Genomic DNA, 144,179 nt, shown 5'->3' with positions numbered 1-144,179 from the left:
CATTTCTATCCGACAGTTACCATAGCAACAGTAAGACACCTTTTCTCAACCAATCAAAGCAAAGGAGATATCGGATCGATCTTACAACCTGTCAGAATATAATATATGTTTTTGAACCACTCACTAAGCATGCTAAGTCCCTTGCAAGAAATATGTTTCCCATGTCAGTTATTATAACATTTTAAAGCCCCACATTTCTTGTGAGATCATATTTCGCGCCGGTATACATGTTCTCCCATTCAATCCAGGGGGACCGTGGGGAGCTTTTCATGAAGAGTTTTTGTCAGTGATTTTCAGCGGCTTATGTAATAAGCTACTGAAATCCGTGCATCTGATTGGCTGAGAGCAAGTTGGTCGGTGAAAAATCAATAACGAATCTCTTCATGAAAAGCTCCACAGATTGCAGGCAAGTCATGTTTGTTGATACGTTCATTGAAAGTATGTGACCCTTTCTCGCCCAACAACGGTGATGCGGGACATGCGGGAGGGATCGAGGTTATAATGACGTCATAGAACTTGGAACATACATTATGTCGTGAAATTTAGATTTCGGACTGAATTCTCTCTGTCATTGTGTCGAAATTATATTTCGAAATGAGCATCAAAATTGATGTGACTAGTGCAACGAGTGAAAGCTATGTTGTGCGCTACGTGGGGTTAGTGGGATTAACGGCACTATAAAATCATAATGTAAACAACAAACTTTTATCAGTTGAATATTATAACATTTTTATTATGCACGCACTGATGGACAAATACGACAAAATTCTTCTTAATATTTCATTTTATCATAAACACCTCAGATATACGAACCTATGCAATCTCCACAAATGCATTCTTGGCGATTCCAAGTTTCTTTTCTGTTTGATTTATTTCTGAAAATTGTAAAAATAAACGATAAAACAGTGTAACTATCAATGATACTGGACGAAAAACGTTTTGACCATGCAGAACCCGACATGAGTTAGAAGACAGTGTTTCCACAGATCCAAAACAAATTTCCCGAAACTGATTCCCAAATTTCCCGAAATTCATATACATTTCCTGAAATTTTCAAGTTTTGATTTTTAACAAAGATCGGACAATAATACAATGACCAAAAATCAAGAAATTTAAACTTTTTTTCTTCACGCATTGAAAAGAAAAAAAAAAATTGCGAAATGCGACTCGCACGGAGCGCGAGCAGAAATTTTAGAGCTACCTATGAAGCAAACATTTCTTGAAATTGATATAACATGAATATTGAAAGTTGTTACACCTTAATTGTAATTTTCGGATTTCCCGAAATTTCCTGGAATTTTTTCCATTTCTCGAAAATTTTGAAAATGATCCGGATTTCCTGGAATTCGGAAAATTTCCTTCAAAGTGGAAACACTGAATAGGAAATCATTTAAGAGAAGAGGTAATTGAGCATGTTGAGTGCGAGGGATGGGACGATGAGAAAAATTATCTCAGTAAAATATATATTTTTTTAAAACCATCAGTGCAGTGTAGGTTAATATAAATGTAGGCATTTCATGGGATGGGGAAATTTAATACGAGGGAGCGTTTAACTACCAAGTGAGAAAATTGTTACAGTTTTTACATTTTGGAGCGTCTATATCAAAACCATTGCTTCCAATAATGGGAAATGGACCCAACTATCCCACCTCTCTCTTCTTCCCCCAAGAAGAAGTACTCTCGATCCCATTTCAAGTCTGAAGCTAGACTTGTAATAATTATTTTTAATTATTATATTTAATTATTTATTAATAATTATATTTTACCGCAGCAACCTAGATTTACTCCGAGGTTGAATGAAAAAAAAATAGCTAGGGTATTTTTCTAGTCCCTTTTAGAATTGAGGCCGGGTACTGTTTAGTCATTGCTGGGGATTGGTCGCATCCACTCCTGTCATAGTGGTTGCATCTTCGACTAATTTGATATAAAAGACTATAAATCTAAAATCAATAGATGGCGCTCGATCAGTACCGTCATGCGAACCTCGGTGTCCAACTATACAGTGCGTATAAAAAAAAAGTTTACACTTTGAAAAAGCCCTGGGAATTAAAAAATATACAACATGTGGGTAATTGTTCACATGTAATCTTGGGTTTGGGTCTCATCTATCTAATGAAAGTTAAAGTTTTGACAGAATGTTACACTTGAGTGAGCACTGTCCATTTTTGTAAAGCTCGCAGAAATCTGTTTGTGCAGAAATGCTCGTTTTCACGCGGTGTCAAGGGGAAAGGGCGAAATCAAACTTACCTTGCGAAACATTTCTCATACATTTCCCCTGCTCTTTTAGTCAATTGAAATAAAACGGATACATTCAAGCATTTTGTAACCATTTTGCCACCCAAATTGAAATTTCAACTCTTAGTATGCACAACCTTTACCCTTTTTGTGCCAGCTGGATCTGAGGAAATAACTGAATCTAAACAAAAGTTTGTATCAGACATCTCCAGCATTTTTTCACTAAGTTTTTATCATTTAAAGTGGGTTTACATTTCATTTTCATTTAATACTTGTTTCTCCACACTTTTTCCAAGCTTGACAATGATTAACAAAATGAAAGTCAAGCCTAAGCCATTTCATGTAAATCACAGCTTAGTGTGAAGCAAAAATCATCACGATGGCTTCGAAGTGTGGAGGAGTGGGGTGGGGCGTAATGCACTCTTCGAAGTGTTTTGGGCAAGGAAAGAAGTTAAAAAAGGTAAAATATATCTTCAAATCAAATTTTCCACGTGCTCTTCATGATTAAGGTCTACATTTATTCGCATAACTATTTCAAAATTCTGCGCAAATCATTTTTCACTAACTTTTTAAAAGTAAGTGGTGCTCACTCAAGCGGAAATATTTTTCGACAGTTATAATATCGTCATTTGCTTAAATGGATCTGTACCAATGTTAAAATGTGGAAAAATCTTCAGGATATTACAAATGTATAATTTTACAGGATTTTTTCTAAGTGTAAACTTTTTTTTTGATACGCACTGTATATCGTTCCGGACTGTTTCCCTTTTAGTATTGAAAAAATAAATAAATAGGCCTAAACAAAAAATACACGGATTAGTATGAAAGAAATTGCACTGAATCAGGTCTGTATAAAATCAAATCGAATAAATAAAATACAAAATATGCCCCAGTAATACTAACGAAACCTAATTTTGATCATATGAATTTCATGACTGGAGGAGGCTAAATGATTGTTATTAAAAAAAAATTTATGGGCAACATTGCTTATATGGAGTTCAACCTTGAACTTTAACCCTAATAACGATGCTATTCTCATCTCCTTAATTCATCGAGACAAGACGGAGAGCAAAAGGCAAAATGGAAATTTGACTATAACTGTACGCAATATACCCCAGTCGAAACCATTCCTCCCTCAACCGAATCGGATCGGTTCATGTTGATAATCTGATTTTATCTAATAATAATTCGAATTTTCTGCAAATATTTTCATGCTGCGATGATAATTGCGACGTCGGATCATGGGAACTATATCAAATATTTTAATCTTTATTTATTATGCCCATTTACCATGGAAAATTTCTATGATAGCAAAAATTAGATGTTGAATGAATAAAAAAGAACGAAGATACCCGGCAGTAAATTCAATTTAAGAATTCCGTCATTGTACTTTTGTTCATTTCATAATACTCCCACTATATAGCTGACTACCAATATTATGGGGGTGTCGTGGTCTAGTGGTTAAGACTCTCGTCTCAGTTCAATCTGAAGGACGTCGGTTCGACTCCAAGTCATGGCGTGCTTTCCTTCAGCAAGAAATTTACCCACATTGCGCTGCACTCAACCCAGGTGAGGTAAATGGGTACCCGGCAGGAAGTAATTCCTCAAAAAGCTGTGCGCACCGGAATCGATAGACTAGCTTAGCTGGGGTAATATAGGGGCGCCTCGAGCACCTAGCAAGGTGGATACGTGCGCAATACAAATCCTATATTATTATTTATTTTTATTAATTTTTCTTTGTTTGACTGAATAACTCTTTTGATTGATGGAAAAATAATTCAGTGGTATGAGCTAGGGGGACTGTCTTCAAAGAGGAACTTGACTCAGTGGCGGGTTAGAGATTGAGCGGAAGGGGGGGGGGGCAGGGGCCGATAATAAGGCTCTAAATCTTATTCAAAAATTCTGCGAAAAACAAAACCAAAATAGTCGAGTTCATTATCTTCTATAACAGTAATAATTTTTGACCTTTTTAGTGCAAACATGTAGGCCTAATTTTGTAATAGATTTTGAGAGAAATTTGCACCATTTTCCATTAGTGCCCCCCCTCAAAATTCTTAACTCGTTCAACCACTGTTGGTAATCTACAATTCAATTATGAAATTATAACACGCGAGAGCAACACATCTTGGGCGTGTAAAGGGTGTGTTGTGGGATGGGCGAGGGAGGGTAGCGCATGCGCAAACTGACCTCTCCCTAAAAAGCAGCGATTTGCATCGATCGATCGCGCCACACGCATAACCGCGAAAATCAGTCTGCAAATGCAGTGCAAAACGTGCACATCCCAAGTATAATTTCACAGTAAAAGCAATTTACATTTATAAATCTACGTAATCGGTTCATAACATTATTCTCAAGTTGATGTGTTTTCCTGTTCAATCTTAACTAGCGTTCAAAATATGTAAATCCATTTGCATGATTGTTTCATGTCGAAAAGTGTTTGAATGACAAAACTATGGCCCATTCACAGCTTTCACTGAACTAGTCTACCAAAACAAGTCTTAATTGTGAGTAGGCGTAATTTTCATCCCTTCATTTCTTGTAATTTCAAAGAACGAAAGAAATCTAAAATCAAATTTGAAGATACGAGTGATTTATTTGATAAAATGGAGTCCATAGCTTCTGCTCCAAGCCTCAAAATACTTAGTACATGCGACGGCCCTCAGCTCGAGCGTTTAAAAAGAGACTGGTACCAAGACTAGCATTCATATACTCGTAGTAATTCTGCAGGGTTGGATCTGAGGAAAATTGTCATATATCTGCGAATTTTCAGAAGAGAAAACCACCTGAAGTTTTGCATCAAATATTATATTATAAAATCGACGTGATTTTAGCTTTGATACATCTGCGGTTGGTTGTATTTTCAATTCAGAGATAAAACAAGAAGGCGTTCCTCGTGTTTGTTGACTACACACCGGTATACCGGTACTACGACGACACACGCGCACATGTTGGGGTTGTTTGCATGCAGTGTGCCAGCGACGATCAATTATTGTTCTCAATTCACGCGAGGTGCTCAATTTGATTTGGAACTTGAACGAATCGACACCAACATCACTCGCTCTGACTTTTAACTATACCATTTGTGAAGTGCTTCTAGGATATCTTTATTACTTCGTATTTAGAATTAGCTCTAAGTTAAACTTGAACTATCAAACAAAATGCCTAGCGGTGGTTACACTTTTCCTTCGCAGGGAAAACCGACTGTATGGCTGGTAATTTCTGTCATCGCCGTGACTTTCGGGAGCTCGGCCCAGTACGGGTATGGTATTGGAGTTCTCACTGGTCCATCTTTGGTAAGTCATTGTTTATCTTTTTAATCTTTATAATGTTTGATTTGGAATAGATGGGTTTATTATTTGCACTGCTCCACGCACTCGTATCATGCTTTAATATGTTTTATCACTATGATTAAGTAAAAAGTTTTTTAATCCTTTTTTTTTCTAAGCCTTAATCTAGGCCAAACTTAAAGTTAATTGAATTAAATAACCTTGGTTTGCCTGGACGGGTTTGATAATAAATTTAGACTCTCCAGCGTTCAAAGTCATTATAGATCTACTAAATGTATAGACCCGTTCGAACATTTGTAAGAAGTTTTAGCTTAATGTGTTCATTGTATTAAATTCAAGTTTCTCAAATAAAGTTCTAGGCCCCCTATCCCTAAAATGATCTTGAATGTTGATGAGTGATGTTGACGTCTTGAAGTGGTGTGTCGGATTGATCGGACGAACATGACTGATACATTTGTTGATATTGATATGGAAAACGTCTTTGAAATCTTGATTTTCTTTGTGAAAACTGTCCTTAAGGTTAATGATTTTAGATAAAAAAATTCATGATTTCTGTGATTGAAAATGTAGTTAAACTGTTCACGATATCACCGAAATTCATACTTAATTTCTTAGTTTATTACTGGAGTAGAGGTATGATAAGGCATGATGCATTTTCGTAACTTTGAGATGAGCATCTGAAAAAAATATGGGAAGAAATTTACAAATTCAGTTCCCATTTCCGATGAATAAAGTTAATCTCTAAGAAGAAGAAGAAAAGATATAGGCCGTACTCAACCCGTCAATCGTGTTTCTTGGTTCTCAAAATCTAACAAACGGCAAATCAAATAAAATTTGAAATTTACAATTGCAACTCATGTTCCCTGGTGACATTCTCCCCTTTCACCCTTTTACTAATCAGAGAATTGCACCTCTTTCAAAGCACGCGATCAAAAGGGGTGATCAATTCGTTGATAAAAGAAATATTTCGAATAAAACACCTTGACAATAAAGCGTGCGTTGGATAGCTGCCAATTCGGAAGTTTCATGGTCACTACTGGTCAGTGACCAAACGAGCTGAATGGACCCTGGATTTTGGACGATTTTCGGAACCACTGACGCCTAAACAGTTAAGGAGACTACTATTCATTTCCAAATATCCCTGTCATATTTAATACTGACCCTTCAATATGATTGACATCATTTGATTAGTGTGAACAGTTGTGAACTAGTAATTTTGTCGCAGGGTGAGATGCGTTCGATCGTGTAATATTCAGAAATCAAACACAACCCCTAAATATATACGGCTTTTAACGGTTTTATAATATACAAATATTTATAACATATTATAACATTTTGATTTCCGTTATGTGACTGACGTTCATGATCTTTGGCTTACGCAAGAAGTTTAGTGCAATTTCCAACCCAAGCATCGTGACAAACGTGCCCCGAATTACAATTTCCTGATCGTAATCCCTCTTTCTTTGTCACAGTTTGATTTTACTGAATAAATCTGTGCTGTCTTCTCTCCAAGAAGCTTTAGATGTCAGTTAGAGGAGAAGGAGAAAAGAAAGAGCTCGACAGTTTTTCCCAAATATTAAAAAGAATAATATAAAAAGAAGTAGTTTGGCTTACGTTACCACCTCCCGGCCACCTCCCCTCTGCAAACACTAGTACAGTCTTGACATAACGTCGTAAGCAAATAATTAGATAAAGTTGTCCATATTTCACTGCAACGTTCCACCGGATTTACAGACAGATATTAGAAGTAACTGTTTTCTGAAGTGGAAAAAGTGTAGCTCAGTAGCTACAACCATTTTAGTTTCAGTGAAACTTTTTAGCAAACGATAAGCTATCATTTATCATATACATGGCATATTAAATAATAACAAAGAGGTAAGATTGATTTTCAGGTGGGTCGAATTTTGGCGGAGCGCAGGAAGAAGGACACTCAGATCTTGGGAAAGATATTTCGAAAGATATTCGATTTCCAGGGGAATTTTGTTTGTCGATAGTAACATTGCCAGACAGCTTAACTTAAAAAAACATTGCCGCATGATCAATATTAAATTGCTTATAGGCCGATTGATAATTCAAATTTAGTAAAATGACTCTATTTATTAAAAGGCATTAAGGGGGAAATAACAAATAAACGGAATATAAGTAATTTTTTCCATTATGTAGGCCTATATGTGATGTCAAATTATGACATAAATAAAATCACAGAGAAATTATACATGTATTGTGGTGAAATTTCTTGAACATTTCAAGATGCTGAAACAAAACCGACAGGGGAATCAATATAGTCCTATACATGTATGTATGCACTAAATAGCCCTCCCACATTTAGGGACTATCTACTTTTTAACGATTCATATTTAGTGTGTGACCTTTTCGAGGGTTTAGTGAATTCAATGTCAGATTAAACAATTGTTCTGAAGTGTTGAGTGGTTATTATGTGACTTCAAAATGTGATTCTGTTTGTTTTGGTTATGACTCAAACTTGAATTTGCACTCATACACGCATACTGATGTGCGTAGCATGGGGGCCACTCCTACAGTGCCCCGCCCCCGTCCCGCCCATACCCATCCCCTATTAACCCCTTCCATCCGTCGTTTCACCTGCGCCATCTTCTAATTCCATCATCACGTTTTTTCTCATATCCGTCCGCAAGGATTACCTGTACCTCTCCCTGATACAGGTAACCTTAATATGTTTTATCCAGTCGAATCTATTTAGGACCACGGAAAATATTACTGGTAGAAATTTTACTTCTGGAGACATGGCGTACAGATTATGTTTTAGTTTTACATAATCTGGTACATGCAGGGAGAGATCTAGCTTTTTCCAAGGAGGGAATTCGATTTTGACAGAGAAATTTGACAAGCAAAAATGAATAAATAAATAAAAGGGGGAGGGGGCTTCACTACAAAATGCAGGTCATTTTGGTACCGATGATATTTTTTACAAGCCCCCCGTAAAGGGTTCATAATGAAGGGAATTTGAGGTTTGCTCCAAAATGTAGGTCATTACTTTTTTTCATTTACTTGGCAGCGGCCCAAGGGGGGGGGGGGGGTTAAAAACCCCTAACCCCCGTAGACCCGTCACTGACACGTACAAAATAACTTTGACTTGGGCGAATAAGTTTATTTTAGGTCGACTTAAAATAAAAGTTGAGCTGTATACCCTCTCCTTTCCCTCCCTTCATATCTGCAAACCTTCCAATCTTACCCCCCCCCTCCTAACCAAATGAGATGACACATGCATGTGTAACCGACATGAGATAGATGCAGAGACTATTATCCTGAGATAATCGGCATAGTGTAGGAGTTGGCGAGGTTTCAGATCGTTCCTTCTGATGGACGAGGAGCCTTTTTTATGAATGAGTCAGGATCCTGTCTAACATCTCTTCAAGTTCACCAAGGGTCATACAGAGTTCTCATACAGTCTCATCATCATTGCATTAATGATATGAGATGAAAATTGCAAACATTTATTATTAAAAGAATCCGCTCAAAGTTGGGCGGCGCCACAATAATGAAAAGTGAATACTGAAAAAAAAACTTAAAAAGCGAAAGGGGGAGCTTACTTTACAGGTACATGTAGGCATATTGGTAGTGATTGCCGAATGACTCTTCGAGAGGAATGATGGTGAATGATGGTGATAATGGCAATACAAGAGATGATGGTAATGATTACAGCATTTCAAAAGTACCATGAAGGTCTATTGGGCTATCAATACTATACATATGCCTACATGTAGGCCTACATGTACATTTGATATTAAGCATATAGGCCTATATTGTATAATCATTACAATTTATTTTGTAATTTACGAAATAAATTGTAGATGAAGGCATACACGCACATTGTATAGGCTACTACTAATAGTCATTAAAAAAGTGAAGCATTTCAACTTGATGCGTGAACGACTTCAGTTGTACCGTGGGACGTCCCTGGTTGTACGATATCCTCTACTGACTGAACAGAATAGAATAAATTCCTTATCCCTTTGTACCGTGTGCTGGTTGGTTTCCTCGCAGGGGAAACAATAGGCCTACATCCTCACGGTTTTGTTATCAGCAAATAGTGAATTACGTAACGACTACGTTATAATAGAAAGAAGAGAAAAGAAATACTCAAACCATGGACACTGAACTTTTAAAGCTTGTCCATCATCCGACGCTGACCTGTAGTAGTATACTATTCACAACAATATCATCATCTTTGACCAAGTTTTCTATCCCCCCCTTTTCCTTGGCATGTAACCCTATATTTGAATGTGTAGGCCCATTATATTGACATTTAAAAGATTATAAAGATAATATGAATACAATAAAGTAAAGTGAGCATCATTAATGGAGAGAGAAAAAATACTATTATTAAATTGTAATTATTAAATTTGTATGATTATTATTATCATGGACCATGTTATCAACATTGATCCAAAAAACAAAAATACCAATTGATCATTAAAATATATTTACGTTTTAAACTATTGGTCAGATTCAAACTGCAAACTGCGTTATTGTTTACATGTAATTCTGGTTATTACATGTATGTAGGCCTACCGGTACCAGCTTTACCATGAAGATGGGGGTGTCTTCAATCTCGCTTGTTATACAACCGATTACAATTACTGCTTAAATAAGTCCAGAGGAATCAATAATCGTGTATTGGTTCGTTCTTGTCAGTATTGTTGCCGGTAGTCTACACTCTACAGGCACAGACTCACATTGGAACCTCAATCAATAAGTGGGTCTTGAAACATTGGAACTACAGGTGTGCTCGTTTCAAGCCTACCTTTTAGTAGTTCCATCTTGCTGTGCTCGGACGTTTATCATGTTTATAGCATGGAGCATGGAGTAATAGCTCTATGCTTGGAGCTATCAAGATAAGATAAGATAAGATAAGATAAGATAAGATAAGATATTTATTCGTCTTTCTTTCTGCACGTACATTTTCTCTTACAAGTGTGATTTCACATTCTACAAATGAAAATCAATAAACCATAAATCATTGTTACAGTAGAAAAAAAACACAGCAAATAGCTAATTACGTATTGAGAGAAAGACAAGGAGAACCCCTGAAAAAGCAAGGCTTGTAAGGCTAGGATTAACAGAGGAATTGGAAGAAGGACCTCCTTCTGTGTTTAATACTATAGCTCCATGATCAGATGGTCTAATGTCATTCCGTCCATCAACATTTCGTCTAACAACCATTTGGTCCAATTACCATTTGGTCCAATCATCACTTCGTCTAATCACCAGTTCGTCTAATCATTCATTTCGGCCAGTTACTTATCAAGTTAGACCAAATGGTTTATGGGACTAAATGGCCATTGGACCAACTGGTTATTAGATAAATTGGTGAGTGGGCGAATTGGCAATTAGTGGACGAACTGACGGTAGACTAAATACTATTAGACGAGTTGGAAATTGGACGACTTAGCATTAGACGAATTGGAAATAAACCCCTCCACCGCCACATCTCCATGTACAGATGTGGTCTGCAACGTAATAATATATGCATGGACCATGATATATGTGTACGATTGGACATAAGCTATTACGTAATCGCTTTGGTCAGTGGCTTACTATATATTATATCGCCGCGAACACATGGAAATAACGGTAAAAATACCCCAGTGTACAAATCAATGCAACATAACGGTCAACCGTTAATACAACAGATCAACAAAACACTAACCCAATTCCTTCCTCTTTGTTTTTTTCGAAACGGGGGAGGGGCGGGGTGGTGACCGCCACTTTGTCCCCTGTCCCTTCGTCCCTGAATAAAACTCAAATATCCCACTTATACTGTGGGGATATTGGGGGTTTGGTTAATAGGTGTTTTTATACGAATAGATATGATGTATTCCAATAGTTAATAATATTGTAAAATTTACCAGGGACGTGAGAGACGTGGTGTCAGTTAGTAATGATTTTATCCAAGGTTTCTGTAAAATTTGACACAACTGCAGCGTCTCTACCCTCGTTTAAAGGTGTAGGACTATGTACTGATCTCCTTTGATCTCCCTTTTCTCAGTAATGATTTCCGCTCAATTAATTTTGTGCTGGTACCAATGCAGATCTATGGCATCAAACCACACAGGTTTACTGCATTAATCAACAAATTAATATGATTTCCTAGAATCTAAAGAATCTGTACTTAAAATGTGGAACGATTAAAAATAAAACATACCAATTAATGTTATATGACCACAAAACAGCAAAATGTAATGGTATTTTGCTTAGATAATGAACATAAAGAAAAGCCGTAAATATGTAATTAAGATTAAAATGTCATGGTTGTGGTATATTTACCCGTCGTGTTCGGCAAATCCCAGCAATAATATACAAATAATTGCACAAAACAAATGTGGGTCCCTATAGTATAGGAAAGGAAGATCTATTTTCTTTGATGCATCATGATCTGGGTGGGGGGGGGGGGGAGAAGAAGTGGGCGTGGTGGTCCCCAATGGTATGTTGCCGGCTTCCATCATGGACCATGTTTCCACACGATGTACACATCAATTTATATCTAGGCTCATGCAGGTCAACTTCTGTATCTGTACACGATTCTCCCTTTATGTCACTTTAAGACGGAATTAAACAATGGTATTAGAACAGGCTTGAGACTTTGAAGTTTGAAGTCTCGTGAGCAAAAAGAAAAAGAAAGAAAAAAAAGTGCATATGTTTGAGTCTGACACTATGTCAACACTTAACTCCATCTTGGTTACACCAATATTCAGTTCTTTTTCCGGGGGGGGGGGGATGCTAGACTGATATTCAAAATAATATATCTAGAAGAGATATATTTCTTTCAGAATGCAACGGCTTTATGATGAGGTTCAATGTTTGTTGGCAACATCAGAATCTGTTTTTATCTCACTTTATTTCGAGAGGGAATGAGAGAGCTAGAAAGTGACATGGAGAGAGAGAGAGAGTGAGTATGAGAGAAAAAAAAAACCCCGGGAGGACATCGTTTTAGAAATGAAGATGTATCATGCATACTGCTCGTGTCCAATTCAGACTTTTACACCCTTGAACACGAACGGACCTTTGTTCGATTAAAATCTACATACTTGTAGCAAACAAAATTTACCTGCCTTGAGAAAACATCCAACTCAAATGCAACATGCTTCCAGTACATGTAGTATGTAAATATGCAGACACACGCCACAAGACTGCATTTGGAAGCTTCCGTCCAGATTCTATTCAAAGAGATTTTTATATAAAAAATGAATATTTTAAGTACTCTTTATGCCTACTGTACATTTTCTGTTAGTCCCCCATTATTGTTGGTCACTATTTCACTTTGATGACCTGTGAAGTATTTGTTCTGACCTTAGGAATAGACAAATAAATTCGATATTCGAATAGTCACCAGCCGATCATGATTTTTATTTTAAGATCTTTTAATTTGAGTGTAGATAGCTTGTGTCGGATATTTCATCCGACTCAACCTGTTTTATCCGACATTTTCTATAATAACAGATTATACCCGCGTTTGTCAGCCAATAAAAATAAGGGAAACTTTCCAGTTGTCAGATCTGACAACTTTTAAGATAATCTCCAGGGGAGCGTTTCATGAAAAATATTTGGCAGACGTTTTATCCGACAAGTACTGTTTTATCCGACAGTTACTATTGTAACAGTGCCTCTCAGCCAATCATAATCAAGGAAAGATGTCAGACCTGACAACTTACCGGACGAAAATGTTAATGAAACGCTCCCCATGTCTCTTGTCTTGGAAGATTTCAGTCCAACCATTTTTAGGTCGTTAACTAAGAACTATAAAAGGACAAGTCCACCCCAACCAAAAGTGGATTTGAATAAAAAGAGAAAAATCCAACAAGCACAACACTGAAAATTTCATCAAAATCGGATGGAAAATAAGACAGTTATGACTATTTTAAGTTTCGCTTAATTTCACAAAATAGTTATATTCACATCCTGGTCAGTATGCAAATTAGCGAACTGATGACATCCCATACTCACTATTTCTTCTGTATTTTATTATATCTTATATGAAATATGAAATATTCTAATTTTCTCCTCATTGTCCTGTGAAACAAAGTTTTATTTTGCCCTGAACATGTGGAATTACCATTGTGTAACATTTTATGTTTTTAATAGTCAAGTTGGTCTTTATTTTCAAATCTGTAAAAATTGAAATATTGTATAATGCAAACAATAAAAAACAAAAGAAATAGTGAGTGAGGGACATCATCGATTCTCTCATTTGCATGTGACTAAATTGTGCATATAACTATTTTGTGAAAAATAAGTAAAACTTTAAAATGTCATAACTCTTATTTTACATCCGATTTTGATGAAATTTTCAGCATTATGCTTGTCTGATTTTCTCTATTGATTCAAATTAACATTTTTCTGAGGTGGACTTGACCTCTAATTATGTTCATGTTTACATTAAACATAGTAAGGAAAAAAAGAAGATATATTGGAAGTTCAGAACTTTAGGTGCATCAGAAATTCAGAATGATTAACCACATCTGCAAACTTGGGAACCGCTTTTGAACTTTGAGATTGATTAGGAAATTCACATGCACATTGTTGCATCTTAATTTGTGCCGAATGGATGCACACATTGTTAGTATGGAATTTGGATGGTTTACTTTTCAGTCATGTGTAAAAATGTTCTGCTTCCCCAAATCACAATTCCCAATGACAGATCGGTCCTATATAGGACACATGCATGGTCCCAAGTTGGTTAATTCTCAATTTTTTTTCTTCTGGGATTGAAGAAGTCAAGGACACGATCATCATACATTTACAGTTACAGGAGATTGCAGGAAGGGTGCGACTTGGTTCCGAAGTTTTTCAGTAATAGATGACAGGGAATTCACTATAGACTGGATAGGCTGGAGCCCGAATTTCATAATACGTGTTTTAAAAGTTATAGGTGTATGGCACCTGGTCCATTTACAATTGCTCCGTGGTCTGTTGCTTGCACTCATGAACTTCCTGCATTTATCCAGGTCTGCGGTTCATCCCTGGAGCCAATTAGGCAAGACGTCCTCTTTCGCAATGACCATGAACAGAACAGAGTTATGACATGCCCATCCCTTCTTCACCAGTCTCTGCGCCTTGAAGAAACGGTGAGGTCTGGAGTATAGATGTCGGCAATTGCACTCAATTTCACGAACCGAAAAAAAAAGAAAATGAGAAATAAATTGCCCTGAGAAACTTTTCAATCGTCTTTGGCAATGGACCAGGTTGCATTGATATCCTGCTTCATGATTTCACAAGGACATTGTCATTTCGATGATTTCAGTGCGCCTATAACACAATATAGATCGTCTTTATTATAACTCCGAGTACCTAAGAATGATACCACTCATAAGAGTGATTTCATTTTACGAGGCGCTGGGATATTATAATTCCTGATCATTTAATTGTTTCGCTTCCCACCACTTCATTAAGGGATACATTGCCATGAGTTTGTTCTTTCTTGAACCTGAAGAAGATTTCACAAAAATTAACAGGAACAATGATGGTGAATAATGTCAAATAATTTCATCGATACATCAACTGCTCGATAATTGATAAAAAGTAAAAGAGCCTGACAGAGAAAGGAAAATCAGGGGTGCCCGGGTATCAGTAACTGTCAAAGTGGGGAGCAAGTTCATAATGTTGACTGAAGGAGTCTTTGCGTGAATTAACACCAAACGGGATCAACTGACGGCTGACGCCGGATTGTTTAATAAAGATGATTTTATATGACAAGCCCCCGGGACAAACCAAGCATTAGAGAACCGCGAATTGGATGATTAGTGGTTCAGTTGAAGTTTTGGCAGTGTCTTGTGAAGAGATTGACTCAGCTTTATGAGGGTACCGGAGCCTTGCAACTTCCGCTTTCAACATTTTGTTGGAAATATTCGACAAAACCAGCACACTGTGGCCTCCGATAAAATGCTTATAAACCGGTTGATAGTGAAGTTTAATCACTCCTTATCGTGTCGTACCACACGACAACGAGCTTCGAATATAGATGACTCCAGTCGGCTCCATCATGGACCTACAACTACAAGAAGGCACATCACGTATGCCCTTCAGAATTTATTATTCCAAGAAATACGGATTCATGTTTTATGCTTCGAACAGGGGTTTCCCAATAAGGTGACACGACATTTTCTCCTGCGACAATTGCTCCAGTCTTAACATCTCAGTGGGCATAGGGATAGAGTTAGGATAGTAATAGAGTTTATGGTTCATAAGGTAAAGATAAAGATTAGGGTTTATTTTAAGTTTTGGAAATTAGGTGTTATGTTTGGTTTAAAGTGCAGATTTTCCCTCGGAGCAATTGTCGCCGGAGCAAATGTCACGGGACCCGTGATATACTCGATTGATCATTGAGTTGATTTTTATAAACTCTTGATTGCATATTATGATGAATGTGTAGTCAAGCGTAGAAATCAACCATACGAGAAAGCGCTAAGCTTTTTGTTCGAAAGTTACATGGTCCAGGTCATATGCTGATGAAAGTTTCTTCAAGAACATTGAGTGCTAAATTATTGGCTGTATATTTCAACTCTAATTTATTTGTCACCCGTCGAGATGATCACTGAACATTCCATGACAAAAAAAGTAAGACAGACCACATTGAGGCATTGAATAATATTGTTAACGACTACGGCAGGGCGTACATGTAAGTCTTTTACTCACCATCATATCTGATGTCTTCAAGGGAACTTGAAGGAAACGTGGTCATTACGAAATCAAATCTTCAGGGAATTGCCGTGCACTTTGTTGAAGCTAGGGCAAAGTGCGCAACTCGGTTAGCATCATACAGTAGGTCAAGTTCAGTGCGATGCTTTGGCTCATGCGTTCAGCACGTGTGTGTTACGTCCGGTTTGCTCAAGTATGTGAATGGAAAAAATGTAGGCCCACTGAGTTGGCCATTTTTTGCAAGACGCACGTATTATCGTATTCTACCAATCTTTCATGTAACGAGTCGCTTGCTTCTTTGCTAATGATTTTTTTTTTACATAATGACAATAAATTTGTTGGTCCATGTTTATGTATTTACTTACAACATACCTTCAACAAAATCTCAATATTTTACCCTCAATGGCAATTGTCATTTGTGATTTCTGAACCAGTAATTCGCAACCCTCTTGTGTACTTCAAACCACGTCCCTGGTCCAACCAGGGACCGTGTACACGTGCTTGTATGCAGTATGGTCCAATATTCCTGTAAGGATATTGGCATGGTCATGGACCTTGGCTACAGTTCATAACATGATAAACCTCATCCATGTGGCATGTGCCAATGTTTTGCTTTTTTATTTTGTTTGTTTACAGCAGTTACTAAACTCCCGTTATTTCAATGTTATTCCAAACTCTAATGTTTATGTTGTTTTCACATTTTAACGGAAAGTCTCCTCTTCCTTAATTGCCAAGGTTAAAGTGTTTGAACAAATGTTAAGTGCATCGATTTCAAGTATGAAATGTAAAAAGGAACGAGGACCAGGAGAAGTCAGAGATCGTCATTATGTCTACATTGTTTTGGTGGACCCTGGATGCGAATATTTCATACTAGCATCCTTTAATTCAACCCATGAATGGGGATTTTCCAGGGGTCTTTTGAATATTTCGGGGGCAAAATAAAGTAGCCCCCGAAAAAAATGCATTATTAAATCGCTTTCCAGGACAGAGTAGGGATATTAAAAATGTGTAGGCCTATTCTTATAAATCTAAGATGTAGGCCTACTGCCACAATGATATGCTCCTCAAGGCCAAAGTCGGTCCCAAGGTCAATCACTGGATATGACCTTGACCATGTCCTTGAGCTCCGACGTCTTTTTCTTGGCCTGGCCTCGGGCAGTGGGGCACTGGCATCGTCCTTTGCCTGGGATGTCTAGTCCTTGGCCTCGTGTAGCTGTTCTTGGCCTTGAACAGACTGACCTGGACCTTCTGAACATAAACCCTGAATCACCTTTGGAGCATTCTGTGTTACGTGGGAATATTCTATATTCGTTATCCGTTCCTCCGGTCGCTTACAGGCATATCCATTACTTGTAGGCCTTCATGATTATCCTTTTTTGGGAAAAATATTAACATAACCCTTTTACACATCCTGCTACCAGTTTTTCAGGTTCTTACTCCATATCTACTCAAGCAAAGATGATTTGAGTGTAACAACCTATAAACTAATCAAGAAAGCAGAAGAAAATGATCCAGAAAGGCCCCGTGAATGGTAGGACATGGAAGACCAGTTGTTCCTACCATGGTGGATACCTCCTCCATGCAGGGAAATAGGGCTAGACCAGACGGTGATCCACCCTGTCCATCCATGTTCTTAAGCTTTAGCCCGATGACTCCATTCGTCTTTGGATCGTATTTTCATCAGTCTTTGGTCATTTGTCCCCAGGTCTTGTGTTAAACCAAGGAATGAGGGCAATTGCGATGGGTGCCCACCTCAACTGTTTTATTATTGCCCTTGTTTATTTTCCAATTACCGACAGTGGTTCTAATGCGATTTCTCCACAGACATGACAGAATTTACTTGTCCTGTTGGCTCGCTGTGAGGGCTGATTGTCCTACCTCTCTCTGCAAAATAATATCCATATTACATTGACTCTGAACTGTTCAGACACAGAGACGGGACTTGTGGGGTTCTAACTTGCCAGTTGTCGAAAAAAAATTGCAGGCTCATTTAACGGGGTACGCAATGAATAGCCTGCATGCACAGACCCTTGGTTTTCGCAATTCGCATAGTGCATAATGCAGAGTCTGAAGTAGTGAGACTAGATTTACTACGTAGCCTACTGTGGCTCGCTCTACCAATGACAGACATAATTATAGCCTTTGGCGTCTAGTCTTTACTCAAGATCTGTTATTGGTTAAAGTGTCAAATATGAGTCTTAGTTTGCAGACTACGCAATTGAGGCATTGTACATGTATTGAGTGCACCGTTATTGTAATAGCTCCATGGTTATATTTTCAAATTTTACGGGATGTGCCCTTCCGCCACCCCCTACTGGTCATGCCTACGATCAGGCGATTTCCGATAAAGCCATGAAGGCAAATCACGAAGAGGCAAACCTCCATCAGCTATGTCCACGTCAAGAATCAAAGACGAATCAGAATCATCAGAACAAGATCGGCGGATTAAATGCAGAATGAAAGACCATATAATGTTTGTAAACATATACATGGAACAAAACAATGTATTTTTTTATTTAGATAATCTATTTATTTTTTTAAGTTCATGTGAAAAGGAATAACATGGAAATAATATTGTCGGGCTACTCTTTCATGAGCGAAATTGTGCTATCAACATTTTCAATCGATGCGATATTGTGACATGTGAATACTGTTTACCTTTTGAAAGATAACTGTAAGCAACGCTTTTGTTATCATTAAATTTTCTCCCTATTCTCAGGGGAAATGTCTACTCTATTGACGCATTGAAAAATCGCCATTTATACGATTGACTTTTCCAGACATTTTATTGACGGCGCAAGAGAACTGGCAACCTGCCAACCTGGTTGCTTGGAGACAGAGAAAGATGATTCTTCTCTTCCTAGCGGATGAAGCAATGGGGAAGCATTTGAATTGGTGCCTTTGTGGAAGATAAAGGTTCATATTCTCCACTTGACGTGCTCCAGTATATGCAGGCGTCCCTGCCCATCAGATATAAAGTAGTAGGCCTATGCTATTATATCCATTTACGTTGGTGAATGGTGATAGCTGTAAGAAACTGGTAGGGAGGGGGAGGGGGGGGGGGGGTTGAGGTGGGCAGTTGGATGGTAGGGTGGGCGAAGATTGTTCAGGGCTCCGTAACACAAAGGTTTGCGATGAATTGCAAATATGAAAGAACCGCACTGATTGGTTCCCGGTCAGTAGTTTAAACAGAGTGAACGTATAACCATGGACCTACTAACGTAGGTCCATGATATAACGATGGTTGTGATTGGTCATTGGTATTTAGCGATTGATTGCAACATTTGTGTGACGGAGCCCTGATCCCATGTACATTGTACATACATGTAGATGTACTGTTTGTCTGTCCTTTTCCCTATTTACCATTCTAGGTATTGGGTTGTGCATGAAAAGGGATAGACTATAGACCTACTACTCGTCAAAGGCAACACTCTAGCTTGTATTAATAACAAAATAATATGCTCTCCAATCCCGTCTCCAATCAAATAAGAAAATATTTCTCTTCATGTTAAAAATTGCTTGAAGACAAGCAAGGAATGAAATGTAATCTTCAGTTTCTTCCCCAAAATAATGACTTCAGTGAAGAAAATGACTTGGCCAGTAGTGATGAATGTGAAAACGTCCGTGTGTGTGTTTGCGGGAGGGGGGGGGGGGGGTTACAAGACGGTTAGCTTTTCCCGGTCATTGATACCACAAGGCTTGCTTTGGTCACGTTCCGTCCAGATTCAACTCAGTAAATATATTAAATCTTAAATGTCTAGACAGCATCAAAAGTGCAATCTCGACGGGTTGTTTGGATGCGAGCGAGGAGGTCTGGCTGGTATGCTTTGCGTTGAAATAAAGAAGACTGATCGGCACAAGTGCCCTCACGACATCCTAGTATGCTGATGAGGTCACGTGACAAACACACCCTCGGTATGCCTCTCAAAATAATGAATTCTATGACGTCATACCCAAACACTGGCGCCATGTTGAGTGTGTGGGGCTAGCTACGCATGGATTTCAGAACGAAAATCTCAATGGGGGAGATGCATGATATCGAAATTTTTTCCATGTCGCCCATTGCGTATATCAGCTCCCTCTATCTGGCAAAATAGTTTATGTAGATATACATGTAACCCCTCTGCCAACATATACAGCACAGATGTTATAGGAATAAAGTTAAGCTAACCTCAATCAGGTCCGGGAAGCGGTATTTTAAGCATGCATATTCGGTGGAGTCGGGAATGGTTAGGATTTTCAATTACTCTATTGGCCAGCTGATGCAAAAGCCCAGACAATGTTTCATTTAAAGGTAAATTCCAGTTCTGGTAACGATCTCAAAATGACTTTTTACAGAATCTAATATAATGACCACCCAAGTGTATGTTTGTATGAATAAAAATATGTGCCAAAGGATTCTGGAAGAAATTGTGTAATTGCTGAGAAAAAAGCAAAATAAGCGCGGATTCGGTCACTTCCGTCGGGTCTTTATTCCAGCAATAATAATACACTGTCCCACGTGTGCCTATCTGTGTTGGCGATCTTCAGTGTGATCGTATTTCAGCTTAGATTTTATGATTTCACAAAGTTCAGTTTATGTAACTGTACCAGATCTAGATTCACGATGATATAGTCATACTTAACCTTGGTTTTACAGACTTTCTCACGAAATTAGTGTTTTACTGCAACTACTGTAATTTAGCTTTAATAGCTACAAATATCGTACGTAGAGCTCATGATCGCACGAAGCCGATGTAACTGTAAACGCACAAATCTGAGCTTTATTAAGTATGATTTGGACTTGATATCTCTGGAGTTAATGAACATGTCAATAAAATCCTTAAAGTGTATTTATGTATCATTTCGAGTTTGAAGGAATTTTGAGCTTATTGCAACGATGGAAAGTGGTCTGTGAATGAGACTATTTTACGCTAAAGTTCACTAAGAGGACAGTTATGAAAGAAAGAGTCCCGCCGTACATGTGTACGAGGGCAACCTGGGAAATCGTATCCTCTTCCGTAATGATATGAACAGCTTCGCTATCGGTTAGGCCTATAAGTTTCGCATGTGGAGTTGTACCTGCATGTATATCTGGCAGATTTCCCGAATTACATGAACGAAAATGGCATTTACTTACATGATACTTACACTCCTGTTAAGTTTTGTAACAAACGTTCCTTTTATCACGAGTAGCTTTGAGCTCCCCATCTTCTAAGAAAGTCATTGATTTACAGTATTATGTATTGTGTTTTAGTTATCCAGGGAGTTATCCATACTCCTAGCTTGTACCATAAGATTCATATTCATATTCGTATCGTGTGAATTGGAAATATTAATATTACAGGATTGATACGGAAATGGAAAATGATACTACACATCGGATGTTGCGTAGAAAAACTAAATAAAGATTGTGGAGGTGTGTCGGAGGCTCGTCTCATACTACGCGACCTTTTCGCGTGTTTACTATTCAGCCTACGTGCGGTTTTACACTTTCATTTCCCGCCTCGTCTGTCGCTAATCAAGTTAATATTAATTATTGATCGTAGCGGTATATCTGCGCAATCCGTGCAGATGTTGTAATTTGCATGTGTCGGCATTGGCGTAAATCCGTCAGTGGAATAGGATCATGTTTGTTGAAATTACTTACAGGATATACTTTAAATAGTACTAGCTTTGTGTACACGCGCTCTTTCTATTTTGTAAGGGTGTACTAGCTGCGTGTGTGTGTGTGTGTGCAAGTGTAACGTGTTTCACAGAGAGTTTTTCCGCATCTTCTTCATAAAGAACTACATGTAATACAAATTCCCCCAAACCCAGATCCTTGAACTTTATATTCCTCTTTCGAGGCATAAAATATATTATGTTATTATCACACACTTGCGCACAGATGGGCGGGGGGGGGGGGGGGTAGGAGACATGGATGGTATACCCCTAAAAAAATGACGATAATGAAAAAAAGGAAAAAAAGTGAAATTTACAATTTTGGAACTAAAAAGGACAAAATCTTTGCTAGCTCAATTCGTTCGCTCGCAGATTTTTAAAGATTATTTACTATAATTTTCCCACACGCTATGACCTCTCAAAAATTCTTATTACGCTAAGTGTAGGTCATATTATGTTTCATGAAATTACCGAAATTGCAGCTTCGATAGGCCTGTGACAAGTGACAACTATGTTTTTTTTTTTGTTTTTTGTTTTTTTTTGTTTTGACTTTTATCGGTATATGGGAACACAGGGAATGTTACATTTCCATGATTGCAAGAAGCGGATATTAGTGTTGTCAAAACTTAGTCTTTGGAATGTTTGAAGAAAAAAGTACCGACTTCCTACGGTAATCAAATTCGAATCGGTAATTTATTTAATGAATTTCGAATTCCGTCGCAAGATATTGATCAAACTAGATTCATCAGATTAGAATAGAAATGGTATCTTTCTCGTATTAAAGTCAGAGACCTTTGATGACGTCACACCAGGAGCGTATTTCTGGCACGTGCCGACTTTATATGCCTCCAAGCTCTTGCTTACATTCTCGGAGGTATCTGGCCTAATTGCGCACATATACTTCATGTCGTATAGTTCTCCGTATTGCACATGACTTTATAGAGCCTAGGTTTAGGGGAGACTTTCGCCTTTTTTTTGGGGGGGGGGTGAACTCGGGTGGAATTTATACCTTGAAAGATAGGCCTGTATTAATCCTTACATTGAATAAAACAAGAAATAATTCATGTATCTTTTGACCACATGCTTTGTTGCGGAATGATGTTTTGTCTTGTCAGCTTATCTTTATCCATAAACAGAGGAGTGTAGATGACTCTGTTCACGATCTACGTGCAACCCTTCATGTCTTGTACATTAATGTTATAATCGTGGTTTTTAATACTCGGAAACCACTTGTACGGCCCCAGTCAATAATGCCTGTAATCTGTATTCAGTTAGCGATTTAAAGTACTTTACAAACATGACAAACTAGCATTTCGATAAAAGGAACCGTAATAGAAATGTTTTGATCTTGTGGTTGCCAAGGAAACCGCATTGGTAATGAACGGGTTGATGCGACTCACGCCACGGCAGCGGATTTTTCATTCCAAGAAATACATTTTTAATATTTTGATGTAATACCGAAAAGCTCAAATCTCTCACGTACTTCATGTCTGTCACAGATTAGTGTTTACGTGCTATCGTTGGATTAGATGCATTTATGACCCCTTTCCATCGTGTTCATAACGATGATAGCCATATTGTCATATTGGTATAGATCATCGAAACTAGTAGAGAAGGAAAAAGAGAGTAATTATTTAAATCTTCAATGCAGACATTTTTGAGATTATTGTATGGTCGTCTTGTCTTTACAATGATCTGAAGAAGCAATCGCCCAGCAGATTTAGCCGAGACGATAATTGACCAAGATTTATTCTCATATTTCTTGGGATTAATAGCTCTAGTCTACGCCATTAAACCAAGTTTCGTTCATACGTCAGCTGGTTCGTCTTCTGTTTTGACGGCATATATCCAGGAAGTAGGGGCGACTGCTCCCTTTAACTTTTCCAGACGTGAAGGGGGGGGGGGGGTTAAAGAGTTGGAGAACAGAAGGAAGAAATAAAGAAGAACATTACAGTATATATGTAAGGAGAAATCAAGAACAACTCTACAAAACCTCTTATTTGAGAAAATGCATGGTCATATTTAGGTGATCTCACACCCCCACCCCCGCCCCGATCAAAAAGTCCTGGAGTCGACCCTGTTTATAGACGCATGTTCACATTCTCGTCCCCACATTATTATACAGATGTACACCCCAACATCGATTACTATGGACATAGATATGATCAATCATATTTTATGGAAAATAATCTCAAGCATTAAAACTAAATTGCGACTGGCGTCAAAGGATTCCAATTGACAGACTCGAAATGCTCATAAGTTTGCAGTAATTGGTTTTGATTTTACGAATTTATTTTAAAATATTGTATCACCAAGATCTTCGGAACCCCAATCGGCTTTCCAATACATTGACAACTATAACGATACGGTAGTTACGTGAAAATTCATGTGTTTTTTAGCTCTATCTCTCGTGTTGATCGACGTTTTTCTTTGTACCCGACTAAAATATGACGTAATAAATCGACTATTTTGTTCTTTACAGTATTTCAGACAGGCTCTGTTTCAATTTTGCGCCAACTTACTATACTAGTACGGTAGTACCCATGAGTAAATAGGGGTTAGTGGAAATAGAGTCATACTTTCCTAACACACCATGTAAAACCTTACAAAAAGCTTTTGGTTTTGAAATCACATGGCAGTTCTAGTTCTTATTATGGGGATGGTCGGTCAGTTGAACTTTCACATTTTGGTATCCATCCGCTCGCTTGGACGTGGTATATTATGAATGGTTGTTAGATTTTCAGCATGCATAGCATACCTACTAATTTATTTTGAACTCTTGCTATCATCATGAACATGCTTGCTGTCAACGCAAATGAAAACGCGATTACATTATATAGTTATCGGGGTCTTTTTTCTGCTGCATGTGATAACAGCTACAGCAAAATAGCTATCTCAGTTCTCCTTCCTCAGTATTTACATGAAGATCCATAATGTTGGCTTATTTATGCTGATTATTCTAGCGCACGTTAGCTTTGATTTAACAAATAAAATACATCACCATGACCACTTGACAAACTCCATGAACTTAGAGTGAGTTTTATGCTTTTGGCGCTGCGTTAAAGATATTCGTTAATTCTCGCACATTAACACACAAACGCACACACCTCTTAAAACAGTCTGATATGGTTAACATAAACGCCATTCACATGTATAGATCTTCGTGAAAACAATATCAAGCTTGATTTAAAAACTTAAACTTCCAGAAGTGACAAATCTTCACCTTTAACCGCGTCTCACATGTATAATATCATAATCATGATAATACATTTTTTGTCTCGCTTGCATAGCAGAGCGAGACTATATAGGCGCCGCTTTTCCGACGGCGGCAACGGCCGCGTCGTCAACATAGAAATCTTAACCAAGGTTAAGTTTTTGAAATGTCACCGTAACTTAGGAAGTAAATGGACTTGGACATAAGAGAAATCAATATTACTGAACATCATGCCTAAGTTTCAGGTCACATGACCAAGGTCAAAGGTCATTTAGGGTCAATGAACTTAGACCATGTTGGGGGAATCAGTATCAAAATGTTAACCTAGGTTAAGTTTTTGAAATGTCATAACTTAGAAAGTATATGGACCTTGTTCATGATATTTAGACATAAGGGTAATGGTGTATATCACTGAAGATCCTGCCTGAGTTCAGGTCATATGACCAAGGTCAAAAGCCACCGAACAGGGTCAACGAACTTCGGCCATGTTGGGGGGTATTTGTGGAATCGTCATCATAACTTACAAATTTTATGGATTTAGTACATGGAACTTGGACATAGGGCAATCAAGTATCCCTGAACATCTTGTGCGAGAGTCAGGTCACATGACCAAGTTTAAAGGTCATTAAGGGTCAACAAACTTTGGTAATGTTGGGGGTATTTGTGAAATTGTCATAACTTTTAAAGTGTGACGCCACGATGCCATGACAGGCTGGTTCTTAACTGAGTCACAGCTGTACGATCGTCTATACATACACATTTGCATTTGCAAAAATGGTGATGTGTTTAACATGGCGCCGTTTCATAAAGCTGTTCGTAAGTTAAGAGCGATTTTAAGAACTACTGGTGACCATTTTTTGTGGTAAATGGTATATTGCGATGGTTTAGCGTGAAAGAAAGGATCGCCAGTCATTCTTAAAGTCTTTATGAAACGGCCCCGGAATCATTTTGTTTAGAACCAGGCCGCCATGACACCATGGCAACTGACGTCATCGCTTCGGTAAACTTGGACATACGAGCATTCATGTATCCCTGAATATCCTGAGCGTGTTTCAGGTCACATGGCAAAGATCAAAGGTCATTTAAGGTCAATGAACTTTGGCCGTGTTGGGGGTAATTGTTGTATTGGCATAACTGGAAGTTTATGGATCTAGTTCATGAAACATAGGCACAATCGTAATCAAGCATGTTTTGCACATGGCTTAGGTCACATGACCATGGTCGAAAGTCATTTTGGGTCAATGGACAAAGTATTTTATGAATGTTTTATTTTTGTGAATGATTATTCGATAGCTGTAATGCAGGCGTAATGCAGTCGAGACTGTCAGAGGCGTTCCTCTTGTTTTAATGAAGGTATGCCTACACTGTGGATGTGGGTGTTTATGTGTAGGGAACTAGGGGTGTGTATGTGTTTGTATCGGATGAAATAAAGTTATATATTATATCCAGCTTATACCACAAGAATGAAGTAGCCGTGAAAGAACCTTTTCCCCCTTCCCTTCTGCGATCTTTAGTAGATTGTACTGTACTCTGTAAAAAAATGTCGGGCAAAATTTTTACCAACACGAGGGTAATTATGATTGTGTCCAAACAATTTTTGGCAGTCTTTTACCCAATGCGGGAAGCATATTGTCCAGGGGCCCGTTTTATAAAGCTGTTCGTAAGTTACGAATGACTTTACGCACGACTGGTGACCATTTATTGTGCTATGTGATATCCCTATGTAACTGATTTTGCGCCTAAGAACAGGTTTCAGTCGTGCGTAATGTTGTGCGTAACTTTACGAACAGCTTTATGAAACACCACCCGGTAAGGTTTAAAAAACAATCAGCAATTACTTTAGAATGGGCAAAATTTTCATCACACTGGATTCATAAAAATGCACAAAAGAATTGCCCAATATTGGTTGGACACATAACCCCTCATGGAGCACTTTTACCCAACATTTTGTGTAGATTCTAATCGCTCTGTTACATTGGGCTATAAATAAAGGAACATTCAATGATCACAATGTTTTAAAGTGTAAAGGCCAGATTGCCTTGGTACAGTTAATAACCATTATCATATATTTATAAATTAAAAATAACAAAATATTAATACCCGATATGACTAGCTGTTTGGATTGATGAATATGTTTTCGTCGGTTGATGAAGTTGAGCTATGATTTCATTTTGTACCCTGTGGTTTTTGGAAAATTTTCATTGTTGATTTAGGCTTCGGGAAGTTTTATATCTTCTAGTGTACACATATTAATTCATTGGTGTTTGAAATACACCGCCCATTTTGCTCCGCCGTTCTACATTACAGTTAGTATTTGCAAGCAACTTTGAAATTATAGGTTCATCACAATAATAAAACAATTTGATGGCTTTTCCCATCACTCACAATGTTTACACGGTATTCCATGACTCGTCGATTTTATCACTGAAAACATAAAATATTTAGTAAATATTTGCGTTATTGCAATATTTGAGCCACACGATTAACTTCCTTTCCTTGCAATCATGTGGAGATTAACTTGAATGACTTTCACATTTTACGCCAGACATGGCCTTATTATGAACATTCCACAGATTATTAACGATTTGTAGATGTTTGGGAATACAAATAATACTGCGAACTTAGCGAAAAATTTATATAAAAGTGAACGCTCCAGAAATCTTAAAAAAAAATCATCGGCTTTTATTGTAATTCTGATACGTCAACAATCTAAAAATAGCTGCATAAATTATTGAATTATCGGGTGAATAATGTTAGGGCGATTAAATCGGAGAACTTTGTGCATTTGCGGGCGGACTTTTCTCCTTTTTTTGGGGGGGGGGGGTATACAATGCACATACAATCATGTGTACATGTCTATGGGTAAAAAAGGATACGTTTTGCATTTTTGTGTGGATGATTTACCGTGAATTGAAGAGTCTGCCTCAGATTTACTAAAACCTCTTAAATTTAAATCATATTTCTTATTGTGTTTTAATAGCAGATATTTGTTTTTGGCTTCTCTCGCACATTTTTTTAATCTAATAACTCGATATGAACAAAGCTAAAATATTGTAGTCAGCATAAATTGGGGCCGCTGTTGGAATTTCGGCATGTTTGGGAGAGAGATAAGGGTCTACACCAATCAGCTGATATCAGCAAGAATCCACTTCACCATTGTAGTAAACCCTGCATAATGCGTGGATTGTTAGTATTGTCATGCATAATAAATAATCACAATGGATTCTAAATACGAACACGACCTATATCACAATGATTATGATAGATGAATGTCGTCTGGCGACCTTCTTTTCATCTATCGCTCACATCTGCATGGGGCCTGTGATAGTACTTTTCCGTAAATTTCAAATATGTTTTGAGGAAAATCTCTATATATCATGAATGAATTGATAGTCATTGACGGAATAATTTGGAGGCTATTGATCGAGGAATTGATAATATACAAGCATGTTTAAAAATTATTTTAAATATTTTGCCTAGAGATGAAAAATAACGCCTTTTCATTATCAGTTTGTACATTTTCACTTCTTAATGGAACCAGTTGCATTTGATATTCTAGTCATCGTTCAAACTCTGATAGATCTTGGAATTGGAACAAAAAAAAATGCGAGTACATATTGTACGACATGTGTCCGTCTGTTCTATATAGTTGCATCAATAAATTGCGCAATTGATTTGAAGGTTCGAATCCCAAACAGGTCGAAATGTGCTTTTCAATCTCCATTGATCTACCGTATCCCCGAACGATTTATCAAAATCATTTTATCTGCAAATTTAAATATGGATCAGATCGCCTCTTTTTAGGCACCATTTCGTCAATGTGACGAGGATCTTTAAGAGGCCTCCTATGTGGCTGCAATCTTGAATGTAACAACTTGTGCGGTCTTTTCAAACCCTTGCCATACACATCCCTCATCTGGACACGTGGTGTGATATTAAAATGAAGACGAAGATAATGACAATAATATTCAAATATGATTAAGATCATCTCCGCATTTTTGGAAGGTGGTTTGATTCCCTTTTAATCAATGGTGGGTTAACTAAAAACTACAAATCGGAGCTTAGACTATGTTTTTAAAAATAATTTAAAAACATTTTGTTTAAATTATACAATAAAGGATTGACCGTATAAAATAGATATGATTATTTTAATTCCCTGTCGGAGAGCCCACCAGGATGTGTGTGGAGTTTGACCTCATAGACTGCACACATCATCACCATCCAAGAGGTGTTACAGATGAGAATGGAGGCTGGGTAAGATTAATGAAACCTAAGATGTAGGTGCCGATGCATGATTGGCATTCTCCTGGTGGATTACCATGCAATGTGAAAGATCACAAGGTAACAAGCAAGAAATATCGAGAGAACGTGTCTTAGCTTTCCGCTTAGACACCAAGTAATATTCTGAAGTGATAATGATTGATGAAGAAGAAGCTGCCATGGTACTAGATGAGATTTTTTGGACTGCACAGGATTGGAGGTTTGAATGAGCAGAATAGTGCCTCAATACAGCCCCATTCTAATTCGAGTGTTCCATGTCGACCCAACTTCCCCACCCATAGTGTAGTCTTGCCCCGTTGAACAACAATTTATTTTCCTATTGTAAAAATTACAACATTCGTACGACAGGAGATTTGCCCAATACAATAAACTTGACTTCCAAATATTCATTTTGTCCAAGATATCAATATCCAGACATTAACACTTTATTTTCAAAAGATAAATGATTCATGACTCATGCTCCAGGACTGGGTCCCATGGAGGAATGTTTCTCTTTTCCACTTCAAAAGGTACACGTCGAATGTGCTAAGGCGTCGGGGTAACCTCTAAATTCTTTGAGGAGCAAAATGACGCCATACACCGTTGACCTGCAATGCCTACAACATGGACTTAATTCTCTGACTCGTCATGTCAGAAGAAAATAATCTGAATTCTTGGCAAGACCGGGGAATTGTTTTCGTACATCCATGAAAAGACTCGATGTCTGCATCATTATGATGTTTCTCTGATATCTCCATCATGTCCATGGACGTACATGTGCGATCTGAGACTCTCTGCAGCACTTGCATACGCTGTACGTCGTATGCTACGCTTAAAGCCAGGGTGATGTAGCCTGATGCGGAACGGTAGTCTTAAAGTTCATTTTGATATAATATCCGGATGATTGACTCGAGTGCATGTAGGTTGAGTTATAGAAACGTACAGATATAACATATATTGTCTTTGATAATGTCATACAATCCTCTAGGTAGTGGAGGAGACCGATCATCTTGCCAGGTTTCCCTATTGCATCACTTACGGATGGATATCTTGATCTGTATTGATGATATCATCAGAAGTTCTCCTCCGTCGGGAGCGCTACACCAAGACCAATGTAGAGATATAGGCCTAGGTCAATGCATGTATGCCATGTTTTCATAACCTTGTTATCCAACGGATTCAGTTATGACAAGGGCGTACAGAAGGTCAAGTACAGGCTTTTCTAAGGTATCACCTAAGCAGAAACATCCGACTCTGATCACGTCTGTAACATGCACTATGTTAAGAAGACATTCATGATGTGATCATGATGATAGTCGTTTCTTATTCTGTTTAAACGGCTTGACTTGGGAGGTATGGATGCTTCCATGTGTTAGGTGAAATGCCATGCTGATATCTCCCCCTCCGCCCTCTTGAAAAATCACCAATTGCCAAAGACGAGGGTATTCACCTTCAGATATTTGGGGTTTAAGATTGTTTTGATGGATGGCGTAAAAGTCGAATGTGTGATCCTTAATGCATTAACGATATTACATAGGTTGGTCTCAACATGAACATATTGGTCATAGATCGGCCTGGCGTCGGTCCGTGATTACGACCCCGCCCCCCCCAAAAAAAAAGGGGGGGGGGGGAGAAACGAAAATGGCCCAAACGCTCTGGTATTTGAGTGCCACAATCTTATGCATTTTGATGCGTGTGAAACCTGTGAAATAAAATTGTGAGTGTATAGCCTACAGTGTTACTGTTGAGTTGACTGATTCAGTCAGCCGAACGATAGAAAAAAGATAAATGGATTCATCAAATACAAACGTCAAATAGTACCGATTAAACTACTATTTCACGCGACATTATCAGTCTTCATTAGATCATTACATGCATTTCGCTTAAATTCTGTCAAGCACTTTCTATTCGAAAATCACCATCATTCACATCTCGGGGAATTGTCCTGAGGGATATTTCTTCCAACAAAGTAGACCCCGCCAGAAAAAAAGGAATGTTAAAGTGGTTTTGCCTACGGATGCCATTTCTGTGAACCCTTGAAAGCTATAGGTGAGAATGTTTGGCCACCATGTTTTAAATGGAGTATCATATTTATAATCTTCTGACGTGCAGACAATTAAGCAATGAGTCGCATGTCCCTCAAGTTCACTTTACGTGCATGTTTACCTGTCCACGTTTGTTTGCCGACGGGTGCTCCTTTTTAAAGTTTGTAAAGTTTAAGCACTTCGGCAATTTACATTTTATTATGGTATTTTATGAATCGATAATTCACATTTAGTCTTTTCATAAAACGATAGAATGCGAGCAATGACATTGCGTTTAGAGTTCACCATCTCGGTGTGCAGGAAGTCGGATACATATTTTTTCACAAGTTTTATAAAGTAAACTGGTTTTTACTACATATAAGCGAATGATGGAATCATTGAAAGTTGCTCGAGACTCGAGTATGAGAGAGTTGTAGATAAAAATTCTACAAGACTTCATAATGAAAGTAAAAATTTGTAAGGGGAATTTGAACTTGTATAGATACAATTTGGCAATTTGCGTTGATCGTGCCTGTTCATAATAAGTAATGTTAGCCCAGGCCTCATTTTGTGCATTGACGAATTAAAAAAAAATCGACATATTAAAAAGTTCTTCAAAGTTCTGAGATATTGAAATGACTTCATTTCGAAATTCCATTTTTTTTTCTCGAATAAAAAATGACTTGCACATCATTATCAGACCGCTTTGAAGCGTTGAAAGGACTCGTAACCATGTCTTGAAAGTTGCCTCAATGACATGCATGCTAGTGAAGCATTCCCAATCCCATGTCGTAGAAAATTCCTTTGGCGCCTCTTGCGCGGTGTTAGCTTTCATTCTGGCAATGTTTACCTCGCGTATTTATAGCATCTCATTGGCAAGACAAGTGTCTCTCCGAGAAACGCGTAAATACGTGGGTAGCTCGCCGGGTGAGAGTTCCACAGACACGCTGTCCCATTTAAAGACACGGCGAAAATTTGACGTCTTGTCTTCTGTAGACGTAACAGTCGTGACGTCACAGAATATGTAGAGTATGCGTTATAGATATTTGCTGACCAGACCAGCGGCCTTTTTTGCTGTGAGGTGGACGATGTATGAAAACACGTCTGGTCCGAGCGTGATCAAATTGGAACTCATGTCGAACTATTGTACGTGTGCATTACTTTGATTGTAGGTTTCCACATTTGACATATGTTTTTTTTGTTCACTTATATTCACTGACATTTTCAAAGAATAATTCATAACGAAGTGTATCATTGGCTTACATTTGTTAACATTATATCCCCCCAGATTCTATTTAGTAAGAGGCATTGTAGTATATTTTCAAACTTTCCGAGATAAAATGGTTCTCACTTTGGAGAGATTTTACAGATATATATTTTGTCTTCAATTTTGCGTGTAGGCACTGTAGCTGAGATAAAACGTTTTATTTTGTCTGTTATAAAATGGATCTAAAAATATTTCCTCTTTATCCTTGCCCTCAACAAATTGGAATCACTGCAACTATGTGAACTTTAGGGTAATTCAATAAATCAGTTTTAAGAGATGATATCAATCTTATAACATTTGATTTAAGCTGTTATCTAGTGTGATCAGTTGATTTGTCTTTTTAATATAAAGTTTACTCATCTGTGCATTTTTTTTTTGGGGGGGGGTGGGTGGTGGGTGGGGGAGGGTGGTGAGATTGAAGGCAGCATCCAGTCATGGTGCCATCTCTTACATAGGGATACATATTTGAAAGGATATTGATGACGATGGTTTTTAAGTTGATAGTAAACTAGACCTTTAGTCTGGGTAAACAACTGAAAAAATTGCAAATTTGAAATCCAATGGTTGAAAAGCATTCCATGACCTCCTCTCTATTGTAATATTGAAATCTAAGATGATAGTCAAGTATGGCACCTACCCTGACCCTTTTCCTAAATTTTTAGATGGGCTTTAACATTAATTACTCTCAATAGATGGCATTTGAATTTGACAATGGGGGAAGCATGTTCAGTTGTCATTGTGCTTGCTGAGGCGTCATGAGATAAAATTTTGAGGGGGAGAAACTGGTATTCTGGGCAAAATGTCTCAAGTCACAAGCAAGGGAAGCGAACGAATGGAAAACAATGCTTTTTAAGTAGAAAATATAATTTTTTGATGATAATGTTCAGATAAGAATCTCATTTGTCATCTTTTTTTCTTAAATCCTTTTTTTTTTTATGATTTACGTCGATGAATGCTTGTTTTGAAGCACTCAAGGTTGTAACAGATTATCTTTACATTCATTTCATGTCCAGATGATGCAAGATTTCTACAACCAGTCCAACTATGACAGGAATGGTGAACCGTTGAGTGATACCGGTGTCCTTTGGCTTTGGTCTACTACGGTGTCAGTATGGTGTATTGGCGGTGCTCTCGGTGCCTTGGTTGGTGGATACCTTAGTGACGGACTTGGAAGGTACAATTTGCACGTAGAATTTGATTTGATTTAATTCACCTCTATTTGCTTTAAGATAATTATATTATGGAATAGTTGATAAAAGGTGAACTGGCTGTAAGCAAACTATGATTAGACCATGTGGCGTCATGGTCTCTTGGTTATGACTCGTCTTTCAATCTGAGGGACGCGGGTTAAAATTCCAGCCATGGCGTGTTTTCCTTCAGCAAGAAATTAACCCACATTGTGCTGCACTCATTATCACTCAACCCAGGTGAGGTGAATGGGTAGCCAGTAAGAAGAACTTTGAATGCAAGAGCGCCTATAGGTAGCACGGCTACAGCCAGGGGAATGATAGCAGCGCTTTGTATCCTCAGGCAAAAGGCGCTTTAAACATCCAATTATTATTATTATTGTCATTATTATTATTATGATTATTATTATTGTTATGAAAGTAGACAAAATGTGTGTCGACCAAGGGGTAATTGACCTTTAATAACTTCCTTAATGACATAACATATAATCGTCTGTTCTGAATGTCCATGAACCGGAAGATAGTATTCACAAGGATCACTGGTTACTTAAGTTCTAACTTGTGAGAACTGGGACATATTATTCAATCATGCTCGAGAGATATCGATAAAGGGATAATAATGTTTACTCAGGCTGTTTTACAAAGACTTTAAAATCATTCTTAAATGGGTACTCTGGGCTGAAAAATAAAAATAATGGAGTAAATTCCATTAAGCAAAATGCTGAACACTTGTTTTATGAATCTCAATTCCAGTGCTGTACAGCAAGCACCAGCTTTTTAGCAGCAATGTTATTGTAAACAGCACTAACATTGCTAACAGTGTCCTCCATTCAAATTCATTTCACAAAAGTATTACATTTATCTTTGTGAAACACCCCCTTGTTTATTTCTGATGGGATTAAGTGGGCATCCACCTCACAAGCTTTTAAGCAAACCAGATAAGTCATAGGGATTTGCATTTAGATAGGTTTATCTCCCAGTCCCATCAATCATTTGACTAATTGTCGTTTATTTTATTGGGTTCTTTTATTTCAATGTAGGGGACAACACGTTATGTTATACTAGCTAAATAAATTATCAAATGGCCTCCAAAGGTGTACAGTAACAAGGAAATGAAACAACATGGATCTTTACAACTTGGTTTTCTTAATGAATTTAGGGGTGTACTACTTTTATGATTTACAGATAGTTAAACACATGTTTTTTTTTTTAATTGTAACAACAATATTAAACTTTTAAGCAGTAATTGTACATTGCTGTTTAATTTTCAAACATTTTGTTCCAAATTTAAAGTGTTTTTACTTTGTTCTGAGTGAGCTGGGGGGGGGGGTTGACAGGTGAATGACCCAGCTAAATTTCCAATTTGGGCAGAACAATTTGAAGCCTTTATTATAAATAAGTTTGCATTTTCCTTAAAATTGGAATAATGGCAAGTTGGCAACAGTAATATTTACAGATAAACTCTGGTACCGCTAACAACAGAAAATGGCGTGTTTACAGAATTGAACGAAACTTACACAAAATTATATCAGCTATAAAAAATGATATCTATCAAACAATTTTTCCTGAAAATGTATACATGTAATTGGAGAGTATTGAGCTTTATGAAAATCAGGAGAATAACAGATAAGGCCCATCCATCTGTATTGTGTCCCTTATGCTGTTTCCTGTGTTAGCTACTGTACACCAGGAAAAGCTTGTGGAAGTGAAATTAATGTAATTTCAGGCAAGCCTGAATTATTAAACTATGTTGAGCATTCTTAAGGATAGCCGCGTATGATAAACAATTTAAGATTGCTTCCAACCATTTCATATGGAAATTAGATTTCTATTCCAGGGGGGGATGTTTCATGAATGGAGGAGCTGTGGTGTAGTGGTTCTGACTCTCGCCTTGTAAACAGAGGGTTGTGTGTTCCAATCCCACCAAGACCTAGCGTCCTTTGGCAAGGCGTTAATTCACACTCTGCCACTCTCGACCCAGGTGCCAAATGTGTACCTGGTAGGATGTGAAAGTCATTGTAGCTTGTCCCCAGTACTGTGTGCACCTCACCGGCGACAGACTCGAATACTCCCCAAGGAGTGGAGGATGTGCATTCATTGTGTGCGGGAATGACTGATTGAATCCAATGACCGGGTTAATGATATATCTGTAAAGCGCTTTAATAGACACGTCATTCCGATGTATTAAACGCTATATAAAAGTGGAATATTAGTATTAATGGATAATTTATCTGGAAAATTCTGTTTTATCCAACAGTTTCCATAGTCAGAGATACTCGGCCAGTCAAAATCGAGGAAAGTTGTGAAGATCTGACAAATTGTCGGATAGAAAATGATGATGAAATGCTCCCCAGAACGTGAACTTGGCTTTAACCAGGACAGTAATACACTGACTTCAATGGGGCTAATTATGTATTCATGAGGTCATATCTCAGGCCCCCATGTACTGATTCTCACCAAAGTTTGGAAGTGGAGGGTTTTTCATCATGCTCTACCAGAATATATCAAAAATACTGAAATGCAAAAAAAAGTGTTTTTTTTTTGTGATGTCATCACTTCGGTACTCTGGAGTAGGATTTGTTCAGTGTCTGTAGCAGAACTTTGCCCTTATCACTTTCAGTGCCCTCCAAAAGATGATATTGATTTTTTTTATTTACTTCTTTTATATTCCAGGAAAGGTGCATTGCTGATGATCAATGTCTTCTCCCTAGTAGCAGCGGTTCTCTTTGGTTTTGCTGAGATAGCTAACTCGTATGAAATGGTCATTATTGGCAGGCTTATTCATGGCTTTTATGTTGGTAAGGAATGGTGTATAGTAAATATTATAAAATGGTGATTTGAATCCTAATCAAATGATTGGCTGAAATATGTCATGTGACCAGATATAGCTCCCTCATTACAGCAGTTCTCTTTGCTGATCCTCATTCAGAGGAGTAAAATTGCCCTTGAGATTGAAGTTCAAGTACACATACCTAGTCATTGAACTCTATTCTGAATGAAATAGATACATGTATGCTAATTGCTTCAACACAATAATACTACCGTAATCACGAATTTCCTTGTTGACCATAGTAGATTGCAAGACAAATGAATACCCTCTAGCGATTACAATAGACAATGTTTACCAAATCAGAACCATTATATTCCATCCATAGAGATAAGCATGTTCCATTCCTGAGATTAGATCAACAAACAATTAAAGAAATATGACACCTTTAGACTCGGGGATAATGAAATACTCTTCTTCTAATTTGAGTTTCATCAGTAGGCCTATGATATTCAATTGAGATTTGGAGTCAGAATTGTCTTTATCCTCTTGATTGTTCATGTATATTGGTGTACGAATGAACAGAATTTAGTTTTAAATGACTTTCATTTTTGGTCTTTTTTTTGGCCTTTTGGGGGGGATGCTTTTGAATGTGTTGGTTAAATTCTTTAACGGTTGTTGATTTTTTAGTAAGTGCAAGATATTTTTAGAGTAAAATTTCTAACCAACTATAATTACTTCTGATTTAGCTCAACTTACAGCACAGCATAAAAGAGAGCGTTCTATGTGCAAGCAATATGGCACTGATCGTGGGGGCGGGTCACCAAAAAATCTTACTTTACAATTGAACGTATTGACTTAGAGCCAGGATCCTAGACTCTTCTAAATATAACCAAGTGGTCTGCAAATACCAGCGATAGATGTCATAGGTTAAAGAATGAAATAGAACAAGAAGTTGTAATACCATAGGGAGTTTATTGAACCTCTGTTGTACCTTAAATGTCAACCCTTATGATGTATGTGTAGTACTGATAGACGTCTTCCTTTTCAAAACACTTGTAGGTTTGTCGATTTAATTTTTTCTCAAAATGGCTTCAGTTTCCAGCATCTATGATTTGCCCCAATAAGTTCATGTTAGACTTTGTTTCTTGCAGATACAGTACTAGTATTCATATCCAAATTCTGTTTGGTTATCTCCCCCCCCCCCAGATTGGCAGCATTAACCTACACAGGCACACTACATTTACACAAGTTTTAAATCAGTCTGCTCTAAATCCTCAATTTGGCAACAGTTCTAAATAAAATCCTCTTCTAATAAAGTCTGGAAAAAAAAATTCAGTGTAAATATAAGATGAGTAAAAATTTTAGATGCATCAATATACAAGAGTTTGCATTTGAATAGTGATATCAAAGTTTTCACTACATTGCCTATTTAGGAAGGTGAATAATTAGCTTGAGTTGAATAGAGTTATGGAATCGCAAAACACAGCTATGGAAACAATTTTTTTTTCCCAGTAAATTTATTCTTTTATAATAATATTCCATACTATCTTCTGTTCTTGGACCAATTAAATTTTGAATATGAAAGCTGAAAATTTTGAATATGATAAATTATCACCTCCCACTACCATAAATTAAAGCCAAACGTTGTATCACTTTGAGGGGAACGATAGAACTACAAACAATGGAAAAGACTGACTTCCCTAAAGTTGGCAGAATGACTTTGCTAATATCACTTTCTGTTTTTTAGTAGCAAGTAAGGAAGCTTGGTCATCTATGAACCAGTGATGAAAAGTAAAACCAAAATAGTGTATCATCTCCTAAAAATATGCCTTATGCTTTCCTGTTGATTATCTTGTAGTATATGCAATTGGATGTGTAAATTCTTTAAATAACTTGTGCAACATAACTTGTTTTAACAGTATAGATTATAGAATAGAATGTAGAGTAGGAGAGATTAGAATAAAATTTAAAAGAACTTTTAAATATTAAACAACAACCACTTGTGTCCAAATTGCTGAATTACAGATTTTGTACACTGAAAAAAATTAGCATACATCAAAATAACAATAGAATACAACATATTGATGAGGTTAAATAATTTCAAAATACATAAAAAAAGATAAAGGGATTGTGTTATGAATATCAATTATCATCAATTTGAAGCCATTTTAGAACATTTTTGTTCTTATCATTTTATTACCATTTATTGTTTAATGCATTATCATTATGTGCATTATTATCATCCTCATCAATCATCATTATTTATTAGTATTATTATTATTGTATATGTAGTTTCAGTCATGGACTCAAAGAGATAATCTTAAGATGGAGTGGGTGTAGATGACAACTTTGTTAGTTGTAGCTATATTAATATTTTTATCAAATGAGGGATTCCCATAAAAAGGGGAAGATGTCTCTTTGTGTCTTCCACGTAGTTGATGAGATTTAATATACAAACAAATCTTTCAGAATGTGCATTCTACGTAAAGCAATTGCCTGACTTGTAGTTTATTCAATAAGGAAATTCATGGTATGGATACAATAAAACCGTGCATTGATTATTGTATACAGTCTGTGTACAGGCAATAGTTTTATCTCACCTTTCCATTACAATTTATGACTATTGTCCAAATAGATTATAATCATTGATAAATTGCAGCATATGAGAGTTTGAAATGGACTTTTAACTCTTTAACTTTATGATTTAAGCTCCATTGATGATCATGCTCTAGAAAACAGGCCCAGCGATTAAATATTGAATTAGTTGCTAGTCAATTCAAGGTGAAGGATTGGGTTTATGTATCAATTGAATCTTGACCTCATGCTTGTCTGGAGATAAGAAAGAATGGAATCTGCTGTTTGAAACCAAACTCCTAAATTATGCCCCTGAAGAACAATGCATGTATGTCAATACTTTCGTATTCAAAGATGGAAAAAAGTCCCTTATTGATAACCTTTTGGTCCAAAGTACATTGTGTACATGTGCATAGTTTTGTATTGATTTACCATATGCAGCTTGAAGAAGCACCGATACAAAGCATGTGAAGTGCTAAGTCACTTTCAAATGTTATTTTTTTTGGGGGAAATTGATTTTCCAGGGTGCATTCTTGGATGTAACATTGTTATATAGACTGAGAGTACAAAGTACAGTATTATGTTGAACATTATAGATTATAATCAACTCATTAAGCATCTGCTCATGTGCTGGAAAATTATAGAATAGAGCCGAGGCAATGCAACAGTTAAAGGGGAATCCAACCCAAATAAAATCAGACAAGTTGATAGGTGAAAGTTCGAACAATATCGGTCAAACAATAAGAAAGTAAAAATTAATAATTACTAAACCTCTGGAGATGCAATGATTTAGTAGCTACATGTAAAAACAGTAAAATCAAGATGCATTACAAATGCCTCACTACACAAAATGGTTTCAATTCACCGCAAGTCTTTCACTGCATTGCTGTGTGGGTATCTCAACACAATTTATCAAAATCCTGTAAAGTTTGATGATGAATAAAGTACATTGAAATCTGTTTTTAAAGACCACCCAGGGGAGACAAGGAAAGTGGTCTTTACGAGCAGTTCTGTGGTCTTTATGGACAAGACCCTGTGATACATGTTTTAATGGGGAAACTGTTTGGGGAAACCAAACTTGTGGTTCTTCTTTAATCTTTACAGATCATTTTTAGAGCTAAACAAACTGAAAAACACATCTTCCTCAACCAAAATGTTGTCTAGTATTGTTTTTACAAACTGGGCCCCATGTCATAAAAAGTTGATATGATAGCAACTCTTGCCGGAATATCAAATGGCCAGTCAAAAAGCAAATTGTCACTGTGGTCATGGTAGTTGACATTTCAGCAAGACTTGCTATCTTAGCAACGTTTTATGAAATGGGGTCCAGGTAATTTGGTAACAGTAATCTTTCTAGCTGTGAAATTCAGTGTAATGGAACAAATATCCCTTTTGATTGTATTTTGCAGGAACTGCCATCACGATAGTCCCGTTGTACCTAGCTGAAGTATCTCCAATCAATTTAAGAGGAGCTATTGGAGTCATCCATCAGTTGATGATTACCATTGGTATCTTGATTGCTCAGGTTAGTCTCTTCATCACTGGAACCAGATGGTCACTGTACAAAGCCTATGGGAATGACAGAATTCATTAGTCAACAGGTTAACCCTTTGCCTTCTGGAACCGGGTGATCCCTGTACAAAGCCTATGGGAATCACAAAAATCATTAGTCATCAGGTTAAAGATTGGGCACTAAACTGAGAGGTCTTGGGGGATAAGAGGCCTATTTCAGAACAAAGTTCCTGCATAATCTCTATATTTTTGTAGATGCTTCATGAATGTCCTACACAACTTAAAGAATCCGAATGACTCACTACTAGAGTGATTCTCCAATAATGAAGGTGCAAGAAGAAAGTAGAGGAGGAAAATTGAAGAGTAGGGGTGGACATAGCCCGTTTATTTCCAATTTGTCTAATGCCAATTTGTCCAATTGCCAACTTGTCTACTATCATTTGATCTACATGTACCATCAGTTTGTCCACTATCCACATGGTCTAATTGCCATTTTATCGACTCACCATTTCGCCTAATAACGAGTTGGTCCTATTGCCATTTAGTCCATATACATGTACCATTTGGTCTAATTGGACTATGTGTTAATCATGCAAAATGAATGAAAATGAATTGGATATTAGACCAACTGGTTATGACTCGAAATGGCCGTAGACGAACTGGTGATGAGACGAAGTGATGATTGGACCTAATGATTGTTAGACAAAATGTCGTTGATGAACGGAATGGCATTAGACTAAATGAAAGTAGACCATGTGGTGAGTGGACGAGTTGGTAGTGGACGATTTGGCAATCAAGGCAGAGGCTGTAGCTAATGTCTTTACTTCAATGAGTCTGAATGTCAGGTGGCATTTTTTCATTCTATAAAACCTGCACTGAATCCTAGTCAGAAAATGAAAACAATGATTAATGCATGTCGGGAGTGTGTAGGTGGTGGCTGCAAAGTTTTACACATCAGACATTTTGCTTACGTGAAACATAACAAAGATAAAGCTGCGGCCTTCGTCTGGATTATACATAAATTCTAGGGTGGACGATGTTACCAACTTTTATTCTTGTGTATCCACAGTCTCTAGGATTGTATGCCTTCACAGCTTCAGACAGCTGGCCCATCCTTCTTGGATTGATCGGTGTAATGAGTGCATTCCAGCTGATCTTACTGCCGTTCTGTCCTGAGAGTCCAAGATGGCTCCTCCTCAACAAGAATAGGGTGGAGAAATGCAGACAAGGTATTAAGATAAAAACAAAACAAATATTAAATAATGGTTACCTGGTGAGTGTTTCATAAAGCTGCTCGTAAGATAAGAGCAACTTTAAGAACGACTGGTGATCCTTTCTTTTGGCAAATGATATACACCATAGGCGATGGTTTAGCGCATAAGAAAGGATCACCAGTCGTTCTTAAAGTCGCTCTTAACTTACGAACAGCTTTATGAAACGGCCCCCTGGTCAGAAGATCCCCAGGGAGTGGGAATGGTGCACATGTGCAAAGTGCTTAGAAACACAAAGTATGAAGTGCTATATGAGTGTAACTACTGTTATTATTATTGTATGATAGTAAAAGCAAAAGAAAGTTTTTCATGAAAGTGAGAGAATTATAAAAATCTGAAAAAATAGTAACATAGAAGATGTTGGGATGTTGTGGCTCAGTTGATACTTTACTTTTAAACCACAAGGTCTAGGGTTCAAATCCCACTGAAGCACTCGCATCCTTTAGCGAGGCATATATCTACATTGCCACTCTCCACCCAGGTGTACTAAATGGGTAACCAGGAGGTAGGAATGTGGATAAAGCCTGATCAAGGTGGCCATGCCAAACCTGGCATAATAGCTATATGCAGTGCTGAGAGAAGTTGTGTAATTGTTGCATATTATTGTTTCAACAGAAAATTCAAAATGAAGCCGTGGAATTATTCACAGATATTTGATCTGACAAGTTTTACGTAAAAAAGAAATATGAAATTAATGTAAATCAGTCAAAAATCTTTGACATGAATGATGGTTGTGGTAATGACCTCGTAATGAGTTCCAAATGAATTCAATGAAATGACTACCAAATTGTTTGTGTGTAATTGCTGAGAATGAATTGTCTTTATAAACTACATCAGTATTAGGTGTCCCCATGAATAAATATTGAATTATCAATGCCCTTTATCCTTAGCCCTGATGAGACTAAGGGGTTCCGATGACGTTGAAGAAGAGATCCGGGAGATCCGAGATGAGGGACAGAAAGAGGCCAATGTTGAAGAGGAGAAGGTTGGAATCGTTGATGTGATCACCCTTAAGGATTCTGATTGGAAGATGCCTTTACTTATCTGTATGGTCCTACAAGGAGGACAACAGCTGTCTGGTATCAATGCTGTAAGTAGGAGATGGTGGTGGTGATGGCTGGTGATGGTGGTAGTGATCGTGATGATCACCCTTAATAGTGAAAGATGCGTCAACATTTGTGTATAGTCCTATTAAAGGAGGACAAAGGTTGTCTGGTATCAATGTTGTAAGTAGGAGATGGTGGTGGTGATGGTGGTTGATGATGGTGTTAGTGATGGTAGTAGTGATGACCCTGAATGCAAGATGCCTCTACTTGTCTTGAGGGTCGGCGGAACGTATACCAAAATAGGGCACTTATATGTAAAATTTTGCATTTTGGTGCAAACTGATATCTTCACCATGAGATTATCATCTGCGTGAAGTAGCTGTGTGTTTTGTTGTAATTAACATGAACAAAGCCTTTTTAAAGTGATTTCTGATTGACAAAATACACATTTAGGCTTATATTTGGAAAATTTTCAAATGTGATGTGAAATTTGCTTTTTGGTCAAAAATGGCGCTAATTACTGTTAAAAGGGCATCCTTGCGAGATATTGCGAGCGCGAATCGCTAGCTCAATCTTTTGGACATTTTATGTAATAAGACATGAAAATTAGACATTCTGAGCAGTTTTTGTTTTCATTGAAAAGATGAGTATCTAACTAAAGAATTGACGCGAAAAAGGATATTTCATTTAAAAAAAGGGCATATTTCGTTTTGAAAAAAGGCACTTTTCCTTTTGAAAAAAGGTCATTTTTTCCTAAACCCCCTCCTTCGCCTGTTCCGCCTCCCCTGCTTATCTGTAAAGTCTTTCAAGGAGGACAAAAGCTCTCTGTTATCAATGCTTAGTACAGTATGATATTGTAGTGATTGTTATAGTGGTGATTGTGGGGGTAGGGTGTTGGTGGTACTGGTATTGGTGGTAATGATGGAAGTGAAGATCACCCTGAATGCAAGATGCATCAGCTCATCTACAAGGTCAAACAAGGTTTCTGGTATAACTGCTGCAAGTGTGAGATCATAGTGGTAGTGATGATGGTGGTAGAATGGCCTTCTGATAAAACCACCTTCCAATTTTGTTTGTGTTTTGAAAGGCATTCTTTTATAGAACCGATTACAATCGCTCGAACATTAAGAGTGGATTGCGTCTTTGAAAACTGTGTCTATAATGCTGATTGAAACCATGGACCTATGAAGAGATGGACATTCATCGCTTAGATAATGAATTCACTAACAGGTGACGGTAACTGTCATCTGAATAACATTCTCTTCATACTAGTCTTCTTTGGTCCTATGATCGTCACCGTGAGAAGGGACTGAATTAGTTCGTTATTGGACATTTATATTTCACAAATTATATGCGCAGTTGATAGAAAATCAATGAAATAATGGATAATCGATGTGCAGTTTTTGTTTACCTTTGTTAATCTTAGTTCCATGTGTTTTATTTGGGGAAATGTCTGCATATTTTGATATAGAGGCAATATTGTGATTGATTGTTTACCATTTAAAATTCAATTTTCCCAAGTTTCTCCATAATATTCCAGATATACGTGGCACATAACATGTGTAGATCGTGTATCTTTCAATGTTATTGAGGTCCTTATGTGTGAGCGGTAGTTAGCGGATCGAATAATATCATATTTTATATCATAAAAATCGTCTGCTTGTCAAGTTTGCTGATCCATATATGAAGCAAATTGACTGAAAGGCACATACTGAAACAGGGGATCAGCCAACAAAAGTCAAGACCGGGAAACTGTTCCGTCTTTGAGTGATCAGATACTCTTGGTAGTCATGGTAATTGCTATTGTTACAACACCTGTATGTTCTCATTAAGATGCACATAACCAGGTGACGGTGACTATCATTGGGTCAAAGAAATGCTCGCGTTAATCGTCCATCTCTTCATAGGTCCATGTTGAAACCAACCCATGTCAACAGCTGTGATGTTGACATTGTAGGCAAGTTTGCTAAGGTCTGGTTAAACACCTTTTACTTGGCGGCATGCCAAGGAATAAACCACTCAACCATCAAACGCAGATATACTCATTGTTTACCTTAAAATAGATTGTGAGGCTGTGAATGTGTGTCTCTGTTACCTTTTGAAATAATATATATGGATCTTTTCAGCGAATTTCGTTCAAATGTAATGACTTGTAATTTCTTACAATTTGTTCTTATCTTTAGTCCTTTAGAGGCCTGAGGGGACTACAGAGTCTAAATTAATCCAAATTAAGGCCATGGATTTGAATGATATCCATTTCATAGGCCATGGATGATTTTTGTGCCCTTTTAATTTATCACAGTTGTGCTGTGAAATTTAAGGCCTGCAAATAGAATTAATTTTTATATACAGGTCTCTAGACTATCAGTATAGAATTATAAAATATTATACTAATTTAGCAAAAGCAGATTCCATGTTTTTTCTGTATATAGAGTTGTAAAGATGAAGTCTTTGTGAACTGAAATACATGTGTATCATTTATAGGGTGTAATTCTCAGCAAGTAATCTTTAATAAAAAAAGAAATATAGCGGTCTGTACATTGCTGTATTCAAGCAAGGAAGAGGTGCTTTACCAGGTTGACTTTGGTTTGGATTGCATTTTTCCCTTGTAGTGTGTTAAAAAGCTCATTAGTTTTTTATTATCATTAAACATGAAGTCTGCTAAATGTACCACTGATTTCCTGCTGCAAGGCCCAACGTAGGTAACAGGTGTTGCTCTTCTCAAGGGGTTTCATGCTTGATCAATATGTTAGATGATAGTCGGTAAACACCCCTCCCTTTCACTCGTAAAAAGTAAATATAAACCAAGAGCAAATTTCAAGTACAGGAAACCATTATGATAAAGCATTGCTTGAGTTATTGCAATGGTTCAGATACAGAACAACAATGTTAAAGCCTTGCTTGAGTTATTGCAATGGTTCAGATACAGAACAACAATGTTAAAGCCTTGCTTGTGTTATTGTAATGGTTCAGATACAGATGTTAAAGCCTTGCTTGTGTTATTGTAATGGTTCAGATACAGATGTTAAAGCCTTGCTTGTGTTATTGTAATGGTTCAGAAATAATCACAAATGGAGCTAGCTGGAAAGTGCCAGAGATGAATAGATAATAGCATATTCTGCCATGTTACCTTGATTGGAGCCCCAGATACTGTAGATGTAATTGAAATGTAGATTTGGAGAATGAGGGAAATTGGAGGCTTTAATTGCGTCATCTTGCTTGATCATAGAGATAGAAATAGAGGGGGGGGGGGTGGGCTGTGATTGGAAAAAGGCGAGAGAGTGAGAGAGAGAGAGAGAGAGAGAGTGGGAAGGGAAAATTATAGAGAGTTGTTCAATTTATTCAGCTGTTGTATATCTATTTGTGTGTATGTACCCTAAACTCTGCCGGCATACCTGACGTCATATATTTGCAAACCAAGGCCTTATGTCGTATATAATTCATATCTTTTTCCAAATTTTCACATATTTGCGAGATTTAATGGTCTGATGATTATGGTTACAAGGTTAAACTTCAATATTTATGGCAGTTTAGGTAATGTAAATATAGTAAAAGCAGGGAGCTCCCTACTCCCTTTAAAAGAAATGAGAAAGCTCAGAGTATATGTGACACAGCAAAATCCATTTGTCTTCTCAAAATGCCCCCCCCCCCAAGGTTTCAAGATGAAAACTGCTGGAAGCAGGAAGAAAAGCACCGGAAGCAGTATGCCATTCTCATCCTTTAGCTTGATGAACTCAATTGTTAGTTGCATTTTTTAAATATCCCATCCCTGATTTGATAAAAAAAAAACTTATGCAAGAGCAAAGGTCTATTACATGTAGGTAGTGGTATTTACATAATAATGCATGTTCATACTTTTTAGGTCACTGCAGTTACATCATCGGCTCGTATTCTTCCATGCAGGCAACCAAATTCATGGGTCATTTGTTGTGTGATGAAGCACAGACTCCATATGATCTGTAATATCCCATTATGGTGATAGACATACATGTACAATTTTATGCTGGCACCCGTAAAAAGGAAAGGGGGAATAGGTGAAGCTATGTATGAACCTAGATAATTTCTTATCCCCCTCTTTCTCTCTTTCTCTCTTTCTCTGAAGTTGCTAATGAGTTTGGAGTAAAGCTGTGACATCGCTTTAGAAAATATATATTTTTTTTAAAATTGAGACTGAGTCTGTGGAAAGTGTTTAGAGCAAAGATAGATGGTGACAGAAAGGTGATTGCAGTGATGAGAAAGGGGATGAAGAGCATGATGATTGTGATGATGATGGTGATGATGATGATTGTGATGATGATTATGATGATGGTGATGATGATTATGATGATGGTGATGATTATGATAATGATGGTGATGATGATGATGACGATGATGGTGATGATGATGATGACGATGATGATGATGACGATGTTGATGGTGATGATGATGATGGTGGTGGTGGTGATGGTGATGATAATGATGATGATGATGTAGTATATGATAATGATGGTGATGGTGATGATGATGATATTGATGATGTTGATGATGAGGATGATGATGATGATGGCGATGTAATGATGATGGTGGTGTTGATGATGATGATGATGATGGTGATAATGATGATAGTATTACTAGGTTAGTGATGATCTTGATGAAGCAACAATGGCCTTTGGAGATCAGGATGACTACAGGAAAAACTGTATCATGATAAAGTTATTCATGCTGAAATTGATATAGAAATGATCCATATTACTTGCTTATTATACAAGATAATCCCTCTCACCGATCTTTCCCTTTTCTTTCTCTTTTTCTCTTTCTATAGGTCCTCTTCTATGCCACAGAAATCTATTACCAGACAGGTATGGGAGAAGAGGAGGTTGCCTACGCAACCATCGGAACCGGTGCCATCAATGTTGTCATGACGATTATATCAGTAAGTCTGAAATCCCCTATCAACTCTTATCATACTAACTGCCCTACTTGAAAAGAATGGTGATCACATATCCTCTGGAAATAAAATAACTTCATGTTGAAATAATTATTTCAATAATGATATCTACCTCTGTGAGGTGAAATATGAATGTAACTTATTCAATTGACCCTTAGTTAGTAAAACGTTTCCAGTTTACTCGGCCATGACAAACTTTGAAGCATTAAATGCCATCTTGTAACCAAAGATTTCACAAAGTGAATCTGGATTTTCCAAATTTTATTACCATTGTCTTATTTAAATTGAATTATTTTAATGTGCTATTCTATCATTAATGTTTTATTCTTTCTAGTTGGATGTTACATCGTATTATATTTTGTGAGATATGAAAATAAACAAAACTGAAACTAAGACTGTCTCTCCCATTTTTGTTTAGGTATACATGGTTGAACGTGCTGGACGTCGTATATTGACCGTGATCCCCTTCGGTCTAATGGCTATATGCTTAGCCTTGTTGACTGTCAGTTTAAATCTCCAGGTAAGAATGAAAACTTTACATTAGCCGCCCAACAACTGAACTGGTAATGTAAATATTTTGATAGTATTATGTTGAAATGCAAGAAATAAACTACAGTACCCATAACAATTCTAAAACTCACTTGCACTCTATAAATGCGCAGAAGAATAACATTTGCTTTCCTAAACCTTTTGGTCTATGAGTGTGTAATATTGAATGGTAAATTGTAAAGGGCTAGTGAAATTCAACGTTTTCTTTGTTTTTCGTATATTATCATTGTCATTATTATTTAATTGTATCATAATTATTAATTCTATTCTTACTTTTACTATATATTCATTATTTCATGTGAAAAAACTATGCATAAGAATCAACAAATAACACAATTTATCAAAATTATACTATTTTCTGCCTGGATTATCCCCCTAACCTTGCAAATAATGATAATATAAGTAATATTGAAGTTTATTAAACACTTAAGACTAAGATTCAAAGTGCTATTTATACAAAATGAAAGCAAAACAAAATTACATGAGAATTGTAAATACACAATAAATGATGATAATTATATTAATGCAATTCTTGTATAGTGCGTACAGATCACATTACAACATAACGTCCCTATGCGCTTACAAATGACTTGGATATTAATTGATTACACCGATATCATTTAAAGTGTTTATTTTCTCTTTTTTTTTCATTATAGCCCACCCTTGATTGGATGAAATGGCTCTCTCTTGTCTTCATCTACGCCTACATTGTATCATTCGCTGTTGGTCCAGGTGAGAGATGTATTCTTGTTTTAAAGCCTATAGAGTACTTTTATGACGTCATAATTTTTTTTTTTGCATTTCCTAATTTTTGATACCATATTTTGATAGAGCGTGATGAAATACCTCCATTACCAAATTTTGGTGGGCATTGGTTCATGGGGGCCCGAGATATGACCTCATGAATATATAATTAGCTCCATTGAAGTCAATGTATTATTGGCCTGGTTGGGCTAATTATGTATTCATGAGGTCATATCTCAGGCCCCCATGGACCGATTCCCACAAAAATTTGGTAGTGGAGGTATTTCATCATGCTCTATCAAAATATGGTATAAAAAATGCTGAAATGCAAAATTTGAAAATTGATGACGTCACACTTCGGTACTCTATTATATGTATTGACAATTCCTGGGCCCCATCTTACAAAGAGTTTCGATTGATCTGATCAATCTTATAAAACTATATGGATATCCAACAATGTCATTTTTTTTTCCAGGAAATTTGCATGATGTCCTTTGTAAACAAAGAGAAGCACACTGAACTTTCCAGAAAACAATGAATATATGAATGATTATACATCACATCTAGAATATATTTGAACAAACATGCATTGTAGATGTTGACGTTGCTGGCTTTCTATAGTTGAAGTTGATCGGATGAATCATAACTCTTTGTAAGACGGGGCCCTGAAGAGCACATATATTCCAATCTACAAGAAATGTGTATGCGTGAAAACAGATATGATGTGGAGCATGGATATGAGATTATAGTGTGTGACATTTGATAAATGTTGCAATTTTACATAAGAATTTGTTTTGATTAGGATATGATACATCTTTCAAGGATGGAAAGTAAAACATTTCAGGATATAATCTTTGTGTTTATCTGTCCAATTATTACATTTGCAAAATAAGTACTCAAACTGCTCCAAGAGAACCTGTAATTCTTAATAAAAACAATGATAAAGATATAGGTACAGGTAACTCTGTCGAATCTTTTTAGACCACAGAAATCTATTAGACTTGGTAAAAATTTGATTTAGAAGAGATATATAACACGTTTTGAAGAGGTATATAACACATTTTGAAGAGGTATATAACGCGTTTTGAAGAGGTATATAATACGCTTTGAAGATGTACTGTAAACGCTGTTATTTTCGCGGGATTAATTTTTTGCGCTTGGCAGCTTCAAAACATATTCGCAGGTTTTTGAATTCGCGCTGCACACTCCATAATCACAAATTCACTTCTTTCTTCCCCATCTGTGAATGGTTTTAATTAATTTTTCAGCGACAAAATTGTATTTTCTGATCATAATTCTAGCTCTAAAGCGGCGTAATTCAGCATTGTTATGACCCAATCATGAGCTTTTGTGACATTTAGCGCAACTTTTCTTCTTTGCGGGGCGGACATCGTCATCGGGGAAGGCAAAACGGAGGAGCTGCTGGCCTGGTATGGACGGCTGAGCACCGGGTAAGGACCGGATGGATTACTGCTAAATTCAAAGTGCATGGGATCAATCAAACCTGAGCGATCAACCCAACGTCTTCTTAAAAACTAAACAGATATAAACACTCACCAATCAAAGTCAAACAGCAAAAACAATTTATTTTTCAACCAAAATCATATTTCAAATACCGATCTGCGACTGTTAAAAAATAATCGCATCGCTTTGGAACAAATTCTTGCGATGCATGTGATTTTGGAGCTCAAGCTTGCTTGCTAATTAAAACTATACACGCAATTGAACCGCGGTTCGAAAATTGCATTAAAATAGATGCTCATAATTTTGTGTGTTTTTAAATTCGCGCTTGCTGATCTTTCCGCGAAATCCGTGAAAATTTCCACACCGCGAAAATTTCCACTTTTACAGTATATAACACATTTTGAAGAGGTATATAACACACGTTTTGAAGAAATATCTAACATGTTTTGAAGAGGTATGTAACACATGTTTTGAAGAGGTATATAAGACATTTTGCAGAGGTATATAACACGTTTTGAAGAGGTATAAAACACGTTTTGAAGAGGTATATAACACGTTTTGAAGAGGTATATAACACGTTTTGAAAAGGTACGTTTTGAAGAGGTATATAACACGTTTTGAAGAGGTATATAACACGTTTTGAAGAGGTATACAACACATTTTGAAGAGGTATATAACACGTTTTGAAGAGGTATATATCACGTTTTAAAGAGGTATATAACACATTTTGAAGAGGTATACAACACATTTTGAAGAGGTATACAACACATTTTGAAGAGGTATATAACACGTTTTGAATAATCCGCTCTAAAACATTGCTTCGACTTAAAAGATTATTCAACTCATGGAAGGTCAACTTAGGCAGAGTTACCTATGAAATGAGCGACATTAAAAAAAAAAAAAATCAATGTAATATATTCTTTCCCATCTAGGACCCGTACCGTTTGTGATTGTTCCTGAGCTGTGGACCCAAGGACCCCGCCCGGCTGCCATGAGTATCGCTATCCAGACAAACTGGTGGTGCAACTTCCTTGTCGGTCTTACTTTCCCATTCATTCAGGTGAGTTCTCCTTTGGTAGAGGTACATTTATGTTGCACTCAACCCAGGTGAGGTAAATGGGTACCGGCAGGAAGTAATTCCTCAAAAAGCTGTGTGCACCTGAATAGGTAGCCTAGCTTAGCCGGGTAATAATAATAGCAGGGCCCGCTAGGAGAACAGTTTTCGGAACTGAAGTGGCTACCCTAGGTAAATATACTGTTATTACTATTATTATAGAGAGAGAAAAGTGGGAGGGGGTGGGAAGGTTCATGTCATGCACAGGTAAACTGGTCTTTCCCATTTGTTCAGGTGAATTCTCTGTTCTTGTAACCATCGGTATGGGTAAATTGTCACACCAGGGTATACCGGAACACAAAGGTTAGCGATTAATCATGCGCTTGATTTTCACGATAGATTGTACAGGCTTGACTTTCACGATTGATTGTACATTGTATTCAGTGCAATCAATTGTTAAAAAAAGTTCTACGATCATTGCTAAGCTTTGTGTGATGGGCCCCTGGTTTGTCAATTTTCCATTCGGTCTTACCCCTCGTCGTCTAATCATACTATGTCTACAACCAGATGACAACTAACCATCTGGTCTAAATCCATTCACCATTTTGTCTGATAATCATTTCCAAACCTACTGAATGTGTATGGTATCTTGTCAGTCGTCCTTCCATTTTGAAACCAATGTGATGTTGTGGGAAGGGTGAGGGAATACGGTAAAACAGCAAGTGTTGAGCTGTTTCCTCTGCTAGTGCATCATGGCAACTTGGACAGTATTCACTGAAATCAGCAAGAATTTAACCAAAATCCATCTCTGTTTTCTATTTGTGACCCACAGGAAACCATCAAGGCATATTCCTTCCTGGTCTTCATGTTCTTTGTGATACTAACCACCATCTTCTCCTACTTCTACGTTCCTGAGACGAAGAACAGGACGTTCGATGACATCATAAGCGGCTTCAGAAAGGGGAAGTCAAAGAAGGGCGGCGGTGATTACGAGCTCCAAGACAATGCCAACAAGGCATGATGATGCTCTTCTAGACCGTATCATATGTAGTGTGAAGTCCAAAACCCTAGGGTACAGCCTATCTTGTCTATCTATACATACGTCTGTCGTAGTCTGTAGTGGTCACTTGTCTTGTGGTCCAGGGATGCCACTTTTCAGACTAAAGTCCAGATTCAGACCTTTTGCAACATACTTTCGGCCTTAGAAAACATCTTTTCATGTAGGAAAAGGGGTTATTGTACATGTAGATGATTTTCAATCTTTGTTTGTCAAGCCTCAGTGGTATTCCTGTGTGATCGCCTGTATGTAGTCTCATCTGTATGGAGCGGTCACCTGTATGGAGTGGTCACCGGTATGCAGCGGTCATCTGTATGGAGTGGTCACATGTATGCCGCGGTCACCTGTATGCAGCAGTCACCTGTATGCAGTGGTCACCTGTATGCAGCGGTCAGCTGTATGGAGTGGTCACCGGTATGCAGCGGTCACCTGTATGCAGCGGTCACCTGTATGCAGTGGTCATCTGTATGGAGTGGTCACCTGTATGGAGCGGTCGCCTGTATAGAGTGGTCACCTGTATGGATTGGTCCTCTGTATGCAGTGGTCACTTTAGGTGTTTCCTCCCTGAGAGCTTGCATGCAAGGGGGAAGCTGAAATTACTCAGTCATCGCTTTTCCTGGTGGTCCCCATTCATTCTCTTACATTGGTGGCTAAGTCAATAAAAAAGTTACATGTTTGTGCATCGGAAAGAGTGTATCTTGAAATAAATGTTTGATTAGTAATACCTGAATAGTGTTTACTTTGCATAAAAACTTGATATTCTTGGTTCTGTGATGACAAAAACAATAAAAATGATATGAAATATCTGTGGAAAGACATTTATGAAAATGTCGCCAATTTCAGAAATATTTTCAAAAGGTGGGTTGATATGTCATATCAGATTTACTTGTTGACATTGAATCGATCAAATGTTGCCTTAACCACATGCATTGGTAAGGCTTCAAAAGCATATTACATAAAAAAAAAGATAAAAGAATAGATTCATTGTTACCTCCCAATACTTGCACGGTTTGGAGTAGGCCCTTTTAAATCAGTCTTTGACATAACATAATATAGAGAGTGTATAGAGGGATGCCACACTACATATAAACCTACGGCTGAATTCTAGTTGTAGAAAAGAATGTATATATATACATATAGACATATATATGTATGTATGTATGTTTATGTATATACATACCTGTATCCATGTTTATCGGGTGAGAAAAATGATGATGTCTAAGAGAATTGCTTTGATAACTCCCCTTTGTTTCTTACCCGTCGGTCATATGCTGAGAGGCATAAAGGCACTAATTAATTTTCTTTTCAATAAAAAATTATGCCCTTATGTCATTCAGCAGATGTCCATGTATAAAGCTGGAGCAAGAAGGATGTTGTGTCATATTGACTTTCTTCCTCTTAATATGATATGTACAAAAAATCTTGTAGAATTTGATTGGCTTGTCATTACCATTGTCAACCTAAACTTCAATAAACTAGTTAGAATTATGAGAAAAAACATTTAAAAAGAAAATAAGCTATAAAAAAAAAAAAAAAAAAAAAAATCTGAAAACAGATTGGGTATATAGGGAGCAATACATGTGATGTGTATTTTGAGGACTTTCATGAGTTGACTTTAAAATTGTTTCTTGTTTGTTCATTGTGTAGCAGATATTTGGACAGTTTGAGGAGGTGTATTTGATGTTAATGGATCACTTGTAAACCGGACTAGAAATGAAATATATTGTTCTGAAATGAAAATCTATTCTTCTTTTATGAATCTTTGAAACTATTGACCTATATGATGTAGTTTTCTGGTGATATTCTGCCTGGACAAAATTAGCATTTGACTTTGTTCATTTGGTCTGATATCATTTTGACTATTCTCAGATAATCTGGTACTGCTTGCCTAGTCTCAACTCATAGACCTATTGGGAAATCTACACCAACGAAACCTACTCCAGATCGATCTATGCTCTTACGTTATTTTGGATTGGTTAGGAGTCTGTTTCATTCGTTGGCATGACTGTAATCCTAATACATTCTTGAGGAAATGTTATGAAACGAAATCAGGGTTCTGTAACCCAAAGTTTAGCGATTGATCGTATGCTTGATTTGTATGACTGATTGTGCATTGTAGTCAATGCAATCAGTGGTAAAGATATTCTTATACGATGATTGCTTAGCTTTTTGTTACTTGCCCCCAGTAGGTGTTTCATAAAGATGTTCATAAATTACAAATGACTTAATGTAAGACTGGTGACACTATCTTTTGCTCAATGATCTGTTGTGGATGTGTCCCTAACCGACTTACCTCCCAAGAACACGTTCCAGTCGTTTGTAAAGTTGTGCGAAACGTTACGAACAGCTTTATGAAACGTTCACTTTATTAGCACAATTTGGATGAGACCAAACAGGCATTTTGACAAAGTGGTATCAGACTAAATAAAGTGAAAATTTACAAGACTCGGTCAGTATTAATCACAGGCAGCATCTGTAAAGTGAGTGTCTCCAAGGGAGCGTTTCATGAAACGTTCAGTTAGTGATTTTCTCCGATCGTCGTTATAAGCTACTGTAGATCTTTGCATCTGATTGGTGGAGAGAAAAGTAGTCAGTGAAAATCACTGCTTCTCACTGTTGATGAGTGATCGCGAAAGATAATAAGTTTTGATAGTCACACAGGGTACTACTGTTATATGTAAAATATTTTGATTCAACAAATTGTGCAAATAATTTCTATCTTTGTACGTTGTAGTATATATGTAGTCCATCTGTGTGTCGTATCATATTTTTCTGGGCATGCGCATGGAAATCAAGTGTATATATATTTGTTGAGAGAATCAACAATTTGGATTGTTTCTTTTTAGTTTTGCAATGTAGAGTCAATGCATGTTCATATTTTCTTTTGTTAGTCCCATGTATACTAAATAATGGGAGGAAAGTATACGAGTTAGTTAATCGAATGCTCCGTAGGGAGAATAGATATGATGATTACTCTATAACAAGGAGTTAGGAATCGACTTGGAATAATGATAATGGTGTTTTGTAGAGTGGACACACCGCCCAAACATGTCATTGCATTAGGCCAACAACAGTTCTGTATATATCTTAACAAGCTACAAATATAAACAAAATATGTCTGATAACTACAAAACAGGGCTTTATGAATGTATCTTTCCCCCGTTTAAAAAAATCAGCTTCGAAGTAGAACTACCTCATAGCAAAATATGTTGTACACGGTAGTTCAATATCATTAGGGAGGTTTGAATCAAGAATCTTTATATGTATCTGTCCACTTTGTAGAGAAAAAAATGGGAAAAATATGCATAAATATTATGAGCTTCCTGTGAATATTTAATTAAAAAAAATTATATAAAAGATTATCCAAAAGCATTCCATAGACATTACTGCACACAGGGTAGTAAAAAATGTCGGCTCTTATCCTGCCACTCCAACCAATAGGAAATATTACATGAAGTGCCTTTTGGTCGATATTTTCTTATAGTGCACTGTAGGGAGTGAGTAGCAACTAGAGTTGTGGTGAAGAAGAGTGGTATATTATGTACCATTCTATTATTTCAAAACAGTGATATAAAATAGAGTTAGTTATGAGCTGTGTATTCTATAACATACAGGGAGTGTAGTCGTGTGGGAAAAGCTGTTGTATATCGTAGGTCAATGGTCAAACTGGATGAGCACAGGTTGACTTTTTTGTATCATCTAATTGGCCTTTTAGACATTAAAGAGAACACTTTTCTGTTTATACGAAGAGCGCAACATTCTAAAGTTAACATTTACGGAGGAGATTAAGATGTATTTTGTTATTAGGAGGTGCACTTTAATGAACTAAATTGACCAAATACTTTGATGAAATGAATTTTTCCCAAGCAGTCAAGAAAAATAAATTCATCTGATGTATTTTGTTGGATTAAGATTGATAAGATCATCCATCTTGTGAAAAAATATCTCCATCGCATTTTAGATCTTTTCATTTTACTTGAAAATAAAACCTCTGGAATTTTCACTCTTTGCCAATACATTTGGAGTATTATTAAACAATGTATTTTATCATGGGAATGTGGACATTGTGGCATTAAAATCAGTATTATATTCTTAGATTCCTCTAGCTCTTAGACATTTTGGGTGCCAAATTATTTCAAGTTACTTAGTATTTTTATAACGGGAATCTTAAGCCAAAGATAATTTTTTTGACAACATTGCAGCTTAATAACCAAACCAGCCGATGAGACAAGGTGCAGTATTGATGAATGGACATTTCTTTTAAACTTAATGAAAATAACTGCAACAAGCACCGCACCAAAAGCCTGTTCTGCATCTTTTCAGCAGGAATCTTATTAGCATAACTTTTATGACTTTCATTCCTGCATTCCCCATTGTGCATTGTATATTGAAATGTGAGAATTACAGCCGAAAGAAGCCGAGCACGTTTCTTGCTGAAAGACGCATCGCAGACCGGGTTAAGGCACCGGATTGGAAACTTTTAAAATCTGACTACTTTGTATAATGGACAGCATCCTTCCTTATTTGACAGCTGATTTTCTAAAGTATCTTCTTCTTTTTTTAATAATACATAAATTTTGTCTGATTTAATTGTTTGAACTTTGCTTTGATCATGGACATTGTTTCCCATTTGCATATGAAATTAAAAGTCATCAATAATTATTTGGAAATTATAATTTCATATTCTTGGTTGTAAATGTTTAATTTCGGATTTATATTCATCAATGCACTTATTTGCATTGCTGAATTAGATATGTATAAGAGATTAAGATTGTGATTGAGAAGTTGGATTAGTGTATTTGAAAGCTGTTTTAACGATGTAGCCTCTTGTAGTTGTGTTGTAAATTTGTTGAATTTACTCTTGTTCATTGTTTGAGAATTCTAATTATTTTTTTCTGGTGTTGATTTATTTTGTAAATGAGAAAAGATAAATTATTAGACATTTTGTGGTGAAATTCAGGTACAGTAAACAAAGTGTTTTATCTTGTTGGGAGAATGAAGGATTGAAGTATAATACATGTTTTTTTTATAGACTCCTGAACCGCATATATGCAGGCCCAGTCTCTATTGGGTTAACTGTACTAATTCAGGAGACTTGGTGGATGTTTCATAAAACTGTTCATATGTTACGAGCGACTTTACAAAAGACTGGTGATCATTCATTAGGATTTAATCAACACCAATGATATTCAGGTGCACATAACTTACCATAGATAGATAGGATCACCAGTCGTTCGTAAAATTGCTCATAACTTCATGAAACGCCCACCTGGTATATTGAAAAAAAATATATGATACCAGATAATACAATATTGTTGATTTATAGCCAAATTTATGCATGAAATAATTACCAGAACCTTGACATCATTTCCTGTGCATGGGGCTGTATATCAAGCTGATTCTTGTCATTTTTGCTGCATTTAATTTTTACAAAAGCCAAAATCAGAGTTGATTCTTTAATGCTGCATATTGAGTTATTGTGCCATCAGGGTGAGACATCTCAATGAATTCATCACAGATGTGATTAGACATCACATGCTTGAATAATATAATAGAATTTTCAGGTTTTGGATAAAACCTTGTTTTTCTTTCACAAATTTATTCATTGTAAGCAATTTAAGGATTGGATGAATTTATTTAAAGAAAAACCAATAAATGCAACTGATAACATGTGATAAGAACAACATGATGTACTATACATGTTTTCTTATAATTTGGTTTTAACTCGGAGGGGGTGTGAGGCATTTTTTTTTCTTAGAATGCAGTGCTGTTTATTGGAGTATTTGGGTTGAGTTATCATCAATGCATTCCATGTGTAGTCTGTAGCCATGCTTGTTGTTTAACTAACATTCTTATCATCATATGGACTTCTTCATTTTATTTGAAGTGAAATTTGTCTGTGGGATGGATCTCTCTGTGGCGCCCCCAATTATTTTCCCTTCACAGTTTCATCGTAGAGGGAATTTTACTCCCAGGCCTAGTGGTATGCTGAACTCTGATTTAACTTAAACTATGATATAAAGTACATGTAAGGGTTTAAAGATAAATACCAGTTCTGGTAACGATCTCAAAATGAGTTTGAACAGAATAAAAAAGAAAAAAATGTGTGTCAAATGGCTCTGGGGAAAAAATGTGTAATAGCACAAGAGGCATACAGTGTAGACAAAACATTTGACACTTATCTTTTGCATACTACTTTAGCCTAGACTTAGACCAATGGGAAGGTTTAACTTAATTACATATACAGGACCATCAGGCAGCTTACCAGAGACAGTCGGATATGCATATGAATAACAAGTATTTTTAACACCTTTAATCAATGAATATATATATAATATACTTCATTGCCACAAAGTTATATATTACATGATAGAGATGTTATTTTGTAAAGAAGGGTGTATATGTGTATTGAGATTGAGCCTTCAAATTCTATTTATCTTTTGATATCCACACTTTTAAAAATAGACTTAGGAACCGTTTTGCAATGAGTGGAGTAGCAATGAATGTGTGTTACTTATGTTGAGTTGCATGAGGTATACCACACATGTATTTGCATTGGTCATATTCTGCTATGTGGACCCTTACTGCTTTATTAGATCCTATTTTCAAATTTCATATTTTTTTTTGGTAATTACGTCTGACTTTATGTGACATTTTACCCCTTTTAGTTTTTTGAAAGGCCAATATGTGAATTTGATTTGAAGGTGAAATTGATTTCATAGTACCATATGAAGCATTGAAATTGAAGTATTTCCCTATTGCAATGTGCTGTTTTGTTGATTTAATATTGTAACCTACATCATGACTCTGAATAAGCTGTAACCATGACAATGCATATTTATATTCCTTTGTATAATAGACCCTGTAAATGATGAAATATCTCAAGATGTCCATAATCATTAAAGAATACCTCATAACTGCCATATCCAGAGCCCTGTCTCATATTAAGGAATATGATTATGGTAACTTTACAGTCATGGTTAGTACCATGGTAACATGGCTCCGCAGCCAATCAAAATGAATGTTTCCATGGTAGGGAGAAACCATGGAGGTAAAGATGGCGTAGTCTTGAAGCTGTACCCTGGTGTATAAAGATCTTGGATAGAAATTATGGCCTTTATGATACCAGTGATTTTTCTGTGAATACTTATGGAGCACCTTTGTATTATAATCACACACTTGTAGGCAGTGCACTGAGGTTTTTTTTCTCTCTCCATTTTTTCTGACCTATTTGTTGTAAAAGAGAGTGAATTTATTGTGTGTTGTGCAGTGCGGAATGTCTGTTCATGCACGATATATACACAGTTATACTATAACGTCCGGTCTGGAAATTTCATTCTATCTTTATTCATGTGCATGTAAAACTAGAGATTTTTTGTTGTCGTTTCTTTTGGAACTTGAAAATAAATGGTAAAGAATTAAACGTTGGCTTGGAGTGACATTTCTGTTTTGTAAGACATTGAAAGTAGAGGGGGGGGGGGAGAGAAAAGGGAATTAATAGAGAATGTGGATTGCGAGGATGGGGGGGGGGGTACAAGTCATATAGTGAATGAGGAAAAGTGTGAGGATAGGTTGAGATAGGGATAATGAGAAGAGGAGGGGGAGGGGGTGCGGATGACTGACACAAATGTTCTCTGTGAAGGATATATTTGTTGTTGTCTTTAGTGGAGGAGGGGGTGGGGATGGTGGCTTTACGAGTCTAAACTTTTGGGGGCAGAAATGGCGTATAGTGCAAATTTTATAAAAAGCTGCCATTACCACATTCCTCCCACCACCACTATAATCTTCACCACCATCATCACAACCATCATCATCGTCATCATCACCATCATCAACATCATCACCATCATCATCATCACCATCATCACCATCATTCATCATCATAATCACCATCACCATCATCATAATCACCATCATCATCATCATAATCACCATCATCGTCATCATCACCATCATCGTCATCATCACCATCATCGTCATCATAATCACCATCATTACAACTGTCATTTACATCATCATCACCATCATCATCATCACCATCATCGTCATCATCATCATCACCATCATCATCATAATCACCATCATTACAACCGTCATCATCATCATCACAACCATCATCATAATTAACATCATCATCACCATCACTATCATAATCCTCCTCCTCATCATCACCACCATCGATCATCATAATCATCATCATTGGAATCTTTGCTCCACCAAATTTTCCCTCTCAAACGTTTGGGGTCATTATGCCGCTGTTGTCGCGGGAGGGGACACAGCTACCCCCTCGCTTGATTCGCGATCTCGGACACTTCGTTTTATCGCCCATATAATGCTCCCCACCCTTTTCAGAACCGGTTGTCGCCCTTGGCCTTGACAATTCCATAGTCAATATTATCAGCATGGACCCTACTAAGGTGCCACGAGCCTATTTACATCAGGAAGGCTAAAGATATTCGTTCGACCCAACGCATTCGAATTTTTTCAATTTGATATTGCTGATTGACAAAAGTGTATGAATATGATTCAAAATCTAACACTGATTCTAGAAATGGTAACTACTGAACTTCCTTTGCCCAAATTGGGAAGATATATCAATGATTTGGAACTATTTTTTGACTGGCGGAAGAATTGGGGCTATTTTACTGTTTCAGTTGATAAATTTGATCCCATCATAGATATCTTCATAAATGGCGATTTATTTTGAAAATGAGCTGGCTACGATACCCTTCTCTGGTCAGATATGGAATGTCAGATATATATCCTATCCAAAAGTAGTAAACATTCGACCCTCTAATTTCACATTTATTTTTTATGAATTTTTCTTAAGTGCCATTTTAACACACAAGTCTATGGGGAATGTTTTACGCGCGTGACGCCCTAAGAAGGTCCATGTTATCAGTAAGTAAAATAGCAATACTGCCCGCACACGGCACAAACTAGTTACCCTAATTCAGAAATGATCCAGTTCTCATCAAATGTTACAATAAATTGCGAACGTTTTATTTTTACCTTTTTAATTTTCAAAGATATGATAGCTTTAAAGCTAATTTCTGATCATAAGCATATATATAAATGTTTTGTCATATTGATGTCATACTGTCAATATTTAATACGCTATTTTACTTTAGATTTTCCCCCCCATTAATAGGAAATCTTTAAAAATCGTATTATGTGATAAACATCGTTTTAAATATTATCAAATATTAGTTTTGTATGTAAGATATCATGATTATTTAAGTTATTATTGTATGCGGTATAAAACAAAAAAGTCATGTCAAGTGAATGAAATCTATCAAAAAATTCAAATTCAAATGAAGGTTGTTCATTACACCTAATCCTACATCAGTGTTATAAAGATGGGGGCTTTGGTGCATGACCCCCCCCCCCAAAAAAAAAAGGGTCTACGACAAAGGAAAAATCCTCTGTTGCTCTTCTCCTTTGGAAGAAAAAAAACTTCGAAGTAAACTAAGACTATGAACAAAACTTGCACCATGCATACTTCAACTGCCTAGCCAATAGTCAAATCGCCACTTTCAAGACAATAAACCCTGTAGGAACACCCTCACAAAACATAAAACAATAAAGGAAGATGAGGAAGAGGAAGAAGAAGAAGAAGAAATAGAAGAAGTATAAGAAGAAGAAGAAGAAGGAGGAGGAGAAGAAGATAAAAAAAGAGGAGAAAAAGAAGGAGGATGAGAAGACTTGGCTACTGCATCATTGGATAGAGCATCTTTCATTCACCTCAAGCAAAATCTCGTATCACAACGCTCGTGCCTTTTCACCGTTTACGTATACATGATATATACACATGTGAATGGCACCGAGTCATAACCAGGAAGTAATTTGACACTAAGAACACAGACTGACCATTGGAAATAAATACAGAAAGGTAAATGATAATAGATTTCTGCTTGTTTTAATCACTATTTCTACACATGAGACGATTGAATCATAATTATGATAAAACCCCCCAACATAATGCAAAATTATACATAGAAAATACAAAATCAATGTAAATCAAAATTTACAAAACCTTTTTGTTCAAATGAAAAAAAAAACAGTAAAATATTAGAAGCCATCGATAAATGGAAAAGTCACTGGGGCTAGTGTAAACGACACACTTCATTCAGCTCTGCATTCATTTTTTATTGCTATTCTAAATGAGAGAAAAATGACTTTCAGCTACATTTTGTTGATTTTAATTTAAGAAATCCCGAAGGCTTATACAGGTATAAGAAAGTTCACCAATTTGAATTAATATGACATTAACCATCTATTGAGCAATATAAAATTTCTAATACATGAAATAGTTGTCTACGTACCACTTATAATAAGCCAGTTCGTAGTTCCACTCTGCGCATGATCAGAATATTCTGCGCATGATCAGGGGAAGGTCATTTGTACTATAAGTGACATGGTGATTTAAAATCTAATGAGATAAGCACCAACTTTGATGTCTTGAATATTCATATATTCTTTTGAATTGTGTTTTTCATTCACATCCACAAAAAAACAATGCGTCCACGAATGACTGGTATATTTCACAGTTTGCCAAGTACATTGTACAACATCCTCTAATATGCATTCAAAGTAGAAATGCAACAAATCCTTCATAGAGTGTTCATTGATGTGCTATTCTAGTCAATTTCTTCATCCTGCTATGTAAGGCAAGCTTACGTAATATCTTGCTTTGAAATCTGCCTATCTTAATGAAAGAAATGAACGGTCATTTGAACAAAATTGTCCATAAAGTAACTACGAACTGGTCTATTAGACTGACATCCTGCACAATCATTGATAAATAATTCAAACTCTCAGTCAATAGAATGTTTGCGATAGCTTGACATCGAATTATACAATTATACAAATAAACAATTTCATCAATTTCCGTTACAGAGGAACAGTTTCAAAATCGCTAATGATTTATTTCAACAAAACTTAGGGCCTTTTCACACGTGAATCTTGAATCATCATTGTAATGATGATTGCAGGCGTTCGTGATTCTAATCATGTTCTAGTTTCGTTTCACACGTGCTAAAATTCGTCATTAGCTTTATTTTTCACTGGAATCATCATTCAAATCACGATTTTTTAACCGTTTGAAAGGGCGGTAAATCTAATTCACATTTAAGTTGCAAGAAAATGAGTCGATAACTCCAGTTTAATAACAGAAAATAAAACAATGATTCGTGAAAGTTGGTTGGTCTTCCATTAAAGGATGAAAGGAGAGAGGTTTCAGGTCAGACAGTCCAAGTAAGGGATTCTTTGGTGCTCGACAAATCTAGGTCATGAACTTGAACTTTATTCTGTATACAGGTTACGAAAAAGGGAGAAAACAAAGCATGAAATAAAATAATGAGTCGTACATAGCAACACATATCGAAGTCCAGCAGGCTATTGGACCCAAATAGACATCACTGGACAATTCTTTTGGCACACAAAAATATATATATTGGCCTATATAGTCTATTGGAAATCCAACAGAAGTTTTACTGAAGGTCTAATATAAATTTAATGCAATCTATTGGTCCAATAGAGATTATGTCAATATTTTGCCAGTTCCATCCAAACAGTTTAAATGTAAATTTAAAGAGTCTGATGTTTTGTTATTATTTTGACCAAAAAGGAGATTTAATGCATGTATTTTTCTTTTGTGATTCAGTTAAACCATTTTGGAATACTGTAGAAATAGTTATACATAACATCTGTTGTATTGTGTTTTCACCTCACTTTGCCATATTTAACTTAGTTACAAAGACAGAAAATATCAATGATATAAGATAATTTATTAACTGCGCACTTTTTTTCTATTTATAGAATTATACATATAAGAAATAACGATGCGACACATAATATTTTTAAAAAGTTTATTGTCTTTATTGTTGTATAGAGGTAGAAATAAATAAAAGCAAAACAAATAAAGAGATAGATATTGAGTTGCACGGTCACGGAAAAGGGTCCACGGAGCATTGTTCTTCCTTTTTAATTCATCGTTGTCACCGAATTTAAACAATCTGTATTTTTCCCCTTGTCTGTACCTGAAATTATTGTATACGGTGTGTATACAGTATTGTATACAGTTTTTTTTTCATTTGAAAAAAAGAGATATTGTAATAGCTTACGGATTTTTATGTGGATTCGATATGTAATAAATCAGACCAGATATGGTATAAAGAGGAGAAAAATGATCATGATCGTCTTTTACTCACTCCTTATCATCATTATCATTATGATTCATTATAAATATTATGTTGTTTGACAGTCAATTATTATTTGTAAGGGGGGGGGGGGTTGATAACATAGGCCACCCCCAATCCTCTATGGTCGACACCCATGTTCATCCGGGTTATACATTTATCATAAAAAATGATTGCTGTTTTGGGCATGAATCACGAAAAAATGTACCTAACATTCCAAAATCTTCATTCAAAACAAAAATGATCAAAACCAAATTCCAGCTTTCAAGATTAAGGGAAGAAAAAATATAATCACAAGCAGATTGCTTGAAACCACAGATTCAAGCTCATTAAATCTATTAATACATAAAGCAGAATGTATAGTTATTTGCTATTGAATGAAAAACTTAATTGTTTCACTATAAAAATCACTGATTCAGATAAATTTTGTTATCGGATCATTAGAGTCTGAATCCGTGTCTGCACACGAACGTAGAGGGCGTTAACACTGCAATGTTGCTCTAGGTTTCACGCCAGTAAAACATTTCCCATTCACAACTGGCACTGTTAAAAAAACAACAACTAAGGATGCATAGGTGGAGGGTCGAATGTTTACTACGAGCGGCTAGGATATATATCTGACATTCCATACCTGACCAGAAAATGGTACCTGGACCGTTTTCTTTTTAAAATAAATCTGCATTTTTGAAGACATAATTCTCCTGAGGGATCAAATTCATCACCTGAAACAATAAATAGCCCGATATCTTCTGGCAGTCAATAGTTCCAATAGGTGAAAGGCCTATTTCTTTCTAATTTATGAAAAAGAACTCTGTCCTTCCTAGTATCATTGTTAGATGGCTAATCAATTCGCATACACTTATGTCAGTTGTATCAGATTACGAATTATGGTAATGAGTTGGGTTGAATCAATATCTTTGCCTTGCTGTTGCAATTAGGCGCGTGAAACTTATAATACTGCTGGTGTTGCTGCCCTCTACGCCCGTTCCTACTAACTTTTGGCCTATTGGGACACACACAGACTGATCTGTATACAGATACGTGTATTCAGATAAGTAAAACTATATAATACATGATATGAATTTACCTGGGTTGGCGCACACTTTACCGCATCCGGTGCCACAACATCTCTTGGCATCCGGGCAATCGAAATCCTCCTCACAGTCTTGGACACATATCCCGAAGTCACCAAATTGAGGACAACTGCCCGGTTTTACTGAGAAAAAGAAAATGTATTTAAAGGTCAAGCCCACCCCAGAAAAATATTGATTAGAATCGATTAGGAAAAATCTAACAAGCATAACGCTGAAGACTTCATCAAAATCGGTTGCAATAAGAAAGTTATGACATTAAAAATTTTCGCTTACTTTTCACAAAACATTTATATCCACAGCTCGTACAAGAGACACAAAGTTCGCCATTCTATCAGTGTTTGAATTTTAAAAGCAGAGCAAGAATGGCCGGAGCAACCCGGAGGAACCCACTCGCACGAAGGTGCACGGCGGGTAATGACCAGCTAGCTTGGGGTTTTCGAAAACTTTCGTTTATTCGCCCAATTAGTTTGGTACAGTCCGTAGTAGACTTCTAAATGTAAAAAAAAACTGAGAAAGGGCTCAATTCTAGGGCAATTTTTGACCGAATACAGGAAAGTCACTGAAAAGAGGCGCGACTGCAAGAGATGGACAGATATGGCTGAATGGCTGAAGTTGATTTACCTGGCGCCCTGCACACATCCCCGCATCCATTGGAACAGCATTTCTTATTACCATCACACCCTGCATCGCCATCACAATCATGGATACAGATCCCAACACCACCTTCCTCATTTGCTGGGCAACTTCCCGGCTTCTCATCTGCAAATAAAAGGAATATTATGCATAGATAAGATTTTCTTTCTGTAATTAATCAGTTCATCTATTGAATTCGCTTTTCCATACCATTTAATGACGCCCACTCTTCTCCTATTAAGTTTGCATGCGTTCAGGTAAACGACTTCGGTCACTGAACTGTCGCACTCAACGTTTCCTAAATATTATGTTTATGGGGAATTTTCCTTGTATTTGTCGCTTTTTCATTTAATTTTGTGCAATTGTATATGTGATATGTAATGCTTTATGACAAAATGTTTATAATGTGAGTAAAACGAATTTCCAATTGGTCAAAAAAAAAATTTAGCCACATTTATTTTCAAAGTTTTTCTACTGCGGGTCAGTGGCGTAATGAGCCAAATATTTTTAGGGGGGCAAAGAGGGTTAATTCTAAAAAGTCACGAGCGAGTCAAAGTTGTGATGTCTTTTTTTACGAAAGCTAATTATGGATTTTTATAATATGAATCACTTTCCTGTAACTTTCGCTTATTTTCTCTTTCTGATTTTTTAAAATACGAAAGCTAATGTTGTGATAGATTTTTACAATGATGTTTCATTTTCATTTACTTTTCATTCATTTTCTCTCGCTCTTGTTTTAGCGGGGGGGGGGGGGGGGGGGGGTCATGCCCCCAAACCTCAAATCTGTTAGACTACGCCTTAGCTTTCTTTAAGCATTTTTCACTCCCTTTCATTCAGGTCCCAAATCCAGTTCATTTTTTTACTTTCTCTTGTGCTGTAGCACAATGTAACAGAAGAGAGGTACTGAAAAGAAATCTTAATTGCAATCAAAACTAAAATAAAAGGAAGCAAAAACGGAAAAACGGGGTAAAGGAAAAAAATTGAAAAAGAAGAAAAAAGGAAAGACAAAAAGAAAAAAAATATATAAAAAGAGAAAATAGGGAAAAAAAGAATAAGATAAGACAAGAACAAGAAAAAAGAAAAGAAAAGAAAACAGAAAAAAAAAGAAATCAAAAGAGGAAAAGAAAAAGAAAAGAAAAAGAAGAAAAAAAAAGAAAGAACAGAAAAGAAAAGAAAAAGAGGGGGGGGGGGAGGAAAGAAAAATAAAATAGAACAGAAAAAATGGTGGAGAAAATAGCAATTCATCCTTTCAAAGGAAAAAGCTCAGAGATAATAATTCCTTGCCTGGTCGCCAGCCAAACGAAACAACGAGAAGAAGAAGAAGTCTTACCTGTGGAGTTTGCGCACACATTATTAGTTCCATTGTCGCAACACTTCTGGTTGGTCGCACAATCACCATCGCTGCTACAATTAACGGTGGAGTTTGAAACCTCCGCGGGACAGAATACATCGTGAACTTCAAAACAAAAAAAATAAATGAGATGAACAACATGTTGGTTACTTGATTTTGACATCAAAGTTTGTTTTAAATTACTAGGATCTAGGATTTTCCAAAGGGGTGGGGAATTTTCCCCGATGAAAATCTGAAAAGCAAGAAAACAAGGTCCTCCATTTCAAGGGGGGGGGGGGGGGGGGTGGCACACTTTTGTAAAACGGCACATTTACATTAACAATTTCGAGAGTGGCTCTCAAAACGGGGCACGGATCGGATCCGCCATTGCATTACAGACGCAATGACAGATTTCGAAGGGGGGGGGGGGGGGAGGGGCGATCATTAAAAATAATCATAAGATCACGTTCCTGTACCTGTTTACTGGAAAAGTAGGGGTGGGGGATATCCTCTCCCAATATTTAAGGGGGAGGGATGGTCTATGTTATTATCCCCAAGTAATTTACGGTTGAACATCATAATGTCTAATCGCAGATGTGGTATACGGTACACCATGTGGAGTGTTATAGAAACAATGGATAGAAGAAGAAAAGAAATGGATAGGGGAGAAAGTGGAAATTTGAGAGTAGAGTAATCTTTCTTGAATGTAGTCCTGAAAAGGACTGTAAACCAGAAGAGATTGATGAGTTGAAAACAGCTTGAGTAGTAGCAGTAGCGGACCGTGACCCGGAGGAGACAAAGCATTGGAGGGGCACTGTATTGTTTGTGAACAATGCTGTGCCCCCCCCCCCCAATGCTTTGTCTCCTCCGGGTCACGGTCCGCCACTGAGTAGTAGGATGGATGAGGAGATGCTGGCTTGAGTCGGCGAGTAGAGATGATGAGTAGAAGCAGTAGAGAGACTCGACGTTTCGGGCAGGTTGACTGTCCGTCTTCATCCATCCTACTACTCAAGCTGTTTTCAACTCATCAATCTCTTCTGGTTTACAGTCTTTTTCAGGACTACATTCAAGTAAGATTACTCTACTCTCAAATTTCCACTTTCTCGCCTATCCATTTCTTTTCTTCTTCTATCCATTGTTTCTATAACACTCCACATGGTGTACCGTATACTACATCTGCGATTGTACATGCCACCATGCAAACCTTCAAACAACATAATGTCTGATGAATCATTTGATAAGTATGATCATGATGAGAAAGGAGGGAAAACAAGGTGATCATGATAATGGTAATATGGACTAATCATTGTCTTTATAATCATGCATGATGAACATCATTTTCTTTCTCTCGGAATTTTCTTACTTTTTTTTTGTTATTGAATAAAAGCGTGCCTTTCAGAAATTGATCGAAACAGATGTTACGAGAAAGAAAAAACAAACCAGCGATTAGATAGATTGACGTGTTCTTGTTCATGTCTATGTTTTTAGTTTTTTTTCTTCTTATAAGTGACATTGTCGTTTTAAATTTTCCCCTCACCACAAACACGCGCATGTGCTGTGACCCATTATTTTACAATCATTTTGAGTGTCATTAATTTTGACTAGATAATTATTTATCCCAGATTATGATATAATATATTCTGTTCATGAAAAATCATGCTGCGTAGTCTGACTCAATACACCATATATGATACAATTTATGTTATATAGCCCTTATCGTAAGTGGGAAAAAATACGTCTCCCCGACCTTCAACCTCTACAAAAATATTGGTGACCGCAATTTTTCTTCAGTAGCCCCCTCTTTTTTGGAGTAAGCTACACTCTCACTTGCATAATCCCTAATCCGTCAGTCAGTTCAAGACCCTTCTCAAAACTAGTTGTGGATCGGTCAATCGGATGAGCACATCAGTTTTTGACTATGTTTCTTAACCCCCCATCTCATTTCGAAGTATAATCCATAAACATAAGATAATGCGCCTCTAGAAACGCCAGTAGTAAACGCCTAACGCCTTTTGAAATTAATGTTCTGAATATTGTTATTATTACTTATTTTGTATAAAACCTGAATTGATTATTACGTGATCTGTGAGTGTGACATTTTTTTGCGATACTCTCTATATACATGAATTTAAACATGTTAAAGTTACATTCAAATATACTCCAAACATTACTTTTCCAGAGATATGAAGGTAATAGAGTGAGGATCATGAAATAAATTACCTTGAATTGCAGTCATACACTGGTGACCACATCCGTTCGAGCAACACTTTTGAGTAGTGGAGGCACAGTCCGCATCACTGGAGCAATCTTCAGAGCATGTACCAAAGCCACCACTTGAAGCGGGACAAGTCCCTGGATTAGAAGCTAAAATAAAGAAAAAAAAATCAGGCCTGAATATACACATGAACTATAACTGAAATAAATTAATATAAGAATAGAATTGAAATTTAGCGTTCTCTTAAATACAATTAGAAAGGAGCTAAGTATGATTATAATTATTTATTATTATTAACATTATTACCATTATCATGGTTATTACTATTATTATCACTATTATTCATTACTTGTCTTATTATTATCAATATGCAGCACAATGATTTTTAAAGTGGGTGGGGGGGGGGGGGCCAAGGGCAGATAATATACACTTCACTCCTATTCTATATGCACCCTCCTGTATGATGACATCCCCACTCCGATCCCGTAACGGGTCTGAGTAACACAAAGCTAACTTTTGTGTCATACGTATAGCTCCCATGATTTGTTCCATGATTCAAACGGCGGTCTTAATCAATCATGAAGTAATCGCAGTGATCGTATCAGATCGTATCCGATCAGATCAGTCGTGGTCATCGAATTGGCCGTTGAAAAAAATTCATTTGTTCAAAATTTGTCGCGATCAGTTACGAAAGGCCAATGGTAGCTTTCGTGAAGGATCACACGACGGTGGTGATCGAGGTCATAGGCGGATCCAGCTTTTGGCGAAGGGGGGGGGGGGGGGGCGCACTGCCGAGCGGCGCACATATTTTTGCACTTCACCGGCGCCATAAAAGAAAATGTTGAAAAATTGTTAAAGTCTGACCTTGTCAAATGCTCTTTTCAAAATGTAGGATTTCCAGTCATGCCATTTTGCATGACCACACGCAGAAAAAAAAATGTTTTTCACAACAGCAGATCGCGAATGTGCCCCCCTTCCCCCTTGCTGCGTACGACCATTCCCTGAAGTCCACTTAAACATATCTCATTATAACAGAAATATACATCAATTTAAACATATAATCTTTCTAAAACATATATATAGAGAGATTGAAAAACCTATTAAAGAAAGAAACAAGCAAAAGTAACTAATTATGCATGTTATGTGCGATTTCAAAGTCTCGTGTATTAACCCTTTTATTGCGATGAGGCCAATACTTTTGTATATTAATAGAGATACAAGTTTTTTTTTACTATATGTATATATATATACACACACAGGGGCGTCGATCCTTTTTTTAAGATTTGGGGGGCAAAATCATGAATCAACTTTCCAAAGGCGCTCGATATCACACAAAACAAACAAACTCACACAAACACACATACACATTTGCATACATATATATATATATATATTTATATGACTCATGAGATAGAAACACATATCTCACCAACAAATTAATGCGAGCGCGAAGCGCGAGCTGAAATTTTTTAGTATACTGACCTGAAAACAGGAAAAAGGTGCCTGTTTAGGACTGTTTGTAGTAACTCATGAGGAGGATAAAATATCTCACTACACAGATAATGCGAGTGCCGAGGGCGAGCTGAAATTTCTTTATATTCTGACCAGAAAGCTTGATATTCTATGCATTTTTGGTACCAATTATTAAGATGGGTATCTAAAAAAACAATAGATGCGAGCGCGAAGCGCGAGCTTAAAATTTTGATATTTCGATCTGAAAGAAATGACAGTTTAATGGACGTTTGTAATAAAGAACAAGATTATATCCAGCAAAAGATTATTGCAAATCGAAGCGGGAGTTCTTTTGACGTTTAGTCCTGAAAAAGGGACATTCTATCTACCTATTTAATCATGAAAAGTATGGGGTTTTGCTACAGAAATGATGCGAGCGCGAGCTGAAAATTTTTATATTCCAATCTGAGAAGCGGATAATTTAAGCACGATTTTAAATAAAGAACGAGTTGTGTAGCTCAATCTCAATATACGACTGGTTGCGTAATTATACACTCACGGTACTAGCAACGGGTTTTAGCAAAGTTTTGGGCTAAAATATCGAATCATCTTCATAAAACACTATAGTAGCTGTCTTAAACTAAAGGCCATAGAGGTGGCACAATGTGGAATGTGTAAAGAAGAAAAGTGACTGACCTTCTTTTTATTAAAGCATTGGAAAATAGATCAAAATTAAAGGATTTGCTCTACGCTTTTGTATGATTCTGGGATTTTTAAAATAAATTAAAGATTTCATGACATCTGTCATTCTGTGGGCAACTGCCCCGCCCCAGTCCACTCTGTAAGGGCATGCGATAAGCTTTGTTATGACCATTCAACAATAAAATGTATAACCAGGTGCCGCTGATCATTCTTGACCGGCGCCGATCTAGATTTGGTTGGCTATAGGCCCTTCTTCATTATTCTACCGGCGCCTATTTATTGGAACCAGGGGACGCTGATTATTCTTGACCGGCGCCGATTTAGAACAAGTAGTGCTGATTGTTTTTACCGACGTCACGTAAGATTCAGGCAGCGGCAATTCATAATTGACTGGCGCCGATTTAGAACCAGGAGGTGCCGATTATTCTTGACTGGCGCCCATTTCGAACCAGGTGGTGCTGATTATTCTTGTCCGGCGCCGATTTAGATTTAGGTGGAGCTGATTATTATTGATCGGCGCCGGTTAAGACTCAGGCAGCGCCGATTTATAACCAAATGGCGCTGATTATTTTTGACCAGCCCCGATTTAGATATAGGTGGCGCTGATTATCCTTGATCGGCGCCGGTTACGAACTCAGGCAGAGCCGACTTTTCTTTACCGGCGCCGATTTATAATTAGATGGCGCCGTTTATTCTTGCCCGGCGCCGATTTAGATTTAGGTGGAGCTGATTATTCTTGATCGGCGCCGGTTAAGACTCTGGCAGCGCCGATTTATAACCAGATGGCGCTGATTATTCTTGTCCGGCCCCGATTTAGATTTAGGTGGCGCTGATTATCCTTGATCGGCGCCGGTTAAGAACTCAGGCAGCGTCGATTTTTCTGTACCGGCGCCGATTTATAACCAGATGGCGCCAATTATTTTCATCTGGTGCCGATTTAGATTTAGGTGGCGCTGATTATCCTTGATTGGCGCCAGTTATATGCAGGCAGCGCACTGCTGATTATTTTTAACCGGCGAAGTTGTTGGGAAAAGGGTAGTTAAAAGAAAAGATAAGGAAGATGATATGATTGTGCTTTGCTGGGGGATAGTCTTTCCTTACTGTTGCTAATATTATATCAGTGTATATTTTTTTTAAGCGGCGCCTTTTCTTTTCTTTCTTTTATTTTTATTTTTTCAAGCAGCGCCTTTTCTTTCTTTTATTTTTTTTGAGCGCCGCTCAAATATTAGGGGGGGGGGCGCCCCCTGCGCCACCCCCTGGATCCGCCACTGGAGGTATTACGAGAACCAGACAGGTCCTCAAATTCTTACTTTTCCAGAGATATGAAGGTAATAGAGTGAGGATCATGAAATAAATTACCTTGAATTGCATTCATACACTGGTGACCACATCCGTTCGAGCAACACTTTTGAGTAGTGGAGGCACAGTCCGCATCACTGGAGCAATCTTCGGAGCATGTACCGAAGCCACCACTACTTGCGGGACAAGTCCCTGGATTGCTAGCAGCAGCAGCTAAAATAAAGAAACCAATAGCAGGCCTGAACATTTTCATCAATAATAAATCATGGCCTTCAAGAAAGTAAACACATGAACTATAACTGAAATAAACAAATATAAGAATAGAATTGAAATTCTTGAAGTGTTGATCCTGACCTAGGAGCTAATTATGATTGTGATTAATTATCATTATCACCATTATCATTGTTGTTATTATAATTACCTTTTTATTATTAATATGCAGCACCATGATTTTTAAAGTGGGGGGGGGGGAGGGCAAGGCCGGATTACATGTATCTACACTTCTACATAATCTACACCTATTCTATATGCACTCCCTTGGTTCATAGCAACGCAGACTGCTTATCATTTCTTTGTAATAAAGAATACAAATAAAGGCACATAATTTGGTAGGCGAAGGGTATTCTCGTAACATATCCCTGCTATAGACCACTCAGCCACAAACTTCAATTTGGCATATAGCATCACGGCATTTAAAAAAAAAATTAAAATAGTCCTGTAACTATTGTGATTTGATGTATAAAAAAGCTACAGGCAAACAGTATCCCGAGTTATTTTTAGTCCATTCAATGCCTGAGGGGAAATTTAAAGACTAAAAAAAGATAAACATCCGAAGATATTTTGTTTTAGCGGGCACTCGATCAAATTTAATTTCGATGGAAAATATGTAATTTTATCAAATCATACACATTTTTAACATATACAGACCCATCCTTCATTTCATAGCTGTTATTAAGGCACACAATGTCCTGTTATACAGTTACAGTAATGAATCTAAAAAGTGACATTTGCTTTTGGGGACTTACAAAAACTGACGATAACCTCTCATTAGACAGGGGGAAAAAACGTCTTTTCTGGGGATTTTTGAACAATTAATGACAAAAAAGTCGTGCGTGAGCATTGCCAACGTTGTCATGGTTGTTCAGCGGAACAATGGATGGTACAGCGACTTAAATTTAGGTCAGGGCTTTAACGCCTTTTCAGCGATGACGTTTGTCACGCTTTTTTTTTCTTCACTTTGCTTAAAATCTTTATTGTCTTAGACAAAACGATTTACCATCACGATGGTAGAATGGGTAGGCATATCATGGGTCAATATTTTGTCTCCTCAAAAACCTGACGAGCAACTGAAAAAGCGATATCTGATCCAAAAGCGGTTGACATTAATCTTTGAGAAACGAAAGGTTACCAACCAGGAACCCCCCCCCCCTGTATGACGACATCCCCCACTCCGAACCCGTAACGGGTCTGAGTAACACAAAGCTAGCTTTTGTGTCATACCTAGCTCCCACGATTTGTTCCATGATTCAATCGGCGGTCTTTATCAATCATGAAGTAATCGTAGTGATCTTATCAGATCGTATCAGATTAGATTAGATCAGATCTGTCGTGGCAATCGTATTGGTCGCTGAAAAATAAATTGAATGGTTCAAAAATTGTCGCGATCAGTTACAAAAGGCCAATTGTAGCTTTCGTGAAGGATCACACGACGGTGGAGATCGAGGTATTATGAGAACCAGACAGGTCCTCTAAACTTGTTACTTTATAAAATGAATAAAAAGTACTTACGAGCGGCAACTGCAGTGGAAACGAAGACCAATAAGGTGATGAACATCAAGGAACGAAACATTGTTGTTGATTTTTTTCGGTCTCCTCAGGAAGAAAACGTTTTGAATGAAGTCTTTTCTTATGTTGTCTCTATTTAAAAGAAAAAGAAAATCTAAGGGGAAGTTCGCTCTGACGAAAACTTTGTTGTAAAAATAGCAAAAAAATATATTGGTGATAGTTTGAGGAAAATCAATTGAAGATTAAGAAAGTTATTATAATTTCAAGTTTTTTTTTATTTATTTGTGACGTCATTTGCACGACAAGCCCCCACTGTTACGTTTGCTGGTCCGGACAAGCTGTTACTGTTACATGTCCTGGACAAACTCCCACGTAAACCTCCTGAATCCTGTTCTCCATTCAGACACTCATGAACTAGAAAACAAGCCACGCTGTGTCAAATCGTTTAAAACACAGTTTATTTACAAATATATACATGACGATTCCGACTCACAGGTCCGTTGTTCACATACACTCTAAAAACTGGAGTGCTAATTTAGCTCTTAAAGAGCGTGTATAGTGACTGCACTTCGGAGTGCTGATTTTCTCGTTCAAATTGGAACTAAAAAATCAGCACTCCGAAGTGCAGTCACTATACACGCTCTTTAAGAGCTAAATTAGCACTTCGTTTTTCAGAGTGTAGAGATATATACTTTTACTAGTCTGTACTCCAGACTTAAACGTGTATTATTATCTCGTCACACTCACTTCCTTAAAAACATGCTTATAATTTTTCAAAGAAATTGCAATAAGTATGTTCGCAACTTAAATTTTGCTTGTTAATATAAACGAACATTATCACAATGAATATAGCGCTTAACCAAACACAGTTAATGCATTAAAACATATCGAAATGCCTTTTTTTTCAATTTCACGCTCTTTGTGCAGCAATTTTGCATACTTTGGCAAAAGATAAGCGTAATATAAAACATAGTATATATGAAATGAGTAAAACAGACATGTATTGATAGCGCATGCATGTAGTAAAACTTATTCATCAAAAGGTACACGCATGTTTTGAAATACATGTATGTTCGTAATAAACATAGTCATAAGAAATTTCACATGAATAATCAACATACAAATACATGATATTACTTCCAAGTGTTATGAGAAAAGCAATATAAAAAGCATTGCTTCACTGAGTCCAAAAGTCAATAATATGAGTAATAATTCAAGATGTAAGTTCAAACTTCTGATTTCCAATATCTTCTTCCAATTATAGTTTCAGTTCAACGAAGTTCAACATCATCGCTTCAGTTAGGGTTCATTGAATGTTCATGAAGATTCACAGTAGGTTCAGATTACTTGATCCAAGATATAGTGTAAACATGAGCACAGTTGGCATCCAGAAATCGTTTAAAACACAGTTTATTTACAATTATACACATGGCGATTCCGACTCACAGGTCCGTTGTTCACATAGAGATATATACTTTTACTAGTCTGTACTCCAGACTTAAACGTGTATTATTATCTCGTCACACCCATGTTTATGTAATATATAATGCATTAATTCAACTTTTAATAGTTCGTGATGACTTGTTTTTTCATTTCGTTTTTAGGAGCGGGTGTGAAATCATTTGTGTACTGATATGCTTAAGGTATAATGAAAAACATTTTAATTTTTCTGAGAAAATGACATTTCATTATTTTTCTTTATCATAGGATATGTAAAAAGCTGCACGCATATGACGTCACAAATCAAATAAAGTAATTTTAATAACTTTTTTATTCTTTGATGGATTTTCCTCAAACCTTCACCAATATATTTTTTTTTGTGCTGTTTTTACAACACTTTGTCAGGGTGAACTTCACCTTAAAAATCCAGGTATTTAAAACAGATAGCTTTAAGGAAGCTTCGTCAGTGAATATATTCAAGTTCTTCCCCACTGAATTATAACTTCATAAAATCAATCAACCCATTCGATTTATGGTATGATCTAGCAAAAAGGGGATATACCGAATAATGAGTGAACATGATAAAGCTGTGTTAGCCTCTCCGATATGCTCCGGGTTAGTGGAGTAATCTTAGTGATCGTATCAGATCGTATCCTATCGTATCTGATCATTCATGGCAATCGTATTGATCGTATAAATTTTTTGAATGGTTCAAAAAGTTTCGCGATCTGTTAAAGGCCCCCTCACACCGAACCGAATTGCCTGAAATATGCCTTGCGATGGCTGGCGAAAGTCATTTTTTAAGAAATCGCTTTCAATGGTAACTGATAGTAAATCATATTTACCCTTCGTGTTTGGGTTCGTACACCTTCTGAATTAACAGCTGCAATTATTAAAATTCGCTAGGAAATTTTTTAACATGTTTAAAATTTCCCGACGAATTGAGAAATCGTTAAACATCTGTTTGAATTCGCATCTCTTATTTAGTCTGTGGTAATCGTTAGTTTATCGTTCGTGTTTTATTGTCGCGCATAATCCCTCATCGCACTTTTGCCAAAGTGGACCGATCTCGAAAGAACCCGTTAAGCCCCTTTCACAATTGACGTACGACAATTTGCGACCTTCTGGTCGTGCGATAGGCTGCAACAGGCATCAATCGCTAGTCATCTCATAAGATCGCACAGAGGCTTTCACAGTTGCAACAGCCGTCGTACAACAAAAACAACCAGTAAACCCCGTTGCACGAGTAAGTCGCATATGCTCTTATTGTGCTCGTGCGATCACATGCGAGTGTTGCACGAGGGATTGCGAGTGGAACGGTCGCATACATGCGAATGAAACGGTAGTGCAATGTTGTAAGCCGTTGCGATCGGTCTTGCAACAGTCTTATGGCCCATATTATTATCGCAACCAGTCGCAAGACAGGTCTATGTACATGAAGGTCGCTTGCACATGTGCAAGTGTTGTACGACCTCCAGTCAAGTAAATGATACTACTTAGTTGTGCCACCTCTCGCACCAAGTCGTACAACGTTGAACAACACTCGCACGATGATCGCCCGAGCGATGGTACGACCCCGGGTACGGCCTGATGCGAGTGAATCGATCGTATTTGATCGCGTTCGGATTTTGAACATGTTCAAAGTTCAGATGTGACCAGTCACGACCACCTCGAGTTCGTGCGACCGTCTACAACGACTGCGAGTGCTCGCAAGACACCAAGAGATCGATCGTGCAACAACAAGAAAAAACTGTTGCAGGCGGTCGTAAACTGGTCGGACGTCAATTGTGAAAGGGGCTGAACAGTCGCATACAAGCGAATGCAACGGTAGTGGAATGTTGTAAGCCATAATTTCGATCGATCTTGCAACAGTCTTATATTATCGCACCCAGTCGCAAGACTGGTCTCTGTAGGTCTCCAGCACATGTGCAAGTGTTGTACGACCTCCAGTCGACTAAATGCGACTATACTTAGTTGTGCCACCTCTCGCACCAAGTCGTACAACGTTGAACAACACTAACACGATGGTCGCCCGACCGATGGTACGACTTGTTGCGAGTGAATCAATCGTATTTGATCGCGTTTGGATTTTGAACATGTTCAAAGTTCAGATGCGACCACTCACGATCACCTCCGACCACCTCGAGTTTGTGCGATCGTCTACAACGACTGCGAGTGCTCGCAAGACACCAAGGGATCGATCGCGCAACAACAAGAAAAAACTGTTGCAGGTGGTCGTAAACAGGTCGTACGTCAATTGTGAAAGGGGCTTTACGAAGTAACACGATGACACAACAAACAAGATTGCCCGATCTATTCCCTCGTCCTCGTTTCTAATCGCACGCCATATCAAACCATTGCTCACTGTTCGTTCGTCTTATTGGGTTATATCAACCCTTCGCTCGCCTTCGGCCGCAATTTTCCCAAAGAGGTGAACCGAAAAATCGATATCCTTCGCATGTCATATTTACCATTCGCTTACCATGCTTACCGTTCGTTGATAAAATTTGACAATAGTTACTGATCGCATGATTTGACTGAAATTTTATTTGAATTCGTTGAATTCGCGTGCATTTCGTTCATTTTTCCCATTCGTCACCCTTCGTCCGCCTACTTTCGGTCAGGTGTGAGGGGGCTTTAAGCCCGGCTCACACTATGGGATCCGATGTGACGCGATTTTTCAAGAAATCGCATTTTGCATTACATATAATAGTTCTAAGAAGTAAAATTATTTTATACAAAGTTTGGCATGATGTTAGAAATACTGAAATCATAGTTTTATTTTGCCACAAGCCTTGTGGTCGGAGTAAAGTCCAAATGGGCTTCAAGTCGCAGCCGATGATGACGTCATTCCGATTTGGAATTGAATTTGTTTTTATTCATTCAGGGAGGCTCGAATACTGGACTGAATTTCGATTTCAGTAGTCTTACCACGACTATTCTGAACTCTGGTCCGTAAGATTTTATTAGTTGGAATGTCCATATCAAATGTTATCACAATTTCTTTGAAATTCGGATCGCAACGAATCGCAAAGTGTGAGCCGGGCTTTACGAAAGGCCAATCGCGACGTTCGCAAAGGATCGCATTACAGTTGGAACGAAGCATAAGCTTCGCTCTCGCCTGACAGTCTCCCACTAATACGTATTTCCCACTGTCACACTTTGCGTCATGATTCAAACAGCAATCATAATCGTGGAGCAATCGTAGTGATCTTATCAGATCGTATCAGGATACATCAGATCAGTCGTGGTAATCTGATTGGTCGTAACAGAATTTTGAATGGTTCAAAAAACTATCGCGATCAGTTACGAAAGGCCAATCATGGCTTTCTTAAAAAGATCGGACGACAGTGGCAACGAGGTATAAAACTTCTAAAAGGCTAAGAAATATTGAAATTTGAAATAAAGATTATTCAGTAATTTGTAAATATTAAGTAGATGCTCTCATTCTATTCAGGCTAACCAGTGCTCAAATACAATTTACCACTTTTCAAAAATTTGAAATAAACATTTCACCTTGGGTGCCGTTTTTTTTTTTTTTTTTTTTTTGGGGGGGGGGGGCTGTAAACTATTTTCTTTTCCTGCTCCATTACTCCAACATTTACTTTTGCTTTCTACTTTCCCCCTCCTTAAAATATCCCGATGCCATTATTGGGAAGAAAAACACATATAAATAAGGTACAAGAACCAACAATTTGTGCAAAGAGCCGGTGTAGATACAACTTCATTTCCGAAAACAGCATAGTAATTAAAACCTTGATAAAATAAATAAAACTAATGTGAATATATAGATTGATCAACTTCTATATGTCACCATCACCATCGCCTCCACCAACGATAATAATGGTGATAATGATAAAGATTTATAAACTGAAATAATGACACAATACAACAATGATAATTATTATGTCAACAAGAATGACCAAAATAATCTTTTAAAAGTAAACTTCAAATAATACTTCAGCAATCTGTTGTTTTAGATAGGCCATCTATTCTTCGACTCCAAACATTTGGAAGAATAATAAATAATCAATAAATGGGCTTATCGTGATCTGAAAAAGTCCTTGACATTATTGTGACAAAAGTTCTGAACTTATACATGAAAACACAGAGATGTGATGACAAACCTTAAAGATTTTACCTCTTCTATGCTTTTTTTTTCGACGGGCGGCTCTAAGTCTCCGTCACTCTTGCGGTCCAATTCGTCAAGTCGCAAACTAAAGAATTGTCAATGTTTATATAATTTTCCGAAAGTTTAAGGGAGCGTTTAGAAGAGCACCAGTTACCACCAATAGGGGCAAAGGAATAATTTAGTTTTAACGCCCACGTCATCCACCTCCACCAAGGTCAGTCGCCCATAATTTTGTTTTTATTATATTTGCTACTAGGGGTATACTTAGGTTAGAGGCAGGTGAGTAGACGTAGGGAGAGTCGGAGGGCGGGGTCGACCCCCTCCGATGTTTTTTTTTCTTAAAGTGGAAAAATAGAAGAAAAAGGGGGAAATGGGGGAAAATTGGAATTCAGAAAATTTAATCATTACAAAAAGAAAACTCTGTGTCGGAGGGCGGGGTCGACCCCCTCCGATGTTTTTTTTCTTAAAGGACAAGTCCACTCCAACAAAAAGTTTATTTGAATACAAAGAGAAAAATCCAACAAACATACCGCTGAAAATTTCATCAAAATCGGATGTAAAATAAGAAAGTTATGACATTTTAAAGTTTCGCTTCATTTTACAAAAACAGTTATATGCACATCCTGGTCTGTATGCAAATGAGGAGACTGATGACGCCATCCACTCACTATTTCTTTTGTATTTTATTATATGAAATATTGTAATTTTCTCCTCATTGCCAAGTGAAACAACGATACATTCCTCCCTGAACATGTGGAATTAGCATTGTTTAATACTATATGGTTCAGTCAACTTGGTCCTTATTGTCAAATTTGTAAAAAATGAAATATTGTATAATTCAAACAATGAAAAACAAAAGAAATAGTGAGTGAGGGACATAATCGACTATCTCATTTGCATGTCACTCAGTTGTGCATATCACTGTTTTGTGAAAAATAATCGAAACTTCAAAATGTCATAACTTTCTTATTTTACATCTGATTTTAATGAAATTTTCAGTGTTGTGCTAGTTTGATTTTTCTCTATTTATTCAAATCAACATTTTTCTGGGTGGAATTGACCTTTAAAGTGGAAAAATAGAAGAAAAAGGGGGACATGGGGGAAAATTGGAATTCAGAAAATTGAATTATTACAAAAAGAAAACTCTGTGTCGCTGTTTAAAAGCCCCATTATTTATTTTAGAAGGGGACATATATGTGATCTTACTCCCCATTAAGAAAATATAGCCTTGAGTCGCCCTTGCTATGCTATATCACCCCAATACCATCAAGAATATGAGTTAAAGGCCACCGCACACCTTACGACCCGACCAGTCGCCGACTGGCTTGCGACTGGGTGAGGGGAGATGTGACGTCACAGCGCATGTCAGCTTCAGAGTCGCAGACCGGTCAGAGACAAGTCGCAAGGAAAATCGGAAGGATTTGACATGTCGAATCCTTATGACTGGATCGCAAGCTCAATCCAAATTCCAGCCAATCAGACAGCAGACTTGCACGACGCGTATATGATAAACAACGCGCATACGCAGTAGTAAACGCATTCTCTTTGTTGTTACGCCAAAAAGCAAAAAGCGCATGCGTGAGTCGCAGATCGGATCGCAAGGTGTGCGGTGTCGAGGCTTATGACTGCCTTGCGACTCATCTCCCCTCACCCAGTCGCAAGCCAGTCGGCGACTGGTCGGGTCGTAAGGTGTGCGGTGGCCTTTAAGCTACAGCCATACACTCTAAAAAAATATTGGGTAAAAGTGCTCCATGAGGGTAATTATGTGTCTAACCAACATTGAGCATTTCTTATGGGCATTTTTATTTATCCAGTGTGATGAAAAATTTGCGCATTCTAAAGTAATTGCTGCTCATTCTTTAACCTTACTGGACAATATGCTTCCCGCATTGGGTAAAATACTGCCCAAAATTGGTTGGACACATAATTACCCTCGTGGTGGTAGCAATTTTACCCGATATTTTTTACAGTGTACCAACGACACATACTCTAAACCGACTTGACTCGATCACTTTGCTCGCTCGCGACTATCTCAAAACTTTGTCCAATTATCTGGACCCTAAAAGGGCAAATCAAAGCTCATAATAAACAAATAATGCGGTGCATATTCCGAGGGTCTCCATGTGTTCCTACGATTGCGAGTATTTAAAAAAAAGTTTATTTAGTGTTTATTTTTATGTTTTCTTCATATTTTAAAATTTAGATTTCACTACATTGCTGTAAAAGTTTTCGTTTTTTATTTTGTTTTATATTTTGATAGAGCATTTGCATCTCTGAATTGTAAATAATTAGCGGTAATTATTGTGTCCCCTTATTCACCAAGACATACCCCTTTTTTGTTCAATATTGAACCCGAGGAAAGATATTTCAACCAATTAATATTCAAGAGTCGGGGACCAACCCACTAAAAACAAACAAAATATAATAATAAAAATTCAATTTATTAAGATTTTGATATACGACGAACCTATGTCTAGAGAATTCGATATCCCAAAATTTGTGTGTTTGCGCGATAAAATGATGGTGATAAAAATAATGATAAAAAAGCTTAACCTTGCCCTTCAAAATGGTGAGCTGGCAAAGGGTTAACTTGCAAATAAGAATCAAGATAATGCCTTTGCTCTTGCACAATAAACGGAGATAAATATTGACGTAAAGGTAATATTATTTTTACAAACAGTAAAACTGAGATAAATATTTCTTTTTAAAATAATATTATTTCAATAAACACTATAAATGACGATATTATTTTTTTATTGCTGTTTGGCTTTATACTGTAACAGATTGTATAATTGCCATACTTTTGAGGACCTAATATTTGAGTCTCATAATTGAGTGCTCTCCAAAACTACTGGGCATAGACGCAACAGTTGATTATGTTCAGTGTGTCCTATAAAAATGGTAATGGCACTCTATAGAGTATAATTTGAAAATTACCAAATCATATTGTAATTTAATATATAGTTTAATAATCGTAAACAAGCATTTATTTCATACAACTATCTCAAATTTCATGCAATATTGTCCAGTAAGCACAGCGATATGAGCCTTCTTTTAGCACTCATCATACCTCTCTGTCCAAGTTATGCATTAAATGAGTATGTGTAGTCAGATTCAGAAAACACGATGTTGTATCCATTCAAGTGGTGCAAATTGAATATATTCACGTTTATCCACAGGCATAAATATGCAAGATGTCTCAGGGATAATGAATAGGTCATCCCCGAAGTCCTGAGCAAAAGAAATTTATTTGTAGATTTGCACCCGTGGCTGAACGTAAATAGGGGTCTTGGGTAGGAACCAGATTTTTACAGTCGAAAGAAGGGTCACTTTGAGATTAGATCAGATGCGTAAGGTGCAAAACATTTTCAGAGGGCTTAAACATGGCATAGAGGGTACAATTATTTTAATGAAAAAAAAAAGACAATATTTCGAGCGAGCGATGCGAGCGAGCAAAACATTTTGTGATAGATTTAGACTATAAAAACGATATCACACGACACTTTGTTTTATTAATCGTCTACAAAGACATGAACATGATAATATTATAGTGTTTCTTTGCATGGTCAGCACCCCCTTCCCCATTTTTCGGCGAAACTCACTACTTTAAATAGGTAGTTTTCGCAATCGTGACGGAGATGAATTCTACAACATAGAATATCTATTGTCAAAAGCCCTTCATCATCTTCATGACAAACCAGTCTTTGTCGAAAATCGGTGAATCAAAACAGAAGTTCTGGACAACGACCAAAATACACATGCGCCGGACATGAAGCCGTTTCCGACGCCGGCCTCAAGCCTGCAATTTGGTGCGTATAACACATACACAATACGTAGACTGAAACCGTTTTGAGATTCTTTAATCCATGATGGCTATTTAAAGCCCCTTTCACAATTGACGTACGACCTGTTTACGACCACCTGCAACAGTTTTTTCTTGTTGTTGCACGATCGATCCCTTGGTGTCTTGCGAGCACTCGCAGTCGTTGTAGACGATCGCACAAACTCGAGGTGGTCGGAGGTGATCGTGACTGGTCGCATCTGAACTTTGAACATGTTCAAAATCCAAACGCGATCAAATACGATTGATTCACTCGCAACAGGTCGTACCATCGGTCGGGCGATCATCGTGTGAGTGTTGTTCAACGTTGTACGACTTGGTGCGAGAGGTGGCACAACTAAGTATAGTCGCATTTAGTCGCCTGGAGGTCGTACAACACTTGCACATGTGCTGGAGACCTACAGAGACCAGTCTTGCGACTGGGTGCGATAATATGAGACTGTTGCAAGACCGATCGAAATTACGGCTTACTACATTCCACTACCGTTGCATTCGCATGTATGCGACCGTTCAGCCCCTTTCACAATTGACGTCCGACCAGTTTACGACCGCCTGCAACAGTTTTTTCTTGTTGTTGCACGATCGATCTCTTGGTGTCTTGCGAGCACTCGCAGTCGTTGTAGACGGTCGCACGAACTCGAGGTGGTCGTGACTGGTCACATCTGAACTTTGAACATGTTCAAAATCCGAACGCGATCAAATACGATCGATTCACTCGCATCAGGCCGTACCCGGGGTCGTACCATCGGTCGGGCGATCATCGTGCGAGTGTTGTTCAACGTTGTACGACTTGGTGCGAGAGGTGGCACAACTAAGTAGTCGCATTTACTTGACTGGAGGTCGTGCAACACTTACACATGTGCAAGCGACCTACATGTACAGAGACCTGTCTTGCGACTGGTTGCGATAATAATATGGGCCATAAGACTGTTGCAAGACCGATCGCAACGGCTTACAACATTGCACTACCGTTTCATTCGCATGTATGCGACCGTTCCACTCGCAATCCCTCGTGCAACACTCGCATGTGATCGCACGAGCACAATAAGAGCATATGCGACTTTCTCGTGCAACGGGGTTTACTGGTTGTTTTTGTTGTACGACAGCTGTTGCAACTGTGAAAGCCTCTGTGCGATATTATGAGATGACTAGCGATTGATGCCTGTTGCAGCCTGTCGCACGACCAAAAGGTCGCAAATGGTCGTACGTCAATTGTGAAAGGGGCTTTATTGACGCGTGTGCCTGTCTTTTCACGACAGCATTTTCTATTGTTCGATAGCAATAACTGTTACTCGCTGTTTCGTATTTCTAGTTCAGTGGTCAAGCTGCCTTTTAGGTTTACTCATTCCGCTCGGCAATCGGGAATAGTAAGGTGATACACATACATCGAGCCGCCTTCGGCATGTTCGGGCGGGCCGGCCTCAGTCTACCTTTCGACGGATGTATATCTCCGGCCCTATTTGCATTTGCAATCTTTCGTCAGCTCAGAATCTTTCGACGATCACCTCTCCTGGTTCACCAGTTTTCGACAAAGACTGTGCAGCTTTTCACTGTGGTTTGAAGGGCATTTTTAATAGATCATTTATGTTGTAGAATCTGTTCCCGTCGCGATTGCGAAAACTCGTTAATACCTTCTGCAACTGAGTAGTTAATTCAAACAAGAAATGTAATCAAGAGTTTCGCTTTTTTATTTTTGTTTTTGCTATGAAGTTTCAAAGTAGGGAAAAGGTTACTGCTACTGGTTTAATATCGGAAACATAAATAATTTGGTTTACAACTTAATTATGCAGCTATATATGATGGGAGGCTTTACTTGACCTGGCTAATTGAAGTATGGATCAAAATGAGCAAATGGAAATAAAATGATATAGGCTATTTTTTCATGCTAAGAAAAATCCTTAACTGACATGACTGAGGCGTCGTTATATCCTTGCGATTTTTCGGGTTATTTGCTTATGTAACATTATCTTCGTCATGAGTTCGTGCAGAAAAAAAATCAGTAAAATGTCCCTTTTTATTATCATTTATTCGGAAAAAAAAAAAAACTTACAAATCATACAGTGTAAATACAAGAATGTAATTTGGATTATTATGCCTAAATATGACAAAAAAGAAGGAGAGAGTAAAATGGTTTTCCATGGGCCAGGGTTTACAAAAATCAAATTCAATACTAGCTGTTGCCCAGAGGCACGTGAGCCCACATAGAAAATCATTTTGAAAATATTGCATATTTGCCGGTTCTATAATTACTTTGAATTAAAATACAGTTCAAAACATTTATCGATATACAGAAATCCATTTCGCTAAACGTGTTCATAGAGTTCCATATTTACTTGTAAAATACATGAAATACTAAAAGAGAATAAAAAACAGCTAACGCTTCGTGCTCGCATCATTTATTCGTACCATATACGACTGGCTTATCTTGCTTGTTATTTAATCTAAAATGAACTCAACCCCCCTGTTCCTCTAGTGGCGGATCGGAGAAAATGTGGATATTTTTCTGCCCCCCTCCCATATTAAAAGCTGGATAAGCCCCTGCAGTCGAATCCCCTTAATGAAACCATAGCAACGGGCCTTCTCTGAAGGTGCCTATAATTAAACAAAAAGTCATCTGCAAATGGTGCAGTAATGAATAAAAAAAATCTGGGAATTAAAAAAAAAAATTGCATTTGTTTACCATTCCTATTATATCCACTCTACCGCAAATTCGCTTGTGCTATTAAGATATACACAACTTCCAAAATTGCTCAGTGATTTTCTAAGTTTTGATGACAGAATCTTAAATGTCTGGTGGCTATACCACATGAGATAATGCTTTTTCACTATCATATCACTAATCTACAGTGGCGTATTGTGCTAAACAATAATTGAGGAGGCATGTTATGTCTTAGGCCTAAGTGGGAACATTTGTGAAACATTGCGAGCGAAAATTTTGTCTGTTTAATAATAAATTTTTAGTTTTGTGATAGACTTTGACGTAACATTCAAAAAATAATATCACATTTGCCATGTTGATTTAATCTTCCTTTCTTATTCTTCTTTTATCTCCTCGCCCCCTTCATGGTCCCGGAACTAGTTTGGGGGAGAGCCCTCAACTTAAAAGCCCCCCCCCCCCTCCTGTACGCAACTGCTCTCTATAACCTTCAAGTTAGGTTTCATTTCATATATTTCTATTTTCTCGAATAGCATACTTGAATCCCACGCATTATTCTGTTTAGGATTTCCAACCCGGCCTTAACAATTATCCAGGTTGTAAGTCGAATATTTTACATTTTATTTGAGGTTATGACTTTTTTTATCAGGAATATTAAATTAGTAATTCATTTTATGTTGTGTTTATATGACGACCCGTAAATTAAAAACCAAAATTTCGCGATAATAAACATAATAATTAACTTTTAAATACGGGGTCGTTATTAGATATTAGGGCCGTATAGTCAACAGATATAACAATTTCAATAAGTGAATAAAAAGCACAGCAAATCGAGTAAACAAGCAACATTATCTTCGCATATCGTTCAACCACTTCCACTTGGAATGTAACGATCGACATTAAGTATTTTATCACCTTTATTGCGATTTTAAAACTGTATTTGAAAATTATGAAGACAAATTAAGATCCCTGGATGCAGAAGTTGTAATAGTTTTCTCTTCTCCGGGGACGAGGTTGGACCATTTGCCTACTCTGAACTTTTTATTCGAGGTCAATTGCCATTTGGTCCATTACACAATTATAATTTTTTCATATTATCGAATCCCACATCCCCTAGTTCATCTGAAACTATAGTTCGTCTATATAGCCACAATGTGATGTTGGTCTAATTTCCACTCAGCCAATTTCTAATCTGGTAAAACTTCCAATAACCCGGATTAAAAAAAAAAATCTCATATGAAGCACTAAGCAAGGGTATAGAGTTACACGATGTAAATCCAAACATTTCTAAATCTTCCCTCTCTGTTTCAATTCTAAGTTAACCATGGCATTAGTCAGCCGCAGGCAAATCCAGATCCAGATTTGAAATAAAGTTAATGCGCTAGCCTAGGCTAGCCATAGCCTAGCCTAGCATTTTTTCCTGGCATTAATTGCAATTTGACAAGTGTTTAAGAATTGGATCTAGATATAGATCTAAGCCTAAGGCCAATATAAGGGTACCGGCAATGTGAATGTGCAGATTAAATGTTTTAGTTGCGGTTGCGAAATGTTAACAAATTCTTATGTCAGACAATATGCATTTTTATAGCACAGTCTTTTGCGACGGGCCCCAAAGTCTCTTCCAAAATCAACTACCGTCGTACAGGTAGGTCCGCGATGTTCAACGAAAAGTCGTTCCTGCCGTCACGCCCAGTCCGGAACCGAACTCCTGCATGGCTGGAACTTGCCGGAACGATTGACCACGATGTCTGCGACGGTCACGACCCGGGTCACGAACAGTGCTCACGACCATACCAAAGAAAACGCGTCTGCTGCATACCTAACTTCATCGATTCCAGCTTTCGGTTTTGATACCTACCTTCCCTTAATTAAAGTTTGCTATTAAGAGTAAACTGTAAGGTTGAATACCATATACTCTAGTGTCAACTTACTACCTTCTGATTTTCCGGACGTTGAGAGCAAAATATCCTGAACTTGATCAATCACCTCCTTGACTTGCCTTATTCTGATCAAGTTTGATTCAGATTGGATACTACGAAAAGCGAATTGAATAAATAAAGAAGAAAGAAGAAGAATGTCATGGGGGCTCTGTTGAACAAAGAGTCGTGATCAAAGACAATTTGAGTTTCAACCAATGAAATGCCCGTATTTGGACTTGCGATTGATTTTTTTTTGTTTCGTTTAAACGTAACTCTTTTACCAACAGGTCCATGAACTCCACCAAATACCGATGATTCAGTGGCCCTATCAGCGTAAAAAGCTATTGATGCTTTCTTGGAATCATTAATAGAAGAAGCAACGTAGTCTTTTCATCTATTGAGTCTCAGCAGGCGAGGATCCGGTCGGATTAAAAAAGTTTTGAGAGACCGCCTATCATGCACAAAACAATACAGCACGAAAGTGTAGGCCTACTGTATTGTTTCCAGGCGAGCTGGGTCCGCCATACACGGGGGTGTTACGCGTAGGCCTACGTTGAAAGTGGATTGAGATCGGCCCCGTATATGGTATAGGCGGCAAGATGCATCCGTACCCCCGGCCCCTTTTAAAAATGAATTAAAAACAAAGCCGAACGCCGTCTCGGTGAGATGTGGTTTTAAAGTCGGCTCCATTCCAGCTGCTCCTTCATGGGCTCATATGAGTATTACAGACCCCCATTGACTCACGTGTTAAATCATAGCACATCAAAAAATCATCAAAAATCAATCCCACGATAGATTTTGTTTTAATAGACCAGTTCGTAGTTACTCATGGACAATTTTAGTCAAATTACCTTTCATTTCTTTCATTATGATAGGCAGATTTCAAAGCAAGATATTACGTAAGCTTGCCTTACATAGCAGGGTGACGAAATTGAATAGACCAGGTGACTAGAATAGCACACCAATGAACACTTTATGAAGGTATTTGTTGCATTCCTACTTTGAATGCATATCATAGCATGTTGCACAATGTACTTGGCAAATTGTGAAATACCAGTCGTTCGTGGACGCCTTGTTGTTTTTTGTGGATGTAAATGAAAACCACTATTCAAAAGAATATATGAATAATCAAGACATCAAAGTTGGTGCTTATCTCATTAGATTTTAAACCACCATGTCACGTTAGTACAAATGACCTTCCTCTGATCATGCGTAGAATATTTTGATCATGCGCAGAAAGGAACTACGAACTGGCTTATTCACTGACATTAGTCACAATTAACAGTACATTAAGACTTGATATGTTAATCGGGTACTTGTCCAGCTCAATCAAAAGTTAAATGGCCTAAAATAAGACTAACCATAATTTCGGCCTTTTCACGTTCATCGCCAGAAAAACCCGAACTGCATGCATTGTGTGTAATAATGATTAAAATGAAATACAAAAATGCAGTATAGCCTCCCCAAAGGCCTTAATTATGAAAGAGTATGAACATGACTTTGTTTCTTTTATATTTTGATATACAAACATTTTGTCTATTTTTAATGAATTATTTTAATCAATAAAGTCATGTGATCTTTACTTACGCCTGTCCGACATGCTTTGCGCGCAGATGAATTACTCTTATGTGCCCTCATCGGTATGCGTAACACCCCAAGTGGACTCAGACCGGCTTAAAGGCTACGAACTAAAAAAAAAACTAAAAAAACAAAACAAAGCAAAACAGTTAGCGATATTTAAATGAAAAGTCAGGTAACATGGTGTACAATAATATACTTCGATCGGACCATGTGTATCAGCCTATAGGGGGATAATAATCTCGAGGCAGCTTCAGAAATTAATTACTGGCGTGAATGTGACTCAAATAATGATATTAATAATGATAATCAAAGTTCTTTATAGCGCATATCACATTATGAATTAAAACGTCTCTTATAAGCCGATGTTTTCTTGCTTTGATTAGATTTATATTTTACTCATTTTTTACGTTCGACAAAATAGAATCAAAGTAGCAATACATACTGTAGTAAAATATCACAAACAATCCAATTTATGTCATTCATCATCTTCACAAAAGAATATGAAAAATATTTGAATCATTAAGTGAGTGCAATACTACATTATTTTATATACCATGGTGAACGAAGCTTTCCAGAGACGCTCAGCAAACAATGCCAAGCACTTCAACCCAAGCTTGGCATTATACTCTTTGAAATCAATATTTCATTAAAGTCGACGATCTATTCGGGGATAATTTACAACCTTTAAGACATGAAAGTAGACAAGAAGTTGAAGATCTGGAATGACACTGTTTTCACAGTGTTTTTACAAGTAATATTTTTATTGACCGAGCCATAAACAAACAAAATTGATGTTATGAAAATAATGAAAAGAGTTGATATGATATTGGCAACATTATCTACATAGTGGAGATAATTGCAATAATAGATCGTAAAACGTAGTCTTGCAAAGCAATGTTACCCCGGATATAAAACGATCGACATAAACTTTATGACATCATCACATTAAATTGTAATTTAATGATATGATAACAATATCTATATACCTCTTATATCAACATTACGTGACATTTAAAAAGTCTAGCATCGAATGAACCCTATATTCCGCGTCCCTACAAACAAAATATGCACGACCTATCTTACCCTAAAACAAAATATTCAAATTAGTTCAAGTCTATATTCATATTTTCTTCCATTTGACATTTCCAGTGGTTACATAACATTGTACAAAATATACTGAAAGAAAAGATATATTCATATTAGTAGACCCTGTATTACTCTTATAAAAAGTAAGAAAGAAAATGTAACTTTGCATCTTAAAGGGTGCAAAAATTCAACACTGTGAATACACCTTTCGGGTGCATTTTTTATTGCGCACCTTTTATACTGGACTATTTTACTCCCCTTTGCCCCCATTAATCTCCAGACGCAAGGTCCGATGAACTTGGAAATATGCATTATATAGATATAATAGATCTTAACGTAATGATTTCGATTGTGTGATTCATTTCCATTTCATTTCGTTACATTCATTGCCCATTTCCAATATTAATATTAATATACAATCAATAATGCATTTGTTTTAATAATTAGAAAATAGTTTATTCAAAGCGCATATTTTATTTACTTATTTTTTTTTCGTGCGTAGATTATCATGTGGCCAAGATAACATGACACAAAATATCACACATTGAAATACAGGTCATGAACCATGATAAAAAAAAAAAAAAAAAAACGAGATTTCGTGAAATCTCGATAGCTCCTTTATTCAATACATCTTTAAAAATGTTGTGATACTTAGAAAAGATATAGGCCTACAAGGGGAAGATCGGACAGTACATAGACCGCGCAATGAAACGCTCGGGAAGAGCGCCCCACAGCGTTAATTTTTTTTATACTGGCTTGTAGTTTGTGGTAAAGAATGTGCGTGCCAAATTTTGGCGCGATCGCACGAATGGCGGCCGAGATCAGAAGGGGGGGGGGGGGGCATCATGCCCCCAGTCCTCAATACATCTCAAATAGCTCAGTCCTTTTAGGGTTAAAGGCCTGAAGGGAATTCCCGACATAGCAATAAACAACTCATGCCAAATTTAACTTTTAAATTTCTTTCAGAACTAGAACCATGAATATAAACCTAAACCAATTCCTTATGTTCAATTTATTTATTTGCAGACTTTATTGATTGCGTCAATGGCATTTGTGGCTTATGTATCCATGGCATGTTCTAGACGTTATGCGATCCATGAAGCGATTCGTGGCTCCATATTTACCCTCCCGTAGAAGCCTTGCAGGAGATGATACTGCTCGAGGATTGTCGGGTACTTCTCTGATAGATGCTCCAAGATGTTGAACACCGATAAATCCGCCATTGAACTCTGGTTATATTGATTATTTGATTGTTGAAATATGCATCGCCTTCATAGGTAACTGCAAACAGTCCTTATAACCTTTCCGATCAGGCCAGTACGTTCATTAAAAATATCTGCTCGCGCTCGCAGGAATAATTTGTTGCATACACATCTTGTTCCTGACCACAAACATTGCTAAAAATGTTCAATTTTCAGGACAAAATACATGAAATTTCGAGAAAAAAAAAAATTAGCTTCTGGATCTGGATCTGGATGTAATACAGTGCAGGACCGTCATGTATAATGCACCGGGTTAGAAGAGGGCACAAATGAGTTTAGTCGAAACGTAGGTGGCTTTCTTCGATCTTGGCTTTAAACACCTCTGGTGATGTACTGCTGACAACTTCGTTAGGGAGTTGATTCCAGGCCAACGTTGTTTTCACAAAAAAAGAATTTCTTAACTGCTCTGTGTTACAATGTCTTATTGAGAAACACTTGGAATTATTTGTTACTTGTTTCTCTACCACATTAGTAGCATCAAAGTTTGCAAATTTCTTAGCTTTGATATTACGTTTAGGTCTTGCTTTAATAAGAAATTTATCAACAGGAAGGGCAAGAACCAACCCCTCGACCACTTTGAAGTAGGATGTAAGTTTCAGGACTTGGCGTCTTGAGGCAAGAGTAGGCAGGTTGAGATTCTCTCTCATCTTGGTAATCGAACCTGGTTCTCGAGAGCTGTAGTCCCCTGCATACTCGCATTTAATATATATATATATATATATATATATATATATAGTTGTCATTTCGCATGAATCATTATTCCTTATTTTAATTACAGAACATACTACACAAGACTAACCACCCTTACAGATGCCCAGAAACCCCAGTTAATCTCCTTTGCCGATAAATACCCTGTCTTTCTTCACAGTTTCAGTTACCAAATCTCGTTTTCTATTGTGCTCAATCATCTCGTTTGATTCATTACCCCCTCTTTTGTTATTATACTGTTCTGTACTTTTTTTTACCCTTTATTAACTTTGTTGTTATTACGCTTTTATTTGTATGGTTTTGTTCTGTGCCAGTTTGATATGTTTGTTTAAATACATAATAATATATAGACCTTTCGTGCTAATAATATATGTAATATGTCATCATATTTTCCTGTTCTGTGCTCATCAGTATACATGCCCCGTAAGTACTGGGGCCTATTGCAGAAAGAGTTGCGTTTAAACGCAAGTCGACATATCAAGCGCATGCAAGTCCCGAATACGGGTGCTTCATTGGCTGAAAATCAAGTTGCGCAAGATTTTTGAGTTGATTGCAACTCTTTCTGCAACGGGCCCTTGTATGCGCATGGCAGGCTGCGAAGACCTATCAGCAATGGCGGCCGGTCTCCGCGTAAGGTCACACGGGCCTAACTACAACTGACATGCAAAAGATATTCATTCGAGCCAACCCATAGCTCAATTTATAAATTTGATATTGCTGATTGACAAAAATGAATGAATATGATTGACAATCTAACACTGATTCTAGAGGAGGGTACTTACTGAACTTCCTTTTCCAAATTGGAAAGATATATTGCTACTTTGGAACTATTTTTTTTCCGGCGGAAGAATTAGGGCCATTTTACTCTCTCAAGTGATGAATTTGATCCCGTCAGGTATAGTTTTCATAAATGCTGATTTATTTTTTAAATGAGCTGGTCGAGGTACCATTTTCTGGTCAGATATGGAATGTCAGACATTTATCCTATCCACTGGTAGTAAACATTTAACCCTCGAATTTCCTCCTTATTTATTATGAATTCTTCTTTAGTGCCACTTTTACACACGTGTCTATGGGAAATGAATTAGGCCTTTGATGCCGTAATCACAGCGATTTGACGAAGTACGCCCTCTAGCGTTATTAGTATATATCTCTATGACAAACGGCCACTAATGTAATAACAGCCACATAATTATGTAAAAACACCCACTTCCGTATATAATAATATTTCCCACAAATGTCATGGCGCACTTTACCAACAAGAGGCATTAATTTTGAACTACCGACAGATGCGGTGTACTTTACTCTCAAAATGCAATATTTTTAAGTTGTAATCCATTCACCTTTTCCTCAATTTTAAAACGACTGTTCCATATGATATGAAAGCAGTGGCGGCGATCCCGGGGGCGGGGGGCTCGCACAGTGCCCCTCAATTTTTGAAGCACTAAAAGTTTCCTCCTTTTTACCCAAGAACAATACCCCCTTACAACGCGTTCAGTGCCCCTTTCATCTTAATTAGAAATACCCGTTTTATGTGTTAAAGAGTGCCCATTCTCGTATCAGATAAGTTTCCACTCTGAAAACCGCTCTTTTAATGCCCGATCAGCGCCCGTTTTCCTTATTTCGCGTTCTTATCCCTTCTGAAAGTGCATTTTAAATGAAAAAAAAATCCTTTCGAAATGTACTTCTTGTCCCTTTTAGTTGCCCCTTTTCAGAGAGGAATTCTTTTTCTGCAGTGTGCACATTTTCACCTTTGATCAAGTGCTCTATATGAATATGCCCTTATTTACTTCTGATAAATGCCCCTTCTCTTCTGGTTTGTTCAAATGTCCAGTTTGTTAATATAAGGTATATGTATTTGCAATTAGCGTCCTTTCTTTTCTGCAGGGGCATCTGAACCGGGGGAGGGGGTGACTTGCCCCCTTAAAAAATGGACCTCGATCCATGGACCCCCAACAGTTTTCAAGACCAAGAAAAAAAAAGAAAAGGAAAGAAAAGTGGTGAAATACGATTTTGTTCTCTATGTCAAAATCTATCACAAATGCTAATTTTTTCATTAAAAGTGTCAAAATATTGCTCGCTCACTTCGCTCGAACTACTAGGGTACATATGCTTTTTTGCTTATTTTTGTTTTGTTTCAAGTGCCATTTTCAAAAGAGGAAGTGCCCTTTTTTCCCTGTGCCCCCCACTTCCAATTTCGCTCCGCCGACCCTGGATGAATGTTAATCTATTTTCTCAGACCTAGTAGACCATTCTGTATGAGACAAAAGGTGCTACTCTACTTTTTACACCCTTTAATTTGTGACAAATCCATACGAAACGAATGCTGGTAGTCTTTTTTCCAGACCCAATACGACCGTACCATACAAGATGAATGCTATTAGTCTACTTTTTGAGACTCTTGGCCATATACTCTTCCAAGCAACATGATTGACGCTATACCTGGGGAGCGTTTCATGAAAGGACTTGTCGGACGTTTTGTCCGACAAGTCCCACTTTATCCGACAGTTACCCTAGTAACAGTACCTCTCAGCCATTCAACATCAGAGAAAGATGTCAGATCTGACAACTTGTCGGATGAAAATGTTGATGAAACACTCCCCAGAGCTAGATAAAGCATAGTCTTTACTCAAGACCCGGTGGTTAAAAATGTAAATAAACTTTAAAACTTAGACCTCACCATCTTCCAAACCATTGCCATGTATCAAGCATATGGATATAGAGAGTATTCTTTTCTCCAGACCAAGTCATTTGAAAAAAATCAAGAATCTTCGAAACTTCAATCCCGCCATCTTCAATACTAAGACCCTCTAATGTAGCACATGGGTATACAGTGTAATTATACAGTGTACAGTATAGTTTTTTTTTAATAAATTGGTCTGGAGTAAAGGCGATGCTATATACCCGTGCTTTATTACATACTTTTATTTTGGAAGATGGTGGGGTCTTAGTATTGAAGTGTTTTAATCACCAGGTTTGGAGTAAAGACTACACTCTATATCCATTTTTTCACAGGGATGAGACGGTGGGCTCTTCAAAATTGAAGATCTCCTATATTTTTATATAACAGCGTTTGGGGTGAAGAGTATGCTCTTATATCCATGCTTTATTACAGGGTCTTGTTTTTGAAGATTATAACATAATTTTTTTTAACGGGTCTGGAGTAAAGACTACCGTTTGTACCCTTGCTTTATAACAGAGTCTTAATTTTGAAGGTTTTTTAATCAACGGTCTGGAGTAAAGACGACACTCTATATCCATCTTTTTTCACAGGAATGAGACTGTTGGGTCTTGAAAATTTGTTTAAACAAACGTGTCTGGAGAATTGAGAATACGTCATATACACGTTCTTTATTACAGTGTCTTAGTAGTGGAAGATGGCGGGGCTTTAATAGTTTTGAATTTGTTTAATCACTCGGTCTGGAGTAAAATACTACACTTTATACCCATTCCACATGAATGAGACGATGGGGTCTTAAATTTGACATTTGTTATGATAATATTGATATAACAGGTGAGGTGTTGCAGTTTTTAATTATCCTTTTTGAAAGACTATGCTCCTTTCTTATGCTTTAGTACAGGATCTTAATTTAGAAGGATCGTCAATTCGTTAAATAACCGGGTCTGGAGTATTAAAAGACTACACACTATATTCATGTTATTCCAAACGATAGCGGGTCTTAGTTTTTAAGATTTTTAAAAAAAGTTTTGAAATAACCGGGTCTTGGGTAAAGACTCTGTTCTCATTTACGCATGCTTTAGTACAGAAGTCTTATAGGTGTCACGCGCGTAAAACATTCCCCATAGACTTGTGTGTTAAAATGGCACTTTTGAAAAATTCATTAAAAAATAAACGTGAAATTATAGGGTAGAATGTTTACTACCATTAAAAAGGATATATATCTGACATTCCATATCTGACAAGAGAAGGGTATCGTAGACAGCTCATTCTAAAAATAAATCTTCGTTTATGAAGATAACTATGATGGGATCAAATTTATCAACTGAAACAGTAAAATAGCCCTAATTCTTCCGCCAGTCAAAAATAGTTCCAAAGTCATTGATATATCTTCCCAACTTGGGCAAAGGAAGTTCAATAGTTACCTTTTCTAGAATCAGTGTTAGATTTTCAATTATATTCATACCCTTTTGTCAATCAGCAATATCAAATTGAAAAAAAATCGAATGGGTTGGGTCGAACGAACATCTTTAGCCTTCCTGTTGTAATTAGGCTCATGAAACCTTATAGTTTTGATGATTCTTAACTTTTTTTTATATAACCGAGTCTGGAGTAAAGACCGATATATATATATATATATGGTGGGTCTGGAGTACATTTGTGGGTAAGAGAGTTATTACATTTGTGTGTAATTACATTGTGGGTATAACATCTCTCGCCCGAATGACAAAAAAGTACTCTTGTGCCCAATTTGCCTTGAAAGAGCCTCACGCAGTGTTCGAAATTGGCTCCTTGCTTTTACAGGGGGGGGGGCAGCATTTTTTTTCTCACAAGGGCAGATCCGACTGGGGGTGGGGCCCAATATTATCTTCACCTATATATTTTCCCCGATCAGTCACTTCTTAGCTTTATTGTTATGAACCAACATAAATATGAAATAATCTCATAAGCCCTATATAAAAAAACGCGAGCGATTTGTTTTATCTTTCATTTATTTTGTCCTGAAAATTCTGGGCACTGTTTGTGATCCTGAACAAGATGCGTATGTAACTAGATAATTACTGCAAACGCGAAGCGCGAGCAGACAATTTTAATAAATGTTCTAGCATGATTGGAAACAGACCTGTTAAGGACTGTTTACATCTACCGACGAATACGGTACATATTTCAATAATGGGAGCGCGAAGCGCAAGCTAAAACCTTCTGACATTTCAACCTTAAAAATTGACATTCCAAGCACTTTTTGTAATCCTAAATGGGATAGGTGTGTAACTAAACAATTGATGCGAGCGGGAATAAAATTGAGATTTTAGACCTAAAAGCGGGACACCCTATTCATATTTTGTAAATTATGAATAGGGTATGGTTATTTTTTTTGGGTATCATTGATAATGCGAGTGTGAAGCGCAAGCAGATACACTGTAATTATTGATATTCTGATCTGAAACTGGATAAGCATATTTTAAATAAAGAACATGCAGGCTATCTCAATAAACATGCGTGCGCATGTTTTAGATTTAGACCTAGAATCTTTGCATTCTGAATACATTTTTATAATCATGAAGATCAATAATGCAAGCGCGAGCTGAAAACATTTGATATTACGATCTGAAAAGGGTCAATTTAAATGAACTATTTCAAGTACTGTGTAGGAGGACCGGGACATTCTAAGGACATTTTGTCATATCATATGAAAATGTATTATTCCTAAGCTTGTCGATATTCCATTCTGAAAAGACCCAATTTAGTTACCAGGAATTCAAGAAAATTTTATTTTCCTATTTGTTTGTCTAATATGCGTAATGACAGCGTGGAAGTTGTTGTTTTTAAGGCTTGAAAACTTAAATTTTAAAGAATTTTGTAATTATGAATACGCATTACAGTGGTTAATACATGTTTAACAATTACTGCGAGCGCAAATTGCGAGCTGATTATTTTTAAATAACATGTACATGTAATGAAAAGGCCTGGGGTTTTTGTTTGCTCATATAGAATTGATAGAGTACTCACCAATCAAATGCGAGCGCGCAGCGCTAACTTTAAGTTAGGCCTATAATATAGGCCTACGTTTTGACAGTCACATCTGAAAATTGATATTTTGACAACTTTATGGAATACACGAAGACAATAGGATCTTGGCCAATCAAATAATGCGACCACGCAGCGTGAGCTTAAAATGTTGATATGTAGACCATATTAACGGACATTTTACAGAGTGCATTAAATTTGTAAATGGAGAAAATAATGAAAGCTCGATGTCCAAGATGAAATGTTTTGTATATTGACTTCAAAACTTGATATTTTAAGCTCCATACAGCCTATTGAGCAAGTTATGAATCTCATCGAACAGGAAATTCGAGCGCGAAGCGCGAGCGAAAATTTTATTCAGTAACATGATAGATTTTTTGTTTGCAAGTCTTCCCACAACATTATTTTATTCACTCCGTCTTCCTCCTCTTATTTTTTCCTTCTGTCTTTCCCCCTTTTTTTTCTTCTTTCTCTTTTTTTTGCTCTGCCAATTTTTTCAGGGGGGGGGGGGCACCTGGGGGGGGGGGGGGCACACCAAATCTCAGGGGGACACGTGCCCCCCATGCCCCCCGTAGCTACGCCACTGGTGCCCCCTGACCCCGCCTCTTTGAAAAGCGTTTCATTGCCGATGGCACTGTAGCTTCTCCACTATATGCAGGCAGGTTTTTCTCATTTTAACAGTAATGTTATGCATTTCATGAGAATAGCCTTAATATTGATAAAAACAATGATTTGCACACGTCCCGGAGGTGGTTGCACATTTTCCGTGAAAATTGTTCATTTGCACATATCCCGTCGTCATGTTTGCACATATGCCGTTGATAAACTTCGACAGATTTGCACATTTCCCCCGCGTGGCGTTTGCACAAATACCGTTGTTTGCACAAATCCCCGGCGAAATTTTCCACATGTACCTACCGTTGTTTGCACAATCCCCGGCAAAATTTTGCACATATTCCGTTATTTGCACATATCCCGGCGTTTGCACATAACACGGCTCCACACACCCGGCCCTAGATGGATTTGGTTGTCCTAGCTTGTTGGGGGGGAAATGCTAAGTTGCGGGATGTATTGACTCACGTGTTGGCATGAAAAAAACAATGCATAAACTGTGACAATGCAGCCAGGCATGAATGCAGCTGACAAATGATAGCTGATGTAATTGGAAATGGCTATCTTGACGATTTCAACTGGATAAAACTAGAAAAATTGAAGGGCTCTGTCCGCGACCCCAATCTCGGCTGTATCCGACGTGTCAGTCATGGTAGTCCACTGGACCCAACCCGAGCTTGAGCACTCATCACACAGACTGTTCAATTCTTGTAAGAGGCTTTGAGAGTCTTCCATGCATCGCTTCTACCCTCACCAGCTCTGATGATTGTTGCTTCAAAGTGTCAGGTACGCAAGAGCCTTACTGGTATTGCTATTTGTACTTATGGCTAATATCCTAATGTTTTGTATAATTTCAAAGACACTACAAAATTGGAAGTAACTAGTGGCGCTGCGAAAGGGCACACACGTATGGCGTAGGTACCATACCTAACGTGCCTAATAGGGAAAATTCACGGCTTGCGTAGCACGTAATTTAGCTACATTCTAGATTCTAGCTGGACCAAAGACCGAAGGCGTGGTACCATAAGACGTGTGCCCAATCGCCGCACCAAGTAATAAACAAGACAGTCAATGGAGCTGTAGCCTTACTTCTTTGGCCAAATTGATTCTGCTCCCCAGCAGGGTCAGCACGGCAAGTTCAGTGTTTATTTCCAATTTCATGGGACACACAGACCCCAATCATTTTGAACTGACAAATAGACCTAGGGATAACTTTGCCCCCAAAAGGAATGAAAAGCATCTCCCAGTTATGAAGAAAATTAGGAAATTCTATCGAAACAAGAGCTGGGAATGGTTGAAATTCGGATTATTTCGCCCAAATTCAGAAAGGCTAGGATGACGATTCAGGCGCACATTATATAGCGGCCAGAATGTTTTCAGCATGATTTAAACTTGTCCGTTTTTATTGGACTATGGGCGCCACTTTTCCGACGGCGGCGGCGTCAACATTGAAATCTTAACCAATGTTAAGTTTTTGAAAAGTCATCATAACTTATGAAGTATATGAACCTAGTTCATGAAACTTGGACATAAGGGTAACCAAGTATCACTGGTCATCCTGTATGAGTTTCAGGTCACATGATCAAGGTCAAAGGTCATTTAGGGTCAATGAACTTTGGCCATGTTTGGGGCATCAGCATTGAAATCTTAACCAAGATTAAGTTTTTGAATGTCATCATAACTTAAGAAGTATTTGGACCTAGTTCATGAAACTTGGACATAAGGGTAACCAAGTATCACTGGTCATCCTGTATGAGTTTCCAGGTCACATGATTTAGGTCAAACGTCATTAGGGTTAATGAACTTAGACCACAGTTAAATTTTTTTTTAAGTCATAACTTTAAGTCATAAAAGTTTAAGGGCCTATTTCATGAATTTTGGACAAAAGGTAATTTGGGTATTGCTGATAATATTGCATGAGTGTTAGGTCACATGATCAAGGTCGAAGGACATTTAGGGTCAATGAACATGAACCATTTTAGGGTAACAGCACTAATGAAATCTTAACCGTTATTTTTTTTTAAATGTCATCATCTTGGGCCTATTTCATGAAACCTTAACATAAGGGTAAGGATAATCAAGTATCAATGACAATCTAGCATAAGTTGCAGGTCACATGGTCAAGGTCAAAGGTAATTTAGGGATGATATCAGTACTGCTGCTATATTGAATTGCGCAATGCAGGCGAGACTGCCAGAGGCGTTCCACTTGTTGGACATTTAAGCTGAACCTAGACTTCTCCATATAGTCAAGTAGAACCAAAACATAGCCGTCAAGTTGCATATGACTGCAATTTTTTTGGCAGGAATTTGTAGTATAAGGTGTCTACTCCAAGAATCTGACGGTTGGCACCTGGGCACCCGTGGGCATTTTTTATTGACGTCATAGGCCAAGCCCACTTTTTTACATACCTATTAAATATGATTTTCATATTTTGGTATCAAATTAGAGCTAATGAAAAATCAAATGCAATTTCACGGATTATTGGGCATTTAAACCAAGCATAGGTCAGTTAAAGGTCATTTAAGGTCATAAAAGGTCAAAATGGGTCATAAATGTAAGTAATGCAACATAATGTGGAATATATAATGTTTGGAATACCAACAAGTTAGGTATTATATGCAATTTTTACAAAGGTTAAGTTTGAGAGTGTGCATATTAAGAATCCGATGGATTCTACCTTGGCATCTTGAAGAATTGTATTTTTCTGACGTCATAAACCACACCAACTTTCAGTTACATTCATCTTAAATATGACTCTTCCGGTGAGCAGAATAAACATATGTTTGAAATCAAATTTAAAAAAATGCAAAATAAAATCCTCATAATATGAATCGCTACGCATTTAAAACGTGCCCAGGGCTATTAAAGGTCATTTTAGGTCATAAAAGGTCAAAACGGGTCATAAATGTAAGTTATGCAACATGATGTGGAATATATAAAGTTTGGAATACAAACAAGTAAGGTATTATATGCAATTTTTGCAAAGGTGAAGTTTGAGACTGTGCATATTAAGAATCCGATGGTTGCTACCTTGGCATCTTAAAAAAATGAACATGCAGTAAAGAGGGGGAAATCATTCTGGAATGAGAGAACAAAATGGAGTGGAGTTAGGATGATGTTAAATGCCAAATTTGTGTAATTGGATGCTTGTCTAAAAATGTAAATTTGTGTTGTAGAAGTCATTTTCTTAGGTGGCTCCAACATGATTGATCTTAAACCGAAAATTGTGTGTAGTACACTATTTGCCGTCTATGACTCTGTCCTTGGTTATAGTAGATATGTTTTAACAGTAAACAACAAAAAAGCACTATGCAGTTGTATTTCATGTAGGAAAATGGATGATAATAAACCAAGCTAATGTTGCATGTTTTTATTAAAGTCTTGTTACATTGCCTGACATCATTTGACCTACCATTAACATAACTGTACTTAAGGTGATGTATTTAATATCTTGTAACTTTTATATTTGGATTTCACTTGCCACAATCTTAAATTAGTTACCAAACACGATAGGTTTATTCTATAAAGTGTCACATTCTGTCATAATTACTTATAGGTCTATGTGAAAAGTGGGCGTGGTTCATGACGTCAGAAAATAGAAATTGCCAAAGGGTCGGGAGGTAGAACCCGTCACATCCTTAATATACACACCTTCAGCCAAACATAAAATAATCCACATTATATGTTGCATTAATTACATTTGTGGCCCAGTTTGACCTTAATATACCATTAAAATGTACTTTAATTGCCCTGGAAAAGTTTTAAATGCTTAGTGGTTCATATATGTGGATTTTATTTTGAATTTGATTTAATTCGATATCAAACATATGTTTATAAATGTAAGAAAGCTGGTGTGGTTTATGACGTCACAAAAGTAAAATTCCTCAAGATGCAAAAGTAGCAACGGTCGGATTCTTTATGCACACCCTCAGCTTAACCTTTGCCAATAAATTCACATGATATCCAACTTGTTTGTATTTAAAACATGATGTGTCCAGTGATCCATAAATTTGCATTCGATTTGTCATTAGCTTTAATTTGACACCAAACATGACATGTTTATTCCTGAAAATATGAAATTCATATTTAAGAGGTATGTGAAAAAGTGGGCGTCGCCTATGACGTCAATTTAAAAAAAATGCCCAAGGATGCCCAGGCGGCACCCGTCAGATTTTTGAAGTAAGACACCCCATGCTACAACTTCCAGCAACAAAAAAATGCAGTCATAACCAACTTGACGGTCATTCAATAATCTACCCGACTGATGTGTATGAATCGTTTAACTCTAAAGAGGGAGCATCGCGTGCTCATATCGAGTCGTATTCTCACTTAGTAAACATGGCCTATATATAAACTACAAAAGGATTGATTATAAAGTCTCTCAGTAGCCAACCAGTTCTTTTAAATTCCAGTAACTTATGAAGCATTATTTGTCTTAGGTCATCAAAGGATTAATTGCAGTTCTCAGAAATTCAAGGCATATTTATTCAGAAATACTGCTATGTTTTTATACAAAGATTTAATAACTAAATCAGCCTATATGGTGTCTTTAAAATGGAGCGATTATAAGGAGAAACTATTTTGGATCTATGCTGCCGGGGCACGTGTGTGTGTGTGTGTGTGTGTGTGCGTGTGAGTGACTGCTAACTTCTACACAAGACTGCATTAATAATTAATTATGCAAATTTGTGCAAATTTCTTCGAAAAAAAGAATGTTACCTCTGTTTCGCAGCGGATTTTGACTTTGTTTTAACTGCTGGAGCTTATAATTGGTAGGGACTTCCAATCTTCTAGACAGACTTATTTTTCAATTATGCAAATTTATGCCAATTTATTAAAAAATTGACGAAAAATTTACATCTGCATTATACAGCGGATAATGGTTCTGTTTTATCTGAAAGGGTTTGATGGGGGCTTACAAACGTCTACACAGACTTCTTAAATCATAACTTATGCAAATTTATTCAAAATACCCCTTAGAATGGTGGTCCTCCATTCAGCAGGGATTTTTGTTCCTTTTTTTCATTTGGGGGGGGGGGGGAGGGGTTTACCTCATAGTGTAAGCTTCCCATACGACCCAAAGCGCTGACAGCATATTATCATTACCCCGGTCATTGGATTCATTTCAATCCCGCACGGAAGTGCACAATTCACACTCCCTGGGGAGCATTCCATGCATTCATCGCAACCACATAATGGCGCTGACAAATTGAAACATACAATAATGTTTGCATCTTAATAAAAATATAAAATGATAACTATTTTCGTGTGTACATGTATTTCATGATCGTTTTCTATATAATTTTTTGCTTACTCTTTCAACATTTCTTCCCAATTTCTCAAACCTCCAGAGAAATCCTGGAAATTCTAAAACAATCTGGAAAATTCCCGGGGCTTCAACGGTTTCTGGAAAACATCTTGAAAATTATCTTTATTTCGGGAGAAATTACAAACTGTCTTAATATTAACATGGCCACTCGTTATGGCTGACCAAGAGTTGAATATGCTCATCTTAACAAAGAAAATCCTGCCTGAACTGTGATATATTTTTTATTAGTCACTTAGCAATTAGTGTGTAGGTTACTTTCTATCTGTTGCTCATTGTATCTCTTATGTTTATTTTAAAACATAATTAACGGTACTTGTTTTGTTTTTGCCCATTCCCACCTCAGGATGAAGTTCCAAAGATGCATAGGGCTATTGCTGCTCTTGGTAGCAGTGGTCAAGAGTCAAGGAAAGAAGAGGACATCTGCTATGACTGATGAGACCTATAATACAATAGTAAAGCTCATCGAAGGTTCTTTCAATGTTGTATGTACCCAAAGGACCGTCGAGGAAAAATCCGCCATAACGCGATATAACAGATACAGAGGAAGGTTCAGTTTGCAAGGTAATCCGCCAAAACTCTATTTAGACGAAGAAATGGTATTGAAAAAGTCGCAAATACGAGACATTGTCATGGAAGAGTACTTCAAGACAAAAGGAGCAGGAGCAAGGCGGATCTATCATATGCTCAAGAGAAAGTTTTCCGGTATTTCAGAAGAAGTAGTTCAAAATATCTTGTCTCAATGTTCAACGCATCGGCGCATGAATGTGAGATTTACAAACAAGGCTCCATATATACCCATCACAGCGAAACATGTCATGGAAAGAATCCAGATAGACCTTCTCAAAATGAGAACAGCAGCTACGTACAAGAAAAGGACTTATAGATACATACTGACCGCAATTGATGTGTTCAGTCGCTATACATGGTTGAGGCCTATGAAAACTAAATCAAGCACCAATGTGGCACGACACTTGTCAGAAATTTTTGACATGTTTGGTACTCCGACCTACATACATCATGACCAGGGAACAGAATTTAAAGGGAGAGTGAATATTATGTTAAGTCATAGAGGGATTCAAGACATAACGAGTGCCCCATATCATCCTGAATCACAGGGGAAGGTAGAAAAGTCTCACCGGTCAAAAATACTTTTCGACCTTATTTCTAGAAAATATGGCGTGGATTGGGCACGTAAACTTTCCAAATACGCAAAGGTTCTCAATGACGAACCTAAGGAAGTATTGGATTGGAACACCCCATTCAGTATCTTCTTTGGCCGATGCTCCGATTCTTCCTGCAGTAAAAACATGGGTGGAACAGGAAACATACAAGAATACCATAGGAGAGTGAGACTCATCAGGGAGAAGGTTTTTGCCGCAACAAAACGTGCAAATAAAAAACTGAGATCACGCCAGAAAAGGAGTCTTAAGATACCCATATATCAGGTTGGGGACAAGATTCTTGTTCGACTAGCGAGTAAGAAATCGAGAATGACAAACAGATTGACAATCTCCCCTGGCAGAATTACTGAGAGAAATCTGAAAAGGCACAAATATAAAATTGCTTTAACACATCCACGTACGAATAAGAAAACAGAGCAATGGTTCAGTTTGGTTGACATAACTGTTGATACTTTGTCTAATCAAAACAAACGCGAACGAGTCACCATTCCAAGAAGGGAGCACGTTAAGAAGTACTATATAATTATAACTCGGGAAAGTTACATTGAACAGTTATTCGAAGACTCAGGACTCTCTGTATGTCTTAATCCGAAGGGTAATGGGAACTGCCAATTCAGTGCTGTATCTGATCAGTTAGCAACTTTAGGAATCTTTAGATCCCATATTGCTCTAAGACAAGAGGTTGTTCGATTCCTGGCAAGTAACACATATCTCGGGAACGGAAGAGGATGGACATCATTTCTTACTGAAGTACCCGAAGATTACCTTGCTCGTATGTCAAGCGATGGAAGTTACGGAGACCACCTCACCTTGCAGGCAATTGCTGACATATTTCACATCCAAATCATTGTCATAAGTTCATTAAACGGAGGAACAACATTAATTTCACCGGAAATTAATGAGGGGAACATTTTCACATTTGATATGCCATACATTGTGTTGGGACATCTGTCAGAAGGCAACGGAGAACACTATTTGTCACTTACAAGCAATCAAGAGCAGGTACTTCGAATAATTCGTAACAGTGCCCAGATTGTGTTTGAAGGAGACATGACTCCGCATGCCGTAGGACAGCAATTAAGCGATGAAGACACTGATGGCGGAGTAAACGACGAGGGTACCGACGCAGAAGTACAAAATGAAGGCATCGACAATGGAGTAAGAGATGGCTTAGACGAAGGAGTAAGAGGTGGCTTAGACGAAGGAGTAAGCGATGGTTTAGACGAAGGAGTAAGAGATGGCCTGGACGAAGTAGTAAGCGATGGTTTAGACGAAGGAGTAAGCGATGGCTTAGACATGTTAGAAGAAGGAGTGAGAGATGGCTTAGACGAAGGAGTAAGGGGTGGCCTAGACGAAGAGGATGGAACTTGCAATGAAGTCGACGATGAAGGCTTAAGCGAAGGAATCAACGATGGCACAGACGGTGAAAACAGTGAAGAGGAAAAAAACGTATCTACCCAACGAAATTCTGACCATGATACTAAAATTTGCAATGGGCCACGACATTCCAAGTAGGCAGTTCCTGCCATGTGTGAATAAATGATTCAAAGCTGCAGCATAGGAAGTTTCGCGTTCATCTCTCAGGGAAATACGCGTCTATATAAACCCAAGCGTCCAACGAGCTCCTGGAATAGCGTCACATGAAGTGTTGTGTGGGGACATTATAGTAGTTTATGGACCAATGCTTTATCATACCAACTTAACAATTTTACAACCATTCAGGAAACTACAGGTTCCAAGGTAAAGACTACGTTCTATATCTATGATTTATTACAAGGGTTAGTTTTGAAGATTTGTTTTTATAAACAGGTCTGGGGTAAAGACTATATTCTACACCTAATATGCTTTAAAGTGTATCTTTGGCCAAAAGTATTTCTTGATAAGTGAAAAAGATATATTTCAGTAATCTATTCCGCCAATACTTTGCGTAAAAAGGTTACATATACATAAAGAAAGATACAATCAAAGTTATAAAAATATTACTAAAATCAAAGGGTCTGACAAAAGACTACAGCTTGGCTATTGCACAAATTCCGGCGAAATTTTGCGCATATACCGTTGTTATCCCGGCGTTTGCACATAACACGCAACCCGGCTCCACAATCCCTCCTGCCCTCAAAGCTCGCCGCAGTATCCTAGGCACTGAAGCCTTCAAACTCGGCAAGGATAGAGGTGTGTCTACCAAAATTGTTGCGCAGGGAGTAAATCTAGTTCTCAAATGGAAAGAGAAAGGCTATTCAAGGTGGAATATTTATCAGTGATCTATGGGTGTGTCCATTTACTGACACCCCGATTTCTGACACCTCTGACACCCCCTTTCCCATTCACGTTTGTGCATGTAGTGAATATTCATGATGTTTCGTGTATTTTTCATCAAAAGAGGCATGGCCCATTTCCCTTTCTGTGATTGGCTTTTATTGCTATTGGATATCCATTAAAAGGGGAAAAGGGGTGTCAGTAAATGAAAAAACCCGTGATCTATTAATAACAAGTCTTCGAGACTAGCTTTCATTTTTTAATTTATTCTGAATTTCTAGCTTTTGATCATGGTAAAGTTTTTTTTTTTCAAAATCCTTTTGTTGTAGTTACTACTATTGTTGTAGCTGCTTGAGCTACAGCCAGGGTAATAATATCCAAGTCCTTTGGAAGCGCATAGAGACGTTATTCATAATGTTATGCGCTATACAAGAACTGACTGCAAATTATTACCATATTTTTCAGGATGTTCTTCTTTAACCAACCCAAGTGGTCGCCTTGGATGTTTTCTTTTACTGGATATTTTACATCAGTTTAAAATGCCTTTGTCTGCTTTTTTTTAAATGTTCATGATGTTTAAACTATGATTATATGTATATACTTGTATTTTTGTATCTTCCTGTTCTATGTGTATCAGTATCCATAGCAACCCCCATTGTATTTTCACTAATAGCCCAATTTTGAATATTGTAATAGTTGGTAATCTTAATCTAATCAATGATCGTCTTTTAATTCCCCACAATGTATTGAATTGTTTGTTTTTGTATATCATGGGTAAATCCAACACAAATTACTATTGTTAGTAGTATATATATATATATATATATATATATATAACGATATTACGTTCCGCGTGTTGGACATAGAAGATATTAATGAGGCAAAGTGGTAATGCATTGTACTAAGTTCCAACAGTTTATTTTAAATTCCAAATTTTCGACGTTAAACATACGACGTTATCCCTGAAGAAGACGTATGTTTAACGTCGAAAATTTGGAATTAAAAATAAACTGTTGGAACTAAGTACAATACATTACCACTTTGCCTCATTAATATATATATATATATATATATATATATTGTGAAAGAAATGGATGAAGAGAACAATGGTAGGCGTAGCTTAAATCAAGGGTCCACAGAGCTATCTGCCCTTTGGAAAAATCGGTGATGCCGAAAAAATGTCCCTGCCAGGAATCGAACCCGAACCACTAGACCACAGAGACGGGTTAGTGGCTAGGGCGACCCCCAATCCGATTGACCGTCAGATTTTCGACACCATACCAATTATAAGCTACGCCCACCATTGTTCTCTTCATCTATTTCTTTCACAAAATATTTAAATAAAAGAGTTGCCAAAGCTGTTGTACATGTACAATTTCTCACGTATATATATATATATATAGGTACCCCTCGGCACCACGTGGAACAGGTGGAGCAAGGTTTACTCCACAATGACGTCATACCTAAATACGGATATGACATCATCATGACTATATATGATGTCATATCCTGTTTCAATTAGATAGGTATTAATGAGGGGGAAATAATGGGTGTTTCCCCCACTCATGAAGCCAATGCATGCTCGATTATTCAAGCGTAACAATATTGTATAACGCTAGTGTTTTAATTAGAGAGGTGTTAATGAGGAGGGAAACATGTATTTTCCCCGCGCATGAAACCAATGCACGATTGATCGTTCGAGCATAGCGATATTTCATAACATTTGTATCATGGTTATGTGTGATGTTATTTCCTGTTAAAATTATGTAGGTGTCAATGCTAAGGAGAAAGTGTGAATTTCCCCCATGCTTGAAGCCAACACTTGACTGACCAGTCGAGAGTAACGGTATGCATAACATTTGTATAATATCAAGTGGGTTATATATATTGCATGGAATTGTAATAGCAAGGAGGAAGTGGTTATTTTAGGTATACCTGAAGACTCGGTCAGGGCTTGAACCCATGACCTCCCGTTCATTGGTTAGTGTTTTTCATTAGAGGGACACTTTGTGGCGTTGCGGCGTCTACGGCGTAACATCAGCATCATTGGGTTGTTGGGGGGGGGGGGGTGATAGGAGGGTATGATTCCGCCATTATTCTAGCATTGTGGCGTCTATGGCGTAACGTCAGCATCACGGGGTTGTTGGGGGTAAGAGGATGTAAAAGTCCATCCTTTCGCAGCGATGAACTTTGGTGATTGAAGATGTTAAATGTCGTTCCAAGACGTAAGTAATCATATTTTATTGGTACACGTATGTAAAGAATCAATTAATACACAGACACACAAACACACACTCTCTCTCTTTGACCGATAGAGGGGGTTAACACCTCTTCCAATTGTCGAAATTGTGAGAATGATCCTGCAAGCCCTCCTCCGTTTATTAAAAAAAAATAATCGAGGAAACAAGTGATTATTCAGAAAGTCAATTCTATAAGGGTAAGAATTTTGCCGATAGAGGGCAAACATTGTTCCTGCAATACGACGGCGTTATGGTGGTGTCATGGCGGTGTTACGGCGTCTGACGTATGATTGCGCCGTAATGGCGTTATTTGTCTGCAATGTGATCAACATCGTCAAAGCAATATAATATGGTGATGCACTTGTTTATTATTATTTGCAATCTAGACGACTCCAAGTCAACATGAATACTCTCTCAAACCATTTCGCTTGTTCACTGTGCGATAGGACGTACAGTCGCAAATTTGACATGAAGAGACATGAAAAAACTGCACGACGAGAAATGGAAACTTATGACATGTATGAGGATCCGAGTAAAACTGAATCTGAGAATAGGGACTCTAGTGATGATGAAAGCATCAACGAGGAACATTCTGACATTACTGAATCAGAAAGTGATGAAGAAGACAATGGAGACCCAGAGGTTAACTTGGCTTATAAAGGATGGTACAAACATGCCTTGGCAGCAACCAATTAAATGAGAAATGAAAAATACACAAAAATATGTCTCAAAGGGTATTAGCGAAGAAGAAGTTCGCGAAAATGCTCACACAAAAGTTTTATGGGCAGTCAAACGAATCATCTTCGATCACTACTCTCACTTGTATCTTGAAGAAGATGGCGCCAACCAGGACATTCTGTCTGATATCAGAGAAAGAGTAGACAACGGCATGGACATTCGGAAGGCAATTGAACGGGTGTTGGCCAGACACGGAATAAAGTTTGATGCCCTACTCCAATACCAGGAAGAAGATGAGGATGAAGAAGAAATGGAAGGAACTGAAGAAAATGACAACTAGAGCATTAGAAAAGACTTTGTAGAAATATGATCATGTTAGAATTGGTACTCTATTCATGTTGGTTCCAAGAAAGTGACCTTATATGAAAATGTGCTTTTTGATACGCTTTGGTATTGAAAATGAAATTGAAACTTCATTTATAATCTTCATAAAAATATACGAATCAAGAAATATGAATTGATAACACAAAACAGCACAATAAAAACAAATGCAGTCGAAAAATCCAGAACAAACAAACACACAAACATAACATGAATATAATTGAATCTGTATCAGTATTATTATTAGTATTTAGGCTCTCTGCATTAAATGGATTTTTAAATGTCTTTTAAAACTTTGCAGTTTTGTAGAATTATAATCGGCATTGATTGTAAATATCTAGTTTTAAACCTGAATTAGAGTAACGATATTTGCTGATATAAAATATATTTCTGCAAAATAAAGTGTGTTTCCTTTTTTAAAATCAATTCCTTGAAAGCATACAAAGTTTTGTATTTTGAGATTTGATATGATTTAGTGCCCTCTCTGTTATTATATTATTTTTTTCATAACAATGAGATATTCTGAACTTCTCTAAAAGAATATTTTCTTGACATAAAGTATTCAAAATGATATAGGGACCTCTATCGTCAACATTGACACATACTTGCTCTTATAGAATTGACTTTCGGGATAATCATTTGTTTCCTCGATGATTATGGAAATAAACGGAGAAGGGCATGCAGGATCTTTCTGACAATTTCGACAATTGGAAAAGGAAACCCCTCGGGCAAAGAGAGAGTGTGTGTTTAAATTGATTCTTCACATACGTGTATCAATCAGGGGAGCGTTTCATCAACATTTTTGTCCGACAAGTTGTCAGATCTGACATCTTTCCTTGATTCTGATTGGCTGAGGGCCACTGTTACTATGTTAACTGTCGGATAAAACGTCTGACAAGTCCTTTCATGAAACGCTCCCCGGATATGATTTTTTACGTCTTGGAACGACATTTAACATCTTCAATCACCAAAGTTCATCGCTGCGAAAGGATTAACTTTGACCATCCTGTTACCCCACAACCCCATGATGCTGATGTTACGCCATAGACGCCGCAACGCCACATGCTGGAATATTGGCGGAATCATATCCTCCCAACCCCATGATGCTGGTGTTACGCCGTAGACGCCGCAACGCCACAAAGTGTCCCTCTAATGATGGACACTAACCAATGAACGGGAGGTCATGGGTTCAAACCCTGACCGAGTCATACCCCTTGTAAAAAAAAACCATGGTTTGATGTTAAGGTAAAACCATGGTTTTGCATTGGATCCATCGTACAGTAATTTCATAGTTTAACCATAGTAAGATATGGTTTAATTATGGTGAAATCATGGTGCACTAGTGTTTAACCATAGTTAAACTATAGCTTTAGCATGGGTAAACCATGGTAACCATGGTTAAATGGTGTTAAATTGGAACGCACTTACCATGACATTACTATGGCATAACCATGGTCACAACTGTGTTTTTACCATATTTTAACAATGGTTAAGAAAGTATAAAACCATGGTAAAGAGAAGGTGAAACCATGGTTAGAAAAAGGTGAAACCATTGTTTTACAGCTGCCAAACCACATAATTACAACCCGAATCACGGTAAAACCATAATCAATTGTATGGTAGACCCACCTTTTGACCATAGTGCAATATTGTATGATGATGGTTAAACCATGTCAAAGTACTGTCTAGCCATGGTTTAACCATGGTTTACCACGGTTAAACTATAGGTTTAGCATGGGTAAACCATGGTAACCATGGTTAAAAGGTGTTAAATTGGAACGCACTTACCATGACATTACTATGGCATAACCATGGTCACAATTATGTTTTTACCATAGTTTAACAATGGTTAAGAAAGTATAAAACCATGGTAAAGAGAAGGTGAAACCATGGTTAGAAAAAGGTGAAACCATTGTTTTACAGCTGCCAAACCACATAATTACAACCCGAATCACGGTAAAACCATAATCAATTGTATGGTAGACCCACCTTTTGACCATAGTGCAATATTGTATGATGATGGTTAAACCATGTCAAAGTACTGTCTAGCCATGGTTTAACCATGGTTTACCACGGTTAAACTATAGGTTTAGCATGGGTAAACCATGGTAACCATGGTTAAAAGGTGTTAAATTGGAACGCACTTACCATGACATTACTATGGCATAACCATCGTCACAATTATGTTTTTACCATAGTTTAACCATGGTTAAGAAAGTATAAAACCATGGTAAAGAGAAGGTGAAACCATGGTTAGAAAAAGGTGAAACCATTGTTTTACAGCTGCCAAACCACATAATTACAACCCAAATCACGGTAAAACCATAATCAATTGTATGGTAAACCCACCTTTTAACCATAGTGCAATATTGTATGATGATGGTTGAACCATGTCAAAGTACTGTCTAGCCATGGTTTAACTATGGTGTACCACGGTTAAACTATAGGTTTAGCATGGGTAAACCATGGTAACCATGGTTAAAAGGTGTTAAATTGGAACGCACTTATCATGACATTACCATGGCATAACCATGGTCACAACTGTGTTTTTACCGTACTATAACCACGGTTAAGAAAAGGTGAAACTATGGTTAAGAAAGTATAAAACCATGGTAAAGGGTAGGTAAAACCATGGTAAAGCGAAGGTGAAACCATGGTTAGAAAACGGTGAAACCATTGTTTTACAGCAGCCAAACCACATAATTACAACCCAAATCACGGTAAAACCATGATCAATCATATGGTAAAACCACCTTTTAACCATTAGTGCAATATTGTATGATGATGGTTAAACCATGTCAAAGTACTGTCTAACCATGGTTTAACCATTGTATACCACGGTTTAACCATAATGTGCCACAGTTAATCGATGGTTTCATTGTAGATAAACCATGGCTACCATGGTTTAACCGTGGTTACAACCTTGTTTTTATTGTGGTAAATCCATCGTTTCAAAGTGTCTTTACTATGGTTAAGAAAAGGTGAAACAATGATTTTAAAACAGAAACAGCGATAATAACATGGTTATGCAATGAAATCCAAAGTATAACCATGGTTTCACTACAAACCAATCATAGAATTACCATGGTCTTGCATCCTCAAAATCATGGTAAAAGCATGGTTAATATTGGATCCATTGTGCGACATACCCATGGTTTAACCATGGTGCATGATGGTCTGATGATGGTTAAACCATGGTGCACCTTGGTCTGCCGTGATCGTACTACAGTTACTGTGATTTAACTATGGTAAATGTCTCACTTCTGCTATGCAAGTGAGACAATAAAACCGCGGTTCTCAAGCTCAAACCAAAGTTTAACTGTAGTTTCACAGCCAGAAACGATGATAAATCCCTGGTTCTACAAACCAAACCACAGTAGAGCCATGGTTTTACAACCGACCTCTGGTATAACCATCAACTGCTATACCACCCAAACCAGAGTATAACCATGGTCGTATGGTCATACACAGCATACACGTCATCCAACCTGTCTGCTTTTTACCTCTATCATATTATCTGCTGAAATGAGATAAAGTGGAAACTCAGTATAAGGAGGACCTTGGGATCATGAACCTTGTTATTATACCTGGAATCTAACTTCACCAGGGCACAAAAACAAAAGGACCTTGGACCAGCAAATTTGACTGTTATATTGGGAATCTCTGTATATTGAGTTTCTAGTGTATCAGCGAAAGAAAAGAGTCAATTAAAATACAGTTACAATGTACACATTCGGCTACATCATCAAAGAGCCACATTGGTGATGGTATAATAAGAAATTACATTTAAAATTGTAGGTCAGTCAGACAGATAATATGACAGAGGTCATATTCCACACTACACATCGCCACTTATTGTATCAATCAGTGAGTGATCACACAATGACCTAAAAAGGGACAAAATGCAAATCAGTGTTAAGAACAACGCAATGAAAACTTTTAATAAAAATAAAGTCAAACACATCTAATACAGTACTACATGTACAGCTCTGGAAACATTACCCAAGTTTAATAGCTGACAAAAGAGGCAAGTCTTTATACATGGCAGGTTTGAATACATATCTATAAAAGAACCCACATAAATTTTAATACATTCTTTATAAATTTTTTACTTTTCACACAAACAGTTAGCACAGATATGGCAAGCTAAATTAAGTAAGGAATGTATACATGTACTCCTGAAAACTGTTTTATTACTGCTGATTTCATATAACTTATTTGGCCAAGAAGACATGTTAGAAAGACTTTATACGAAAAACAAAAGAAAATAACTAGATGGATTCTCGACTGCACACAGTCGAAATTTATGCCTCCGCCATTGCCACTAGATCAGAAATATGTTGCACAGGTAATTTCCCATAAATCTTCAAATTTGTTCTATTCTTTTTATATTGAATAATTTATGCCTTATCCCAACATAAATAAACACTGAATGTTCAGTGCATGTTTGAGCTGCTAAGAAAAAATTTTACAGGCTGGCTCGGGTAGGAATCGAACCCACGACCATCTGGTTATCAGACAGGCGTCATACCACTTGACCACCGAGAAGCCCGATGGCTGGTAGCTGGTTTGATTCACATAATAGCAGCCAATAGCCATCGGGCTTAATTCCTGGTGGTCTAGTTGTATGACGCCTGTCTAGTAACCAGGAGATCGTGAGTTCGATTCCTACCATAGCTGGCCTGAACATTTGGTGTTCACTTATATTTGGATAAGGCAAAAATTATTCAATAAAATTAAATCTACCCAACGGAAAACCTTGATTGATATTTTCTATTATCATATTGATCACTCTCATATATGCATCCAAGAACCATTAATATTGAATCTACAAGCAATTGTGACAAGAGACATGAACTCTTAGACCTTTGAACTTCTCAAGTCAATGTCATAATGTATATGCATTGTCCATATTTGAAATTGATCTATCGAAGTCTTTGGTTTATCACAAGAACAATTTCATGCATACACTGACCTACAATCAAACTTGATGTATGAAAATAATTTTTAGTATTCATAAAACACAAGAAAATTACTAAATGGATAAAAAAGTTGTAAGTATATGACCTTTATGATCTTTGAACTTGGCCCTGCAACCCCCCCAAATTACCCCCCCCCCCTATATCAAGCATATATGTACCAAGTTTGGAGTTACTTCCTCTAACATTCCTTTAGTTACACAAGAACAAGATATTTTAAGGCATACTGACCTCTGTGACCTTTGACCATGTGACCCCAAAATCCAATCAGATCATTCTCCCTCTATTATGTATATAAAGAATGTACCAAGTTTGAAGTTATTAGCTCCAATGGTTAAGTTATCACAAGAACAGGACATTTTAAGGTATATAACGACCTCTGTGACCTTTCACCCGTGACCATAAAATCAAAACAAAGTATTATCCCCCCAGGATATACCCTCATACCAAGTTTGATGTAAAACCACTCCACGGTTCTTGAGATTTCGACAAAACAAAACGGGACGGACGTACGGACGACCCGAAAACGTAATGCCTCCGGCCACTTCGTTGGCGGAGGCATTAAACAATCATAAATATTCTAAATAAATTAAGAGTTAGCACAGATATGTCAAGCTTAATTAAGTATGGAATGCAGAATGATGTCATATACTCCTGAAAACTGTTTTTTTTTTGCTGTTGATCTTATAAGATTTGGTTTGACTGAGAAGACAAGGTAGAAAGACTAAATGTATATACAAAAAAAAAATCCCTGAATAAACTAAATAAATTAATGTACTTTTCACACACAGAGGTAACACAGATATGGCAAGATTAAAGGACAAGTCCACCCCCCCCAAAAAAAAAAAAAAAAACCTTGATTTGAATAAAAAGAGAAAAATTCAACAAGCATAACACTGAAAATTTCATCAAAATCGGAAGTAAAATAAGAAAGTTATGACATTTTAAAGTTTTGCTTCATTTCACAAAACGCTTATATGCACACCTCAGTCGGTATGCAAATGAGGGAACTGATGACATCACTCACCCACTATTTCTTTTGTATTTTATTATATGAAGTATGAAATATTTTGATTTTCTCGTCATTGTCATGTGAAATGAAGTTTCATTCGTCCCTGAACACGTGGAATTCAATTATTTTAACATTTTGTGCTTCAGGCAAGGAGGTCCTAATCATCAAATTCGTAAAAATTGAAATATTGTATAATTCAAACAATAAAAAACAAAAGAAATAGTGAGTGACATCATTGGCTCACCTAGTTGTGCATATCACTGTTTTGTTGAAAATAAGCGAAACTTTAAAATTTCATGCTAGTTTGATTTTTCTCTATTTATTCAAATCAGCATTTTCCTGGGGTGGACTAGACCTTTAATTTGAAGATTAGAGACATTGAGTCAAATTTTCAAAAACAGTCAATGAAACATACACTACTCAATGCATCCTCTTCCCAGTGATACATGCTAGCAGGTTTTACATCCATATTTCATACTGTTAAGGTGACATTGCATTAACAAAGATATTACCTGAATTTCACAAATTTACTTTCGAGCTACATATTCCAAAATATATCCAGATCTATGGAACGCGGAAAGGCTAAAATTTGATCACTGTCACTTTTGATTTGATGGACCTCCGTACCAGCCATCATCAAATCAAGTGCAGCCATCAGTAAATCAAAAGTGGCCATCATCATATCAATTTTCAGCATCATATCCCTCTGTACCAGCCATCATCAAATCAGTTTCTAACATCAAATCAATGTTGTCCTTTCGGCGTTCCTGATGTGCGCGCCAAAAGGACACCTGTAAGTTGATGGCAGCCACTTTTTATTTGATGACGGTTACTTTTGACTTGATGACGGCCACTTTTTATTTGATGACGGTTACTTTTGACTTGATGACGGCCACTTTTTACTTGCTTTTTATTTGATGACGGTTACTTTTGACTTCATGACGGCCACTTTTGACTTGATGGCGGCTGCTTTTGATTCGATGATGGCTGCTTTTGATTTGATGATGGCTGCTTTTGATTCGATAGTGGCCACTTTTGATTTGATGATGGCTGCTTCTGATTTGATGATGGTTGCTTTTGATTCGATAGTGGCCACTTTTGAACTGATGATGGCCACTTTAGATTTGATGATGGTCACTTTCAATTTTTTTATCGCTTTTCATTTTATGGTCACTTTTTGTTTGATGGTCACTTTTTATTTGATCACTTAATTTGATGGTCACTTTTTATTTGATGGTCACTTTTTATTTGATGGTCACTTTTCATTTGATGGTCACTTTTCATTTGATGGTCACTTTTTATTTGATGGTCATTTTTAATTTGATGCTCAGTTTTTATTTGATGGTCACTTTTAATTTGATGGTCGCTTTTTTGTTGCTCACTTTTTATTTGATGGTCACTTTTAATTTGATGGTCACTTTTTATTTGATCATCACTTTTTATCTGATCATCACTTCTTTGACGGTCACTTTTTATTTGATGGTCACTTTTTATTTGATGCTCACTTTTCATTTTATGCTCATTTTTCATTTGATGCTCACTTTTAATTTGATGATAGATTTTTATTTGATGGTCACTTTTTATTTGATGGTCAATTTTTACTTGATGGTCGCTTTTAATTTGATGGGCACCTTTTATTTGATGATCACTTATTTGATGGTCACTTTTTATTTGATGGTCACTTTTTATTTGATCATCACTTTTTATCTGATCATCACTTCTTTGACAGTCACTTTTTATTTGATGGTCACTTTTTATTTGATGCTCACTTTTCATTTGATGCTCACTTTTTATTTGATGGTCGCTTTTTATTTGATGGTCACTTTTTATTTGATGGTCACTTTTAATTTGATGGTCACTTTTTTGTTGGTCACTTTTTATTTGATGGTCACTTTTTATTTGTTGGTCACTTTTTATTTGATGGTCACTTTTTATTTGATGGTTACTTTATATTTGATGCTCATTTTTTATTTGATGATCACTTTTTATTAGATGATCACTTTTTATTTGATCATCACTTCTTTGACGGTCACTTTTTATTTGATGGTCACTTTTTATTTGATGCTAACTTTTTATTTGATGCTCACTTTTAATTTGATGGTCGCTTTTTATTTGATGGTTATTTTTTATTTGATGGCTACTTTAAATTTGATGATCACTTTTTATTTGATGGTTACTTTTTATTTGATCGTCACTTCTTCTTTGATGGTCACTTTTCTTTTGATCGTCGCTTTTCATTTGATCATCACAATTTAAGTTGATGGTTTCGGCATTCCATACATGGTCGCTTTATATTTGATGGTCGCTTTTCATTTGATCGTCGCTTTTATTTGATCGGCACTTTTCATTTGGTCGTCGCTTTTCATTTGATCATCACTTTTTACAGTACGTGCGCATAAACGTGTCGCAGTGAGCATGCACTGAGCAAATCCTCATGTACGTATAGCTAGCGCGCTCTTTTTGCTTCCGAGAATTGAAGTGCAGGTGCATATATATGAATCTATTGATCGTGAAAAAATAAATCTGGAAAATGGAGGGTATACTTAATAGTTTAGGGATGCCTCAATCAGTTATTAACAACTTTCAACGGGAAGGGGTAAGTTGAAGTTAGAATTTACTTAGATCTAGACCTACGCTTTAGATCTAACTTTGTTTGTCTATTTTGTTGGTGTGAAACGGTACTATAGGCCTTGGCCTAGGCCCTACTCCCTCACAACATTGTCACTGGGGCGTTGCACTGGGGCCTATGCTCTAGTATAGACCGGCTAGGCTAGGGCCCTATCTATAAGTGTCACTAGGCCTAGTCACTAATAAGCCTAGACCAACCTGACTCCATTGTTGAGAACTGTGCTAGTAACTTAGTGTTAGAGCCAGAGGCTACACACGAAACCCATGCAAATGCAGAAAAAATACAGTTAGTGTTCAGTTCTTAAATATTTTCAGATCTCTAGACCCTAATAATATTAATTTTAGCTGATGATTGGCATTGCCCATTTTGCAAATGCAGCGCGGCGGGGGGCAGAGGGAGGGGGTAACACTAACGAGTAACGTTGAGTCTTATCCATTGTAGTTATACACTCAAGCCTAGCGCCTATAACATACAGTTCAATTGTTACTGTTAACCCCCTACCCTCTACTCCTGCCCCCGTTGTGTTGAAGAAAACCTTTTTTTTTTTTTTTTTTTTTTTGCTATAGGCTATTCATATTTATATATATATATATAAACAAGGCCATAGATATGAATAACAACAAACCGAGTCGCCCTTTTCCAAAACTCCCAACCCCCCTCCCCCCAGAAAATTTGTTGCGTCTATTATTGGGCTTATTTTCTTTTTACCCAAAATTAAGGGGGGGGCTGCGTGCGCAACCTCCCAACCCCCTTGGCGACGGTCATGCAGTTGACCCACAGAAATTTAGAAAATTTATATTTTTCTTGCAAAAATGCATAAAATTTACATAAAATTGTGCAACAAATCCTTCAAGTTCTGCTCGATTGCTTCGCTCCCTCACTTTCGAATAGGGTCTATTTTTGAAAATTGCAAGAGTTTTTAACAATGATGGGATGAGGATGTTTTAAACACTCTATCAAAAGTAGGTTCAATTTTGCACCTTTACCAATGTCACACCTGGAACACATTTAATGATGCAAATTTGCACCTTTCAGAAAAATAGGTGCAATTAAGCTGTACCTTTTAAGGTGATTTCTTTTCTGAAAGGTGCAAATTAGGTGCAAAATTGACACTTTGAAGGTGTTCTCAGTGTGACATTTTCTTCACAAATTATGTGCATTTGACAAACTCCATAAATTTTTCCATCAGTGGTCATTTGTAATTGTGAATTTCAGTCAAAGTTATGATATGCTGAGATCGTTAAGCATGATCTCTTTGACGGCAAAGGCGAGGAATGGCTGGCTTTAACGCCACACATTGTCATAAAGTCACGTGACCGCACATGCCTCCTTTATTTCGAGGGGTGGAGCTTAGCAAGCGTTAGAGCTGCGAATAATGACTTTTTTCTCTCAATATAGAGAATTTCAGAAAATTTGGGTGGAATCTAATGTGAGGTATTTTGATGTTTTAAGATCCTATGTTATTTGGGTTGCAGGAACCCTTTGCCTCGGGAAAGATCGACACCGGGGAGGTGGGGGTGGGGGGGGGGGGGGTGCACTCACAGATAGCATGCGTACACAAGCGCTTCCATGGGTTTTGAAAATACCCCTAAACAGGTTTTACGCTTCGATGAAATAACACACCTAAACAAAGATTTCTGGCGCGGCTTTTCATGATATCAAGCTCCGAAACAGCTTCAATACAAACTTTATCCCCTGAACATTTTCTGTAACTATCCTTCATTGAGTCATTGGCCAAAATTCAAGACAGCCATACACTTAGGAGCGCCAAGATGGAGAATTTACCCCCTAAATGCGTTCAGCTAACCATCAATGCACCCCTTTTTGTTGAAATTCAGCGTCTTTGGAACTATAAACGCGTAACGCGCGTTACGCATTCCTCATTGACAAAAGACCCCTTTTTCCGTGGACGCGCATGTGTACACCTATTATCTGTGAGTGGCCCCGGGGGATCGACACATCACCGACATTGTTTTTCAACATCAACGGGACAAGTATCCCCGCACTGCGGTACGGGTACAGGGGCCGTATTCTGAAAATTGTCTCAAGATAAACTTTGTCTTATCTTCAGAGTTAAGATTAAATCCGTATTCTGAAAATTATTTTGACTTTTCTCTTATCTTTTCTTGTATCTCTCCCCACTACTGCACATGACGTCAGGGACATATCTGCATAAAGCTGAAAATTGCGCTTAATTATTGCGCAAGATAATATCTTGGAATAATAGGTATTCTGAAAATTGTCTTAACCTTTTTTTTTTATCTTAAATTCCTTGCAAACAAAGAAAAAAGTTACAAGAGGTAGAGGGCTATTGTATATTAATGTCAGATGAGATTTTTCTTGGTCAATACGAGTTATTCTTTGCTAAATCGGACAAGGAGATATTGTTTTTTTTTTAGAGGAGACAACCCATAGTTATTGCAGTGTAGGATTTGCTTATTTATGATCCGAAATGAAATGATGATTATTTTCAAAGATGCCGTGGCAAGGAGAACTGCCACGTGTATTTCAAGCAAGAAGTTTAGAAGTTTAGAAGTTTATTGAAAAACTCGAGACCCTCAACTCGGGGTATCAGAGTACAATAATAATAACAACGATGATATCAACAACATCAGCAACGATAATAAATGATAATATTGATAATGATAATAATACTAAGAAAGTAATTACGATAATAACGACAAATTACGACAATAAATTCGAATAGTAATAAATATATGAATGAATCAATGAATGAATAAATAAGAATAGTAACAATGAGTCAACAACACAACCAACTGATAATAATAATATTAATGGTGATTATGATCATCATGATGATGGTTTTGATGATGATGATGATGATAATAAAATTAATAATAAAGCACACAAAAGCGCACAGGCATTAGTGCAAGTGGCGCAAGGTTAATATACGCCTATTAATAATTCGCTAATATTTTCACATAAGAGACATTTCTATTGGTTGATGTAAGGAAATAAAACATTTATTGATTGGTTAATGACAATAAAATGGGCGTGCCAAAGATGATATAAAGGTGGTCCTAACAGAGATAAGATTATTTTCAGAATACCACCCCAAGATAGGATCCTCTTCTCTATCTTTCCTTTCATGCTCCCTCGGTCGTTAAAATAAGAGATAGGCCTTAAATTAAATCCAAGCATAATTATACTAGTATGAGATATCCCTCTGAGTAATTTGTATTTCTACACAAACACACACACAAAAAAAGAAGGAAGGGAAAGATACCCCCCCCCCCTTAATTTTGGGTAAAAAGAAAATAAGCCCAATAATAGACGCAACAAATTTTCTGGGGGGAGGGGGGTTGGGAGTTTTGGAAAAGGGCGACTCGGTTTGTTGTTATTCATATCTATGGCCTTGTTTATATATATATATATAAATATGAATAGCCTATAGCAAAAAAAAAAAAAAAAAAAAAAAAAGGTTTTCTTCAACACAACGGGGGCAGGAGTAGAGGGTAGGGGGTTAACAGTAACAATTGAACTGTATGTTATAGGCGCTAGGCTTGAGTGTATAACTACAATGGATAAGACTCAACGTTACTCGTTAGTGTTACCCCCTCCCTCTGCCCCCGCCGCGCTGCATTTGCAAAATGGGCAATGCCAATCATCAGCTAAAATTAATATTATTAGGGTCTAGAGATCTGAAAATATTTAAGAACTGAACACTAACTGTATTTTTTCTGCATTTGCATGGGTTTCGTGTGTAGCCTCTGGCTCTAACACTAAGTTACTAGCACAGTTCTCAACAATGGAGTCAGGTTGGTCTAGGCTTATTAGTGACTAGGCCTAGTGACACTTATAGATAGGGCCCTAGCCTAGCCGGTCTATACTAGAGCATAGGCCCCAGTGCAACGCCCCAGTGACAATGTTGTGAGGGAGTAGGGCCTAGGCCAAGGCCTATAGTACCGTTTCACACCAACAAAATAGACAAACAAAGTTAGATCTAAAGCGTAGGTCTAGATCTAAGTAAATTCTAACTTCAACTTACCCCTTCCCGTTGAAAGTTGTTAATAACTGATTGAGGCATCCCTAAACTATTAAGTATACCCTCCATTTTCCAGATTTATTTTTTCACGATCAATAGATTCATATATATGCACCTGCACTTCAATTCTCGGAAGCAAAAAGAGCGCGCTAGCTATACGTACATGAGGATTTGCTCAGTGCATGCTCACTGCGACACGTTTATGCGCACGTACTGTAAAAAGTGATGATCAAATGAAAAGCGACGACCAAATGAAAAGTGCCGATCAAATAAAAGCGACGATCAAATGAAAAGCGACCATCAAATATAAAGCGACCATGTATGGAATGCCGAAACCATCAACTTAAATTGTGATGATCAAATGAAAAGCGACGATCAAAAGAAAAGTGACCATCAAAGAAGAAGTGACGATCAAATAAAAAGTAACCATCAAATAAAAAGTGATCATCAAATTTAAAGTAGCCATCAAATAAAAAATAACCATCAAATAAAAAGCGACCATCAAATTAAAAGTGAGCATCAAATAAAAAGTTAGCATCAAATAAAAAGTGACCATCAAATAAAAAGTGACCGTCAAAGAAGTGATGATCAAATAAAAAGTGATCATCTAATAAAAAGTGATCATCAAATAAAAAATGAGCATCAAATATAAAGTAACCATCAAATAAAAAGTGACCATCAAATAAAAAGTGACCAACAAATAAAAAGTGACCATCAAATAAAAAGTGACCAACAAAAAAGTGACCATCAAATTAAAAGTGACCATCAAATAAAAAGTGACCATCAAATAAAAAGCGACCATCAAATAAAAAGTGAGCATCAAATGAAAAGTGAGCATCAAATAAAAAGTGACCATCAAATAAAAAGTGACTGTCAAAGAAGTGATGATCAGATAAAAAGTGATGATCAAATAAAAAGTGACCATCAAATAAAAAGTGACCATCAAATAAGTGATCATCAAATAAAAGGTGCCCATCAAATTAAAAGCGACCATCAAGTAAAAATTGACCATCAAATAAAAAGTGACCATCAAATAAAAATCTATCATCAAATTAAAAGTGAGCATCAAATGAAAAATGAGCATAAAATGAAAAGTGAGCATCAAATAAAAAGTGACCATCAAATAAAAAGTGACCGTCAAAGAAGTGATGATCAGATAAAAAGTGATGATCAAATAAAAAGTGACCATCAAATTAAAAGTGACCATCAAATAAAAAGTGAGCAACAAAAAAGCGACCATCAAATTAAAAGTGACCATCAAATAAAAACTGAGCATCAAATTAAAAATGACCATCAAATAAAAAGTGACCATCAAATGAAAAGTGACCATCAAATGAAAAGTGACCATCAAATAAAAAGTGACCATCAAATAAAAAGTGACCATCAAATTAAGTGATCAAATAAAAAGTGACCATCAAACAAAAAGTGACCATCAAATGAAAAGCGATAAAAAAATTGAAAGTGACCATCATCAAATCTAAAGTGGCCATCATCAGTTCAAAAGTGGCCACTATCGAATCAAAAGCAACCATCATCAAATCAGAAGCAGCCATCATCAAATCAAAAGTGGCCACTATCGAATCAAAAGCAGCCATCATCAAATCAAAAGCAGCCATCATCGAATCAAAAGCAGCCGCCATCAAGTCAAAAGTGGCCGTCATGAAGTCAAAAGTAACCGTCATCAAATAAAAAGCAAGTAAAAAGTGGCCGTCATCAAGTCAAAAGTAACCGTCATCAAATAAAAAGTGGCCGTCATCAAGTCAAAAGTAACCGTCATCAAATAAAAAGTGGCTGCCATCAACTTACAGGTGTCCTTTTGGCGCGCACATCAGGAACGCCGAAAGGACAACATTGATTTGATGTTAGAAACTGATTTGATGATGGCTGGTACAGAGGGATATGATGCTGAAAATTGATATGATGATGGCCACTTTTGATTTACTGATGGCTGCACTTGATTTGATGATGGCTGGTACGGAGGTCCATCAAATCAAAAGTGACAGTGATCAAATTTTAGCCTTTCCGCGTTCCATACAGATCATCTCCTATAGTGGTACATGTTAGCACCAAGTTTCACATTTATATTTCAAATTGTTAAGGTGACAATGGCCCGTATTCTGATAGCGTGGTTTAACTTAACCCTGGTCTAAGTGTGGTAATAAACTGCCATATTTAAACCTAGGTTTAAGTTTCGTATTCCGATAGCAAGGTTTAAGTTAACCCTGGTCTAAGTGTGGTAATAAATCTTCAAAAAGTTAAACTCGCGCTGGGGGTAGTTTAAGCCTGGTTTAAATCCAACAAATCATGGCCAACAATTTTTTTAGAATGTATGCCTATATTGCATTGCAAGCTACTTCCTCAGTTTTTAACCGATTTTCATGGAATTTGGAACACACATTGTTCTCAAGGTAAGGAGGTGTAAGAATTTTTTTTTTCTTTTTTGGAAATTGTGTTGCCATGGAAACAGTATATTATGGCAAAAATTTTGCCGTTTAAAATACTTTTATCAGTTTTCTACCAATTCTCAAGAAAGTTGGCTCACACATTGGTTTTGAGGTAAAGATGTGCAAGACACATATTTCCATGTGTCGGAAATTGTGTTGCCATGGTAACGGTATATTATGGCAAAAACTATGTATAAATCTTGCTGTTCCAACTACTTCCTCAGTTTTTAACCAATTCTCATGAAATTTGGCACATACATTAATGTTGAGGTGAAGATGTCCAAGATATATTTTTGTCTGTATCAGAAATCGTGTTGCCATGGTAACAACATATCAAATAAAGAAAATAAGGTGAGAATTTGGTAGTTCGAACTCCCATCTTTTTTCAGCCAATGCTCATAAAATTTGGCACACACATTAGTCTTAAGTTGAAGATGTGCAAGACATATTTTTGTATGTATGAGAAATCATGTTGCCATGGTAACAACATATTACATAATGAAATTAGGTGAAAATCTGAACTCCTTCATTAGTTTTCAACTAATTCTTATAAAAGTTGGCTCACACATTGGTTTTGAGGTATAGATCTGCAAGACATATATTTGTGTGTGTTGGAAACTGTGTTGCCATGGTGACAGCATATTAAATCAATAAATGTGTAAACACATCTAATGGATTGAACTGCTTCTTCATTTTATGACATAGGCCTACATGTATGCTCATGAAATTTAGAACACGAGGTTTTGACTTGAGGTAAAATAATCTGCAAGGCACATTTTCTCATTCATCAAAATATGTGTTTGTACGGTAACTACACAAACCAAAATAAGATTAAGACAATGCTGTTGTTTGGCTACACAGAGAACAACATGTAGCTGTAGGCTTAGTACTAGTTTTAAGGGGGTTGCTAGACCTCTAACTTTAGATCTCGAACTACAGTCCCACTACAGTCCCTAGCTTTAGATCTAGGTCTAGATCCTTTAGATCTAGTAATAGAAATAATCCAACGTTAGATCTCCAGCCTACTTTATTTTAAGGCCTAGCGTTAGATGATTAGATCTACTGTAGACTAGCCTCGAGACTAGCCAACATTTACTTTTTTATTTATTTAGAATCTACATTGAGCATGTTGAGAGTCTACAAATCTCTAGATCTAGACCTATTACATGTATTACATTGATATAGATCTAGTTCTAGGTCTAGATAGGGTTTAACTTTTAGTCTAAGTTATTTAGTCTAGATCTAGGCCAGCGTTAGAGATTCTAGATCATACAGTAGACTAGATCAGCCAGTTAGGGCTAGGCTAGAAATCTAGAATGAATATATAGCACAGACTAACGTTAGGCCTAGGCCTAGATCTAAATTCTTACATAAATCTAGGCCAGGCCTAGTCTAGTCAAGACTTAACCCAGGGAGCTCCCTGGGTTAGTCAAGACTGAGCTGTTGGTCTAGGTTTGGGCCTGTTTTCTAGTCCTGGATCTGGAAACCTAAACGAGTCCCCAAAAATGTTTGAATAAAAAACTCTTCAAAGAAACAGATATGGACCTAAAACAGGAGTAGAGAGATGTCTTGGACTAATTCTAAATTTAGCCAGGCCCAGTTACTTGGCAAGCAATGCAGCGATAATCAGATCTAACACTGTACTGTCTGTAGACAGGAATAACCGTTGTTTCTGGGGATTTATTTTAAAAATTCTGACATTTTACTGTCATATAACATTGCCTTGGTGAGAGAGGCCAACGTAGAGTGTCATAATTCAGCGGAACAACCAATACAGACACTGTTCAAAGCTTTTTGTCTAAGACAAATCAGATCCATTCCACTAGATCTAGCCTATGCCTAAGGTTACTTTAGAATAGTACTATAATCTATCCCTGTCCCTAAGCTAAGCCAGCCTAAGTCATGAATGCTGTTCTAGGCCTAGACCAATATTTATCTTCAGTCTTGGTTGCTCCACTAACTCACTAGACTATGTTTTGCTTCAGGAAAGTAAAAAAAAAATCAAATAGGCCTAGGCCTAACTTAGTTAGTAAAAACTATGTTCAATTCTCCTCCAAACAATTGGGCCTAGGCCAGATCTAACTATAGTAGGGTGTCTGGAGAAAAAATTTATTTTTCTTATTTCAAGAAAATATCACATTTTCTTTGTGAATTTGAAGAGAAATGACCTTCAGACTGACAGAAATGTAACATTTTTGAAAAAAATCCAATTATTGGCTGCAAAAAAGAAGAATGAAATTAGGTAAATTTTCAGCATTTCTCTGCCATAGACTGTGTAGTTAAGAAATGGACACACACAAATCCCAATTTTTAGCTTCCGAGAGCTGTTATAAATTTATTATTAATGCCAAAAACTTGTCCATAAAGAGTCCAATAGGATTTTTTATGCTCTATCTGATGGTATGATTTTTATAAAGATTTGGAAACCAGATCACAATGAAAAATTGCGACAAAGTGAAAAAAATTGTGCAAAACAGAAATTTCATTTTCCCATAGAAAACGCATGGAGAAATGGCAATCTCAACACACACAAAAATAAGGGTTTGCAATTTATCTCTAAATCCTTATTTAGAATGATCATATAAACTTGTCCTTACTGTCAAAAGAAGCCCCTGAATTTTTTCTTTCCATACATGCCAAACACAAGTTAATAATCAATTCAGATCACATTTTTCTAGTAGCCTGAACTTCCCCGAAAAAATGTGCCATATTTTCCCCTAAATTAGCCTGTTTTATGCTGACACTTTTCAGTGTGGCTTCAGACACCCTAACTATAGGCCTATTTAGACCCAAGACTACTCTCAAAAGTTATAAAAAATTCCCTTACTTAAAGTTAGAATAAAGACGTCGACCTCTTAGCTTATTGTTTTAGATCTAGGACTAGGGTCTAGACTCTAGTCTAGAGTGGTTGAGGGGAATATTTTCAATTTAGATTTTGACAAACATGAAAATGAATAAATGGGACTGATACTCAAAAAACTGTGCAGGTCACTCGGTTTGGGGTTGAAATGTTTTAGTAATTAACAAAAATAAATATAATTGAAATGAAAATTTCTTACCATATATGGGTGATGAATGCTTTTCTTTTACTACAATAGTTGTTATTAGTTTCCATAATATCAATTTTTTAAAGAAAAAACGACTTTAGTGCCATTTTTTCAACTTTGTTGCAATCACCCCTGCAGCAGTAATTTACCAAAAAGGTGCTAGTCTTGGTTAAAAGAGGGTTATTATTTTCAAAAAGAATTTTAAACCCGGGTTTAACCCAGGTTTAGTTAAACCCGGCTATCAGAATACCAAAATAATTAAACTACACTTGGACCAGAGGTGAGGTTTAGAGGAGGTTTAATTAAACTAGGGTTAACTTTAGACTAGGGTTAATTTAAACCTGCTATCAGAATACGGGCCCATGTGTTTAAACAAATAAATTTCACAAATTGACCTTTGACCTACATATTCCAAAATCCATTCAAATCGTCTTCCTAATGATGGTACATGTTAAACACCAAGTTTTTACATCCATACCTCAAGCTGTTTAGGTGATATTGCTTTGACAAGAAAATAACCTGAATTTTACATACAAGGACCACATATGAAGTTCACACCTTACGCAGTCTTGAATAAATTAAGTTTATGAGCAAGTTTGGATAATCCATGTGGAGTTAGAAGTTTCCAATACATTCTGTAAATCACTGTAATAGGGAAACATTGAGTAAGCAACTCTATCAACGTCCGTCAGCATTCAATCAATCTCGGGATATTCAGTATATTTCAAAATCTGGTGAGAAAACTCTGCATAGATTACCTGATCCTCATCAAAGAGCCAAGGATACTTCAGTCGGTCATCAGTGATCCTTGGCCGAGGGACAGAATTTATGATCCATGCCCTTCTGTCTGCCAGTGTCTTCTGCATGCAGAACTCAACTCTCTTGAAGTCTGGCTGCCTTTTGTTCAGTGCTCATCCACTCTATGTGCCTTGCAACAGTGTCAGATTTGGAAAGAATAAAAAATTATACTTAAAAAAAGAAAAAACAAAGAATAAAAAATTATACTTAAAAAAGAAAAAACAAATAGATTTAGAATCCTCATTCATTTAGTTTCTGTCAAATCACTTTTCATCCGAGTCCTTAATAGATATTTACAGCAAATTTTACTATAATAGCAAGTTTTATGCAACGACACGCCAGTCTTGTTGCCAAAGACAAGAACAGAAAAGCTCCACTTGGTCACACTTTGCGACTATCTGTCACAAACACACTGTACCAGTTAACATTTGGTGAAAGACCATAGCAGAACCATATACATGCGAATTAGACTAAAAAATTAACTTTAGGTAAAATCTAACAGAGAAATGCATTACAAAATGTCACAACAATGTAGCCACTGTAAGATTCCTGCATCAATAGTGATACTCAAACATTAGTAAGTTATAATGCAAGAAATATTCTCATATTTTATGCATTTACTCACATTTACTTAATTCATCAACTCTTAAGGTGCCCCATACACGTTTAAAGCGTTTTTACTGGCCAAGTTCTAATCCTCTTTAATAATCCTTCTGGTTGAGTCTCATATATAACTATGTCATGTGAAAAAGAGAAATGCCTTTAAGTTTGGCCATTATCAAGTAAAATATTTATCTAGAAGGATGAATCAATTGCCAAAGAAATTAAATGGCATGCACTTGGGCAAGACTATGGCACATTGAGAGTTAATTGGGGTTTCTGTTTGGTACCAGATACTTACTCTCCACCATTCACCAGTTGCTGTGCACCGAGGACCACAGGTAGTTTGTAATTTTTACTCTCAATGGCCCTGTCACAAGTTCGTCCTCTTCCATGTCTGCAAAATCGTAGAATTTGTCTTGCCATGTCTGCAGGAAAAATATCTTCTTCTTTCACTCCAAATGTTGTGCACACCACCCTAAGCAGCTCCTGTTTTGAGGTCTCCTCTGACTTGTTGGTTACCAACACCCTTCTTTGATTTTGGCCATATATCAATAAAAATTTGTACCTGGAATGAAAAGTAATTGATTTTCTTACTAAACCTGAATTTTGAATAAATAATGTATGCAAAGAGCTTTCAGGATAAATGTGTGTAATCAAAAGATATTGCATGTACATGGACACAAATATTCAGTTTTTGCCTCGATGCAAGAGGCAAACAAGACATATTCCAATGTTTGTCTGGGTTTGGTGATACATATTCCATTCATTTATCTTTTTTTCTAGTATTAGTTTCCTGTCTTCGAATATTAGTAAAATTGAAGGGATGGTCCAGGCTGGAAATATTTATATCTCAATAAATAGAAGAAAATTTACAGAGCAAAATGCTAAAAATTTAATCAAAATCGAATAACAAATAAAGTTTTTGAATTTCAAATGATATTATTCCGGTGAAACAGTTCTAGGCATGTCTTTATGAATATTCATTAGGTTGGCTGGTGATGTCATATCCCCACTTGTTCTTTTGTGTTTTATTATGTGAAATTTGGTTTAATAAAAAAAATTGATACCAAGAACTAAAACAATTGGATTGACAACTGATTAAGTGGACTAGTTATTTATTGCCTCAACTTATTTCATCATAATGGAGACACATCATTTACACATGTATGAAAAAATGAAACATTTACGATGTCATGTAATGACATAAGAAAAAATTGAAATGTGACATCATCAGCCCACCTATTGAATATTCATGATGATGTGCATATTCCAAAAAATATTGATAAACTTTGAAAATCAATAACTTTGTTATTTGATATCCAAGTTTGATTAAATTTTCAGCATTTTACTCTGTGAATTTTACTCCATTTATATACTTTTAGATATAAATATTTTCAGCCTGGACCATCCCTTTAACTTCCCGCTACCAGGAAAGAAAATTGTATTGTAGTCTATTAAAAATTTTGATTTGAAATTAAGATACAGTACTATTACGACACAACGGTCCAGCGATGGTATTTCCATTTTTCATCACATGAAAATTCATTCATTTCATAATAACCAACCATACTTAAAATTCATACAAATTTCAGACAATTCCACTATTAGTGACACATATGGAACAACACTTCCTAAATTAATAACTTAACCCATTTGTGACGAAATTCCACATTACGTGGTTTGGCCTCGGATTTTTCATGAATAGTTGTAGGGCCTATATATGAAAATACCAAGGAGACTCGAAAGTAAACACTAGAACTATTGGCATTACTTTTCTTTTGGTAACAATCATCGCCGCTATGGCTAGGAAAATGCGCATATCTTTCAGTTGTGTACAACTGTGTAGATCTACTATCGTAATGTGCATGCATGCTGTAGAAATCGTCGAAACAAGGAGCCAGCCACGTTCCCACAACCACACTCTGAACTTACCAAAAAAAAAAACAGATTTTCACATGGAAAAACATATACAGACATATGAATTGTACTCCCGCTTAAAAATAAAGGATTTATTAAAACATACTAGGCCTAGGCCTACTTTGCAGCTAGCTGATCCATTGATCAAGTATTACTAATTAAATGAGGACTAATTAACCCGCAGTAGCAGAGTCTGTAGCCTAGGCCTAGAGACTAGACCCATCAAAAAAAAAGAATACAGATCAGTGGACTGAATGCTGTTGCCGTTCAAAAGTATAACATTAATTAGGACCACCGACACCGTAGGCTCTAACCGTTAACGTAAACTTTAAAAAGTTAAAGTATAGATCTAGATCTAGACCCTAGTCGATAGTCTAACGTTAATTAAGCCAGTAGGAGATCTAGTACAAAATTTTTCTTCATACTCGATGGCAGCCAACAAGTTTTTTTTTCAGGTAGGCCAAGCGCTAGCCTAAGTTAGGCCTAGGCTAGGGCCGGGACTAGGCTATGAGTACGACGTGTTCCACCATAATAATAAATCTAGTCCAAAGGCAAAGTCCAAGGCAAGCTCAAGCCTATAATATATAGCCATAAATAACTTTTAGGCCCTACATGTAGCCAGCCCCAATGCCTGGCTTCAACTTCAAGTTGAAGTCAGAATACATTTCTAGACCCATGCAACACTCCTAATCAAAATAAATGCAGCAACATTACAGACTAAGGCAAACTCTTGAAATAATCCACTGCACTGCACAGTGACACTGCCTGCTGCAGAGTGCAGTACCGTACGGTTCTACTCGGGCTTGGTACGGTACGCGCACAATCCGCCGAGTGTTCAATTTCCGAGTCATGCAAGGCCAAGGAGGTGCCAGGAGTGGACTAATTCACGAGAATGCCCAACAGATTACTGATTAGATAAGCTTACTTACCGTTAACTATCTCCTGACAGTTCCATAAATTGTCTGTTCTCCTATAGTTTCAGTTAAAAAATTAGTTGAATGCAGTTAATTGCCTGAATTTCATGAACTTGAAGCTTAGCTAGCCCTTGGCCTTCGAAGCGCAGCATTAAGCTGATTGTATCTATTCTGCATGCACGGCGTACGTGTGTGTGTGTGTGCATTTGTCTATGGTGTGTATAGCATACATGTGCGGGTTGTGCGTTACACATGTGGTACTCGGTGGTACTACTAGTACATCGACGCGCATAAAAAAGGGCGCGAAAATGAGCGGGAGGGGTGGGGGGGGGCAGGCGGGGAATGCGCGAAATTCGTGTTGAACACAATTATAAAGTAGACAGGTTCAAAATGACAAATGATATATATATACGTATAGACAGACAATGTTTAGTGACTGGGCAGACATATTTTGAAATTATACAAAAAGATAATATAGTCCTATTAAAAAAAAAAAAAAAACACCAGCTGCCACCCCCGGCCCGACTACCTTCAAGATCAACAACAACGGCCCTGCTTAGTTAGTAATTCAGGTCGCAGGCCTTTATAATTTTAGTCATGCCTTTGGATGGCCGAAAGTTAGTTAGTCAGAAACCACAAATAGTCAAGCCTGTCTTTTTACGAAATACAAGTAATGAAAAACCTTCGTTAGTCCATGCACAGCTGAGTTAGTCGTGACAAGCTTTATAGGCCCAGACTAACAAAGTTAGTACCTTGGTAAAACGGGAATTTAATCATGCTTTTTGTAACCAATGTTTTTACACTTTCATTAAACCACGGTTAAAACCATGGTTATATAACAATCATTTTCAAACTATCATAAAACCATGGTTAAAATCATGGTGTATAACCGTCGTTTTCAACCTTGGTAAAACGCAAATTTAACCATGGTTTTGTAACCACTGTTTTTACACTTTCATTAAACCACGGTTAAAACCATGGTTATATAACCATCATTTTCAAACTATCTTAAAACCATGGTTAAAATCATGGTTTATAACCGTCGTTTTCAACCTTGCTAAGACGAATGTTTAACCATGGTTTTGTAACCACTGTTTTGACACTTTCATTAAACCACGGTTAAAACCATGGTTATATAACCATAATTTTCAAACTATCATAAAACCATGGTTAAAATCATGGTGTATAACCGTCGTTTTCAACCATGGTAAAACGGAAATTTAACCATGGTATTGTAACCACTGTTTTTACACTTTCATAAAACCACGGTTAAAACCATGGTTATATAACCATAATTTTCAAACTATTATAAAACCATGGTTAAAATCATGGTGTATAACCATCGTTTTCAACCATGGTAAAACGGAAATTTAACCATGGTATTGTAACCACTGTTTTTACACTTTCATTGAACCACGGATGAAACCATGGTTATATAATAATCATTTTCAAACTATCATAAAACAATGGTTAAAATCATGGTGTATCACCATCGTTTTCAACCATGGTAAAACGGAAATTTAACCATGGTATTGTAACCACTGTTTTTACACTTTCATTAAACCACGGTTAAAACCATGGCTATATAACAATCATTTTCAAACTATCATAAAACCATGGTTAAAATCATGGTGTATAACCGTCGTTTTCAACCTTGGTAAAACGGAAATTTAACCATGGTTTTGTAACCACTGTTTTTACACTTTCATTAAACCACGGTTAAAACCATGGTTATATAATCATCGTTTTCAAACTATCTTAAAACCATGGTTAAAATTTTGGTTTATAACCGTTGTTTTCAACCTTGCTAAGACGAATGTTTAACCATGGTCTTGTAACCAATGTTTTTACACTTTCATTAAACCACGGTTAAAATATGGTTATATATAACAATCATTTTCAAACTATCATAAAACCATGGTTAAAATCATGGTGTATAACCGTCGTTTTCAACCTTGGTAAAACGGAAATTTAACCATGATTTTGTAACCACTGTTTTTACACTTTCATTAAACCACGGTTAAAACCATAATTATATAACCATCATTTTCAAACTATCTTAAAACCATGGTTAAAATTTTGGTGTATAACCGTCGTTTTCAACCATGGTAAAACGGAAATTTAACCATGGTATTGTAACCACTGTTTTTACACTTTCATAAAACCACGGTTAAAACCATGGTTATATAACCATAATTTTCAAACTATTATAAAACCATGGTTAAAATCATGGTGTATAACCGTCGTTTTCAACCATGGTAAAACGGAAATTTAACCATGGTATTGTAACCACTGTTTTTACACTTTCATTGAACCACGGATGAAACCATGGTTATATAATAATCATTTTCAAACTATCATAAAACAATGGTTAAAATCATGGTGTATCACCATCGTTTTCAACCATGGTAAAACGGAAATTTAACCATGGTATTGTAACCACTGTTTTTACACTTTCATTAAACCACGGTTAAAACCATGGCTATATAACAATCATTTTCAAACTATCATAAAACCATGGTTAAAATCATGGTGTATAACCGTCGTTTTCAACCTTGGTAAAACGGAAATTTAACCATGGTTTTGTAACCACTGTTTTTACACTTTCATTAAACCACGGTTAAAACCATGGTTATATAATCATCGTTTTCAAACTATCTTAAAACCATGGTTAAAATTTTGGTTTATAACCGTTGTTTTCAACCTTGCTAAGACGAATGTTTAACCATGGTCTTGTAACCAATGTTTTTACACTTTCATTAAACCACGGTTAAAATATGGTTATATATAACAATCATTTTCAAACTATCATAAAACCATGGTTAAAATCATGGTGTATAACCGTCGTTTTCAACCTTGGTAAAACGGAAATTTAACCATGATTTTGTAACCACTGTTTTTACACTTTCATTAAACCACGGTTAAAACCATAATTATATAACCATCATTTTCAAACTATCTTAAAACCATGGTTAAAATCATGGTGTATAACCGTCGTTTTCAACCATGGTAAAACGGAAATTTAACCATGGTATTGTAACCACTGTTTTTACACTTTCATTAAACCACGGTTAAAACCATGGTTATATAACCATCATTTTCAAACTATCATAAAACCATGGTTAAAATCATGGTGTATAACCGTCGTTTTCAACCATGGTAAAACAGAAATTTAACCATGGTATTGTAACCACTGTTTTTACACTTTCATTAGACCACGGTTAAAACCATGGTTATATAACCATCATTTTCAAACAATCTTAAAACCATGGTTAAAATCATGGTGTATAACCGTCGTTTTCAACCTTGGTGAAACGGAAATTTAACCATGGTATTGTAACCACTGTTTTTACACTTTCATTAAACCACGGTTAAAACCATGGTTATATAACCATCATTTTCAAACTATCATAAAACCATGGTTAAAATCATGGTGTATAACCGTCGTTTTCAACCATGGTAAAACAGAAATTTAACCATGGTATTGTAACCACTGTTTTTACACTTTCATTAAACCACGGTTAAAACCATGGTTATATAACCATCATTTTCAAACAATCTTAAAACCATGGTTAAAATCATGGTGTATAACCGTCGTTTTCAACCTTGGTGAAACGGAAATTTAACCATGGTTTTGTAACCACTGTTTTTACACTCTCATTAAACCACGGTTAAAACCTTGGTTATATAACCATCATTTTCAAACTATCTTAAAACCATTGTTAAAATCATGGTGTATAACCGTCGTTTTCAACCTTGGTAAAACGGAATTTTAACCATGGTATTATAAATACTGTTTTTATGCTATCATAAAACCATGGTTTAAATCATGGTTTTATAACATTGATTTCCAACCTTAGTAGAACGGGAGTTAAACCAAGGTTTCATAACCATTGTTTTTATACTACTGTGAAACCATGGTTACAACCATGGTTAAATTACTATGGTTTTTTTCACCAAAGTAGAACGATGATTTTGTCATGGTTTTATAACTATTGTTTTTTAACTTTCTTAAAACTGTGGTATAATGATGGTTTTTATAACCATGGTTTTAAAATCGTCATAAAATGACATTTTTATCATGTTAATATAACTATGGTATTTTAACAATGGTATTACCACACTTCCGCCACACATTTACCTTGGTTATGAATTTAAAACCATGGACTACCATCGATCCATTGTAAAACCGCCCCTAACCATGGTTATACCATGATTACGGTTGTAAAACCATGGTTTTTTTTTATAAGGGACCATACCAAATTCTAGGTCTAAATCTCAAAAACACGCGCACACAATAGATACGCAGTTTGTTCTTTATTCCAAACGTGCTTGAAATATCCAGTTTCATATCAGAATATCAAAAATTTTCTTCTCGCGCTTCGCGCTCGCAATATCAATGTAGGAAGATACCCATTCAGTAATCCTCTTCGTGATTTACGAAACATGAATAGTGTGTCCCGTTTTTAGGTCTAAATCACTTTTGTTTTGTATCGTTTTCACGGGTAACTGCAAACAGTCCTTAAGGTCTGTTTTCCATCAGGCCAGAACGTATATTAAAAATTTCTGCTCGCGATTCGCACTCGCAGTAATTTTTTAAATATAAATACACATCTTGTTCACGATCAGAATCATTGCTCAGAACATTCAATTTTCAGTACAAATGCATGAAATTTCCTTTAAAAATTAGCTCGCGCTTCGCGCTCGTACTATTCAATTAGGGCTTATATGAGATTATTATTTTTTAACTTTGAGCGGCCAATCGTGGAAAGTATTGGTAATTTTTTTTCGCCTCCCCCCTTTTGGCGAAAGCTAGATCCGCCCCTGGTGTGGGCCACGCGCGACGTGGAATTTAGTTTTGATAATGCGAATATTTTCGTAGGTTTCATGAGAAAAGTGCGTTTTCTGATGAAGACCCGTCACGTGCCCCGTTATCACCTTGTAGATGATAATTTTGCTTTGTTCACCAACCGTGCAGCGTGTAAGAACTTTCTTGCACATCTCAACGCGGTCCATCCGTCTCTCAAATGCACAATTGAGATCGAACAGGATGCTGTGCTGAGGTTCTTAGATGTAGTTGGTGGAAAGGTCGGCGAAAGGCTTTAACACTTCCGTTTATCGGAAACTTACGTTCAAAGGTCAGTACACACGCTGGGACTCCTTTACAAAACCGGTCTGATTGGCATTCTTGTAGACAGGGCGCAGAGAATTTGCTCTCCGTGCAAACTTGCCGGAGAGATCACAAGAGTCAAGTATATCTTGCGCGAAAATGGTTATCCTGACCGCGTGATCAATTACCATGTCAGTCACACACATACACTGTACAAGCCTACAAAGACACCGGTCTTTGGACCCAAGAAATGCCCGATCTTCCTCAAACTGCCGTTGTGAGGGAAAGCTTCCCAAAAAGTTTGAGACGCAAATTAAGAAAGCAATATCTAGTGCCTTCCCTAGCGTTGAAGCGCGTTTAGTGGTATACACACAAGAAATGATCTCGGCTATTCGAAAGGACGTGCTCCGTACCTCTCACTGCAGTAATGTTATTTACGAGTTTAAGTGCCGTTGTGATAAGCCAACATGTGCCCGCCTCTATCCGAATTAGCGCGCGTACACAACCTCCGCGCGCATGCAGACAATTAGGCACCTTTCGCAATCCTCTACAACGCGAGATTAGAGTCGGGTAACTCAAACGTTAGCGATTAATCATAGACTCGATTTCAGATTGATTGTACGTTACAGTCAATACAATCAAACGTAGAAAACTGTTCTACAATCATTGCTAAGCTTTGTGTTACAGGCGCTATAGATCTTGCTTTTCGTGTGCAAAGCTCTTTCATACGATACCAGCATGGAGCTATAATAGCTCTATGATACCAGCATGCCATGCCATTTGCCTGCCTGAGCTCGCGGCGGGACTGTACCTGTATCATGGCTATGACTCCAGCTGGCTGGAGACATGCGAAATGTAGATTATGACATGGATAAGAAAGTGGTTTTCCAGACAAATCGAGTACATATTGAGTAAGGAAAAACTTACCGAATTAAGGCTTAGATATAGATCATTACAGTCCATCGAATCGATATTGCATTTAATGTACATTATTGGTGGATCACTGGCAATTGATTCCATGAGTCAGATCACCTCTCCAGCCGGAACCATTTTCGCATGCGTTGACATATACACAGCATGCAATACGCCATAAACCGTCTGAAAAAACATCTAAATTTGCGGGGTTTCTTCAATTGCCTGCTCCTTATACACAAACGATGAGCCTCTAGCACACAATGTAACGGGCAGTATGTTTTACTTTCCGCAGAAATGGGGGATTTCCCGGGGGGTACACTTCCGTTGATGAGTGGATACCAGGCGCGACCATGGGGTTTTGAAAAGCACCCTAAACAATGGAAGTAAGTCTTTTCCAGATTATGAAAATGCATCTCTTAAGTATTTGGGTTGTGACACCCTACAAGTATTAGAAATATATCCCGTTTTTCAGTATTTTAATCATCGTTTTTGACACCCTTATAACGCTACATATGCCTATACGTAACGTACTTCCCCACTCTTTCCCTTTTTACGTATGGTCGCGCCTGGTATCCACTATTCAATGGGAGTGGGCCCCCCGGGCGGCTTCTCGAGCTCTGGGAGGAACCAAAAGTGGATTTGGAAAGTCGTCCTAAATCGGATAAATCGCTGTTACCATAGTAGCAACCAGAATTTTGCACACGAAACGCATATTGAATGTTTCCGTCGCAGATGCGAAACGAAAAAAAAATCTCATGTCACACAATTTGCATTGCAGGACAGAATTTTACGACCATGATGACGGGCCCAAAAAGTCTCTTCCAAAATCAACTACCGTCGTAAATAAGCGTGCGCGTCCTGAAACGAAAGGTCGGGAATGGCAGAAGACGTACATCTAGTATACTGCGACGGATGGTAGTAGTAGTTCGGCTATTGCTAAACCACTTGCTGAGCAACAAAGCATGCGCTGAACAATACTGTTCATCTTGGTTTAAGGTGCTCAGTCGAGCAAGGAGTTTCACTCATTTGCGCATGCTTGAGGCAGCGTATATACAGATAACAGACCCGATGATGTGCTACCAGAAGGGGATAGTAAGAACCATTGCGTTATTTTAGTTGCTTCGCTTCGATTTACGGCTGGTACTAAGCCCAACTTGTTTACCTTGACAGCCAAAAATGGCTCGCCATTTAGTGTCCATTGACTAGTCTCGGTGCTATTATATATTGTTTTGCTCTAGCGTTTCATTCTTTCATGCGATTTTACTCCGATGAGTGCATGTCGAATAGCTTCAGTATGTCCGTTTTAAGGCTATATTACTTTTAAAATTCCATGCAATATTATATAACCCACTAGATATTATACTGCAATACCCTACGCTCGACTGATCAGCCATGTGTTGGCTTCAAGCACGGGGGAAATTCACATTTTCTTCTCAGCATTAACACCTATATAATTTTAACAGGAAATGACATCACACATAACCATGATACAAATGTTACGCAATATCGTTATGTTCGAACGATCAATCGTGCATTGGTTTCATATGCGCTGGGAAAATACCTGTTTTCCCTCCTCATTAACACCTCTCTAATTAAAACACTTGCGTTATGCAATATTGTTACGCTCGAATGATCAAGCATGCTTTGGCTTCATGCGGGGGGAAATACAATTTCCCCCCTCCTCATTAACCATGTTAACAGCTATCTAATTGAAACAGGAAATGACATCATGCATAGTCATGATGATGTAATATCCGTAATTAGGTATGACGTCATTGTGGAGCTAACCTTGCTCCACCTGCTCCATGGGATGCCGAGGGGTACCTATATATACTACTATTGTTATTTATGTAATAATGATATTGATCCTGTAGCCTGGAATGAATGTTACTCTTCTTTCATGTCATGCTCTGTATAATTACCTATTAATCACATTGATGAACCAAGTTTCTATATTAACTAGGATAGACTAGCAAAAATGTTTTCGCAATTGGTGATGTCCTTTATGGAAATGAGGGTCCTGATCCTGATGAAAATTGTTTTCGAAATTTTTCTAAACCCCAATGCAATTACTATGTTATTGATAGCTTTGTTAACAAGCTCAAGGATATTAATGCCAGTGACACCTTTTTTTCTTTAATACACTCAATTCGAAAAGCATTAATAAGAACTTTGATTAAATATATGATTTCTAAGACTTTCTTAAATGTCATTAGCTTATCTGAAACTTGGCTAAACGATGCTGAAAAGTTGCCTAATATGCCTGTTTAACTCTTATTTTCCCATAGATATGGAAAGTTAGGAGGTGGAGTTCGACTTTATGTAAAGAACACCTATTTGTATTTTGAGAGACGTGATCTTGTAAGTGATGGAACTTCTTGTGAGTCTATTTTTAATTCTATTAGTCAACCAGTAGGTAAAATATTGTAATTGGTGTCGGTGGTGTTTAAGCCTCCTAAGTGTAAATCTGCATAACTTTAATGCAGCATTGACTCTAGATTTCACCCCTGTTGAAAGATAACATAATGGTATACATCATGGGTGATTGCAATATTGATTTATTGAAATATAAACACTGATAATAATGTAACTAAATTTGTTAATACTCTATTCAATAGTTATTGTGTGCCTCTTATAACGTGGTAAGCCCACTAGTCATGAGGACCACAAGTCATAATATTACCCTGGGGGTGATGCGTGTATGCGATTAGATTTTCAAAGAATCTGTTATAGCTCTTTGTGAATTTCTCACAATCAAAGTTCCAAATACCGTTATAAATACTAAAATCTGCTGTATTTCGAGCTCCCTTGTAGGAACAAAAGCAAATTCAATTCCAAACACTAATGAATTCACCATCGGCTACGACCTGCGCACATCGAATTGGACTTTACTCCCATCTCAATAGGGCTTGTAGCGCAGACAAATTATGCTAGTCTTTCTAGTATTATTGCCGAACTTAATTTTAGATAAACTTTACTTCTAGGAACATTCATATTTAATGCAAAGTGCAATTTAAAAAAAACGAAAAAAAAAAACGCCTCGTATAGTCGGATTGTGTCGTGTGCGGCGGGGTATACTGCAACGATCGAGGGGCACTGTCGTAGTATTAAGTTCCAGGTAAGCGGTTTGACTACGATGTAAATACTGTATATAGGCCTAGATCCCTTGGACTGCAGGGTCAGTATGTGTCATCAAAGACTTGGAAGAGGGACACATGTCGGGGCAATGGTGTATAGCTCCATCGTGTTCAGTGGGGGCTAGATCTCTACCCCCCATAGGTTTTCGTTCCGCAACATCTTTGACAACAGCTAAGGCACCAACCT

At 37.1% G+C, this 144,179-nt stretch overlaps 3 protein-coding genes and 2 long non-coding RNA genes across 6 annotated transcripts in view; 3 read left to right on the top strand and 2 right to left on the bottom strand.

Moving 5' to 3' along the window:
- The window catches only part of LOC135156615 (uncharacterized), an 11,310-nt gene extending 2,254 nt beyond the window's left edge, over positions 1-9,056 (top strand). The window contains exon 3 of the long non-coding RNA XR_010295664.1: positions 5,427-9,056. This is a non-coding gene — a long non-coding RNA (uncharacterized LOC135156615). The remainder of the gene's footprint in view (positions 1-5,426) is intronic.
- A 24,564-nt stretch (positions 9,057-33,620) lies between these two features.
- On the top strand, positions 33,621-56,041 carry LOC129276800 (solute carrier family 2, facilitated glucose transporter member 1-like). The gene is made up of 10 exons (XM_064109620.1): positions 33,621-33,778; positions 36,465-36,589; positions 40,545-40,660; positions 41,717-41,876; positions 42,809-43,008; positions 47,766-47,876; positions 48,310-48,411; positions 49,097-49,172; positions 51,581-51,708; positions 52,535-56,041. The coding sequence occupies exons 1-10, from the start codon at positions 33,621-33,623 to the stop codon at positions 52,721-52,723; spliced, it is 1,365 nt and encodes a 454-aa protein (XP_063965690.1). The 3' UTR covers positions 52,724-56,041.
- Positions 56,042-62,662: 6,621 nt separating this feature from the next.
- On the bottom strand, positions 62,663-140,369 carry LOC129276801 (WAP four-disulfide core domain protein 3-like). 2 transcript variants are annotated; one of them, XM_064109631.1, is made up of 8 exons: positions 139,961-140,369; positions 75,473-75,601; positions 73,745-73,897; positions 70,237-70,380; positions 68,017-68,142; positions 66,675-66,812; positions 66,047-66,175; positions 62,663-64,068 (listed from the first exon to the last, which is right to left on the bottom strand). In XM_064109631.1, exons 2-8 carry the CDS (start codon positions 75,531-75,533, stop codon positions 64,064-64,066), a joined length of 756 nt encoding a protein of 251 aa, XP_063965701.1. In that variant the 5' UTR covers positions 75,534-75,601; positions 139,961-140,369; the 3' UTR covers positions 62,663-64,063. The 2 variants fall into 2 exon arrangements, with proteins under 2 accessions (XP_063965701.1, XP_063965700.1); XM_064109630.1 differs by lacking the exon at positions 139,961-140,369 and adding an exon at positions 89,470-89,570.
- LOC129276082 (uncharacterized) lies at positions 100,770-109,920 on the top strand. Its single transcript, XM_054912522.2, has 2 exons — positions 100,770-101,199; positions 106,089-109,920. Exon 2 carries the CDS (start codon positions 106,090-106,092, stop codon positions 108,439-108,441), a length of 2,352 nt encoding a protein of 783 aa, XP_054768497.2. The 5' UTR covers positions 100,770-101,199; position 106,089; the 3' UTR covers positions 108,442-109,920.
- LOC129271562 (uncharacterized) lies at positions 130,669-137,135 on the bottom strand. Its single transcript, XR_010295749.1, has 4 exons — positions 136,935-137,135; positions 134,846-136,784; positions 132,298-132,564; positions 130,669-131,526 (listed from the first exon to the last, which is right to left on the bottom strand). It is a non-coding gene; the product is annotated as an uncharacterized LOC129271562 (long non-coding RNA).
- Positions 140,370-144,179: the final 3,810 nt, after the last annotated feature.

This window comes from Lytechinus pictus, chromosome 14, assembly GCF_037042905.1.
Source record: "Lytechinus pictus isolate F3 Inbred chromosome 14, Lp3.0, whole genome shotgun sequence".
Classification (NCBI taxonomy): domain Eukaryota; kingdom Metazoa; phylum Echinodermata; class Echinoidea; order Temnopleuroida; family Toxopneustidae; genus Lytechinus; species Lytechinus pictus.
Note: the sequence above shows the minus strand (reverse complement) of the source record. Positions and strands in the feature narration are given on the sequence as shown.

Bases quoted from the DNA above. Each gene is read 5' to 3' on its own strand.
- LOC129276801 (XM_064109631.1), bottom strand. From the start codon at position 75,533: ATGTTTCGTTCCTTGATGTTCATCACCTTATTGGTCTTCGTTTCCACT. The intron at 73,898-75,472 runs GTAAGTACTTTT...TCTTTATTTTAG, and splicing joins TTCCACTGCAGTTGCCGCTC to CTGCTGCTGCTAGCAATCCA. The intron at 66,813-68,016 runs GTAAGACTTCTT...TTTTATTTGCAG, and splicing joins TGTGTGCGCAAACTCCACAG to ATGAGAAGCCGGGAAGTTGC.
- LOC129276800 (XM_064109620.1), top strand. From the start codon at position 33,621: ATGCAAGATTTCTACAACCAGTCCAACTATGACAGGAATGGTGAACCG. The intron at 43,009-47,765 runs GTAAGTAGGAGA...CTCTTTCTATAG, and splicing joins AGCTGTCTGGTATCAATGCT to GTCCTCTTCTATGCCACAGA. The intron at 49,173-51,580 runs GTGAGAGATGTA...TTTCCCATCTAG, and splicing joins ATCATTCGCTGTTGGTCCAG to GACCCGTACCGTTTGTGATT.
- LOC129276082 (XM_054912522.2), top strand. From the start codon at position 106,090: ATGAAGTTCCAAAGATGCATAGGGCTATTGCTGCTCTTGGTAGCAGTG.